The sequence below is a fragment of the Lipophrys pholis genome (genome assembly GCF_963383615.2).
Source record: "Lipophrys pholis genome assembly, chromosome: 3".
NCBI classification, from domain to species: Eukaryota; Metazoa; Chordata; class Actinopteri; order Blenniiformes; family Blenniidae; genus Lipophrys; species Lipophrys pholis.
Window position 1 is genome coordinate 811,265 of NC_137627.1, and position 144,179 is coordinate 955,443.

The following is a 144,179-nucleotide window of genomic DNA, read 5'->3' on the forward strand; positions in this document are numbered from 1 at the left end:
GTCCGATTACACGAGGATGGAGTCAAAGCATTTTCAGAAAGTTCCACCTCGGGAGCAGTTTTATAAAATTGTGTTTTCAGTGGCTCTGAGCAGAGCTGTCGTGTACACGGACACTGACAACGCTACAGATGTTTGGTGTTTTCACTTGAAATGGCTGCTGTGAAAAGCATCTCTACCCTTGTGTTTTCAACAAGAAAAGCAATATTTGAGCAAAATCAACAAACGTTCAGCGTTTGAAATCCCCGGTGAAGTATTGATGATATGAACATGATTGTTATTGAAGGGAGTCATCTCATCTCGCTGTGCTGTCCAGGAAGATCTGTGCTCAAAGTGAAGTCTAACAGTGATGCTTCAGCAGCTGAGCTCTGCAGAACAGCTGGCCGGGACACAAGTCGAGCCCAGAAGGCTGTGACGTAGGAAATGAGGCCCGCAAAATTGAAAATGAGTATGTCCAAACCAAAAGGAGGAAGAACGTGTGGTCCATTTGAAAACCTCCTGGCCGTGGGCACCCTGAGGCCTGATGTTGGAGGAGCTGATTTCCAGATGTGTCTTATGTAAGGTGAGCAGCCTGCACAGTGGGAGCAGGCCGGAGCTGTCTGCTCTCTTGATTGAAGGAGTCCTAATGTTGACTCTGTCTCCAAACAGGACACTGGCTATGTCTCTTTTCACTGTCGCAGGCATCATTAACCCCCTCATTCATTCTCCCCGCAGCCCGGGACTGGACGGCCGAGCACACCGTCTGTTTACTTTCCAGGCTGACCTCATGAGTGAAAACATATCAGCCCAGAATGGCTGCATTTCATAGCGAGGCTGACGACTCCAATTCATTTGTCGTGCAAAAGTAGTGAAAGGTGGGCCTGTCAATCGGCCGCGCTCTCCGTGTGAGTCGACATGAAGGATTAAAAGAAACCAGAGGGCGATGACAGAATCACTCCTTTATGTTCGAGCACTATGAGATGTGTTTGGTTTCCTCACCTGTGTGGACCTGCTGGGGCTCCTCAACAGGTGCTCCTGTGGTCCCAGGCTGTGTGTGTGTGTGTGTGTGTGTGTGTGTGTGTGTGTGTGTGTGTGTGTCATCTTTTCTACAGATGCTACCAATACGTCAGTGAGAGTGGATGAACCATCACTACGCAGGAGTCTCCCTTGATCAAAAGCAAGTTTATTGAAGATTTTCTTAAATAATAAAACTTTAATAATAAAACTTAAATAATAAAACTTTAATAATAACGTCAGTATAAAACACGAGAAGCTCCTTGATGAAAAGCGACATGTTGTTTTATTGGAGCTTTTTCATTCCTCCTGTTAAACCTTCTAATATCAACATGTTGCCTCAGAGTGATGCTGAACACTGAGTCCATGTTCAGACCTTTAACTTTCCTTTCCTCTGAAGCTGAAGCTTCCCGCTGGCTCAAGTCAACCTGGAACAGTTTCTCAGGCTCCGTTTACACGACCATGTTTTAATTGGAAACGGAACATTTTTGGTGTTTTTGTTCCAGAAAAGTTTCAAGTTTGCACGGCAACGGCAGAAACACTGAAAAGGAAGCCAGGCCAGGAGTTCCTGCCTCCATCAAGTCTGCAGCGAGATGATTGCTGCACAATCTGATCTCAACTTTGTTCATTAGTTGCTCTCTGTCCGGGGTTTTGCTCTCCGACAACCAACAAACCAATCCAGACAGAAAGGAGACGCTTTTAGGGCCTGTGGAGACGACAACATGTTCAAGTGACAACTGTAAACTTCGGTTGTGTTTTGGCTGTTTGCTGCCACACACTGCCAGCCTCTCAAAGGTTCACATTTCAAATTCCAAATTCCAGAATTCAACCTTGTAAAAATGCGATTCTACATTCTACAGTTGGAGTCTGAGGTTCTGACTGTTTGAAAATGTTGCAACGTGGCCTGAACTGGAAGCTTGATTAAATAGAAAAGTCTTAACCTTCAAAGTAGAGACTGTCAGCCTCCCTGACTGAAACTGGAAGCTGGTTCCTCATGAGGAGCCTGAGAGCTGAAAGCTCTGCCTCCTGTTCTACGTTTAGAAAACCTAGGAACCTCCAGGGGGCAGCACTGAGAACAAAGTGTTCTTCTGGGTAATATGGGACTGACAGCTCTTTAAGACGTGATGGAGACTTTTTGCCAGGAGCTTTATGTGACTGTTCCTCCTCCAGCTTTTCTTCTTCCCATGATGCATCCTGGCACCATGTGTTCCCATGTAACTCCCCAACACAGACGCTCTGTCGTCCAGTTCTGATGCTTGTTGGTGGACAGGACTGAACATAGTCTGGTCTGCAGCTTTGCAGCTTTGCAGCTTTGCAGCCTCAAACACAACAAACTCAGCTCCCCTGTGTGTCCCCACACATTTCTACCAGAACCAACATTAAGTTCTGCAGCTGTCTGAGCTACAATAGATCATCTGTTGGGTCGGACAGCACAGTACAGCCTTAACCTACACCAGAGAGAATTAACCGTCCGTAACTCAGCTTTTCCTTCCTTGGACGTCTTTCAATAGAAACGGTCCACTGCAGACTGGGAACAGCCCACAGGAGGTGCAGTTTTGGACATGCTCTGACCCAGTTGTCCCCATTGTTACCCTTCTAATGCATGGACTTTACCCATCATGGACAGGTGATTTAGTGCAGGGATTCTGAGCTTCATGACCTTTTTCACCTGTGACTCCAGCGAGTCCCACACCTTCACTGAGCCTTTTACCCCACTGCTTCAGTCTTTGCCACAGTTGTGACACTGGCCCCATTTACCCAACGTTTTTAAGTGTAGACGCAAAACGTTCGTTGTGTTTTGGCTGTCTGTTTAGAGAACAACGTTGCTCAGAGCCCCTGAAAATGCTAATTTTTGGAACTAGATCTGAAATTGAACTTTGTGAAAACACTCGGGCTTCGTCTCCTTGGAGAAGGCAGGAGTGCTGCTACTGCACATGCTCATCGTGGCCTGAGTGAAGAGTTCTCTTGCACATGTGTGAGTAGATGGGCAATAACAACAATGGCGCCCCATAATAGCAGTAAAACTTGGTCGTCTGTCCATACTAATGTCGGTGTACTCGCCATTGTTAATATCTATAGTGTATTGTCCTCTGCACGCACGTGTGAGGCCACAGCAGGATTACTGTTGTAATCATCAGTAGGGTAAAACTAACCTGTCTCACGACGGTCCAACCCGAGCCCACGTTCCCCAATAGTGGGTTTCATTACAAAAACAATCAACAGCGCCAACTTGTGGCCTGGCAAGCATGTGTAAAGGAAGATGGCTGTGTAAATGTAAAACAAAAACACTGAAATGATGCCTTAGATAGATAGATCGATAGATAGATAGATAGATAGATAGATAGATAGATAGATAGATAGATAGATAGATAGATAGATAGATCGATAGATCGATAGATAGCTGATAAACCAAGCTCCTCATAGTGACCAACTTTGCATCACCTATTAAGTCCTGGTATCAGTTCAAACCTCCTCTTTGTTTCTGCATTGCTTCCTGTCATAATTCATTCAGCCACTAGAGGGTGCCACAACTTTGCACACTAACAGTTGGAGAAAGATTCATTGCAGCTGCAGAAAGCCCCAAGCTGTTCTCCAAACACAGCACGCCGACGAGTTGGGTTTTTTTCATGGCAGAGAGGAATAAACATGTCGGTGATTCTTTCCAGAGAAAACTGCTCTCAGTGTCAGTGGAAAGTGTTTATTCAGCTCAGGTTGATCTCTGGCGCTGGAGGACATTCTGGAGAAGGCATCTCTCCATCTCAGAAAGCAGAGGTCAAAGAAAATCTCAAGAGGCTGGAAGTGCACATGGAAAACTGAAAGCTGTGAACGATCAGTTCCTGAACTTTGCCACATTGACCACGAGATGTTTGAATAGATGAATGAATGAATGAATGAATGAATGAATGAGCCTATCATGCAGTGTGTTGGTGTTTACCTGAGCAAGCAGTCTGTCATTATTCAACACTGTACAACGCCGACAACCTGCTCTCTGTTTTTATTATAAACTGGCTGTTTTCAGTCCAAGGCCACTCCTGACGTCAGCACTTTGGAGAGGAACACACATGCATTCCTGAGATGAGGAGGGATCCAGACCCGGACTCACCCACACACTCCATCTCCCACCCTGCACCACCAGCAGAATCCCTGCAGCCGAGCGGCTGATTGATCAGTCTGAGCAGACCTTCTGCTTTCTTTACACTCCAGACTAATCAAACCTGACTCAGTGCTACAGCTAATCTCACTGTTCAGAACTCCAATCTGACGCCACGTTTCTTCATGGGAAAACACTGCTTTTCTTTTTTTTGATGAGGTCCACCTGCTGACACAGAAACCCAGGTACAAACAGGCTGGATTCTGACTCGTGTGTGCAGCAGCGAACGATCTGGAATATGGAACGCTTTCATAATGACTCGATTATGTAAAGAATTTGCACCGAGTGTATTCCAGACAGCTGTACTGGCAAGAGTACGCAACTCAATAAAAGAAGAAAATCTCTCTTTTCATTCTTTTCTAGCAGTTTTCAGTCTTGATATACCGTGGCTGAAACCACATTTCATTGCATCTTCCACCTTTCTGCCACAAATCATTTAGACGGGTTCACTAAAGGCAGCACACAGCTCAGTGTGCTGCACGGCTGCATCACTGCCCAACACTTTCCAAACTGCCTTTTGGGACATAAACTTTAATTGTGCTCATTACAGGACCTGTAAATCTCCTAGTAAATACTTTGGGTAAGCACCTTGAACATACCTCTTCCGTCTCTGAGAACGAGGGAACACATGTTCTGCTGTACCGTGGCTGCAGACTCACATACGTTAATTTATCTGATAATTCATGAGGATTACAGAAGTAAACACAGGAGGGGGAAAAAATCTGAATATGATAATGGAAAACAAAATACAGAAAGCACAGCCAAACTGAGAAAATACAACAATATATCAACAAATCAAGGGGAAAAATCTGAAAATACTGGAAACATACTGAAAATAAAATGGCAAGAAAATACAGAAAAAAGGATCGTAAAAAGCATAAATGACACTGAAAACCAAAAATACTGAAAAAGTCATCTAATGAATAAAAAAAGACTAAAAAAAACAACTAATCTTAATAAATCTCTTCCCTTTTTATTATACTTTTCTTCATTATTTGTTTTAATGTGTCTTTCGTTTCTTCTAAAGCTTTAATGTATTTCTTTAATTTCTTTGTAAAGCACTGTGTTTGAATGGTGCTCAATAAATAAATTTTCCTTGCCTTGCCTTGCCTTGCCTTCATAACCACAAACTGAAAAAGCAACAAAGTAGGGCAACTTAATGAAAACCAAACAAAATAATTATTATGTAAAATTAAAAGAAGCACGAAACCAAATGAAAAATGAAGCAAATTTTTCAACAAAAATCTTCAACCAAATACTGAGAAACTAGTCGACTGCATAAAACTGCATTTTGAAACTTCAATGAAAAATGAGAACGACTAAAACAACCGTGACACTTAACGAAGAGAAACTCAGAAAAGGTGACGCATTCTGAAACATCCTCAATTTCAGGCAACAGTGAGAAAAGATTAAATATATATATATATATATGTAGTAAATACTTCTGCAGGTGAGCAGACGGACAATAACAAGAGGGTCATGACTCCAGATTCTCCTGGGACTTGGTGGTTTTTTGTTCTGAGAGTCAAACGTAATAATAATCCAGCTTGGTGGTTTGTTCATACGAACGTCTGTTAATGATGTTTATAGCCTATTGTTCTCTGCACACTTGTGTGTGGCCACCATTGTGTTTATCCTCCATCTACTTGCATGCAGACGTACATTTGATGTGATTCGGTGTCGGTGTGCAGCAGCAGCAGCATCTCTGCCGTCGGCAAGGAGACGAGTCTCGTTTTACTGGAGACGGCGGCTGCGAGCACATGGTCATACCCCGGCCTGATGTTTGACACCCCTGTACTAATATATTGTAATCATAGGGGGCGCTGTGTATCAAGTCTTCCAGTTGTGAGGTTGCAGGTTTACTCCCCAGCCACATGTCCTTGAGCAAGACACTGAACCTAGAATTCCAGCCCTCTGTGCTCGTGTATATATGGATGTATTGTTTATGTTCTCACTTTTACTTCTGCTCACAGATTTCTGTATTTTTGCAATGAAAAAAAAAGAAACTCCTGATGAAGCCATGTTTGCACTTCCAGGTTGTAGAATAGGATCAGGGGTGTTTGTGAAGCTTCTGTAAGAGTAAAAAAGAATGAATGAAGTGAATGTGGCTGCGTCCCATGCAGCACTCCACAGTCACCACTTTGTTCTGAGTGACTCCTCACACGTCCTCAGTGACTTATCAACAAGCGGAACGTGTTTCCTTAGACTCATGCGGAGGTTCCTGGCTTCCACCAAATTGGCCACATGCGCTGGCTGACAGCAGGACCACTGGAAAATGTCACAGGTGTCGCAGGCGTTTTACTGTCACTGCTGTCAGGTCGGCTTTTCCATGACTTCCCCGAAATGCAATGGAAAGACTCTGCCAGTGTAAGAATGGAAAAAGCGCTCCAGAACCCCCCCCCAGCCCCTCTTCTCCTCACTGCTCTTCAGCTGCTGCTTTTCTTTGTGGAAATCACAGCATCACTTGAAGAATTCCCTCGTCTGCTCCCAACGTTGGTCCTGTTGGTGTGATAGAAGTTTCAACCTTCAGCCATGGCGGGCGGCGGCTAATGTGGGAAACAGTGAAAGCATGCTTTGGGGAGCGGCGTCGGCTCGTGCCTCGCGTCACACATCTGTCATCTTAAGAGACTCTCTTCACCAGGAGCAGGCTGGAGTCGGTGTGAGTCCCGGTGATGCTGCTTGGCTCCGGGGAGATCTCCGGGAGGACGGCTGCTCTGCTTGACGTCAAAACCAAGATGAGGAGCCGCACACGGCGTTGTCACGGGAATAACAGATTCCTGGAAAGGAACTGGAATAACGGTTTTACCAGTCATCAATCAACCCCCCCCAACGCCGATCACAAAGAGACGGTCGTTCACTGCAGGTTCCAGGCAAAGGAACGAGGTCGTCGTAGGTTTTCGTGTCCTTTATCAAAGGCTCACAACTCGGGATGGTCCGATACTGCACGGAGTACTCGTACACATATTACATACAAGTACTACACGACGTCATCCATACGCAAAAGAGCACAAGCACTGTTGGTGATTGACTGGAGATGTTCTGCTAAAATATGAAGAGGAGGAGAAAGATAGTCGCGATCAAAACTAGAAACTTAATCACTAAAGGCATTTGGACCAGCAGAGTTGAATAGATGAAACTGTCCAGTAGATCCAGGAAGATTTTACTCCGAGCCATGCTACATGCTACATGCTACATGCTACAGAGTTTTGTGGATCACACACCAGTGATGCCACATGTTAAAGATGATTAAAGTTTGGTGTACGGTACGTAACAATGAGGTGAGCGGACACGACACTAGAGGCTGTGTGGAAGTAGTTTGTGGCATCGCATAGCCTTCGCATAGCGTTCGCATAGCCTTCGCATAGCATTCGCATAGCGTTCGCATAGCGTTCGCATAGCGTTCGCATAGCCTTCGTATAGCGTTCGCATAGCCTTCGCATAGCGTTCGCATAAGGAGTATAAATTAGGCTTTATTGCCTTTAATAAGTACCCCTATCGGAACTCAGCATCAGCAAGTCACTTAAAATTAGAACTTGCACGAGTACTTAAAAGTGATATCAGTGCACCCCTACTCACAACAGCTGATTATATTGTCAGACTGAAGATTCTCACCCAAGATGTTTTTAAACCTTCATCTTCTGCTGAACTCAGGAATAGAAGATATAAGGGGGAACGGCTGCGTCTCCTCACCAGTGTTACACAACTTCTTTAACATTAGAACTTGATTACATCTCCTTTTTACTCCGTAGTTAGTAGAGTGGCTTAGTAATTACTGAAGACTGCTGCTCATTAAGATAGAATCAAACTTTATTGATCCTTTACAGGACAATGCACAGAGACGGCTCCGTAGTCCTGCAGACCCCAGCTTGGTTAGTTTCCTCCCACAGGCTGACACAAAGCTCTACTCAGGATTGGATTTGCCATGAAACGACTCGGAGCACAAGCACTGGGGGCCTCAAAGGCACAACTTGAACAAAGACACAATATTTATCCTGGAATCTAGAAATCAGGTCAGATCAATCCGGTCACAGACAGACTGGAAAACAAATCTAAAGTACAAAAACGTGTAAGACATGAAAGAATCCAAGAGGAGAGCGAGAAAAAAGCAAACACTTACGTAGGTTATGAGGATGACACGCTTGGAAATGACACAGGAAAACCAGACACAGGCTGAACACTTGCTTCAGAGCACAGGGTTTTATACACAGGAGGTAAATACAGGTGAAACACATTAGGGAGGAGCAAAGAGAATGAGGCACAGGTGATAACACTCAAAGGTAATTATGGGACGTGAGAGAGCACAGATGAGAAACAGGCTTACTAAGACTTCAGTTGCTATAGCTACCACAATGAAACACAAAAATAAGACAATGATTCCCAATAAACACACAATGACAGGGGCGTGCAAAATGACCTCAACCAAGCCAGTGAAAGACACGCAGTAACAGAGCCTATAGTTCAGAAATACCACAAGATACTATGATCTTATACTAAATGATCACAAACCGACCAGACAAAAACCAACTTCATTTTCATGTCTTATTCATTTATCTGGACCCAATCCGCATCAACATTATCACAAACATTGTCCAAAGCAAAAGGTTTGCACTGGAAACGTTATAAACAGCATCTTAATTCAACTTTTGGACTTCAAGGACAAAGGTACATCCGGGTACAAACTCCACACTGCACTTCATACTGAGAAAACCATCCCGAGGTGAAGCACGGTGGTGGCAGCATCATGATGTGGGGATTGTTTTCAACAGCAGAGACTGTGTATAAAGCAGCTGTCCCTTAATTCTTACAGAGATACAGTCGAAGGAAACTCCTGAGTCTGTATGAGACTGGGGTGATTTGAATCTTTGAGCTGCTAAAGCAAACTCCCAGAGGAGACAGCTCCGTCTTATGAACAGTCCAGACCTCAGTCATAGTGAAGGTCTGTGGTAGGATTTTAGACGCTCGGGGCTGTGGCCTTGGTAATTTACTACTCTTGTTCCTTGAGAGCCAAACTCTGGGAAATATGCTGCTTTTGATAAAAGCTTCTGCTAAATGTACCTGTGCTGCTGCAGGTGTATCGGCTCAAGGTCTCCCGGCGGGACAATGTCCAGATGGACAATCACTGTCGACCACCACTGATCTTCTACCACAACACACACCTGCAGTTACCATGAACGGTAGAGTTCTGTCACACACTGTGTATCTATAAATATCCTTGTGTCGGCACATTTTTATTCTTATGAAAGTAGAGCTTTTAGAACTTACCCTGAATATGACTATGTCCGACTCTGAGGGTTGGGTTGGTTCAGGGATCGAGACCGTCTGGTAATGATAACCAACACTTTTCCAAACAGTGTCGTGAAGCTGTTGAGTTCATGTGAGCTGAAACGTAAGGCAGGTAGTTTTTATTACAGGATTTAAAGAAACGTACAAACCTTTCAGCTTTGCTCGCTCTGTGTTTTTATACCCGTTGTGACGCTCCCTGTGTACTCCGCTGTACTTCTTCACAGTTTGAATGCAACATCAATCACAACATTAGATTCGTGAATCTGTCTCCAGCACTTTTGACAGTTGTTGTGACTGGACATTCTAAGATTATTCAGATTCTGGAAAAATACATGTGGATTCCACATTATTAACCGGCGCTGCCTCCGCCGACCACAGGTCTGAATGAAGCCATTTATTGGACACGCCTACGACGGGCGCACCAGGTGATGACCACCAGTTGATAGATCTTTACTAGGAATACACTAATACCACTTTCTTTAAAGGACGAGTAAAAGTATGAGTACTAACCTTTAGCTACTTGTGCGTTCTGTTGACTGTGGAGCCGATTCTGATATTGGGGTCGCCACATCCCTAAATCTTTCCACAAATGAAGAAGTTCTGGCAGCATCTTCATTCCTCGGTAACGTAGCTTTGACTTCAACAAAAATAAAATAAATATCTAAAGCTGACGTGTTGGATTAAAGCTGGATTGAATATTGGATTATTTGTAGATCTATGCAGCTGCATTGTGAAAAGTCAGAATTATGTACATGTTGAATCTGTTGATCCAGTTCAGTGGTTGAGATGAGATGGATTGACAACAAAAGAAAAAGAAAAATCCCCAAAAGTCTAAAGAGACAAAGTTAAGTCAGTTTAATGAAAGATGAAAAGAAAAAACATGTTTGTGGAAAAAACCTGCAGAACCAGACTCAGAGGAGGAGGAACCTGCAGAACCAGAGTTGTCTGCTGTTCCGGCTGTGGTTAGAGGACAGAGTGAGAGAACAGGATAGAACCGACAGGTTGTGAGGAGGAATTCAGAAGTCATGTGGATCTAAAGCAAAAGCGATTCATTGAAGGTATTTAAGTTTTAGTGAAATTTACTTATCAAACATTTACGTTCATCAACTACGATAGACTCTCAAGGTTTCAGCATTATTTTGCAGACAATTATTAAAATAAAAATACATGTTTGTTCTGAAAATCGAGAGAAGTGACACTTTCTCTTGTGAGGACTAGGATTTTACCAGAAAACAAAAATAAAAATATTGGAAATCTCAACAGTTGGTCAAGGAAAGTGAGCTGGCTGGTCAGTGGTGGTCAGCAGAGCAAACCTGCACAGGAAGACGTTTCAGACTTCACATTGTCCTCGATGGTCCTCCATACCTCACAGCCTTTCCTCCTCAGATTATGTAACTTGATGTTATTTTGCCACCAACTCACACCCTCGGAAAGTTGCTCCTCTTACAGTGAAAACAAGAAGCCACAACTGATGAAAGCTTTCATTTCCTTTGATTTTCAGGCTCGAACTTCGTTTTGCATCAGGAGACACGGCTCCTGGCAGACCGGTGAAAATGATCAGTTACTGAATTAGTTTCTCACACTTCTCCAGAGCTTGGCCGGAGCCAGGAGCAAATCAAATTCTTTTGAATGTTGTCTGCATTGCAAACATGTGACTGAATCCTGAGCTTGGTGCTCACATGTGTAGACACATGCCAGATATCCTTTGAAGTGAAAACATCTGATTCATTCCCTCCTAAACACGCTGTTATGTTTCAGCCTTGTCCGCTAGTCGATGTCAAAATAAAAGTGCTGCATGTGTGAGTGTGTCTGCTCTTCACGTGCTCGCTCGTTCTCCAGGGAATGTATTAATGCAACATGTATTCTACAACCTGGACCTGAATCTGACCTCTCCACCGCTGGGATGGGAACAGACTTCTTTATCTCACATGGCGATAAAAGCAAATGTTCGTCCAACGTCTTATTACACGAGCCACACTTTCCTTCAGAAGTTGTAAGAGTTATGGTGAGATGTTTCTCCGTCCCGGTTCTGACAGAAGGCGCACACGTTTAGGATGTCTCCATTTGAGAACAGGCATCATGGAGCGATCAGCCATCCTAGGACAACAAAGACCGATTCAAAACCCCTGCCTACATATGGCGCAATATGGCGGGCGTACTGGATGTGACCGTTTGAAGAGTCAGAATCATTGAATCAGTACGTTAAATCTAAAAATGATGCAGGGCTACAAACACGAGCAAAAACTTATATTCCAGACAATTTGAGCAGCAAAGGTATTCAGATTATCTAGACTGTCAGGCCTCGTTTGCACGACGTGAGAACGTCTCGCTTTAGCGTTTACAAGGCAACGTTCTGAAAACAACGTTTGTTTCTACGGCAACAGCAGAAGAACTGAAAACAATTTAGCTACAGCAAGTTGGCGCTGTTGGTTGTTTTTGTCATGAAACCACACACACATGCACACAGAGAACAATATGCTATGAAATAACAAAGGGAGAACACGGACATTCGTATGGACTGAAGACCAAGTTGGACTGTTATTACAGAGAACCTCCAAGTCCCAGGAGAAGAGGGACGGGGAGTCGTGACACTCTGTTTGTCACCTCGTGTGCAGAACAACCATCTATACAGCCGTGTTGCCTACGTGCAATAGCAGTTCCCACCGTCTACAAGGTGACTGGCCGTTTTCAGCAAGTATCGTTTTGTACCCATTTAAATGGAGTCGGGGAGTTTTCAAAAAGTTCCACCTTGGGAGCCATGTTCATAAAGTTGTGTTTTCAGTGACTCTAAGTCCCGTTGTGGTGGAGACTAAACAGTTTTACATTTTCACTTGAAAACTTCTCTAACTTGTACCGGACCCTTCCCAAAGAGATTCGACAGAAATTTAACATTTAATAAAATAAAAGCATTAAATACCTCCTTGTTTGCCTCGTGCAAGGACTGGATAGGCCTTTTTCACCAACTGGTGATGTTCTGTGTCAGAAGTGTGATCAGCACGTTTAACAAATACTGAACAAGTGGTCAACGCTTGACAGGGTCTTGGACCTCAAACGCTCACTGATGAATGGAGGCACCACCTCACCACTTACATGTTGGTACCAAATACCACAATAAGGTTTAGAGGTCTACTGTTGTTGGTGCCTCAAGCGTTTTGGGAGAAAACAGAGTGACCTCCTCACAATTAGGCAAAGTGTTCATAATGTTATGGCTCATCAGGGTCAAATATGGAACGTTCTGTGGAGTATGAAAAGTCCTAACCAGTGCAAAGAGAGTAAAGTACATCTGGGGAATGAATGAATCAACGTAGCTTCTATTTCATTTTGTGTTTATTGTGAACTTTAACATCAATCCACAAATCAGACGTGACGGACGTGTCTCCAACAGAAGCTCTTAGTCAGCTGATCTACATTGCTGGGACTTTTGGCGAGGGTGCATTTGCACACGAGCGCTCATAAATCCTCTGCCAGCGCCTCCTCAGGCCTGCAGGATCACTCTAACTCTCCTTATGAGGAGGCGATTTGGCAAACGCAAAGTGACACTTGTTCCAGTGAACAGAGCGTCGCCTCAGTGCGGCGTTGCCGAGCTGACGGTGTGCAGGCGTCTAGAACGACACCTGACAGGTTGGTGATGTCATGCCGCGGCGTGCCGACGCTTTAGTCTTCATGTCGACGCTCCTCGACTGTGCAAACTGGCTGAATGCGGAGCGTACGGAGAAGAATTGGACCGCCGACCTGCTGATGAGCGACCATATAAGGCCGCAGGCTGTGGGAACACACTGCAGTGGAACTCTGCCGGTGAGCAAAGAGACCGTCCATACGTCTGAGGTTTGGCTGATGGCACCACTCAGAACACTGGGGCTAAAGTCAAAGGCCAAGTCTCTGTACAAAGTGACCCAACAGAAGGAGAATGCTGGCGTTCTGAGTGCCTCCATAATAAATCAAGCATACGTAAGCAGCCAGGAGTGTTAGAGAGCCTTATACAGCAAACTTTACTCTACGATGTAAGAACATCCCTGTAATGTTCCCAACAAGTCGGAGTTTTAGGAGTCAAGAGCCAAACAGCTGCGGAAAGAAAGAAAGAAAAACAGCTCTATCTACGTGCAGTGCATCATCCCAAGGTGAAATCCCGCTGTCGCTGCACTCAGGACGGAGCTGGAATGGAAAAGAACAGGAGAAAGAACACTCCAGCCATTTTGATCTGCCACAGTCTTCCCTACACTTCAGCAAGGCAAGTAGGAAGAGTTGTTGGGTTTAGGGTCGTCGTTTACTCTGTGGATGAGTGGAGTCTTTCCATCCTCTGATTCTTCTTCTTCTCATTATGTCACGGCAGCGTTCTCAGTTATGTGTGTTCATTTGTCTTTACAGACGCAGGAGTCTTGCTCGGCTGAGCGGACTGTGGTGGTTCAGGTGGAAGTCAGCAGGTTTGGTTTCCTCCCGGTGCACCGGACCAGCACCCTGGAAACAGGAAATACCTTTAGGGACCTATGAAGTGGTGATGCGTCTGTTTACAGACTGTAGACACTGTGCTGGAGGATTTCTGATAAAGCAGCACTGTGAGGGAGTCTCCTCATCCACACTGGACTTGGTTCTGGAAATGGTTTGGGCCACATACACACTGAATGGGGACAGCCACAGCAGAAGTGTGCATGTTGTTCTTTAAAGGGCTACTGAATACTCTCTGTTTAGAAAGAGAGGTTGACACCATCTGCTTATTTAACTCAAGGCATGAGCCAAAGAGTGAAATCATCAACCTCAGATCCCACCAATCAGCCATAACATTGTGACCACCAGTCAAACATTGAGTAGGTTGTTGAGTCTAACAACACAATAAAAACTGTAATACGTCGTCTCGACTGGCAACATTTTGATCGGAACCATCAACAACTTCCACAAACGTTTGAGCTGGAGTGGCTCATCTGTTGGATCGGACCAACCTTCATGTATCTACGATTGAATTTACACTGCTTTTATCCCGTTAAAGGTCCCCGGGTGCTGGAGCCACAGAGCTAAACATGGGCTGGGACCCTGCAGGTCTCCAGGGTATCACAGGATGACCACACACATGTTTGCTGGTCAATAATTAGCAAACGTAGTAAAGACAGTACAACTATACCCAAGAGCACACAAGCTCAAAAAGCTTCATCTGAGTACTTTCATTCGCCTTGAATGCTTATTGGAACTTTTCACTGACCTCAGTCATTCCAGGCTGGTCCTCCTGTATAGAGATGCACCCATGCCAGAACTTACTGGAGTACTAACCTTTAGCTACTTGCAGATACCACGTACAGATAGAAGCACTTAGTGAACGCCATTAAGCCTAATTCATACTTCATATACAAACTATATGTAAAGGTTCCACATTGCCATGAACCACCTCTGCATAGCCTCACACACGTCCAACAGGCCAGAAGGCTCTGGTATACTACTGCGTCTACAGTACGCATAGGGCAGGGTGTAATACTACAGGTTGTATCGAGGAGCTTTCATGAGTACAAGTACTCTATGCAGTATCGGACCTGATTCAGGTATCGGTGTCTCCCTACCACAGTCATAATGTCTACATGTCCTGTCATTTCAAAATATCGGATTTATTGAGCAGCTCCAGACCAGCTCAGCTGGTAGAGCATCAGACTCTCAGTCTCAAGGTAGAGGGTTCATGTCCCACGCCGGGCACCACCTTCCTGTGGGCTCTCCACCTTTCTGTGGGCTCTCCACCTTCCTGTAGGCTCTCCACCTTCCTGTGGGCTCTCCACCTTCCTGTGGGCTCTCCACCTTCCTGTGGGCTCTCCACCTTCCTGTAGGCTCTCCACCTTCCTGTGGGCTCTCCACCTTCCTGTAGGTTCACCACCTTCCTGTGGGCTCTCCACCTTCCTGTAGGCTCTCCACCTGCAGGAAGGTTCTTAATGGGTCAATGTGATCTGGGTGACGGTGCTCAGACTGACACCACCACCACCCGGGAACGGAGAAGAGGGAGGAGATGGAGGGATGGATGGATGATTTATTGAGCCTCGAAAGTCTTTTGTTTATAAAAGAATCTTTTCCACTCTGCTTTCTTGTTCTAGTTCTTGTACTTATTTGAGCGTCTGTCACTGAGATACTTTGCTTCTGGTTTCTGAGAATTGCACTTTTTTTGAATATTCCTGTAAATTGTCTAACCACCACAAAGTGCAGGATTACAATTGAAGACTAACTGCTCCTGTCTGTAGAAACTGTAAAAGAAAAGAAAAACAAACCCTGGAACACATGGAACTATTTTCTTGAAGAAACAAGAGTCAGATCCAGAGAGGCAGGCGAAGACGTTCAGCCCGAGTCAATTACTGCGACCGGGGCAGCTCCAGAGACATTCTTCTAAAACAATAAATGTGTGTCAAAGAAGTTGAAGTTTTCTGCTGTCGCTCCTTCAGTGCCTCAGATGTCTGTGTGCCATTTCAAAGAAAGTACCAGGGCAGCATCCCACCTTCCCCGAAGCTTCAGTAGGAAGTGCAGATTGCAGCTGCTGCTGTACAGTGACCGAGGTGCATCGAAGGTTGATCTGTATTATGTAACACGGGATGGCTGGCTGCAGGATCATGTGCTCCTGGCCTGCGGAGAGACAGGTGGGCGGCTGGAGTTTGGAAACAGTTGCTTCAAGTAAGATTCTTCAAGTCAAAAGTTGAAATAGTTTCCTCTGAATAAGTGTGTTTGACTCCTTACAATCACTCAGCAGTAAGTGAAGGCTTTAACACCGACGGTCCCAAATGGGATCCAGCCTTCCTCTCTCCTGTATAGAGAACCTGTTTGGTCTGTGTCTGAGCTTCTGTTTGGAATAAACAGGAGGAAATGTGGCGACAGCTCGCAGGGAAGGAGCTCCAGAAACTCCAGGAGAAGGTTCGTCCACAGTGGAACTCTGCCGCCACACAAAAAACACAGAGAATCCACAATTCATAGGATTGTAAGTTTCTATGTGGTCGAGAGCAGCGAGATGAAAAACTGAAGTCACGTTTACGGGACAATATTTCAAGTGAAAATGCTTTTCTTTTTTTTTCTTTTTGTATTTTTGTCTTCGAAAACTGTAAATTAGGTCCGGCTACTTTGGGACATATGTTCTGGAATTGTGATTTGTTAAAAAGGTTCTGGTCATTTCTCTCGTGTGCAAGAAACAAATTCTACTTTCCCCGTTTGGGTCCATTTCTAAGATTCTTCCCCCTGAAATCACCGTTTCCAAATTACGAGGGAAACACTTGCTTTTGCAGCTTTAATATCCAGGAGAACCGTTCTGCTTCAGTGGAAATGGGACAAACCCCCAACATTTAACAAGTGGATGAAGGAAACGCTCGGTTCTGCAGCTGGAGACGCTGAGACTCAGCAGAGACACGGTCCTCAGAGGGTTTGGGTGATCTGGTCTACGTTACTAATCTCAGTCTATACTTAAGCTAAGATTATTGTCTACATGATTAAAGGAGTTACATTTATTTATTTTTATTATCTCTAATATATATTCACTGTTTTGCATTTTACTTTTCTTTCCTCAGTGCTGTAGTGTATGTGTGACATGGGAGGGGGTATGTGTGAAATAAAATCGATAAATAAAGTCTTGGAAAAAAGGAAAGTTTCATGTTTACACAGCAAAACCATTAAAACAATATATGTTTACATGGAAACGGCAGAAACACGGAAATCTGTAGTTTCCATGTTGGGCCTCTAGTGGGTGCTGTTGTAATGAAACCAAACACACAACAAACATTAACTCTGGGAGAACAGGGACATTGGTATGGACACACAAACAAGTTGGATTGTTTTTATTGTGACTCACTAAAACTACCGAGTCCCAGGAGAATCTGGACGGGGAGTCATGACACCCGTTGTTGTTATTGTCCATCTATTCACACGTGCAGAAGAACTATTTACTACGGTGCATCCGTGGTCGCAGCGTCTCCGTCTTCACATGCACTGAATCTGATAAAGAAGATTAGAAGATGACTGGACTCAAATTTTAAGTGTGAAAAATGAGGAATTCTAAATATTCGAGCCACTTTGAGAGGAGAAGTTCCAGAATGGAAACACTTGTTTAAATATCCGATGGAGTCAGAATCTCAGGTCCCATGGAGGGTCCAACCTTGTAACGTGCAGAGCTTAAAGTATCTCAGGAACACCGTGGTTCCAGACACGTCAGCACGTCCGTCCACAGCAGAGACCTTCACCCACCAGGAGCTCATGTCAATACTCTCAGGTCATTCCCACCTTGAGGGGGCGCCAGAGATCGGAGGAACAGGAGTTGCTCTGAGGTTGTAAGAATGTTTGCACATGCTGAAGAAAAACATTTCACTAAAATTGCAAACTCATAAACGTGCCTACATTTGGATTCCCCCGCTTGCGTTTCCTTCTACAGAGCCGTGCTGGAGTGTTTGTGAAACATGAGGTGTTCAAGCACAAATCGATGATCCGACTACGACTCCATCATGTGTGATTGATGGGCGATACGCCGCAAACACCTCGCCGTGATGACCCAAACGCTGACATCATGGACAGAAAGCAGAGACGCTATGTAATGTGGCTCGGGGGAAACGTCTGGAACATTATGATAATGAGTCGGAGAACCTCGCTTTAATCAGGAACATGATCCTTTGAGATAGGATTGATGTCTCGGTCAACATCACGCTGACGGCTGAGGTTCTGAGAATCCAGAAGACGAAGCAAATTACCTTAACGTGAGATCCTGTCTGATGAAAATGAGACGACAGAGTTTGATCTGGCCTGTGGGATGTTGATGCAGGCCTGGGGACAGTCTGGACGATGGGAGGACGATGTGCTATCAGGCCCTGCACTGATTTCTGCTGGAGAAAGGAAATGTGGTGAGAATCAGTATCAGATCTATGGAGCTGCTGGCTCAATGCCCTGAGGACTAAACTCTCACATGTTCACCCCCCCCCCCCCCCCCCCCCCCCCCCTCCTCCTTCCCTCCACCCAAACACGGCTCTGTTGGACGTCACGTGACGCAGAGGAATTTACACTGGAACGAAGGCTGGATGTTCGACGTCTGGCTAAAATGCGGCTTCTTTCCGACACAGCGGAGTCGATTCTGAGCTGTAGTGGAAAGAATGAAACTGAGTGAAGCTCATCGCAAACGACTGGAAACTGACAGAATACAGTAGGTGGCTGAAGAGACTCTCGGCTCGCTCGCAGCTTCGCAGGCAGCTGTCATCGCTGTCCCTGGATCCTGGAAAACAATGAAAAACACTTTTTGCATAAGTGCAGCTGCAGCGTTCCGGGCCGGTAACACGACTCTGGTCCTCGGGTCACTCTCTCCGAGAGCCGCGCTCCAATGTCTAACTATTATTTTCTGCAGATCCAGAAGACTAATGAATCTGGCAAAGACGCCATTTGTGGAATATTCCATTGAATCCAACCCCTCCATTGATTGGGAATGTATGACATGTGTATTAGTCATGCAGTGTGTTTTATTTTTCCTGGCAGCCGAGCTCACCGCAGCATTATCACTCTCCTCGCAAACTGCAGGATCCAGTTTGGTCTAAATCCCGCCTCCGGGCCCTACGTGTCCAAAAGGTAAGCCCAGAATGTAAACAAGTCATAAATGCATCTGCAAACACATTTTTGGCTCCGCTGGCGAAGTTTACAAGGAACAAAGTAGGAGTCCAAGATTATGCAACAGGCCTGTCATGCAGCCAACGTATACAGATGAGCTCCAGTTCTCGTTCAACCTTTTATCTTTAATGATGACTTCTTATATGAAAGGATGGAAGATGGTACGATCACTGCTAAGAACATTTTCATCCACTTAAAAAATGAAAAATTTGCGACTAATCTTGAAGAACGAGGACGGAGGGAAGGATTTTCTCTGATGGTTGAACAATGTCCCAGGAGCCAACATCAACAATGTCCTGGCTCAGGAAGACGGAAGACAATGGCCCCAGCTCACCCGTCTTCAACCCCAAACACACAATGTCAGCCACCAAGGTTTGTGTGTTTGCTGCTGAGACCTTCCAGGGACAGAAGACTTTTTCCATAACTTCTAATTCTAATCAAATATAAAAAGATCCACCTGGTCTGGTTGAGGAATGACATGAAATACTGCGTGTCAAACCCTTCGAGTGGCCGGAGACTGAGGACAAAGGGACATGATGCTACACAAACTCACATCTTCCAGACATCTAGGCTCCATTCACACGACAACAAAACAAAGTGAAGATGCAAAGCTTCGTCCGGTGGTGTGTGGATGGAGCATAGTGCAGACAGAGTCCCATAGTAACCAGAGTTTACTGGAGAAGATGTCCAGGGAACACAAGAACCACAGGGAATCAGGACCGACAGGCGACAAGACGACAAGACGAGTCGACAAAGACAACAGAGGGACAGGGTTTAAATACAGGGAAGGGAGGACACAGGTGGAACACAACGAAGGAGAACACAGGTGGAACACAATGAAGGAGGACACAGGTGGAACACCACGAAGGAGGACACAGGTGGAACACAATGAAGGAGGACACAGGTGGAACACAACGAAGGAGGACACAGGTGGAACACAATGAAGGAGAACACAGGTGGAACACAACGAAGGAGAACACAGGTGGAACACAACGAAGGAGAACACAGGTGGAACACAATGAAGGAGGACACAGGTGGAACACAACGAAGGAGAACACAGGTGGAACACAACGAAGGAGAACACAGGTGGAACACAACGAAGGAGGACACAGGTGGAACACAATGAAGGAGGACACAGGTGGAACACAATGAAGGAGGACACAGGTGGAACACAACGAAGGAGAACACAGGTGGAACACAATGAAGGAGAACACAGGTGGAACACAATGAAGGAGAACACAGGTGGAACACAAAGAAGGAGGACACAGGTGGAACACAATGAAGGAGAACACAGGTGGAACACAACGAAGGAGGACACAGGTGGAACACAATGAAGGAGAACACAGGTGGAACACAACGAAGGAGGACACAGAGGCAGAAGATCATTGGTTAATAGGAAACATGAGGTGAGACACAGCAGCAGACGCAGAGACCTGACAAGCTTCCGTTAAGATGTGGGCGTCGGTTTACAGAACGACGCTGCAAGGAGCCTCTGAAAACGCAATGTTTTGAGAACACCTCCCAAAGTGGAACTTTTTGAAAACGCTCCGCCTCGTCCTTCTGCACATGCTCAGTGGACGGACAATAGCAGCAATGTTTTCCTCCACAGTGTCATGACTCCATGTTCTCCTGGACTTACTTGGTCTAACATTGGAATAAGAATCCAGCTTCATCGTCTGTCCACCAGAACCTCCATGTTCTCCCATTGTTGATGTTCAGCGTATTGTTCTCTGGTATTTCTGATTCTGATTACAAAACAAACAACGGCACTAAGCCAGGGACCAACATGAAACTACATCCTTCTCATTGTTTGCCTGAATCCACCAGAAAGGCTAAACGTGTCTAATCTCTTCCCACAAAACCTGAAGAATCTTCTGGACCGTCTGAGGCCTCGGTTCCATCATTTGTTTTTGGGTTTTCATTTGACAGAAGTTTGCATTTCCACAACAACACTTAGAAAACCATGTCCATTTACAACAAAACTGCTCAAACACTGAAATTGAGGTGGAGTCATCCTTTTGCATGAGATGAGATGAGATGAGATGAGATGAGATGAGATTTTATTAATTCCACTGGAGAAATTCAGTCATCACAGCAGCTCAACGTTGCACTTATACTGAAGACAGACAGGATAGTTGCATACACGAGAAAATAGTATGTATGTATAGATAGATAATAGATCATTAATTTGATAATAACAGATTATTAATAAAAGCCCTTCCCATGACTTAATGAGTAATCACTGTTGTGGCTCCGCCCACTCACCCCGTCACATTGTTCTACCTGGAGCCTCCAGTCACCACAGATTTTTCCCCGACAGGTGATTGTGCTGAGAAGTCGTCCATCCAGGTGAGGATGTGGTTCCGCCGAGTGGAGGTTCTGAAAATGTCCCATAACCAGAGGAAAACGGGGACATTCCCCTCCAGCATAAGACCTCCCGATGAGACGCTTCCTGACAGTCGAGGACTTGAGAAAGTATCATCAGCCTGTCCAACACAGAACCCAAACCGAACCGGAACCGTGGCCCAAAAAGCAAAGGTCAGGAAGAACGGTGGGGAGCCGGTCCTGCTGCTCATGGACACAATGTGAAGGTGGCTTGTTATTCCGGGAGACAGTCGACTATAAAACCACCAAGTCTCAGGAGAATCTGGAGTCACGACACGACGGTGGAAAACATTGTTATTGTCCCTCGACTCCTGCATGAGCAGAACTCTTTATGGACACGTCGTGTGTTTTAAAAAAGTTCCACCTTGGGAGCAAAGAGCTGCATTTTCAGTGACTCAGAGCACCGTTGTCATGGAAACGATCGCCCAAAATTCATTGAAAGTTTTATGTTTTCACTTGAAATTGTTGTAATAGGACCAGAGTGTGAAACGATCCCCAGAGAAGACATCAGGAAGTCCTTTTCACCTTGGACGTACGGTGACCTGCTGTTTACCTAAAGACTGAAGCTCTGACCTTCTTCCTGTCCCGCACCACGGTCTTCCTCTGGACGTCCTGCCAGCCGCCTCTGTCCTTCTGTTACCTCATCAGGTGGAGGAGCACACAACCTGCTATTTCAATTTGACCCCACAATCTATGGAAACCACTTTCATAAACAGATTATGTAACGTCTCGGTTGCCAAAGGCACACAGTGGGCGATGCTTCCTGTGTTTTCACAGACAACAGCGGCGGCTTGGGGCAGTTCTACACGGAAGACAAACAGCAGTTAGCTGTGGCGGCAGCCGTCATCAAGGCAGACGAGGAGAAACCTCAGATTTCATCAACACAAATCAAAAGGAAGAAGAAACAGATGAATGGCTCACAGGCTGCTCCCTGTGACAGCAAAGACAGATTCACGCTGCTCAGGCCCGGTTCTTTCTCCAGGGACGGACCTGCCGCGCTCCTCAGGTGCTGCAACACCATCTGTTCTTAAAGTTTAAACATCTAATTGGCTGAAACATCCTCAATGTAGCTGATATTAGCCGCCTCCTCCAAACAACTGGAAGCAACTAGTACAACCGTATTAGTGTCATTGGGTAAGAGGCTGCACCCAAAAGACAGGAAGTCTGAAGCCTGGAGCCCAAACGTCTCACATCATCGGTTCCTTCTGGTAGCAAACGTCTGGTTGGTGCACAGTCCAAAGGGACTGGACTTAAAGGGGCTGATTTCAAGTGAGAACACAAACATTTCGGGGCTCTGAACCACCGGAAACACAACTTTTTGGAAACCACCCTGAAGGTGGAACTTTTGGAAAACACTCGTGTAGACGCGCGACTTTCTGGAAATGCTCAAGCCACGACTCCTGGTCGATGGCAGAAATGCAACCTACAGCAATATGCTGTAAACCAGTGGTCCCCAAACTACGGCCCGCGGGCCGGGTACGGCCCGCCTCCACATTTGGCCCCGCCCCCTCAACAATACCAGAGACACATTAAAAATTTTTTTGCCATATTTGTAGCCGTGTGGGAAAACTGTTACCATAATCAACAACACCACCAGATGGCACTGTTTCCATTTGGACAACCTCCATTGTGGACATTGTTCTGAAGAACAGACACCAGAGAAACCCGGAAGTGAGACGCCATCCTGCTTGACCCCAACAGTTTTGTGAGTATGGTTTCCCGGACATTAAGGACGGCTTCAATGAAGGTAATATGTTGTGGCGGTGAGAAATACCAAGCGATGGACATTTAAAGTAATTTGTGACCGAATTCTGTGACCTGACATGCTTGTATTTGTTGAATGTTAATAGATGGTTAGTGCGCGTTGAAGGCGGAGATCATGGCGGCGCCCTGTCGCCATGTTGTTTTCTGATCCTGGACCGATGCACGTTAGTACCAGCTCCACACATTTACTGGAACATTTCAAGACATGTGAACGTAAAGTTGTTTACTGTGAATTTGTGGTTGTTTGTGTTCCAGGGAGGAGCTGGTAGAGAGATTGTTCTGCCGACATGTTCCCAGAGAGGTTTGCACTCGATGCTTCTGCTTATTAAGGCAGACCAGAGAAGTCTGGAGAGTCCTGGAGAAGAGTTCCAGTGCGTAGAGGCGAGTCCTCCACTGGTACTAGTTTAGTTTGGTTTCTGTAAGAATTATATAACAGCAAGTCTTCTCCTTATTTCTTATTTTATTTCTCTTATTACATTTAAATTGAACACCAATTTTTCTGTTCAGAATAAAGACCCCAACATAATATATTCTGGGTCCTGTGCCGTTCAGTTTCACCAGGCTACATATTCAGCGCCTGACAAAAATATATTTTTAGAGGGTAAATTATTTTTACGACTCGCTAAATAAAAATCAAGACTGTGTTTTTTGTTGTTATATTTTACACCTACCTACATTTATTTGCTTTCTAAGAAGGTCTGCTTTGAAAGATATCAACATTTTAGAGCTGAACTTTGACCTGTTCAGATCGTGCACCGCACAACAGAACCTCAATGTTCCATGGACTTTTTTCTGTGAAGAACCCGGAGAGGGTTACTTGGTTCTGTGTGGCTTTCTGGAAAACACTACGTTTTTACGTTGAGGTTCTGCGATCGTCAGACTTTTTCCGTTACAAACGGACCCCGGCCCCCGTCAGAGAAGGGAAAGTTAAGTGGCCCCCACAGGAAAAGGTTTGGGGACCCCCTGCTGTGAACAATAACCGAGGCGAGTCCATTTGTATGGACGGACGGCAAATTGGACTGTTATTCAGGTGACTGTCAAAATAAAACCACCAAGTCCCAGGAGAATCTGGACTGGGAGTCGTGACGCTCTCATTGTCCATCTACTGAGCGTGTGCAGAAGAAGTGATGACTGCGGCGTGGCGCGCACGCAGCTCCACGAGCCTGAGGGCTGAAAAACGTTTGTTTTTGCCCGACACTGTGGCGTTTCGGAGAGGCTCCATTTTGGGCGCCGTTCTCAAACATTTGTATTTTCTGTGGCTCCGAGCACCGTCGTCGTGGAAACGGACGCCCAAAACCCAATGGAGTGCTGCGCTTTCACTTTCACAAAGTCGTGTGAACGAGGCCTGAAGGTTGGAAGGCGGAGAATGACGCATGAAGAGTGACGGTGCAAAGTGAGATGGTGCCCGTGTAGTTCGTGGTTCTTCATCGAATTGTCAAGTTCTTTTAAAGGAACTTTAACTGTTGAGAATCTCCAACCGGGAAATCCAGATGATTTAAAGTACATTAAAAAAAATGCGGAGAAAAAAATGTAGATGCAAAATTCTAGAATATTATGAGAATAATTTGAATACTATATATTGGAATTGAAGAAGATTATCAACGCTGAAATGATCAGGAAAAATCTTGGATATATATGTATATTGGAAATAAATTCTGAGATAAAAGACAAAAACAGAAATGCTTGTGAAAAGTAAAAACATTGAGAAAAAGATCAAATCTCTTCCGACAAAATTTTAAGTATAAATCTTTACACATTTTTACAAATTTGTGCGGTGAGATAAAATGAACACCAACATTTTAAATGGTTGAAAAAAATGTAAATTCAAAGAGAATTTACAAATAAAACTTGTTGAAAAGGGTAAAAAGTAAAATGTGGAGAATAAAGACAAACTCTCAGATAAAGTGGACATATAGGAATTTTGCTGTTTTTTTCTTTTATTTACATTTGGAACTTTTACAAAAACCACTTTTTATATTTGATTTTTTCTCGTCGAGAACAGGAAGGCAAAGCCGAACACGAGCAAAGATTGAGGACAAGCTGAAAGTCTCACGTTTCGTCCTGTTTGGACCGTATCAAAGACACAAATACAACCTCCGTCCCAAAGCAGAAAGAATACGCAACAGAGCATGAGTGTATATACTGTATATTTTATATATTTATATATATGTACACACACTGCAGACAATCACAAAGTGAAGAATACCAAGCCCCTCCCCCCAGTACGCCCCCACTACGCTGTGCTATTCACATTTAACAAGAATATCCAAAGAGGCCAAGAAACAGCAACCATAGTACAAAAATCACCAAAAATATAGATATTCAATATATTTATGCCAATATGAAGAGCTACCGGTTTGTTTGTAGTTTTTTTTTTTCTCCTTAAAATTTCCTACCGTTAAATAAACCGTATGGACTGGAAAACGTATACAACATCAAGTGTACATTGAAAAAGGCTTGTCCTGTTCAGAGTCCACGTCCCAGAAAACATTGCACATAAAAAAGGAGGGAGAGAACGAACAGAAAAGAAGAGGGCATGCCGAACAACGGGCCAGAGCGGCGCCGGGCCAGGGCGGCGCCGGGCCAGAGCGTACGGAACTACACAGCCACTTTTCAAAAAGCACAGAGGACACACACACACACACACACACACACACACACACACACACACACACACACACACACACACACACACACACACACACACACACACACACACACACACACACACACACACTCTGTTAGTGGTGTTGCTGCAGCCGTTCTCTCTTCACGTCACACAATAAGAACATGCAGGTTCCCAGTGGAACCGGAGGAGCAGAACAGGAGCACGTTCATGAGGGAACCTGGTTCCTGTTTTCACAGATGGCCCGGGGCTCTGGCCTGTTCCATTCACCTTCACTCACATTTGTTTACAACAGAATCATACATTCGTTTTGTTTTTTTTCTTCTTCTCCTATATATACTCATATAGCTCTATATATATATATTTCACCATTCCAAAGACAAAAGTAAAACTTTGAAAACTACACCGGTCCATTTATTGCACACCATCGGTTCACAAAAATATTTTGGGCACTTTTGCGTTTCAACAAACAGCAGCATTTCATTATAAAAAAGTCGTTGGACTACACACACCGAACACAACAGATGAAAAGCAGGACATACAAATGTAGAATATAAAACGTCTTTTCTTTTCTTTTTCTTTTCCAACTCTGACATTGTGCAACTAGAGTTAATAGGTCCGTTTACTAAGGCGAGCCTCTTAAATGCACAACATCATACAGTGTTTTAAGGGGCAACAAGAGGACCCCTTTGCTAAATAGCATGGACCACTTAAGGATGATTATCTCTTTCTTTGAATATGTGCAATTACTGATTGCCTTGGCAAATCCCCAATAAGATAGAGAGCATTTGGTCCTGGAGGAGAAAAGCTTGATTTGAACCCCCGTAAAAAGGGGCTAAAATGGCACAACTTTGAAAAAACAAACAAATAAAAAGTGACTGGGAGGACAGGGACGAGTGGGGGGAACGGGGGACGGGTGGGGGGGGGGGACAGGGGACGAGTGGGGGGGGGGGGGGGGGCTCCGTCACTTCCTGCTGGGATCCACCACAAAACCTCTGCTGCTTCACTTTCAGGGAGAACCAGGAAAAACAAACTAAAAACAGTCACAGTCAGTAGCATTCGACTCGTGGATCACCATCACCACGAGCGTCATTATCTTCTGGAAACAGGCACGACGACGGCTCAGGTGCATCGCCCGGTCGGCAGGAGAGGGAAGTTCCACCGTCGGTTAAAGAAAAAGTGACCCCAGCTCTGCTTTGCCTCACTAGGAAGAGTCAGACTCTCTTCAGAACATTAAGTTGTTGAAATCCCCAGTTTGTGTTCAGGTCGGTGTGGAAGGAACCGAAAGTTACTCCAGAAAACTACATACATACGTGTTGTGTGTACTTCCTGGTGAGGCTCCATGTTCTTCCTGGTCACATTTGGGACCGTGTCTCTGAAGAACCTCGGAGGAACTTGGACACACGAGACATTCAGGTTCACAAGTTTCTTGTGGTTCAGCTGTTTGATATTTTTACGACGGACACACGGATACCAGGTTTTTAGAGGACGAGTATGAGTACGAGTATTAACTTGCCAACAGGGAGTACCAATACAAGTACTTGATTCATACTCCATAAGCAAACGATATGTGACGGCTGTGTGTCAGTTAAGTTGCTGGTGTTGCACATCTCCTGATGGTTTGGCAGAAAATACTTTAGTCTTCATCTTACTTGTGTCATTTTCATTACTAACAAATATTCTGTAACCACGAGCATCACTCCTGCTCTCTTGTGTACCTTGCTGACGCATGACGTCACTGTAATACTCGCCGGGTTGTATCAGGTATGTATTCAGTACTCTGTACTGAATCGGACTCGATACCGACACTGGTATCGGCGCCGCCCTAATTTTCCACACATATTTCTTCACATTCCTTCACGGAGACCCGAACTGAACACAGACTGGAGGAACCAACACGCCGCACGCTAAGAAGCAAGTTTGATTAGTTTTTTTAAATGAACTCATTTCGTCACTGAGTTTCATCATTTCAACGATTCAGCTCACAGTATTTTCATTCAGTATCACATTAACACCACAGCTTCCTCTGTGTGTGTGTGTGTGTGTGTGTGTGTGTGTTTACACACACTGGACTGCAGATACACAGTAAACCTGCCGAGCACTTTATCAGGCACGTCGCAGCCAAACCCGGGATCCCTGCTGGCCTGGAGGAACTCCAGACTCCAAACTGGTGCAGTGGAGACTTTCGTTGTCATATGTGATGATCGTTCCGGTGACATTCAGAAACTGAGTCCAGATTGAAGGTTCATGTGAAGCGATTTGGCACATTTGGCGCAGTGGCTTCATCTCGCGGCTGCCATTGGCTGTGAGCGGTGGGGGTAAATCTACCATGGCAACGGTGTTCCCAAAAAAAGTGCTCAGATGGTTTAAATGATAGTGAAGGAAACTAAATCATATTCCGTTATGACAACGTTGAAATAAGTGTCCACCCACCCCGGGAGAAAGAAAACCAAGACAGAACCCCCAGAAGGCTGTCGCGTTCAGGTCTAGTGCTTCGTTGTACCAAAGAAAAACTCTCCAACTGTCACACCAGATCCTGTAACATCCACCGTGCACTCCACCATCCCAAAGTCCGCTAACATCTCAAACACAAAACAGAAATCTCAATCAGGTGATGTTGGCCGAGCTCCAGCTGGGATGAAATGCTACATTGGCGTTTAGACCGTTTGGGACCTTGAACTGTGGCTGAGATCAAACCTTGTGGCTCCAAGTCTTAAAGGTTTTCCAGAAAGCTCCGAGCTGTTCTTGAAATGACTTGGTTTGATTTGAAATGTTTGCAGATATTAGAGTCAAAATCGCTTTGCTATTCAGACGGTTGGCCTCCTTTCGTCCAGCGATGCTGAGGACTGCTCACGTGAAGAATCTGCGTCGTATTGCTCGTTTGTGTTTCCCCGTGTGTCGCAGGCGGAGTTTCGCCTAAACAAGGGCCGACCTGGATGAGCTTGGATCCTCACCACCGCGGGGCAATATGCCAGAGCTTTAGCTTATTACATTCAAAAATGACAAAAGTTATTGGAGCGAAAGACGTCATCTCAGAAATATCGAGGATCGCCTGCTTGAAGAGGCCCAGTCCTGCAGTTCCACTTTGAACCACAGGATGGTGCCGTGAGTCACTGACGGAGTCCTCGGAGATAAAACGGTAAATTAAAACGCTGGCGTCAGCTTTTGGCATCTCTTAGCTACTTGGAGGATTCCGTGTTCCACAGCGACCCACCACCACCTGGCATTACCTAAATCGTACATATTGCACGTAAAAAAAGACCAGACGGGGTCTCAGTCACCATAGTCCTCGCTGCAATGGAAAATAATAATAATGTGCGCACTGGTGATGAACTTGTTTACGAATTCCAAGATTTGTTTTTCTATTGGAGACACAAGGTTTGTTTTCACATCAGGGTCCAATCAGAAAGAGGTCAAAACTATTCGTATAAAACTATATACTGCACAAGTGTCTTCAGGGAATACTATTTCAAAATATTTCAAGTCTGAACATTTAAAAATGAAACGTACTGTGTTCATATCAAAGAAATGCACAAACGCACACCTGACGTATCATATTTCACGACACCCAACATACACAGCATTCAAATAGTAAAAGTACAGTACAAGCTATTGCAGTAGAGATTAATATTGACATTTAACAGTTTGCTTATAGCGACGGCACTGAAGGAAATACACAGTCTCTGCCCATACGAACTAGCATTACCACTACAAATGAAACACAAGGAGGGTTTTTTTTCTTCCTTCAGCTCAGTTTGTAAAGGCTTGATTTGTCGCTGTTGGTAAAGTCAAGACGTTTCTCTTCTTCTACGCGTTTTCTTTGTTCAGATTGGAACTCTCAGGCACTTTCCAAAAGTAGAGCAAGGCTTGGATTTGACAGACCTCAAATTGGCTAAGACAAATATGATTTTCATTAGTGCTGCATTCAAGTCATATGGGAAACCACACAACCCTCCCACTCTAATAGATGTCCACTCGCGCCTGTTGGGGATGGACATACAGTGAAACCGAGGTCTTCTGACTGGTTGAATTCCCTTATCATCACTCAGAAATGTGAGCTGCTCTCATTGACTTTAGCTGGATTTGGTTTTGATGTGGAACAGATATCCAAAGAACTACGGCCGTGTGTAGAAATCCCTCGTGGAGCCGGCGGAGATCTTCAGAAAACAGCTTCACATATAGAGGAGCCAACTTGCTGCAGTCGTTCCGTTGGGCCATCAAATCCCTCCAGCAGATATTCCCATATGACAAGACGGCAAAATAAGACAAGATGGGCAAGTAGAAGACTTGAATCACTCTATGGTAATGGAAGCCACCTCCTTGGTCTGAGCATGCTGCTGCTGCTGCTCCTCTTCAAACTCCTCTGGGGAACTCCCTCCCACGCTATGGTCCATCTTGGTCTCCTCGCCCATGGCTGCTGTCTCGTCGGCGTCCATCTTGAGGGACGCCGGGGCTTCCAGGGGATCCAGGGGCTCAGGCGAAAGGAAGCCTGAGGAGCTCTCGCAGTTCTGAGTGGAGGAGGAGACCTGGGAGATGACGGGCATCTGGACTGAGGAGGAGGACGAGGCGGCATTGGTGGTGGAGGAGGTGCTGCCCGGGTAGACCGGGTGGTGTTGAGACTCCTCCAGCTCATACTGGACTCCCAGCGCCTCCTCCTCCTCCTGTACCTGGCTCAGGTAGTCGGGCACGAGGAAATCACTGCAAGGACCAAGACAACGAGTTGAGTGCACAAAGGATGTGGACCTTCACATGTAGACATTAATCACCTGGACTCTAATCAGGGAACTCAATGCAGTTGAATCCTCCTTCTTGTACCTCCCTCCTCTAACACAGACACACTTCAGTCAGCAGCCTTAAGAACAGTCCTGGAAAAAAGGCTTAAACCTCCAAAGCTCATTTAAGCTCTATGAAGAGAGATACATGCAGTATGAACAGCGTAGCTGTCACTGCGTCATTGCATTGGAATGAGCGATAACTCTAAATCCACCAGAGGGCGCTGCTCTACGTCAAAAAAACTAGCCAAATACGAAAAACAATAGAGTTCTTTATTATTATTTTTAGAAAACAGGCAGCGTCCTCTAGATCACCACCAAGCTGGTCTCAACACTGCCACTCTTGGCTGCTGGTGGTACTGCAATGTTGGTCCATAACTGGAAACTACTAGAAGAAATCTGGACGACATGAACAGAGTGCAGAAGGAAAACTTTGAGGGTATCCATTTGCTCATATTGAGCATAAATGAGCTTTTAATGTGTGAACAAGTATCCTCTACAAGTTGAAGTTGGATTCAGGGCATTCGAAAAGACATTCAGGCAATCATCTACTGAAAGAGTCTGGAAATGTCCAACAGCGTAACCACGCCATCTTTCTTGTCCGGGGAGTTATTGGACTTATTAGGGTGTTGTGTTGCTGGGTGTGCGGTCCTAAATCTAAAGGCTTTAAATTGTGTGTGGATGAAGTGATGAACTTGTGAACTATCCAGGCTCTAACCGGGGTTAGCCTCCAGGTTCTCCACTTGGATGAAATTGTCATGTAAGCTGGGGGATAAATGTTTGGATGGTTGCCTTCATGTCACTTTAAATGACCCCAAAACAACATGAACACAAACTCAAGGCTGCTGGACTACAAGTCAACTGTCTCTGGGTTCTGGACTGTGGGTTGCTTTGCAACTCTCTATACTTGTGCATCAGCATTAAACATTCCGCTCTAAATGCATTTTACATGTTAAAGAAGGTCTGTGAGAGGAGAGCAGGGTCGCCTTCAGAGGGGCTCGGGCTTTCAGTCGGTCTGCTCTCAGTTCACTTTAGCTTGTACGGCTCAAACTGTTTCTTACAGGATGGGAATGTAACGCGATCTGTAAAGGCAGGAAGTCTTTGTTTTAAGAGTATTTTGTTAAGCCTTTATTTCTCCAGCAACAAAACCTAATTTGGATTTACAGTGCTGACTCGGCACAAGATGGTCCGTGATGTAACTTTATGCACCCATTGTGAACAGAGGGGCTGATGGGTAGCAGAATCAGATATAATGGACATTAAACGACCACGAAATTATTGGATCAATTGTTATAAAACGGTATGTTTTGTCAGTGTTTTAGTAGGTTGTCTATAAAAGTTTCCTTTCAGAAACCTTTCCACGTTGATGATGTCTGTTTACGTGACATTTAGTCATTTCAAGTCTTTCAGGCAATGTAGCTGTTAAGCTAGTTAGCCTTTTTTATTTTCATTAATTATGAAGCTGATCGTCTCCTTAAAGCCGTTTGGATCATTGGAGCTGTTCCAGCTGTTTCTTTTCTTCCCATCGTTGGTGGAGTTTTAACCATTTGAGCTTTTTCCTGTAACTTTTTAAGAGAATTTGTATTTGCCATTTCAACTGTGTACCTTTTAGCATTCGAAATGTTTTAACCATTTCAGTACTTCTATTTTAAGTGTTTTTGCCAACTCATTTGTTTTAAAAAAAAACATTTTTTACACCTATGAAGTGTCTGGTAGTTATTTCTATACTGATTGTTAGTCTTAATGTTTCTTTTTTGTATTTTAATTTTCTGTACTGCCAATGTACGCTCTGATGTAGTACAATCAATCTCGTCATCCAGTTTTCTATTAAATGAAAATATCGACTATTTGGGACAAAAAATCTGATTAAATAACCAGTTTTTATATGTTGTCGATGAAATACAGCAAACTGTGCTTATGTGACTGATTTTATGTCTGCAATAAAATGTCATTACAGTGGTCATTGGAAATACCACATGCCATGTCATATTTGTGGACGATTAGCTTGCATAAGACCATTTTCCACTCTTTTTCTGTGACCTTAAAATGCATCTTGTGTTTTTATCTTATTATAAGCTGAGTGAGTCACATCCTTTGCAGACAGAGACTTGTGGTCTATAGTTTAATCAGGATAATCAAGTGTGTTTATTCAACAAATGAAAAATGGCCTCGACTCAAAGGTCTGGCGCTTTTTGTTTTGGGTTGGTGTGGAGTGAATTCTGCCATTTCTGATGAAAAATTCTGAGAATACTGAACAAAAACTATGAATGAATATAGAGAAACTGGTGCCAGTTTTTATCAGATGTGATAGATAGCGCAGATGTATGCTGCAGTTCCTCGATGTCGACTCCGTAAAGAGTCCAAGAGTGCAACATGAGTCTGGTCATGAACTACATTTTTCAGTCTGCTGTCCTGTAACTTTACCTGAATAGACTATTAAACAGCAGGAACCAGAAGTCAGCACTCACAAGGAAATAGTTTGAGCTGGAGTTGAAGTCCCCTATGAAGCTGGCTTTGAAGTAAGCAACTTCCAAGTGAAAAGACCCACAGTGCAGATAACATGTCCTTTTATGTGAAGTCTGGGGATGGGAGTTAAGAGTGCGACTGAGCGGCCAGAGAATTTTCCACACTGTTATGATCTCAGACGGAGACCCTCTACTATAAAACGTTTGAGAAGTCAATGGCCCGTTTGAGCTGTGCCGACCTGTGAGGACTTGAGTTGATTAAGAAGTGGAAAAATCTGGGAAATAAAAGCACACTTGGACTTTATGAAGACACTGTGTGCTGGCTGCAGAAAGAACAAACAGCTCGCTCCGTTTGGTTAAAAACAGGCTTTCACATAGAAAAAAAAAATATATCACACAATAAGCAAAGTAGGTGTCAGCGTGTATTCTAATGCCAGTATTAGGCCAAACTTTTACCTTCATTTTGCACAACATACACCCTGTTCTCTCTCACAGCTTTTGAAATGCAGTTGGTAAACAGCCCAAAAAGATATTGATAATGAGTGAGAAGAATAGTTTGACACTGTCATGATGCTGGAGCAAACAGATAGTTTGACTGGAAGCACAGGGAAGAAGCATGGGTGGCTTTAAACAAAAGAAAACAAACATCTTAATAAGCACCATTCTGTTTTTCAGGATCATTTGGAGGTTGGTTGGTACAGCGTTAAAAGATAGATGGATTAATTTAGTCTTCATTACAGTAAAAGGATCCAATCAGTTTTGCTTAACCACACATTTCAGTGTTTTCTGACATTAATCAGATTTTCTCAAATTAGTCGAATGAAATAAAAATTAAAAACCATTGTGCAAAGTTACCAGATTTCTCAGATTTCTCTTGGTTTCATATAGTTTTATATATATATCCACTCTGCTGTGGCTGCTCTGGCCTGTAACTCATCTGAGGGCCCGTTTTCACGTGAAAACACAAAACTTTGGTTGTATTTTGGGTGTTTGTTTTCACAACAATGGTGATCGGAGCCACTGAAACCACAGCGTTTTTTAGATCGGCTTCCAGGGTGGAACTTTTCAAAAGTGCTCCGACTCTGACGATGGGGGGGGAAAGGACACTTTCTGGAAACACTCAGGCTCAGACTGTAGAAGGCGGAAGCGCTGCCACTGCGCATGCGTTCCACAGTGGTAATAAATAGTTCTTCTGCACGTGTGAGTAGATAGACAATGACATTAATGGTGAGCCTCTAGAGTGTCATGACTCCATCTTCTCCTGGGTCTTGGTGGTTTAATAGTCCAGAGTCACTGTAATAACAATCTAACTTGATCGTCTGTCCATATAAATGTCCTCACTTCTGTTAATCTTTACAACATGTTGCTCCCTGCATGCATGTGCTGCGTTTGGTTTCATTACAAAAACAACCAACAGCACCAACTTGTGGCCCGGCATGCTAACTACATTGTTTTCAGTGTTCCTGTCTTTTCCGTAGAAACAGACAGTTTTCAAAACGCTGTCGTGTAAATAAAAACTTTTCTGAAAAAAAAAAACGCAAAAAAGATGCGTCTTCAGATGAAACTTGTAAACGGGGCCTGAATAAAGGGATTAGTGTCAAAACAGAGTTAGTGAACTTAGATTAACCAAAGGACACATTTGCTTCAGATCTTGTAGAAAAAGGATGAAATAAGGCTAAAACATTTTATTTCTGCGCCAGAATGAGAAAGCTGTAATTTTGCCAAAGACAATCTCCTGATGCTCACAGCGCTCCTCATCGCTCCGATCAGCTTGATTTGAATCAGTTATTTGAGCTGATAAAAGCTTGAAGAGATTAATTTGTTGAAGTCAGTGACCCTGAGGAGAGGACCCGGGTTGTTTATGGGGCAGAATGCTGGATTGGAGTGGTGAACTCTTCAAAAGGGAGCAGCTCAATAGATAGGTGGCGCTACAAACTGAAGAAAACACATGGAAATGTGTTCGTTGGATTCATCTACCCCCACTACATTCATGTACCATGGTTAGAAGAGTTAAATAATCCATCTTTGAATATCACGTGTTGTAAAAACAAGCAGGAAACTGGACCTCCAGAAACCCAAACTCTGGAGCTACTGATCGGTGGATTCTGTTCAGTTTATGCACATCCATGCTCAACATTTCCCCGTGCCTCCAACCTTCATTCCTACCTTCACATTTGAAAGAAACACATGCTGATGTTATTCATCTTAACCAGAAAATGTTAAAACAATGTTGAAATGAAAGACAAAAAGAAAGACAGACAACTCTCCAGCAGATACAGACAAATAGTTCATGTGATCTGAGCATTTAAAACATTTACAATCATCTCAAACACAATTCTACACAACCAAAAGAGCTTTAAGTATTAGAATCTATACGGAGGTTATGATATTCTGATCCAGGTGAGATCTGAGTAAATGATTTGGGGGTCGGCGCCCCCGGACTCCTCACCTGCTCTGGAAGTAGTTTGCTAGTTCGGATGCCTCATGGTTCAGACTCCTCAGGTGTACAATTAAATTGCCAGAGTTGGTGAACATGGCGCCGCACGTTTTGCACTCATAAATCCGCGGCTTGCGGATTATGTGTCGGGAGACCCTCATGTGGTGCTTATATTCACCGAAGGACGTGAATGTGGCGCTACAAATCTGGCACCGGAAACAGCGTTTACCTTCGTGCTTCAGCCGATGCATCTTTAGGGAGTAGGCCCGTGTGAACTTTTTCCCACAGCGGTCACACTGGAAAGGTTTAATGCCTGAAGGGAGGAGACACAACCAATGCTGCTGATCCACATGGAAACACCACACACAACGTCAGGGCTCCAAAATCTGACCTATCGGCTTAAAGCCCGGAAGATTGGAGTCGTTTACAAATTGTATTCAGAATATATGAACTGTGACGGTGATTTCTAAATACTAATGTATTCTCTTAAGCTTTTCATTTGCTTTCAGTCGGATTCCTGTGTATTTTGTCTCCTGAGGGTTTAATGAATTAATGACACAATTAGTATTGTCATTATTATTATTATTATTATTTCAAAAGCTTTAATGAATTTCTTTAATGTCTTTGTAGAGCACTGTGAATTGCCTTGTGTCTGAATATACATAAATATATACATTAATTTGCATTTTTCTTGCAAAAGTAGCTGGAAAAAGGATGTGAACTCTTTGGAATCGACTTTAAATGTGATCTGATCAACAGACAAGTCACAACATTAGACAAACAGTCTTCTTAAACTAATATTACATGTTTTCATGTTTGTACTTCACAGTGCAGGGTGGAAAACGTATTTGGGTTTACTTACAGGTGATCATGTGTTGGCAGCAAAAACCAAAACCAACTACTTCCCGTTTATTTTAAAACGTAAATTTAAGACCACGTCTATACGACGTTTCAAGAGAAAACACAGTTTTTGCATGGACGTCCGCAGACATTCATCTGGACCGACGAACAAGTTGGATCGCTATTCTGGGTGAATCAGGAGACTATGGACTGGGAGTCACGACACTCTGGAGACTAACAGTGAAACATCGGCGATGGAGTTCCAACATTCTTGAAAAGTTCCACCTTGGTAGCAGTTTTCAAAAAAGTTGCATTTTCAGTGGCGCTGAGGACCGTTGTCGTATAAACAGACACTGAAAATAGTTGTTGTGTAAAAAGGGCCTGAGTTTTCTGTAAATAAGACGCCAGGGACTCGATAAAAACTTCTACATTTACGCTTTCGAAATTTGTATAAGCTGTTAAAAGTTATTTTGAGATTTTATTTCAGTGAACACATGTCCATAAATCTCCAAACTAATAACCACAGTTTGTTTATGTTCTGGTTTTAGTTTCTGGTTTTAGTTTCTGGTTTAAGTTTCTGGTTTAAGTTTCTGGTTTAAGTTTCTGGTTTTAGTTTCTGGTTTTAGTTTCTGGTTTAAGTTTCTGGTTTAAGTTTCTGGTTTTAGTTTCTGGTTTTAGTTTCTGGTTTAAGTTTCTGGTTTTAGTTTCTGGTTTAAGTTTCTGGTTTAAGTTTCTGGTTTAAGTTTCTGGTTTAAGTCCACATTTCATGTTTACAGTGACTGCGAGCACTGATTTTGTGTAAACAGACACCAAACACGCAACCAAAGTTTTTCACTTGAAACCGTTGTCGTGTAAACAGGCTCCAAAACACACAATTATAAGTTTAACCTTTATGGCCTTTTTGAACAATTTTAGCCATTTTTGCTATTAGAGCCATTTTACCTTTAGCAATTTTGTCAAATGACAAGAGTTTATGAACCTGTGATTACCACTAAAATCATTCACATAGAGTGAACATATATGCTTTATTTGCTTATTTCGGTATATATTGTTTCTGATTTGCTCCATTGTGCTGAATAATCCCAACCGGTGAGGTGTGGAACCATGAAAACCATAAAGGTAAACCCAGCTTGTAGCGTCCATCCCACCTACCGGAGTGTATCAGCATGTGCTGCTTGAGGTTTTGAATGCGTGTGAATCTGACTCCGCAGGTGGGACACTGAAAGGGCCGGTCGGGACCGTTAGTGCCGGGCCGGGCCGACGGGCTGATGTAGAGGTGGTAGGGATACTGAATGCCTTCCAGCCTGAAGGACAAACGGAGCAGAAATCAAGGTTACACCTTTCCTCAGGACGACAACCCGAATTCTAAATCTGCAGTCTATCATGTTGCCTCGGCTAACAGCTCCGGGGGAACTGTGAGGGCATCAAACATTCACCATCCCTGAAGTCAAAACCAAGTTGATCGGTTTCCATTATTCCAAAAAACATATAAACATCAGAAATCTTTCCACACTCAAGAGGAAAGGTGAATTTCTGTTCTATCTATGTAGCATCATGATGCTCATTTCAGACTTTAGCAGCTTGTGTCTGCAGCGTTTACATTCCACTAACAACATTCATGCACAGTGGTACATTGGTCTCTGGAGGCCAGGACGCCTTCGCTCAGTCCTCTCTTGATCGTGTTATTTCAGGGTGGCTGGCACCACACGGCTAACAACACGCATCAGGCTGCGTCAGCGAGATTTCCCGTCAGAGGCCACAGACACTTTACCATATAATTCATTTGTAATGTGGGGGCCCGAGGCCTTCACAGACGTATAAACAGCACATCAATTACACATGACGTCTACATTCTCTCCCTTTAAAAAAAAACAACAGTGAGCAGGTGTGGCTGAGATGTCGTGTCTATATATTCTTTATTGCCGCCGACTTGTTCGCTACAAGTTGGGACAAATGGTGATACCTCTCATCGTCTTCTGCATGTCCTCCAGCGTTAGAAGTGCCTTGCATTGACGGCAAGCCTTCCGACACTCCCTCATCCATCGAGCCTGGAAAGAGGAAAGGAAAAAAGAAATGACTCCTCGTGGCTGTCCATGAAGAGGAAAGTAAAAAAAAAAAAAAACAGCCTTAAGCATGACATCCTGGATGTGGTTACACTCGTATACTTTAGTTCTTTGAAGGGTAATCCCCAGTTTGAGGACTGATGCTGCTGGATAACAGTGCACTGCGCTATTGTGGCAGATTGGAGGAAAAAATGACGAATGTTTCCATTTTATTTATGGTTGGGCAGAAGAGAAGAAGAAAAAAAAAAGCTTTTCAAACAGTGTTCGGGCCACCGGACAATAAAACTTTCCACTGAGACCAATACAAACAAAAATGGTGTGGGTGGGGTAGGCAGCCCTGAGAGCAGGGTGAGGCAAGTCGGACTCTGTGTCTTCTACAGCAACAAAACAGTAAATGGGTCAACGCACAACTTCTATTCTTCCCTTTCATCAGTTTCAAAGCCTCTAAAGGTCATTAAACACAGGGAGTGTATACATTTCATGTAGGGAAGACAACAGGTTCACAGAGTCAGATCTCTATCAAAAAGGAAAAAGAACTGAAAAACTCACAACTGCAATTTGGGATTATTAAAAAATTAGTGATGCACCGATGCCACTTTTTTAATGGACGAGGATGAATATTAACCTTAAGCTACTTGCCGATACCGAGTACTGGCATGAGTACTTATTAGATGAATTTCTGCAAATCATCTAAGCAGTATTGGACCCGACACCCGATACTGGTACCGGTGCATCCCGACTCCATCCACCTGTCAGTGACAATCCCCTGAGTCCACCCTGTCTGGAGGATACAGCTGGATTCCCAGCTCTGCACAGTGTATGCCTGGTTTGGATAGAATGAGGCTCCTCAGAGTGACGGTGGATAAAAACTCCACCGGAGCAGCAAGATGGCTTCTTTGTCAAGCGGCGGCACAAACAAGGTCGATAATCCCCCCGGATGTAAAGGTCGCTCTCTTTAATCTACTCTAGTGACCTAGTGATCTTTTTCCTGGTGACTACTTTCTCTGTCAACTAATGAAAAAAAAAAAAAGTTAAAACAAATAGTCTAGAAAGAGGAAAACAATCAATATTTTGTTCAATTCTAAATCAGGTTTGTTAAACTGTCTCTTAAACTTACTGTGTGCATTAAGAGCTGTTTGAAGCCTTGGATCAGTCTTCATCTACCATATCTGATCAGAAATGCTGAAGTATGAGACATACTCGGTGCAGTACTCTGAAGGTATTTTGTCTGATGGAACGTTGTATCTGGACTAAACAAATCCAACATTTGTTCTTAATGAGACGTGTCACCTTCGCTTGGCTCTGTCAAACTGAACCGTTAGTAGAACGTATCTCTGGGGTGTGTCACCTTTACAGGACATTTTCAGATTCAACAATCTTCCTGTTCACTGCATGTGATTTAAATGAGTGCTTCCTGAGGCTTTCTGCTGGGATAATCACAATTATGTTATACCATCACGCTGAAAGTACTGCTGAAGTACTTTAAACTCTCACAACAGTTAGAGGTGATTTATCTGATCTGTAAACTTTAATTATGTAGCCAGTCTTTCTTAAAGAATGCGATGATAATTGCAGCGTTTTTATGCGATTTTATGTAGGAAATTGTCAAAAACTGCAAGCCAGAACACCAAAAACCTGAATTATAGCCTTTGCAAAATGAGTCGAGTAACGACTTCTTTGAATATCATTGAACTGCTTCGCACATTCTTGCAGGGTTATTTTGTGGGTTGGTGTGAGACCTTCTGCCTTTTTCTCATCACATTTCAAATGAGAAAACATGGCTGCTGACGTAAGGGACGTAAGACAGTTGGAGTCTTACGTCCCTTTTTCACAACAATTTCAAGTGAAAATGCAAAACTTTAGTTGCGTCTGTTTACACGACAATGGTGCTCAGAGCCACGGAAAACCTAACTTTTTGAGGTCAGCTAACAAGGTGGAACTTTTCGAAAACGCCGTTGTGTAAACAGTCGAAAACATAATTTTCTGAAACTGCTCGGCCTGCATTGTTTTCATTTCAAAGTGGTAATTTGAGGAGAAGAACTGACCTATAGAGGAGGACTGTGGACTGATTAGCAGCTCCTCCTGGACCTGTTCGCTGCCGGGCACCGTCTGCTGGTCACTCATGGAGCTCTGAGAGGCACTGACTGGCTGTGATGACGCCTCCTGGACCTCTTCATCACTGAGACGTTCCACCTTCACCCTCACATCCTCCTCCTCTGCTGCCACCGGTGACGACACCGCCTTGGAGCTCTCGCACGTCAGGAAGTCACTGAGCCGCCGGGCGACGACCACCTCCGAGGTCCCCGGGGCGCCCTGCTCTAAACAGCGGGGGCTCTCCGGGAGCTTTGACTTGTCCGAGTGGAACCTGCGGTCGATGCCGAATGGGAAAGTCCAGGGAAAGGCCAGGGAGGACTCCACGGGCTGGGCTGTGCTGTCTGAAAACGACGGGGAGGGGTTGGGGATCTGAGGGGAGGTGGTGACCATCTGGGTAGTGCATTTGAGCGGGCTCTCGGGTGACGCCATTGTTACAAAGCTTTTGCGTTTCCGTCGGGATTCTCGGCAAATGGGAACGTTTCTCTCCATCACGCTACAGTCGGAGGACACGGGCGACACGCTGCCGTCCAGCGGCGTCAGGGCGCAGTTAGACGAGGCGCTCTCCGGCGCCGCTTCGTGCGGTTTGTCTGCTGCCATGTTGTTATTAGTGCTGCTGTTGTTGCTGTTCGGACTCCACAGGATGCTCGACTTCATAAACTCCGAACACGTGCTCGCCACTGCAAACATCTGCATGTAGCTTGCAGCCGCCAGCACGTCGATGATGTTCTCCGTGCTGATGGAGAGCGTGGACGTGTAGGCATATTCCAACAGGGGAGCGAAGCCGCTAACAGTCACGTGGTGGAGGTCCAACACAAACTTATCCTCCTCCTCGGCGCGTCCTATTAGTTTGGAGCGGAAAAACTCGCTGCAGCAAGCTAGCACCACCTTGTGGGCCAGGAAGAGTTTGTCTTGGACCCGGATGGTGACGTCACATAAGTGACCTTCGTTGCGCAGGGCGTTGAGCTTGTCCAGCATCTCCTGGCTGTGGGAAGTCGAGCTGTGGGTGAAGGTCTTCACCCCCATCTTGGAGTCCCTTTCTGACTGTGACAGGAAAAGGACCCTATGGAAAGATGGACAGAACAGTGAATGCATTTCAGCACACGCTTTTCCCCAGAAGAGTTCTTTCATCACTTGCGCTGCTTAAAATAGAACTGACGACCCTTTTCAGCTCTGAGCAAAAGACTCTCCAGGTTCTTTCCTTTTAAGTTTTTTTCCCCCTTCAACTCTTTTGTGTTGTGATCAAACTCAATTTCATGAAAAAGTGTCTTATTGTCTGCGAGATTAATTACATTTAAAGAGTTCAATAGAAAATTATTGGGTATTGAGTCTTTGAGCTGATTTCATTAAGAGATACAATAACAGGGCCCTAATGGGATTTGCTCTTCTTTTCTTTTGGCTTCAAGTGATTCACACAGAAGAAAAAAGCTTCTTGCGACAGATATGTGATAAAAGTACAAGCTTCAGCAATGTGTCTGGGTACTCGTATTGACAGAGTGACACCTGTGTTGTACCTTTGTTACTAGCTCCGGTCACACAGAGCTTTGGTTTCAGGGAAGTAACTAGTCATCAGGCTGTGTTAACACCACAAACATGTGATTGTGGAAGAAAGTATATATTCCACCTACGATACACCCATTCAAAGTGCTCACAGTTTTGCCTGAGGATACGTGGCATGAACCACTGGACATCAAACCAGCCACCTTGATATTGGAAGACCACTCCATCAACTCAGGCAGACCAATAAAATCAGTGGCTTCTAAAAACCACACACTGGGAGGTCTTACCAGTGGTTATTGACAATAAATAAAAACAGGAGATATGTAAATTCTCCAAGATGCTGTAGTGGAATCTCTGTGTGAAAAAAAAGTTGCACAACTATATCAATCTGTCTGTTTGTCTTTCCCTCAGGCGTCACAGATGGCTAAGGGGAAATGAAGGTGCTAAAGTAATGAGCCAGCGCTCTTTTGAAGGCGCTGGATTCTACTTTCACTTGTATGCACTATGCAATGTATACTGCTCCCAAACTTAGTCATTTTTCTGCCCCGTTTAAACAACAACATTTCAAGTAGGGATGTAGCCGATCCGATCCGGTATTGGATTCCAGTACCAACGTAATTCACGGATCAGAAATTTCCGCTCCAACCTGCAGAGATTTCTGATCCATGATCCTGGTCTGATCCATGATCCTGGTCTGCTTCATGATCCTGGTCTGCTTCATGATCCTGGTCTGCTTCATGATCCTGGTCTGCTTCATGGTGCTGAAATGATCCCCAGTGTTTCCCTGCTGCTGCTCTGCTCGCTGGCTGGCTGCAAACTGTGGACTGGATTTCCTGAAGGGAGGCGGGTCTCAATGAGACCAGGAGGAATGAGTCAGGAAATCCATTCCAGCAAACGTGGATGTTAGCAACGCAACCCAGCAAACGTGGATGTTAGCAAAGCAACACAGCAACATGGATGTTAGCAAAGCAACACAGCAACTTAGATGTTAGCAAAGCCGTAAGACAGCAAGGACACTGACATCAGAACAATGAGCAGCAGCTCCTCCAGGCTGTCAGCAGGCGATTCACACCTCCGTGAAGCTGCGTCCTACTCCACGCTAAACTCCCTGGAAATAGTGCTGCGTTGCTGAAGAATTTCCCCAGGGATTAATAAAGTGATAGAACTAGTAGAACTGCTTCCTTTTCTGTCCTGATACTAACCTCAAGTTGTCTTTAGAGAAAATACATGTATATATTTGTACAATTCATATTTTACTGTAGAGAGGAGTTTATTACAGCCTCATATAAAATCAACAATAATGATAATAATAATATTAAAGCAAACAGAGCTCTGGTATCGGAATAGTATTGGTATCGGCAGATATCCACATTCAGGTATCGGGATCGGAAGTGAAAACACGTGGATCTGTGCTTCACTAATTTCAAGTGAAAACACATAATTTTTTACGCTTTTCTTTCATAAAAGTTTCACATTTACACAGCAACGTTCTGAAAACTGAAAATAAAACGTCTGTCTAGACAGCAACGTCAACGCTGAATACAATGTCGTTTTCATGTTGGGCGGCTAGTGGGCGCTGTTGTTTGTTTTTGTAATGAAACCACACACACATGCGCAAAGAGAACAATACACTATAAACATGAAGAATGGGAGAACACGGACTTTCATATGGACAGACATCGAAGTTGGGTTGTTATTCTGGGTGACAGTCAACTAGAAAACTACCAAGTGTGGGGAGAATCTGAACAGGGAGTCACGACACTCTGGAGGCTGCCATTGTTGTTGTTGTCCATCTACCCGCACATGGGCAGAAGTATTTGCTACAGCTATGGTGCACATGCACAGTGGCAGAGTTTCTGCCGTCTTCATGGACATGGAGTCCAAGCATTTCCAGAAAGTGTCATGTTCACCCCTCTACACAACGATGGAGTCATAGCGTTTTCAAAAAGCTCCACCTTTAGAGCTGCTCTTAAAAAATGGCGTTTTCAGTGGCTCCGAGCACCATTGTTGTGTAATCGAACCCCCAAAACGCAAATTGTTTTGCTTTTTCACTTGAAATCATTGCCGTGTCAACGGGGCGCCCAGTGTGATACGTTTGTTCACACCAGAGATGCAAAAGCTTACTTATTTGTTGCGCGGGGTTTGAAAGGCAACTTTTAATAAGTTTTCTCTGTTCAAATTCACAGAAATGTGGGTCACATCATGTCCAATTCACACTTTGATCTGAAAAGCTTAATCAGTTAGAGAACTGAAATAAGTGACATGTCTTTAACAATTCAAGTTAGTCCAGCTGGCTTCTTAATACATTTAAAAGTCAGCAAATAATCTCATCTAACAGAGCAATCTCACCTGAAACAGCTGTAATCAGACAAGAACCGGACAGGTGGAGCACAACTCAGGTACAAACAATAATTCTAATTTGTTGCCACCAGATGGTCCCACCTTGACGGTACATTTCGCAGGATAAAATCTTTAAATCAAACAGCTTATGGAATCTTAAGTATACGATGTGTAGCTCCAGTCAAAGATTATATCATTCATCTAAGGGCCTGCTTTGCAGTTGTTGCACATAAGTACGGTACATTATCACTGCTTGTGTAGGACAACTTTGGAATGTCTGATGATTACTTAACCACGCAAACTCCAAAGACTGTGCTGGAGAGTCAAAGTCCAACGTAAAGAAAGGATGAAAAACCACAAGTGAGGTGTGGAAGACTGTATGGGGGGGGGGGGGTTGGACAAGGTGAGATGGTGTGTGGCGGCGGTGGTTCGGGGCTGGGTAGGGAGCAAGGAGGACAAAATGCAGAGTTATGTAATGGCAATCAAAGCAGATGCGCAGCGATGCGAGCCAGACCCATGTGGAGGCCAGTGCACTACAGGACGCTGAGCAGCTGTCTGCGAGACATGTGGATTCTGTGAGGCATGAGATTTTCCATCAAACAAAAGCTGGAGTGAAGGGGGCTCTCGCAGGGAGAATGCACTCCCAGTCAAACACACATACACACACGCAGAGCAAAGGAAAATACTCCTGGGCGATGTTGGCCTAGTAAATGCACAGTGAATTATCGACATCGGCTGCGGCGGTGCAACAGGAGACGGCTTTGTCTGAACCAGCAGAAAGGGCAAACGGCGAGGAGTTTTAATTTCACCATGGGGTGTTCACATGGCCATAATGTCTCCTGTCAGACGAGGTATTCAGCTGCATGGTCTCTATTAAGCTCTTCTCCACAAAACACTATCTTCATAGTGCAGAAAGTAAAAGGTAGGATTGCACAAGTGTGAGTACAACTGAATTGCACGGCAGAAAGTGACAAAGCCATCGTCTCAGGAAGGATTAAGATCAGACCGTTGAGGCTTTACAAAACAGACATTTCAATATGGAAGAATGATATAACACATTTAGTTAATTCCTGCTGCTGTTTTGATTTTCTTAATGTGTTTTATTATCTGTAAGTGAGCTCCCAGCGAGGGACACACAGCCCAGCTCAGTGTTGTTGTGGTAGGTGGAATAGTTTTGTCCAGTGTGACGGTTGGAAGAAGCAGGATTTGCTTTATTCTGGTCCAGGAACCTGCATCTGCTGGTAAATTGTTATAAATGCTTCAGCAGCAGACAACAAGTGCAACAGTACATAACACTGTGCTGATCCTGGTTCACCCTAATTTCTTTATATGGTCTTAATATAGCAGCTCGAACAGGTTTGAATGAATTCATTTATAAACAAGTGGCAGCTAAAAAAAGAAAATCTCATTCACTATTTGTTTGTTGAAATATCTTTTTGTCGAATGGTGTAATGATTCAATTATAATTCCCTTGTCAACCATTCTGACTGATTCCCTGGTGCTTCACTATGTGTTGCGTCCTAAATGTCCTTAATCGTGGATTACTTTTCCCATCATGATTACAAGCAGCCAGATACAAACGTCACCAGCACGACTTTAGTCTGAACAGAGCAGACAACAAGTGTATTTACAACAGGAAATATTAGAATAGCATCAATACAGTGCAGTAAACTTCACAAGACAACATATGTGTATGATGTCTGTTGTAGCACATTCAAAGTTTAGTTTGTCACTCCGTTACAGACTGTACTAGTTTGGAGAAATGCTCCCAAACTTTCTATGCCAACTTTCAAAAAATGTAAAAGACCATTGCACAAGTTGCTAAAGCAAAAGACCTTTTCAACGAGTGATAATGTCAAAACCGTTTGCAGTGCTTCGGTCTGAACAGCAACAAACCAGCAGCACTACAGATCTGTTCAGCTCAACTTAAACATAAAGTAGCTGATAGGCCGTTTTGCAGCCTTTTCTTAACATCACCGTATTGGAGCACAAGCTTCATAAACAAGCTCAGTAAACATAGCTCCAGAAGACAATCAAAACATTTGCAACTATCTTTTTGTAAAATAATGATTTTAAAGCACAAGAAGTTAATATTTTCCAATAACTAGGACTGCAATAAACCACCATAGCCTTCTTTGGCAAACACATTTTCATAATATACCAATAGTATTTCTGTATGTCTCGTAATAACGTCAACGTCTGTGCACATGTCTGCACGGTTTCATTACAAAAACAACCAACAACACCAACTATCCATGTGAACAGACACTGGCAAGTAAACACAAAAGCATGATGCCCCTCTGGAGGCCGCCATGTTTGTTATTACCCATCTACTCACTCAGAAGAACTATTTACTACATCCATGGTGCTCATGCACAGTATCAGTACTTGATGACAGGCCCAAGTGTTTCCAGAATTATCGATTTCCCCTGTTTACACAATGATGGAATTGGAGCATTTTTAAGAAGTTCCACCTCGGACTCCGTCACATGAAATGGTGGTATAAACTAAAATCTGTAGACTTTCCTCAAATGACAAACTGCAGTTCTAATTTTTTCCAGAGACGATCAGTGCTATAGTTTACTCTCGAGATGCAACTTTTCTTTGTCGAAATATTTCTACATATTATCCCACAAACATTGAGGCAGACAGTAGAGGGGGCGTGGCCTCCCAACGGAGGGGGGCGTGGCCTGTTTGCTTTGTTTACATGCGTGCGGGGTGTCTCTGGACTGAGCCCCGCAGACAGCTGACCCAATGCGGTGCATGGTCCCCGCACAGAGACAGTTTGTGTGGAGCTGCATGTAGACGAACACCAGCTTAATAAATCTGTTTTAACCCGAAGAGAAATGCGAGCTAACCGAACCGACACAACCTGAAATCACGCCAAGTGCCGCGGACGCGTCCAGTCTGCCTGCAGCATGAAAAGAACACAGGGGAAGATATGGTGACTTATATCAAACAGAACACTCACTGTTCTGGCGGTATTTTCACTGTCGGTGTGATTTGTTGTTGTTTATTTACTCATTCCTCAAACGTCACCCCCCCCCCCCCCCCCCTCCTCCCCCCCGCGTCCAGCCTCATTGTCTTGTTGTGAAACGCTCCTGTTCGCATATCAAGTCAAAACTTGTGCTTCTGACGCGTAAACTCAACTTTTGTACGTTGAAAATCGCGAGCTCGCGCAGTTTGTTTTGAAGCTTGGGCACGAGCGGAGTTCTTTGACGCAGCTGGTGGCGGCTAGCCGCTGCTAGCTCCCCGTGCTAACGCCGCGGACGCGCGAACACCGCCGCGTCGGTTCTGCACGTCAGCGGGGCCAGACGAGCCCGCAGCCCCGGGGAGCCCCGGCCCGAACGGCGGCAGGGACAAGGCCACCGCGCCGGGAGGCTGCAGGGAGGGGGGGGTGGCTCACCTTGCGGGGCGAGGCCTGTGCTCACAGGCCGGGCCTCGGGATGAGAGCCGCTCAGCTGACGGTAGACTCCGCGGTGCGTCCTGCCGCTCCTCTTCGCTCACATCCCCCGCTCCGTGCGGGCTGCCAGCCGGCTCGACGGTCGCTTTAATGGGCGCTCACATGAAGCGGCATCCCGGCAGGCCGGCGTGGGAAGCTGCGGAGGGGCTGTTTTCATCTGTTTTCATTCCTTTGTGTTCCCCGCTGTCCTCTCTGCGCTCCGGGTACCCCCACAATGCAACGCGCATCCCCCACTGTACCGTACTGTAAGAAGCAGGAAGTGAGGCTGCAGCCTCTCCTCCAGCCTCCATCAGCTGTTCATCCCAGGGCTTACTGCTCTGCCCTGCCTGGAGTTCACAGGGAACAGTGAGGAAAATATCTGAATTACAAAATATGTAAAGATTGTGAATTAATTGCAAGTAAAGATGTGCTGAATGCACTGAAACAGCCAGAATAATTAGCAGCTGTAGATACTGAAAATTAGACAAAGTGAATTTGAATGATCATCCTGTTTATTTCAGTGTAAAACATGCTTTTCATGTTCTAATCTGCTCTCTCTCTCTCTCTCTCTCTCTCTCTCTCTCTCTCTCTCTCTCTCTCTCTCCCTCCCTATACTGTATACTGTATATACAGGATGCCTGACAGATGTTTGTGGTCTGCAGTGAGTTGATTTCTGTCTGTTTGATTGTTACTCTCAGTCTCTGTCCTCTCCTTTCCTCTCCTCCTATTCCCAAACCCCGACTGGAACAACAGAAAGGTTTCTTCTCTGAGCCTGGTTTAAATGAAGTGTCCACCTCTGAGTCTGGTTCTGCAGGTTTCTTCAGTGTTAAAAGGTGTGTTTTTTTTTCCCCACCGTCTCCTCTGCTTTTTCATGTTGAATTGTATTTTCTTCTGCTAAAATACTTTGAAATGATGGTTGTATTTAGCACTATAGACATAAAATTGAACTGAATTGTCTTTGTGTGTTTGTCCTGTGAGGGACAGGAAACCTGTCCAGGGTTAACCTGCCTTGCCCACTGCCAGCTGGGTTTGGCTCCGGCAACTTGCTGTTTTTAGGGATATTTAGCGTTGTGTTGTGTCATTTTGTAGATAGTTGTTATGTACGCGTTTCTCCTTTGAGGTGTTTTCTGTATTTTTCTGTGTTTTTTATCTTACTCTGGAAGTTTTCTGTCCAGATTTCTGTCTCTGTTGTTTTCCATTTCTTGTAACCATATTTTTGTTAGTCATTTTATAGGATTTCAATTGAGCTTTTAATTTCTATTTCTTGTAATTTTGTAACAAATGTTTTGTCAAATAAATGAACTTAAATGACTTGGTCCTTTACGACAGATCTTTACTTTATTATACGAACTAACAGCTCAAACACTGAGATGTCTATGACAACATGACATTGTTGTATTTTTTGTGATTTACATTACAGTTTACATTTGTCTCAGCCAGTTGTGAATGTAGAGGCAAAGAGACATTAAATATTTATTTGATTTTGTTTCCTAACCACCACTGAGAATTGTTTCATGTTTCTTTATTCCAGAACATTCCAGTGTGAGTTTTAATGATCATGGTAAAAAGAGGTGACTTTGTAAAACCACCAATGAAAAGTCCCTCACCCTGTTTTAATAAGTTGCCAAACCTAAAGGAATTCCCTCAGTCTGACCTTCAGTGCAGTTTCAGTGTCATTCAATGGGCCAGCTGCAGTATGTGTTCTGAACACTGCAGGTTTTATGCTGTCTGGTCTTTGTGAGTCTTTATAAACATGGCATGCTCATCGCTGCATACCAACCCGACCTGTACAGTCTTTTGGGTCAGTTGTGCCCAACTTCCCTGGGTCTCTTATCCTCATACTGAAGTTTATACCCCGGAGGACAATGGTCTTGGATTGGAAAATAGCATGGAGACATATTGTGTAATCAATGTAATGTCCATAAGATGGAGAGTAGATTTCCAAAAATGTTCAATCTGTGAGTTTACAGTTTTGGAAAGACATTACACTGAAAATAGTTTCTATAAGAAACCGTAATTTCTTTCTTTGATTGGCGGATTTGGAGTTCTGTGGCTCAGTTGGTAAAGTGGTCGTTGTTCAATCGGAAGGTTGCTTTTCCGATTCTCCATCTCCTGTCTGGTTTAAATGTCCTTTAGCAAGATGTGAACTCTAAACTGCTTCCATTGGATGGATATTGCACCTTACATACGTGACCTAATGGTGAAAGAATCAGTTTTGAGGTTCCACAGCAAACAGGTCACCATTGAGCGAGGCCCTAAGCCCCCATCAGCTCCTCAGTGCCATAGTCCTGCCCACGACATCGCCGAAATTATGTTCATGTGCAGAAGAAGAATTTCTCCAAGGGATTAATAAAGTATGATTATTATTGTGTTAGGATTAGATCATCACTGCATATATTGACATACACATGGAAGACTAATTTGTATGTTGTGTATTAGACAAAATTAAAAATGCTGAAGTCACTTGAGGAATCTGAAAGCTAAACTGAGCGGTCATGTCTTTCACCACTTTCCTTTGTTTACTAATTATCTGTTGAGAAAATGTCACAATGCTACAACAAGCTGCTTTTGGTTGACAATACAAGCAATCAGTTCTGATATCAAGGTCTTCACAGCTGCTCTACAGATACCAGGAGCAGAAATTCTGATGTTATAATAATAACTTGGCTGTTAGTGAATTGATTCAGTAGTGATTTAGTGAAATGAGGAGTGTGGTAAGGACTTGGACGGTGATCTTCCACAACTTCACTTTATCTGTTTCAATCTCTCGATCACACGTTGCAAAGTGTAGAAAACTACAAAAAAGAAATGAACCACAACGAGGTGAGCTACTGTTTTATTTTGGCAATATTAAGCAGTATTTGATTAAATAAAGACTTCAGCAGAGTTGCACATTTTTGCATTGATTTTTATTTACATAAAAAAAACATTGTCCCAGCTTATTTGGATTGGGATTAGACATGTTTATCTCGGGTTGTCATGGCGAATACACAGTAATGGAGCACCAGGTATTGACATGTGTTTATTTGACCAATTTATAGACAAAGAAAAATGTCAAAAGACAGCAGCATCTGCCAAGTTAATTACACATCAAAAGTAAAAACTTTACAAAAAAATAAATAGCTTAAAAGGAAGCTGTAATAATAGAAAAGTATGGTCCTTCACTGAAGGGATATAGGCCTATTACTCCATCTTTTATAGCATATTGTAAATTAACAACAGGAATGAAGAAATCAAATATACATACAAGAGACTGAAAACAACGGTGACCATATGGTGCCATAACAAAAGAAGTATGAATAAACTTAGTTATTTTTCATACATAAGATGGATAGTATGCTTATCACTGAACTTAGTATTAACACCTCCAAAGAAAGACTTGTTGTATTATAGACTGTGGTACTGCGAATAGTCTCAACTGCACTGCAATACACCAAAGACTAAGAAAGGCTCAAATTTAACTTAGAGGCAGAGGAAAGTTCTCTGTCGGAGGTTTTTCCGATCAGTAAGGATCACTCTGTCTTTTCTACGGGTCTTTACACGGCGTGTAAACTCACAATTTAGATCTCGTTGACACGACGACGTTTCAAGTGAAGACGCAACATTTTTGCATTTTCATTTCAGAAAAATTTTGCAATTCCACGGCGGCATTCTAAAATTGATGAACGTCTCGAAACAATGAAAAATATGTAGTTAGCATGCCAGGCCACTAGTGGCTGCTGTGGGTTGTTTTTGTAATGAAACCACACACACATGCACACAGAATAGAATGCGCTATACGCATTAACATAGGCGAGAACACGGACATTCATACGGACAGACGACCAAGTTGGATTGTTATTCCAGGCGACTCTCAACTATAAAACTACCAAGTCTCAGGAGAAGATGGACTGGGAGTCACGACACCCTGGAGGCCGCCATGTTTGTTAAAGTCCATCTACTCACGCACGTGCAGAAGAACTTTTTGCTTCATTCATTTACTCGCAGCACTTCCACCGCCTACTTGGGCCGAAGCCCGAGCATTTCCAGAAAGTGTAATTTTTGTGTGTCTGCATGACAAAGGTGCCTGAGCATTTTGGAAAAGTTCCACCTTGGGAGCTTGTCCTCAAACAGTCGCATTTTCAATGGCTTTAAGCACCATTGCTGCTTTTTGGTCGTCCAAAAAGCAGCATATGTATTGCGTTTTCACTTGAATTGGCTGCCGTGTAAAGAGGGCTTTAGTTTCTATGATTCCTACACATACAGATCAGAATGTGATCTGATGTTGGCTACAAGCACCACTTCTAGTCTAAAGAACCGTCGGTGTGTGGTCCGACCACAATGCTCATTTTGATCATAACAAACATTCATCTCAGATCACAGAAGAGCACATTTTCCAGAGGCGTTGAAGTCCCAGTGCTGTAATCTTCATGGGTTTACGTCAATAACAGGGGAATGGCTGGATTGGAGGGGTTTGGAGGGAGTTCTGTGGAGGTCTGGTGTTTGAGGTTTGGTGGCGTTGTCCGAGCTCCACAGTGAGTGACTGCTAACTCAGGGAGACAAACCATGGACTGACCACAAAGTTCATTCCTTTTGAAGAGGGACCGGAAAGCTTCTCATTCGGCAGAAAACACACACCGCAACTTCATCTAGCTTCTGTACAGAGCATGTACAGCGACTGGTATAAAACATCTTCAACACTTTGGAGGTTTTCCACTTTTACTACCTTCATAACTGTCATGGTGGTCAAAATAGTTTGGCTTTCTGAGGAGCAGTAGAAAATGTAAAAAAGAAATAATAATAAAAGAAATGACAATGAGTGGCGTGGTGGCGCAGTGGTTCGCACGCTCGCCTGTGTGGAGTTTGCGTGTTCTCCCCGTGTGTGCGGTGGTTTCCTCCCACAGTCCAAAGGAAAGCATGTGAGGTTGTTTGGTGACTCTAAATTGTCTCTCGGTGTGAATATGAGTGTGTGTGGTTGTTTGTTCTGAGATGGACTGGAGACCTGTCCACGGTGTATCCTGTCCTCCCCCATAGTCAACTGGAATTCGCTCCAGCTCCCTGAACTGAACAGGATTAAGTGGTATAGAAGATGGATGAAGGAATGATCATTTATACCTTCATCTGGTGTGTAATCCCTCCCAGGTCTGACACAGAAGTGGATCAGGACACTTATGGGTACTTTGTGCTCATCAATGAACATGTCTTGTTGATTTTGGGAGGAATCTGAAGAAAAATCTAAATCAATGAAGTAAATTTAATGTTAACAAAGATTCTTTTTGGTCTCATTTGGCCCAGAAAAGAAAGATGATTAATAAATCACCTTAAAGTCGCTGATCAGCTCTGGTCTAGTCTTCACTCATCTTTAGAACTACTACCACTAAGAACCCTTCTCACTGCGAGTACTACCACCGATCTGCTGAGCCGCATTCAAACTATATCATCTACATCAAAGGGAGTTGACATCATTTAACTTGAGTGTGTAGGAATCTGTTTTAACAACTCCTATTATAAATCCAGACCAAAGTGACTGTAATTCAGCTCATGAAGGTAAAAAAGAGGAAAACACAGTGATGAATTCAGTTTCAAATCACTGTACAGCTTGAGGTAGATTTCCAACGTTTCAAATTGTTATAGTGGTTGTCAAATGTCAACAAAAGATGAATTTACTCAGGTTTTAGCCCTCAATGGAACAAGATGGTAACATGGATGGATTCAAACAATGGGCCCCATACGCTGGCATATACGACCCTTCCTACACGAGGAAGATCCCAAAAGACCCACAAGACGACTACCAACCACATAAAACAGTATCTTTTGAAGGAAAAACATCATTTTCAGATTTTCAACAAAAGAAAAACATGTTAGTGTTGTCCTGCATCTGTTGGTATGTTCAATTTCATTAATTATATGCATTAATGCAGTTAAACTTGGTATTTTGTTTTTGCTTGATGTTTCCTGTAAACACGGTTTGGTTTGATTTGAAGTTGCAGGATTTGGTTTCACATTTTTTGAGTCTCAATCTTGTATCTTCTTGGAGTCATGTGTTTCTCTTGACCCTGTTGTGGCTCTTTGTGGACCTCCGGCATCTCCTGTTCGGAGTGTATTTGTAGTCGTTCTGTGTCTCTTTGTCGTTTGTACCAGTTGTGGTTCTGCCGCTTCAGCCATGGGGCCCCGGGACTTGTTTCTGGCGTGTGAAGTTCTGTAATCCATCAGTTGGTGAGTGCACTCAAAGTTCATGGTAACCTGGTTCTTCATAAGCAGTCGTGGTTGAAACAGTCTCCAGAGACTGGCTCTGGCACTTTGTTGGCATCGCATTTCTCTGGCTCCACAGTCTTCCCAGTGTAGTCTATGCAGAAGATGCTGCGGCGCCGCTCCCCCTGGCCACAAGTTCGTGAGCAGGAAGACCACGGGCCCATCTGCCATATGGGACACGGCAGATCCCCACACGGCCTGATGTCCATGGGCCTCAAGTCTTTGTCGCACTGGCTGGAGAGGTAGCCTTCGCTGTCCCTGCATTCCACGTTCCTCCTGGACCATCCGGAGCCGCAGCTCTTGGAACACTCGGACCACTCTCCCAGAACCCAGTCAGGCATCCCGAAGGGAGGGATCATATGCATGGAGGGCGACAAGCTGCTCCTTTCCTTGGATTTGTTAAAGGTAACGTCTCTGGGGATGAAGAAGGAATACTTCACCTTTGGAGGGTTCGCATCACCGGCAGTAGCGAGCAGTTGGATTGTGATGGCCTCCTTCAGCTGCCTGAAGCTCTGAATCCTCTCGAGTGTGGTGGAGGAGCCGCTGTACTTGAGCACTGCACCCAGCACAGGAATGTCCTGCTCCACCGTGGACACGGAGTAGTTACCATTGAGGATATAAGCTCCGGCTTCCCTCTTTACTGCCAGGTAGTTTCCATCGTGTTTGACTCCTCTGTGGCTCCGCTGCTTAATGTCGATATTTGTAGCACCAATGGGAATTGTGACGATGTCACTGTACCCATAGCTGACGGAGAGAACAGAGACAGGATTCAGACCCTTACGTTCAGAACAAACAACAACAACAATTTGGGGAAATATACAGATTTAATAGTTAAGACACATTTCAGTGAGAGTGTCTGATACAATCTAATTTTGAAAACTTCAAAGTAGGCAAAGTGCCCCCCCCCCCCCTTATTGGATGCTTTGGGTATTGTTTCAAAGCTATGCTACTCTGACAAAGGGATTAACCACCCACCAGCCACCAGCCCGACGTCGCTCACTAATTTAACTGCTCATTGAATCCTGTGGTGCCGAGGCATGACTGCGCATCATCGTTTGTGTATGCAGTATGAATTAGGCGTGATGGCACTTAATGAGTACTTGCATCGGTACTCAATAACGGCACGTAGCTAAAAGCTGCTCGTACTCTTCCTTTAAAAAGCGGTCCCTAATCAGGAGTAAGATTATCTTCCTTTGGAACACGGTGGCACAGTTACAGCTGCTTTTGCTGTTTCCAACCTGTTCAGGTGGGATTTATTGATCTGATATTCCTTTGAGGCATTGCAGTAGTTTCTAGTTTTTTCTAAGGACCTGCAGTACAATGGGCAAAAAGGGAAACTTTTTCAGGTGAACTTTATCTTGATGAGTATATAATGCATAAAGATCTGTTTAAAACACCTGATCCAATCAGATCCAATCAAAATCAGAGTTGGCCATATAATTGGTATAGTTGCTGTTCAAGAATTTCCCGGACATGTCCTCGACAGAATCTTTTATTAGATTCAATATGGACCAAAGTCCTCTTGGGTTCAGATGTACCTAACAACAATACATGCAAGTTCCACTGTATCTCCGTGCGCTGGTCATTTCTGGAGAGCACTCACGTTGCTCTGTTGTAGGACCCGGTAATCTTCCTGCAGGTGAGTCCACTTCCTCCGCACACGCCACACTTATCCACCCTTTTGCTGGACCCGATCACCTGGTCGCAGCCCGCCTTCACACACTGGCCTTGAACACACACCGACGTGGTATCGGGGCCGCAGGTCGTCCCGTCGGTCACCTGCAGGGAAATCGAACAAGCAAAGATCTCTGGTAACTAACGGCAACATCTGACCACAGAACCAACCTTCAATTTCATCCCAGAAATGGTGATCACATTTTGGATCTGCTCACGACTCCAAACTTTTCCACAAATGAAAAGTCTTGAAAAGTCAGGAAACATGTCGGCACTACGAGCTGCTGGATAAGATTTTCAACCGACCTTCATGCGTATCGGTGGGTCATTGGTATTGGAGGTTAAAGGTAAGCAAAAGTGTATTTACTAGGGATGCGCCGGTACGGGTATCGGGTCTAATACTGCACGAAGTACTCGCACTTGTGAAAGTCAGAGAGATTCTACACACAGCACTATGTGTACTGTAGCAATTCTGAGAATGTCTGCGGGTATGAAGAGTTTGGTCAATAATTAGTTTTAACTAGTTAATGACACACTTTCTATGATCTAATCAAGATTAATACCATTTTTCTTTCAGTCATTTTGAAATTCTCTTGCAGGTCATAAATGCATATGTCAGAAATATAAATTGCGATATGCATGCAGCGCATATTGATGTGGATAACGGTAAATTTGCGCTATATTGTGCACTATGTGCTCTTTCTTGTTAACTTCAATTTGATCTTTGGCTCCACAAGTGTCACCAAACAAGCTGAACTTCAGGCAGCAAGCTTATCACAGTCCATTCAATTATGACGGACACAAAATGATTCTGATCAGCTGAGATAGGAAGAACACCGTACCTTGGATTCAAAAACCTTGAATTCACTGCTTCCCCGGGCCCTGCAGAACAGCTTGCATCTGTCTCTGGGAGAAACTCCAGCGTATTTTGGGATCCACTGCTTCATGTTGCCGTTATAGTCCAGGTAGTTGAGGCTGTTGTATTTCTCACACTGTTCCTCTCTGAAGCTTTTATCTGAAAGTAAAAGAATGAACCATAAAAAAAAACACCTCCCAATAATAATCTATTATTTAATTCCACTTCTACAATCAAGTATAAACGACACAGCTTTGATTGTACATGAGTCTGATATTGACCTAAAAGGCCTAAAGAGTCATACAGAAACTCATTTAGAAAAATATTGACACTCCATAAACATGTTGTAGAAAATTCTAAAATACTTGAAGAATGTTTTCTCTGTGTTACACAACAGCCTTTCCAGTGGTCATCACTCATTCACCGGTTAACCACAAATAGGAAATCTTGGTTTGGTTCATTTTCTCTTTGAAGGGAGCTTCTGCATCGGGAAATACTTTCCCCCTGAAAATCTTAAAGTTATAAGATTCATTAAATGTTGCTGTCTGTCCATACCAATGTCCGTGTACTGCCATTGTTAATGTTTACTGCGTACTGTTCTCTCTGTGGTTTCATTACAAAAAAAGCAACAGTGTTTTCAATGTCTCTGCTGTTTGCATGTAAACAAAGACGTCATTTTCCAATCGTTGCCGTGTAAACGTGAAGTTTTACCAAAACGTTTTCACTTGAAATGTTGTGGTGTAAACTGGACCTCAGACTTACAGGAGTCTGGATTCTGTTGGAGGGAATGTTCTGATCTGTGATAAATAAACTAGTGGTGTCATCTTTCAATTGCAAGGTAGCAGGTTTAATCCTTTACTTCCCCCGTCTATATGCAGAAGCGTGGTGTGTGTGTGTGTGTGTGTGTGTGTGTGTGTGTGTGTGTGTGTGTGTGTGTGTGTGTGTGTGTGTGTGTGTGTGTGTGTGTGTGTGAGACTGAGTGACTGTAACTAACAATGTAAAGTGTTTTAATTCAATTGCTTGTATAATGAAAACCATTTACCAAATTAGTACAAATAATTAGGTTCTACTTAAATTCAGAATTCTGAGTCAGTCTTTTTAATCTTTTTGCGGAGGAATCCTCACCTTGGCTGTCATCACATGGGTGGATGTTGCAGGACTGGTACTGAACCCTCTGGCCCTCGCAGTACTTCCCTCCATTCTGGGGCACCGGGTCGGCACACTCCCTGTAGGAGAACTCCACACCGCCTCCGCACGTCCGGGAGCACTGCTGCCACGGACCCCACGAGCTCCAGCCGCCGTCCACAACCATCTGGAAACACACACACACACACACACACACACACACACACACACCAGGCAATCAGAGGAGTTGGTTGGCGCTGGGAGCCAAAGACAATCTCAGTTGCTCAGCCTAAACCGCAGTCTGGGCTTCTGGCTGCGCGGCCGCACAGCGCGCTGGCGTGCCGCGACTCAAGGCTAAATCTGTGTTGAAGTTCGGCACGCGCCTGCTGTCTGCCTCTACCCACATTCCTGCCACATGTGTCACTCACCGCTACTGGAACCTGCCATGCTGCAAGTTCGTACGGCGAAAACTGAGCGCGCGCGCGTGTGTGTGTGTGTGTGTGTGTGTGTGTGTGTGTGTGTGTGTGTGTGTGTGTGTGTGTGTGTGTGTGTGTGTGTGTGTGTGTGTGTGTGTGTGTGTGTGTGTGTGTTTGCTTGCTTGTGTGGGCGTCCTTTCCAGATGTTTTATGAGTTTGGACCAGCTAACATCTCTGCTGCCAACGCGTCTGGATTCATAAACAGATGTGTGTTCAGAACACAAGGAGAAGATATCAGGGAGTCCAACCCTGACATGTATGAATGTTTTTAAAAAAATTTTTTTAAAAAAAGCAGATCAGTGAAATAACAGAGAATCATCTAAAGTATGAACTGTTCACTTTTCATTCATGCATTAGCAGCTCCTGGTCCCACGTTCATAATGACAAACCTCCACAGTCCAACAGTCAAAACTGAAACCAACTGAAACTTTTGTCTCTGGTCGCTCATAAAAGCTAAAATAACATCTTAAACACGGCAGAGCTTTTTGTCAGGTGGTTTTAATAGATGCTGGGTTTTCTAAGGACTTCTCCAACACTAGAAAATGGGTCATGCATGTTTTGATTTTGACTACACTGTGGTTGCTCAGAGTTTGAGACAGAATCGGGCTTTGGGTTTGCATGTTCACTCTGTGTTGTGGTTTCTCTCTGGACGCTATAACAAAAAACACTGAAAATATAATAAGCAGACAACAGTGTAATACAGTATATAGGGAGGCACAGGTACTGATACCAGTATCCGGTATTGGATCCAACACTGCAGTAGAGAGGTTGGAGTTTCTTTAATATTAATGAGAATGACACACAGACTGTAAATTCTGTTCTGCCAAAATATAAAGAGGAGGAGAAAGAGAGTTCCTACAACAGCAGAGACATGTGGACCAGCAGAGACAGTCCCATGTCACTCGTTAGTTTAAATGCTGAGCACATAACTGCGAGCCATGCTACATGCTACATGCTACATGCTAAAATGTTTCAGGGCTCAAACAGCAGCGATGCTCCACATAATCAAAGTACAGGAGGTGTGTGTGGCATAGAGCCTGTGTGGAGGTGGTTCGCTTAATTCAAATATCGTTTGTGTATGGAGTATAAATTAGGCTTCATAGTACTTGATATGTACTTGTAGTAGCTAAAGTACTTGTCCTGTAATCCTTGTAATATATATCCCATAGTGTATATAAATAAAACAGCTGATTTTGTGGAGTTTGCCGATCAAAAACATGTTTCAGATTATGGATACTCACTATGCAGCACTATCTCAAATATAAGGTACAATGGTAGTTTAAAAAATATATTTTTTACTATTTTATTACATTATAGGCATTACATTATAGATCTATTCCATAAAATACAAAAGAGAAAAATAGAAAAACTATTATGCATGGGCAGGTATTATGTTATTGATCACTACAATAATTAAAATTAATTGACAAAAAAGTGAAAAATGTAACAGTTATAAAACAAAACAGTGAGAAAAAAGTGAAAACACGAACAAAACTGAAGAACATAGGCAAAATGATAGGGAGTAAAATCAAAAAGTAGTACGACTGAGAAGAAATGCATTAAAATAAATGTCAATATCTCAAAAATGAAGAGACAAATATTGGATATTTAGTCAAGTGCTGCAGGGCAGCAGAACACCCAGTGGTGTGTGAGAAGCACTTCCATGTTTTCTTACATTCCCTGTAAATCAGCTGCAAAGTTTTATTACTGCAAATGTCCCCGTGCAACTCAGAGGAAGTGACTCATCGGAGCGTTTCTGAGCATGCAGGGCAATTAGCTGCATGCAAGATGCAACAAGGTGCAAATGCAAAGATGCAAAGAGAAGCTTCAGCTCAAACGTTCACATGCTCACAAGTCAATATACATTATAGGTTCACTTGATTTTCACTAAATGGCTGTTAGCTGCTCGATGGTTCTATCTTGTTCAAAAGTTCGTTGTCTCGATCTGCGTGCATGTTGGGTAGGTAGAGAGGGAATTCTTTTAATTTCATCAAACATAAAGGAAAACGCAGTCGCAGTCGCAGCAGTAGCAGCAGCAGTAGCAGTAGCAGTAGCAGCAGCAGTAGCAGCAGCAGTAGCAGTAGCAGTAGCAGTAGCAGTAGCAGTAGCAGTAGCAGTAGCAGTAGCAGTAGCAGTAGCAGTGCTTGCTGGCATCAACGTGGACGCGGAGCCTGAATGCTTTCAAAAAGTAGAATTTCACGTGTCTCTGTAAACGACTTTGGACCAAAACGAGCCTCAAAACGCAGCGAAGGTTCTGGGTTCCACCAGGTGAACCGGGCCTGAGCGGATGCTTGTAGCCAAGGCCACGAGTTTAAAAACATGCATTCAAGTTTCATTGGTGACCCTGAATTTACCAAAGCTGTGAGTGTAAACATGTGTGACCCGGCCAGATTGGACCTGATTGGTCCAGCTCACCGTGACCCTGAACTGCATGTATGGAAGTGAAAATGTTCGGGTTCATGGAAAAGTCCAGCTTTCTTTTCAATCCCAGTTATGTCTGTTCCAGTGTGTGAAGATCAGCTCTGATCTGAGTCATGAGTGATTGAATCAAAAATGTATATGTGTAATATCATTATATATGTTTACGACAACAAAATGCTGGATCTTATATCGAAAGAGCAAGTTCCAAGAGTGGTAGAGACAAAACCTCTCAGTGCACTAAAAGTGAGCGTAGGACACGGCTGCTGCGAGTTGATTCAAGTTTCCACATACGGGATGAAGATTTGCCTCAACATCTAGTCACTCCAAGAAAAAAACCACGTGGTCCACGAGCCAAAAGTCCCACAAGAGGCTTCAATCCGGCCCACGAGGTCACCTTGTGAAGAGTGACAATCCCTGCAAATCTTCAATTAAAAACTGCAGTCCCAGGTTTGTCCACTGGGGGGTCATACTTTTTCTATAAGAGTTGAGGACCGAACACAAAACTGAGACTCAGAAGTGAACAGTAGGTGGCAGTAGCGCTCATCCTGAGAGCTCAGTGATGGAGCAGAGGAAACCAGCTAATTAGTTGCTTGTAAAGTACTGGAATTCATTCATTCATTCACTCATTCATTCATTCGTTCTTTTTTTTTTTTTTGACTAGTTGACAGATTTTGTAAGTTGGGCAATTAATGTGAACACTTTTGGGGAGTACTCTTACAATTTCACAACAAAACTAAAGGGGAACATTTAGAGTTGTCAATATTTAAAGGTTATAATTAGGGATTCACTGATTATACTTTTTTAAAGATTGAGTACAAATCCGTGTACTAACCTTTAGCAACTTGCTGATACTGAGTACCAATATGAGTAAGTATTAAATACCTTGAAGTGTAATTCATACTCCAAACACAAACGATACACTAAGGCTATGCATCACCGTGAACCACCTCCTCACGGCCTCAGTGCGTCGCGTCTATCTACACACTGCTCTGTGTGGACTGCAGACTGAAGGACCAAGCTGTGTGCCACCAACTCACTGTTAATGTAGCATGTAGCATGTAGCATGTAGCACGGCCCGGAGTAAAAACCCTCCTGGATCCACTGAACAGTAAAACTAATGAGCGACATCGAGCAAACTCTGCTGAGAAGTTGTTGGTGTTGTACGAACTATCTTTCTCCTCCTCTTGATATTTTGGCAGAACATAATCTGCAGTCGTTCTCATTAATATCAAAGACTCTCCGAAGCGTGGCAATCGCTTGTGCCGTTACTGACACATGATATCATGCAATACTCATCCGCTTGTTTTGGGCAAGTACGAGTACTCCGTGCAGAATCGGACCCGATAACAGATACTGGTATTAGTATCAATGCTGTAATTTTCAGATGAATTTTTTTCAGTATGTGGTTTGTTTACCACCTCTGCTGCAGAGCGGTCTTACCAGTGGCTGCATCACTTCCTGGGTGGGCATGCACGCTCCGTGGAGGCAGGTGCCGTTGGGGCTGCAGGGGGTGCCGTCGGCCCAGGGCAAGCTGCCGTTCTTGGTGGAGCACTGCAGCGTCCCGTCCTCCTGACACCACAGCTGGCTGCAGACGTCGCTCTCCGAGGTGTTGGGGCAGTGCATGAACTCCTCTCCAAAGATCTGCTGGCACTGCTGGTCCAGGCTGTACTTGGAGCCTGGGAGTTCTCTTGGAAGGGGCATAGAGCTGTCCGGGACGTCCAGCAGGCAGTCCCCTGTGAAGACCGAACAAAGCCACCCATTAAACCACCGTTTACGGAGATGACACACTTTACAGTAGTGTGGCAGCGGCAAATGTGCTGCTCTTTGTGCGGCGTGACAACAGGGGGAAACTATTGGAGGCAAGTTGTGTCCTGACTGAAAACCGATTGGTTAACTTTATGCTGTGAGTCTGAATATGGTCATCCCTACCTCTGATGAGCTTTGTTACATTCAACAAGCATTTGTTTGCAGTTGTCGGTGACATCAGCACTTTGGAATGAACTTTCTCAGCCACATGAGTTTTCATTGGAGACATTTTCCAACTGATAAAGACCATATTTTGCTGACACCAGCTGTTGCTTTTGGCTGAGGAGGCGGAGGACAGGAAGAAGTCCATAGTATGACTCAGTGGAAAAGAAGGTTCACTGATGGGTCTAACAGTGATACAAACACTACAAGATGCAACAATACAACTACAACAAGGGCAAGAAGGGGCAACAGAGGTGAAGGCGAGGAGAGAGGTTCGGGGAATCTGGGTCGAGATAAACTCACCCTACAACCGGTAATTTAAGGGGAGCGACGTGTTTAAGCAGGAAAGTCTTAATTCAGGAGACGATGAAGTGTTTCATTCAACCCGAGAAACAGCTAAGAGCAGTGTGGTGGCAGCCGTCCATGTTGGCAGAAGGTGTCTGAGCTGAAACACTCCCTACCGTGCCCGTTGTCAAAGAACTCAGTGATGTAGAGAGCGCTGCAGGGCGACCACGGCGCCGTCATGTTGAGGTTGACAAACAGAGGAGCCATCAGGTGATGCCCTCCCAGATCCCCGAACAGCCTCTCGCAGGTCTTGGAGTCATCGTGGGGCATGCTCAACACGTGACCTGGTGCAGAGGACACAATGTTCAGACGTCTGCCCGCCCGTCAGGCACCACACCGGCCCGCCCCGGCGGCCGGCGAGAACTCACCCAGCTCGTGTGCAGCTGTGAAGGCGGCCTGCAGGCCGTTGTCCTCGATGACCGAGCAGCTCCTCTTGGGATCACACATCGTCCCGACGTCGGCCACGCCCAGAGTGTCGCAGCTCTTCTGTCCACAGATGTCCTGACACACAAACAAGCAAACAGAAAAGTGCTAAATGTAGGACAAGCGATAATGTTGAGCACAAAATAAAATGATTCGCGGTGTTAAAAAACAGCTATGCAGATGATGGTAAACTCGTTCTTCTTCTTTTAACTGTGATTTTTCTTTTGCCAAGACGTTGCAGCAGCTGTGTAACCCTCAACAGGGTTCCTAAATCTATTCATTTCTTTACTTCCATTGAATGAGTATCTACAGTTCCTAACAGCAGCCTTTCAGAAGAGACGCTTTTCAGACTTCAGTGACCTAAAAGGTCATTTGTTCCTTAACTTGTATGTTTCTGCTTTAGCGCTACCCGCTGAAACATCCAAAGATAAAATGATTTTATTGTTTTAGCTAAAGAAGACGGACGGTTCAATAGTATAGTTACTTTACACTCAGTAGATCACCAACAGCTAGTCGCCAAATAGTTGACCTCATCTTAGCTTAGCTACCAAACCAAACCTTTAACCATAGCTACTAACCTTGTCAACTATTTATCCTAAGCTAGGTTACTTTGTTTATTCTCTTCATCACAAACTCCATTTGTAGAAATATAGTTCTTTGAGTCATCATTTTCAATCCTTCCATAACAACAGTCTGCCCACACTGACAGGTGCTGCATTAATGTACATGTAGTGATACCAAACGGCCCACAAGGTAACAGCCCCAGTCTGAACGTCAGTATTTGAAGCGGAGCACCTGCACATCCTGCAGCACACATTGAACCAATAGAGATTTGCGTGTACCGGTAGGAAGCGCCATGTGTCAGTGGAACACTAAGAGTGAAAATGAGCACATGCTCAGAGAAGAGGCGCTGCATACCATCGGCTACAGTTTGACCTCAGCGCCTCTGCTCCAGCTCCTCCGGTGCCGTGGAAAATTCCCCCCTGAACTAAAACGCAGATTTGAGCTGGATCCAAACTATTTCATTCACATCAGATTAGGTTGCTGTTGTGGACATTCTGTGTAGTATTAAGCAATACCTTCATCAATCTGAAATTTCTCAAAATAATAAGAGAATATGGTGAGAAAGCCTGGAATATTTGTAGAGATAAAAAGACGTTATTATGTCAAATAGATGCAGTAGGGTTGAAAGATATCAGGAGTATATGATGTTGTCGAATATTGTGATAAGTAGAGATGCACCGATACTACTGTTTTAAAGGACGAGTACAAGTACGAGTACTGACCTTTAGCTACTTGCCAGTACCGAGTTCTTATTGAATACTCCAGTACCTAATTCATACTCCAGCTTGAACAGTTTCAAACTTTCATTCTTCAGTTTTTCACCACAAAAGATGCATTCAGCTCTAATTATGTCCTTTACTAAGATGAAGTTTTGTTCTAAGCATCTCTCGGTGTAACATTTCTTTGTTTGGGCAAATTCATTTTTCTCTCTCGCCTTATGCGGCGCCATTTTACCTCCCTCTGCTGATTGAAGCTTAATTTTTGTGTATATTGGAGACAAGATGCTCAATATTCAACATGCCCATAGCCCCTCAATATTTTAAAACTTTTAAATAGTAATTAAAAATTTTTTTAAATAAATGATACACTTTACAATGTAAATGCTTAAACTTAGTAGTTTTGTGACATGAATTAAGAAATTGCTGACTCACCTATTTTTAAAACAAAAACTAAATGTTATGCCTCTTAAAATCAAGAAGGCTTCACGATCCCCCATGAATCTCTGGTTATAAATAAAAATCTGTATCCTACTGAAGGAAACATTCAGATATAAAAGATGGACACAAGAACATCCACAGGCTCGTCTCAGGAAAAAAAAAAAGCCATCGAGTCTGAAATGATTGGAAAGACATCTGTACTGGCAGCTCAGTGTGTGTGTGTGTGTGTGTGTGTGTGTGTGTGTGTGTGTGTGTGTGTGTGTGTGTGTGTGTGTGTGTGTGTGTGTGTGTGTGTGTGTGTGTGTGTGTGTGTGCACCTTGTTCCACAACAGCAACCGTGCGGATGTGAAGCGAGATGTATGAGCTGAAGCACATTTACAGACCTACAACGGCTCAATGTGAGACGACACGAATGCACGGGAGAAATGTTTCCACTACAGGCGTCAGAGTGTGAGTTTGGGGTTTCACAACAACAACAGCCGCAGCGGTGGCAGCGGCGGCGGTGGCGGCGGTGGCAGCGGTGGCGGCAGATTCTCCGATGCATTGCACTCTTTTTCAATCCCCGACCTCCGGCTGCACACTCCCGCCCCGACCATGTGAGGTGGCTTCATCATGTCAGGGCTGATTTGTGGCGGCACTAAAGTTAGCTCATCCACGAGGAGCCTTCCGTCCTCCACATTTCAAAGCTCGTCTCCACGGAAATGGAAAACAAACATAAACCTGGAGTGCGTGAATGATTGTTTCCCCCGACTGAAAGACGCTTAAACAAATCCAACGCAAGACACTCAGAAAACCCACATGTTCTACTCATGGTTCCTCTGTCCCAGGGCAGACTACCAGGGCAGACTACCAGGGCAGGCTACCAGGGCAGACCACCAGGGCAGACCACCAGGGCAGACTACCAGGGCAGACTACCAGGGCAGGCTACCAGGGCAGACTACCAGGGCAGGCTACCAGGGCAGACTACCAGGGCAGGCTACCAGGGCAGACCACCAGGGCAGACTACCAGGGCAGACTATCAGGGCAGACCACCAGGGCAGGCTACCAGGGCAGGCTACCAAGGCAGGCTACCAGGGCAGGCTACCAGGGCAGACTACCAGGGCAGACTACCAGGGCAGGCTACCAGGGCAGACCACCAGGGCAGGCTACCAGGCGTCAGCTGGTGGGCAGGTCGGTAACGAAGCCTGTCATCAAATCAACCCACAAACTGGGCACTGAGCTGTAAAGTTTTAATAATAGAGAAGCTTCATGCCTCATGTATTGTCTGCTACCACCTTGTCAGTTGGGTACATACCAGATGGACGAAGGCACTCAAATAAAGCGGAACGAGCCAATCACCATTCAAACCCTAAGGATTTATTTCCTGTTAGCGCATCCATAAAGTAGACTCTGTTTGCCCTGTATTGACAGTTCGCCAGCTTGGAAAGACTTCAACTCTTCCATTTCTGTGGTTTTCAGCATCCTTAATTTACCCAAAGAGCAAAAACAACTTCCCATTGTTGGTGTTTATGGTGTATTGTTTGCACAGAGCAGATATTTGCCATGTTTAAAAGCCTGTATGCAGACGATAGTGTGTTGTATGGCAGAGGTCAGGGCGGTCATGTGACAGCTGTGTGAAGGCCTCACCTCTCTGGTGAACAGCATGGCGGTGTCGTAATGCTCCGGATGCCTCTGGCTCGGTGGGTTTAAGTGCTGCTGCCAGGAGCAGAAGTTCCTCAGGGCCATGCCCCCGTTGCTGGAGACTTCTGGGCCGACGTCCTCGTCCTCCACCACCAGCATCTTCACCACCACCATGTTCACCGAGTTCTTTATGCTGGGGTGTTTGTAAAGCTGTGCAGCCATGGACAGGAGGGTGAGGATGTAGTGCTGCGAGGAAAGACGAGAACGTTCAGGGTTTACATGTTTACACAGCGGCAGCAACAAGTTCAGGTGACAACGCAAAAGTTTTCGCTGCGTTTTTGGTGCTCGGTGCCACTGAAAACACAACGTTCTGAAAACTGCTCCCTAGATGGAAGTTTTTGAAAAAGCTCCATCTCCATAGAGACGGGCGAAAAGTAGATGTTTTGACAATGCTTGGTCTCCGTCTCCTTGGTGACGTGGGAGACTCTGCTCCTGCTGCTGCCCACCACGGCCAACGTTTCCCTCCAGAGGTTCATGTCTCCATGTTCTCCTGCGACTTGGTGGTTTCATAGTTGACAGTCACCGTAACAACAATCCAACTCGGTCGTCTGTCCATAGGAATATCTGTGTACTACCATTATTCTCTGCATGCATGTGTGTGTGTGTGGTTTCATTACAAAAACAAACAGCAGCACCAACCCATAGTCCAGCATGCTCACTACATCGTTTTCAGTGTTCCGGAGAAATAGACGTTGTTTTCAGAACATTGCCGTGTAAACTTGAAAACTTTTCTGAAACCAAAATGTAAAAACTTTTTCACTGGAAACCTCGTTGTGTAAACGGAGCCTCGGTGTTCTACAATATGTACACTGCAAATGTTGAGACTGTGATGGTGATGAATTTACAATGTATGGGACTTTCAAAGTTCTTGTCTTCAAGACAAGCAGCAGGATTCAGAGTTAAAAGTAAAAAAAAAGATAAACAGAGACAGAAGTTCAAAATGTTTCATTCTGTGTGATCAGCTTCCAGTAAATACAGTTACTGTAATGCATACTCTCTGCTTTACTGTGTGTTATTGTGCATTTAGAGCAAAGTCTGGCCCCTGAACCTCATCCTGTCCAGGTCGGGCAGATCCAAGTCAAATATTTTACAATAAAAGATTCACTTGAACTGTCGTCAAAGGTTCCAAACATAAGACCTTAAGAGGGAAAAGAATGACAACTTCCAATAAAAAAGGAACAGCAGTGGGTTTTTAAAGTGTGTGTGTGTGTGTGTGGGGGGGGGGGGGGGGGGGGGGGGGGGGGGGTCATGACGTCTGTGTTTCGTATCGGTGTTCGTGTGGGGTGCTTGTATATTCATGCTCAGTGCGTCTGAAGCTGCTGTGGGAAAAGAACCTCCATGAAGTTGTCTGGGAGTCTCCTCCAGGCCCAATAAACACCGGGCCGGCCTTTAAAGGGAAGAGTGGAGCAGACCGGGCCAGGCATGCTGGCGCTGACTCAACTTCAGGAGCTTTGAAATGACACATTCTACTGAAAGGTGTCAGCACTTCAGTTTGCAGCCACACACAGAAACAAGAACTTTGGATTTCAGCCTTTTTTTTTTTTTAATCAATGAGTGGAATGTATTGGGAAAGAAAGGTTAACTGGAGAAGACGCTTAGCTGGCGCATTCTTTGCAGTTGTGTTCAAACAACTTTTGGTTTCAGTTATTTCACACAGGAACAAACTTTGACAAGCACAAGCATCCTGTTGCTTTCAATAAAACAACCTAAAGCACAAACCTCCCTGTATTTTGCATGAAAAGAATGACTGGAAACATCTGAACGTGTCGTCTGTGACCACTTCTGTGGAGAGTTTCGAAATATGACGGCTGATTTTGTGCGGAATTTGTTTTTATTTTTCTTGGAATTTATGAAGTTCGTAAACTCATTTCTGCAACCCGCAAACCAACAAACCAGAACCAGGCAGTGTGGAGACGTGGAAAACAAATACACTCTTAAAAAACACCCAGCTGAAAGGAAGGAATAAAAAAGTGTCCACATATTAAAACAAAACAATGGCTGGTCAACCTCAACGATGTGAAATATGTGTCTATTTACTGCAAACCTACGAATTCCAAACACAAAACAACACGCTGACAGTTCTAGGTTCCGTCTACTCGACGATGTTTCAAGACAAAACTTATCGACTTTGCATTTTTGCTTTAGAAACGTTTCGGATTGACACGACAATGTTTTGAAAATGATGTCTTTTTCCATAGAAACAGCAGAAATGTTGAAAACAGTGTGTTTTTCATGTTGGCCACTAGTGGGTGCTGTTGTTTGCTTTTGTAGTGAAACCACACACACAAATGCGTACAGACGGAGCAGACGGACATTCGTACGGACAGACGATGAAGATGGATTGCTATTCAAAACATTGTGTTTTCACACATTTACATAACGAAGAAGTTGGGAAAAGTTCCACCTTGGGAACCATTTTCAAAAAGTTGCATTTTCAGTGACTCTGAGCGCCACTGTGTGTTGTTGAACACGACACAAAACACAACTTTTGGAAAATTCCCCCGTCTCAGCGTTGGTCCACACAGTTTGTTTGCACATGTATGAGTAGAGGACAATAACGACAATGTTTGTCCCCAGAGCGTCCCAACTCCATATTCTACTGGGACTTGGTAGTTTTGTAGTTGATGGTGCTGTAAGAACAACCCAACTTGATTGTCTGTCGATACGAATGTCTGTGTTCTCCCATTGTTTATGTTTGTAGTTGTTGCATTGTTCAACCTGTGGCATATTCTCTCTCTCTCTCTCTCTCTCTCTCTCTCTCTCTCTCTCTCTATATATATATATAACACACACACACACACACACACACACACACGCACCCAGCTGTCTCTTTCTGCTTTATCGTCTCATTTTCATCCGACTGCCACCCACCCTCCGAGCTCCGGGCGGAACACACCCCCATCTTCCCTTCATCATCCTGGAAATCACATTAGCTTCCCACTTTCATAGTGTGTATTTCTCACTCTGACAGAAATCCCACTTTCTCATGACCAAACCATTAGCATAGGCAGAACGAGCACCCCAGTGAGAGGCTGAGATGATGATGATGATGATGATGATGATGATGATGATGATGATGATGATGATGAAGTTATTCCCACATAGAGTTTTTCCACATGCTGCCTTACAAACACACACATAGACGCCAGCATGCTGAGCCTCAGCTTGAGCCACCACGTCACTAACTGCAGAACCAAAGCAGCCCATGAGTGATTTCTGATGAGAATCCAACATGGGAGCCGTTTATCAGAGTGGCGTGGGCCCACCTGACCCGGCTGCCTGTCTGCCTGGGGAACGCAGCACAGGGCCTTGGCAGCTGGGCAGCATGTTAAACACAAACAGGCTGGATGGAGTCTGGCTGGTGCAGAATGAGACACACTCACAGATTGTCCTACTTTTGTTCCACTAAATCTCCTCTCTGGCTCGGGACAGGTTGTGGATGATATAAGGACGGTGCAGCCCTCCTCTGAAATGAGTTTCCAACTGACATGCTGGATGTTTGATTTGACCTACAGCCCGACCGGCTCCATTTCATACACGATATGTAGAAGTGGGTAAAGACAGAGGGGAATGGATAATGTAAGAGTAGTGAATCTTCCCGGATGATGTTGAAGCTTTTGCTGCCAAATCGTGACCAAGTCCTGAGGAATGTGGATCAGCATTGCTCGCATTTTTGTTGCCTGACCGGTTTCTCAGCTTGAGGAAAACAGGGAGCCCACCGATTTCCTCCAAAGCCCCCTCTTTTGCCAAAACATGTTTTATGAAGCAGGAAGAGAAGGTAAAACGCACAAATCCTGTTAAGGTCTTTTCTAGGCTATGAATTCTGAAGTAAACAGAAAAGTTGGGGAGACAGAGGAGGAAAAGTGGACCACTTCAGTGGGCTGTTTACTGAACGCTGAAAAACTGGAATTGAATCAAAACGGTTTGTTTGAGCTCCTATCAAACTGTGTGAATGTGCAGGAAAAGTGTGAGTTCATGGAGTCTGACCTTTATTTCATCTCCGTAGAAGTGGGTCATGGAGGAGTCTGCCACCACCAGGGTCTCTATGAACCGGGGCGCGGAAACAAAGCGTCTCCGGCGCGGTTCCGTCCGTGCGTCACTGTGGCCGTGCGTAAAACTTTCCTCGTCGCGCTTCTCCTCCGCGGCCGCCTCCTCCGAGCCATCAAACAGGAGAGGGACGGTGTGGCTCTCGGTGTGCGTCCTCCTCTTGATGACATGCAGCTGCTCGGCAAAATCTGGCCCCAGTCCGCCGCCGCCGAGTTTAGGCTCAATTAAATACTCGTTCCCCTCCGTGATGAAGGAGCCAAGGATGCCCGAGCACAAACTGACAGCCACAACCGAGTTGTGATCCTGATCCACGCTGCCGGAGTAGAAGCAGTTCCTCAGCTGCTCCGCGCTCTCCTGCGTCCGGTTCAGTGATCCGTGGTGGGCAGGTTGAGCACCTGAGGCGCTGCGCAAAGCGCCGACGCGCTCCACGGTGAAGGACGGCGCGATGAAGCTGGTGTCCGGAACCAGGTTCAGAGTCAAGTCCCTGCCAAACGCGTTGAGGATGAACCGCGGCTGCTCCTCGCTTCTCTTCCAGAAGCGCCCGCGGACTCTGGCGTTTATCCGCACAGGTACAACATCCTCTGATTCAAACGGAGAGGCAAGTGCCGTGTTAACGGCGCACAGCAGAACGCAGGCAAAGCGCAAAGTGGCACACATCTTCTGCGCTGAAGAATAAAAGCTTTCAGTGTCTTGTATCTCTCGTAGAGGCGCGTCTTCTCCAAAAGGGAAGAAATTATTTTCAAATTGATGTTTTACGTATAAATTCTGCCCCAGTGCTGTGAAGCTGAGTCAAAGTGTGTCTGTTGGTTGGTTGTCGTCCGTCTTGTTGTGCCACTCACCAGCACGGCTGCAGTCTGGACACGTCGGGGGTATTTATACTTTCTGCTCTTCCCTGGACACGAGGGGGGTTTATTTTTGATATCCTTCGTTGCTGGAAATTCTCCTCCCACTCGCACTTCATGAGAAACTCGCGGATAAAACAGATCCAATGAGAGCAGGCTGACACTCCCACCTTCTCCTCAAACGAGCTTGACAACCGCGCTCCTATTATTAACCACCACGTACAGCGCGCTGCACCGCCGCGGCGGGACGTCTCCACTTTACGCATAGCTGGAAGTTATTTGGGAGCCGTATGTGAGTGGCAGGAGGCCCCAGCCTGCTTTATCCCCCGGCACAAAAGACCACCGCTGGACGGCTGTGTGTGTGTGTGTGTGTGTGTGTGTGTGTGTGTGTGTGTGTGTGTGTGTGTGTGTGTGTGTGTGTGTGTGTGTGTGTGTGTGTGTGTGCGCGCGCGCGCGCGCGAACTGACAGTGAGAAATGTAGAGATACATGAATGGAGCTCCAGACGCAACCTGCAGCCGTGCGTCTTTACGCAGAACAAACATTCAGGGGGTCCGTGATGTTTAATGGTATTCCACATTTTTGATTTTGCAGATCCGATGTCCATGAAATGGTTCCAGAAAGGATAAATAATCCTTGTCTTCGGGGTCCTGCGGGTGGTCTCGTTCCGTTAAAGTGTCTCTCGGGTCCTACACAGCTGAACCCATTTCTTCTTGTACATATTAGTATTTAATATTATCAAATTTTTATCCTGTGTGATTTGATAGTTAACTTTCTATCTCCCTTTTGACTGGTAGTGTTTATATATATATATAATCTTTACATTTATTTCTTGTTTGTTTAAATCTTATTCTTATTATCATTGTTGTTTAGGTGTGGAACCGATGCTAAACACATTCCACTGCATGTTACACTGTGTAAGAGTGTTTGTGGCAAATAAAGGTCTTGACTGGACTGGACTTATCTGTTCGGAGCAATGCTTCAATCATTTTCCCTCTGGGATGAATAAAGTATTTCTATTCTATTCTCTTCTCTTCTCTTCTCTTCTCTTCTCTTCTCTTCTCTTCTCTTCTCTTCTCTTCTCTTCTCTTCTATTCTATTCTATTCTATTCTATTCTATTCTATTCTATTCTCGTCCAGGCCACCGTGACTCTGAACAGGAGAAATGATCCTTGGGTCGCACTTCACCACATTTCCCTGCAGGTGGGGGCAGAATACAAACTATTACAATACGTGTTGCTGCTGGTGGTTCAACTAGTCGGAGGCAGGTGGCGCTGTTTACCAGGATTTCACTTTGTATAGTCTGATTCTAAATGATGAATGCACGAGTTACCAGGTTATAACAGATTATTGACTCTAGAGACTGTATTTAAAAACAGATTAAAGGGGTGGGAGTCCGTGAACAAGTAATTAATAAATACATTTTATCAATTAAAATACTTACTGTGAAATGTTAAAATTTGTAAAGAGGGAATACATTTTATTTTACCTTTAATGCTAAGCTCTATTTTTCAATTAATTCTTTGTTAGAAAAAAAACAAACCTTCATTTTCTATTAGCCTTAAATTCAGTTTTTTACATTTAGATTAAATCAGCCTTTATTAATCCCACAGGGGGATTATCTTTGTTCATAAACCCTTAAAGTCCATTTCCTCAATTCTGTTCCATTCAGACGATTCTGTTTAGCCACTGATCTTTGGTTGTCGGTGCTTCTTTACCTCCATTGAATTAAAATTCTTGGGCAGAATTATTGAGTCAAACTGAGCATTCTTCTCTACAACCTTTTCTCAGCCACTTGAAGACAGAAAATAGTTATATAAAATAATATCAGTGTGATTTGAGGATATTTAAAGTGAATAAAATCACTAATCAATCAAAAAGAAATAACATTAGTAAATCATCCAACATTTGTGTACATTTGACTAATCTCTTACCGATATGGTGTCGAGTCTCTCTCTCCTACTGTAAATATTTGTTAAAGAAATTCAGATGTTATTTCAAAATAAAATCACAAAGCATAATGTTAACATGAGCTCAACGAAAGTACATTTGATCTATTTTCAATTTGAAGCGAGCCGGGCGAACATCTTTCCTGTTTCTTCCAGCCAATCACAGACGAGTTCCACCGTTCTATATAAGTAATGTATAGGTAGGTGCTCACTGTTTACAAATCTAACAGGAATGACAGTTTTTTTAAGGTTTCAAATGGTTCATGATCACCCCTGTGTTTCTGAGGTGCCTGAGAATTTGCACCTTGAGATCCACGTTTCCTTTGTGAAAACACAAAGCGTCGTTGTGTTCTGGTCGTCTGTTTACGCCACAACAGAGGTTGGAGACACTGGAAATGCAACTTTTTGGAAACACTCAGGCTCGGGGCAATGGGGCAAAACAAGATTTTGTGGAAATGCCCGGGCTCTCTGCGCTGCTACTATGTATGAACACCACCACCGTAGTAAATATTTCTTCTGCTCATGCTCAGTAGATTGACAATAACAGGGTCTGCCTCCAGAGTGTCTTGACTCTCAGTACATATTCTGCAGGACTTGGTAGTTTTATAGTTGAGAGTCATTTTAATAACAATCCAATTCATCGCCTCTACATATGAATGTCTGTATACTCGCCTTTGTTAATGTTTATAGCGTATTGTTCTCTGTGTGCATGTGTGTATGACTTTATCACAAAAACAGCCACAGCACCCACTAGTGGCCCAACATTAAAAGTACATTGTTTTCAGCTTGTCCGACTGTTAATGGAAACAACTTTTAGAATGTTGTTGTAAAACCAAATTTATATGGAACGAAAACGCACAATAATGAATTTTCAATTGAAACATTGTCGTGGAAACGAGACCTTAGACTTTGTCTCATTTTGCCTGAGAATAAAGAAATTCTTAGTAAAAATAGAATTAAACAGAATAGCTGCACTCCCAAAGAATGGAATTCAATTAATGATATTTTTAGTGTCTTGCTGTGAGACAATCAAAGTGCATGTTCTACGGAAGTACATGGGTTGCAAAAGTATTTTAAACCTACTGTTTTTGCACTTTCTTAACTAATTAAACTAACAGTGGTGAATGAATGGAATTGTGGTTGATGTTTTTTATATTTTCTTCTGATGAGCTGCTGGACAGTAGAATTTCTCTTCCGGGATTAATAAAGTGCTATCTATCTATCTATCTATCTATCTATCTATCTATCTATCTATCTATCTATCTATCTATCTATCTATCTATCTATCTATCTATCTATCTATCTATCTATCTATCTATCTATCTATCTATCTATCTATCTATCTATCTATCTATCTATCTAACAAATGTCTGCATTGCATAATCAGCCATTCTAGTACAAAATGAAATATGTTCATGTTTCATTTAATCTAATTTCACCTTAACAATAATGAACACCACTGCCAGTGAGCGCTGTGTCAGTCTGTTAGGAGTGCGTGGAGGATCACAGGGGTGAATTCAACTATTTGTGTTTCTATTTAAAAAGACGATGCGGAGGCAGAACTTAAAAGAGAAACTTATAAAAGTTCCACCATCAGCGGTGTCCCTGGTCTCTGACTCTAATGATCAGCTCCTGGCAGACCCCAGTAAGGATACGTTCATTGTAATCAGGTGTGTTATAATGTGTTGGACCCTTAAACATGCGGGGGCTCTGCAGCAGCCCGCAACTGAACTCCGCTCTCAAAGTGACCCATGTCAGCGTCTCCATCCATCTATCCTGGAGCTGAGTCAGGGCGGTGGGAGGGTGGGAGGGGTGTGATGCTCCGGTCGCACATGTTGTACAGCAACAATAATATTTGGAGAGTTACAAGTGGTTGCGGATTGCAGCGGCGACTCAAGGGAACCAATGAGCTCGCACTCGCGCCTACTCAGATTTCACTTGATAACCGCAGGACGGCGTTTACGCGCGCTTTAAATCGCAGCAGCACGGAGAAGTTGAAGTGCAGAGTGGAGACAGTGCAGGATGGGAAGGGAGCTGGGAGGAAGCGCGGGTGCATAGTATTTCTTTCTTTCTTTCCTTTCCTGACTTTTTGTTGTTGTTGTTGTTGTTTTGTTTTTTGAGTGAAGAGGAGCGGAGCTTGGTGCCGTTTACGCACAACTTCTGCACCGCAGGACTGTGCGCCGTGGACTCTCCCGAGCATGAGCAGAGATGGCCGTGAATGTGAATTCTCTCCTTCTCCTTGCACATTTCTTACTTTATTCGAGTCTGAGCCACGGCATGGAGGTGGATTTCTGCGTGCCTGTTCGCGTGGAGCAGAGGAAGCACGAGAGGCGTGCGCACGGGCGCGCAGAGCAGGTTGTGTTCAGAGTGAGCGCGTTCAATGAGGAGTTTTACCTGCATCTCACGCCCGATGTCAGCTTCCTTTCTGCAGGCAGCGTGCCGCCTGAGAGCGACCTCAGGGACTGCTTCTTCTCCGGGGACGTCAACGCGGACCGAGACTCTTTCGCAGCGCTCAGCCTCTGCAAAGGTCTACAGGGGGGCTTCTCCTACAATGGCACGGAGTATTTTATCAGCCCGACCGGGACTGAGGGCGCAGCTCCCGGATTTGGCAACTCTCTCCACAGGACGCACGCCATCCGCCGCCGGAGACGCGCAGATACCGAAGGCGGCTTCACCAACCGGTGCGCAGTTACACCTGACTCCAACTTCACCATCTCCCTGGAGAAGTACAAGTACATGAGCGAGCTGCAGGTCGACAGCTGGAGCGAAAGTGTGCTGAAATCCCTGGGTAGGTCTAAACGATTCGCCTCCATACCCCGGTTCGTGGAGGTGCTGGTGGTGGCGGATGAGTCCATGGCCAAATTCCACGGGGACGACCTGAAGCACTACGTCCTGACCCTGATGTCCGTGGCGGCTCGGCTCTACAAGCACCCCAGCATCCTCAACTCCATCAACCTGGTGGTTGTGGACTTCATGGTGCTGAGCGAGGCAGACAAGGGGCCCAAGGTGTCCAGCAACGCAGCGCTGACTCTGCGCAACTTCTGCTCCTGGCAGAAGAAGCTGAACAAACACAGCGACAAGCAGCCGGAGTACTGGGACACCGCCATCCTCTTCACCAGACAGGTAAGAGGTCAGAGGTCAGAGGCAGCGCACAGCTTGATGCAGAACTGCCACAAAGGATTTCTTCACCAAATTCAGATTATTTTTGTGCCTTTTTTTATTTTTTATTAATTAATTAATTAATTAAAAACAAATTTTTTTTTTAGTTTTTTCCTCGAAATCAAGACTTTTTCTCAAATTTAGTGCTTTTTTCTGGAAGGTTTTTGATAAAAACATAAATGAAAACGTTTTATCTGCATAATAAACAAAGAAACTCGTGCATTGTCAGCAACTTGTCTGCTAGTTGTACACTGAGTCTGTCCATTATGATTCGAAGCGAACATGGAGAAGGAAAGGAGGTAAATCATGTTGTTAAAAACCCTTATGGGGTGCAATGGTGCAGATCCTGTCAAATCTTTTTAATAGGTCCTATTGATGCTTGGATACTCCAGACAAGTGAATAATAATAAAAAAGATTAAATCATAAGCAAACCTGAAAAAAAAGCACATTTCTGTGTTCGGTGGGTAAAGATGCTGCAAAATCTCATTGTTATTGTTTCTTGCAAGAATCGGATTATTAGTGGGAACCAGTCGTGTTAAAGTAAAAACATACAATAGGTTGGTCTTCTGTCAATATGAATGTCTGTGTACTCACCATTGTTAAAGTTTTTTAAGAGTAGTGCTCTCTGCCAAACCAAACCAAAGCCCCCTGTAGTGGTCCAACATGAAAACTACACCGTCTTCAGACTGTTGTCATGGAAACGTAAAACTTTTCTGAAACGAAAACGCTAAAACGAGGTATTTTCACTTGAAGATTTGTCGTGTAAATGAGGCATTAGATCGTGGATTAGGCAGTAAAAACCTGATTCGTATGAACTCAAAGCTTCATAAGAGCGCAGTCAGATTTCAAACACCTCTCCACTGTCTGAAGCTTTCCGCCTGGTCTCAGGTGTCCCAGCCTTCATTGTGCCCACCACAGCTGTAAAACACCATTTCCCTACAGCTCACCATTCCAACCTCTCTGATCTCTGCTTATCACTCCTGCCTGCTTTCCATTAAGCCCCCTTCTGGCTCTGACACACAGCCTCCCTGCTTCACTGCATAGCAACACACAACAACACTCCCAGGTTAGAAATGAGTGGAGAACCAGCGCCGTGCTGGGAAAGAGCCCTTCTTTACACTGCAGGCTCTTGCATATAGGAAAGTCCAGCTCGGGTGTTGTTGTCCTTGAAGGACACAATGAGAGCAGCTGCTGCATTGGAAAAACTCTCGTAATGAAAAAAATCCTGGAAGGTTCTGGAGAGTAAGTGGTGTGGAGTACACATGGCTGGCAGGAGGGCGCTGCTGGCATCGCCGGGCTCTGCTGCAACTCTGGGTTACCAAGGTCATGTTTACTTTGAAGAAAGAGCACATGAGAGACAATCCCTAACTGGGACCGGAAGAGAGGTTAATATGTTTGAGACACAGAGGACAGTGACCATGAAAGAGTCCATTATTCCAATAATAATAATGAGTCCTTCCAGTGGGAGTCCAGAGTCACATCGGTACAGTCGTGCATTCCGGTTTTTCAAAACAGCATGGATGTGTCCTTAAAAGCTGTTCTTGTTCTTTATGAGCTTAAATTTAATGTTGTATGCTTCATTCCCAAGAGCAACTTCAGTACACAACAATAGTACACTTTTTATAATTGTTTGGCTGCTCATCCGACCTATACGAAGTGACTTATCTGAAACATACAATGTGTGGCCACTAGAGGTCTCTGTACAACAACAGAAAGCTGCTACCGTACCACAGAAGAACCTCCATTACTACTGTAGTTGACTGACAGAGGAAGATTAATTTCTCCACAAAGAAAACTGCAAACGCCAGAATTTAAAGTGAAAATAGAAAGAAGAAAGGAAGTCGTGAAGAATTTTCATGCAGTTTGTTTCTGAATGACAAAGTTTGTTGTGTCACATCTGGGACTGTGTGCCTCTAATCCCAATCATAGTTCTGAGAATAGTAAAAGCACCATCTCTAGTTTAGCTCATCACTTAGCAGCAAAGCTCTTCTAGGAGGCAAGAGCACTTTGGTCCTGACGTCCATCAATCCTGAGGGTTAACCTGGTTATTGAACTCTGTGGTCACCTTCAACTTGAACCCCAACCACTGCTGTTATTACGGTTCTCTCTTCCTTCTGTTTCAAGGAAGGTGATCTGACAATTCCACCGCACTGACCAAAGCTTCTATATGAGCGTATGTTTCAGGAGAAACTTTGACGAGCACAAGTTTGGAGAGTTTTGCCTTTAATCGAATCATCTCATAGTCAGCGTGTGGGATTGCCAATAGCCAAAGCAATGGCAGAGTAAGCGAGGCAGTGGGGGGTAATCAGTCTAAAGTTGGGTAAACTAAACCAGGCGATGGCTGGAGCAGCCAGATTTGTTCCATCACATGAGCCAGACGTGGAGCCGCTGTTGACTTGATGATTTTTCCACTTTTGTGACTCTAACTTTAGTCATTTTGCCCTTAAATATGATGTAATGTTGAAATATGGCAAAATTCAATTTACTGTAAACCGAAAACATTTTATTTTAGAAGTATTGGATTCACTTCATCTTGGAACATTTGCAGATGCCAACACCAGGTTACCAATCAGCACAAGCCGACCCAGAGCCCCTCGCCTGTTTAAATGGATTTCACTTACACGGTGCGTTTCCCACTGCTTGAGCAGCCCCATAGTGCTTTACAATCAGAAAAACTGTTCCAAGGGAAAATGCATAATTTTCATTGTGTGGGCTGGAAGACACTGAAAACTTTTTTGAAAATGGCTCCGAAGGTGGAATTTGTTGGAAACGGTCAGGTGCCGTCTACTCGAGATGCTCGAGTGATTCCAAAAAGATATAAGGCAAAAAAAGAAAAATACAACATCTTCACTGTCGCATTTCGTAGTGTGGCACCAATACCACTTTTTTAAAGGACAAGTACAAGTACGACTGCTAACCTTTAGCTACTTGCCGATTCCAAGTACTGATAAGTACTTATTATCTGCTATAAAGCCCAATTCATACACCATATGCAAACGATATGCGAAGGCTATGCATTGATGCTTTGCACAGCGTGAGTCGGTACTACGCACCTCGCCAGCAGCATTATATTCTCCTGTCCACGCAGGGCAGTGTGTAGCGTCTATCTTGGTACTGCAGACCGAGCTCACTCTGCCCCGCCACGCTCTCCAGCTCGCTGTTAATGAGTGTATCAGTCATACTTTACTCATGTTTAGCATGTAGCATCCCTGGTGTGTTAGTCCTGGAACTCATTTGCATGTAGCATGTAGCATGTAGCACGGCTCGGAGTCGCAATTAAACTAATAACAGACATCGGGCTAACTCTGCTGGTCCAAATGTCTGATGGTTAAGTTTCTGGTGTTGTACGAACTGGGTTTCACCTCCTCTTGAACATAATTTACAGTCGGTCTTACTTTTGTGATTCTCATTAACTCGTGCTTTCTTATCTACCTGCGGGTAACATTGCTGATGTAAGCCTTCTAGTAACACCTGTCGGGTTGTATCAGGAAGCTCTCACGCGTACGAGCATCCCGTGTAGTATTGGACCGGATTCCCATAGTGCTGTCAGCATCAGCACATCACCAGTATCATTTTCACATAATAAATGATTCAAATGATTCTTAGTCTCTATTTGAAGAAAAAACCTTGGTGGCATTGGCCTGAGAGGAACACGTCAGCAGGTCAGTAGGAAGAATAAATGAAGAAGAATCAGTGATGGTGGTTCATGTTGACTGGAGCAGTGTGTCGCAGGTATATTGTTTCCGCTTTAAAAAAGAGAAATCCCCCAGAGGAAGTCTGTGGCGGCCCAATCTCTCCTGACCCTCTGCCTCGGTGTATGTTAAGAAGAGAGAACAAGCAAAGCTCAGTCCCACATGCTTTGAATTAGTGATTGTTCACGGTCTGGAAACACAAAACATGTTCAGAACATGGCTGGAGTCCAATCAGAATCTGCAGCCTTTCAGTTAGAAACACTGCTTTTTATGTGACGTGTCTCTCTGGACCAACAGGACCTTTGCGGGGCCACGACCTGCGACACGCTGGGGATGGCCGACGTCGGGACCATGTGCGACCCGAAGAGAAGCTGCTCCGTCATCGAGGATGATGGCTTACCCTCAGCCTTCACCACCGCTCACGAACTTGGTAAGAACACTTGCAAAGTGCATTTACGAAATCTGTTCCTAGACATTTGGCAGGGGAGGGAGACGCGCTCGAGCTGCTTATAAACCTGAACTTTAAAGGCCAAAGGAATGGAGCAGATAGGTTTGATGGACATACTCTATAGATGCCTAATGGCCTGAGGGCTCTCCAACTTCCTGCTATCCCTCCATCTGCAGATCTCCTTATTAGTCCTGCAGCGTTTCACTCATACAAGCTTTTTAATTGCGTTCACCCGATGTTCTGTCCGAGAATCAGTCTGTCTGATGAGTGTCAGCGGGCAGAAGGAGAGCCAGCCGGTCTCTGGGTCTCACAGGCTGAAAGCTGTGATGTTCAGCAGAGCAGCTGAACGGTGTAACTCCACACTGGCAGCTGCAACCGGCAAGTGAGAGATAACGTTTGAAAAATCCAAAGTATTTCCCATGATATCATAAAATAACATCTCCGACTGCCCAGCACTCCAAGTGAATGAACTTCCTTTTACTTTGTCTGTTGATGTAAAACCTCCGCAGTGTTTAGGAGACACTCCGGGCTTGATTTATTACGTTCCTGTATGAGGCATGCTTGATTGCATGTTCATGCAACAAGATTGTGCTTTAAGCAGTTTGCAGCTGATCAAGCAAGAACAATACCATGAGTGCTATCGCATGCAAACAGGATTCAAATGAAAGCATTAGAACGGTTCTTGTGAGAACAATCTGCTGAAAACCTGATGGAGTGGCTGGACATGTTGGTGGAAGGAGTTCATGTTAACCATAACAATATGATTTGCAATAAGCACTTCTATCGATGATGTTAACGTCTTGAGATTTGCTCTTTGAAATAACTCTTTCCTTTGACCCTGGTTTACACGAGCTGTGACTTGTTTGTGTTTTTCTTTACATTTGACTGGACATTTTTCTGAGGTTTTTGTGCTTTGCTCTTTACAATTTGTATATTTCTAATTCCATATTACGATAACAAGCCCTAAAACAAAGAGACACATTTGTTCATTCTATACTGATCTCAGCCTTCATTTTCCAGAAATTTCAAAACTTTTTCCCGTCTTTGATATTTTAAAAATAAAAGAAAGAGTTGATGTTGTTTCAAGACCATTGACAGTTGCCAGATTCTCCACGATAACTCGTTCATGGCAGGGACATACGTGGAATTGTTCACTTTAACAGTGTTAAGCCTGTAGTTGATTGGTCCTTCACCTTGTGTTGTCAGTCGTAGCAACCAGCCGCTGCGATCCAGACTGGGATTGGGTGGATGTAGGTGTTGGATGGGCAGAGAGATGTTAGACATTGTGAAGACCCTTAGGGATGATGCTGATAATGAGTGGTTAAGAGGACCGTTATACTAAAGCAGAACTTGTGCCTGGAACCAGACGATCAGCCCCCGAGGTCCCTGGAGAGGCATCAGTTTACACCAGTCCCATATAAGTCAAGCAATTACACAATTTCCCCTTCAAAACAAGCCAGTTCGATGATTGAACATGTTAAAAACCACAGTTTGTGTTGTTTCTCCCTTTGGAAGGTACGACTGGAGCGTATTTATGGGATGAAATGATTTCCTTGGGAACTACATGAATTCCCCTGTCAGGCCCGGTTTCGTTCATGGACTCACGCCATGTTCTACGTTCCCATGCACAGCTGCATTCCTGTCTGCTATGACATCATCTTCAGTCTGCGCTCATCTAGTTTTGCCTTCTGTGTGTTGTGACATCTGGTCCAAAGCTTCTTATTACATGAATATTTTCATATGTCTCTGTCATCATCGCGGTGTCGCTGTATCGACCCAGGAGCTTTAATGTCGGGGGGAACCACTGGACTCTCGCAATGACGTGACCCTTGTGTCTCCCCCTCCCCAGGCCACGTCTTCAACATGCCCCACGACAACGTGAAGGCATGCGAGGAGGTGTTTGGGAGACTGAAGGATAATCACATGATGTCTCCCACGCTGATTCAGATCGACAGGAGCCGACCCTGGTCTGTGTGCAGTGCTGCCATCATTACTGAGTTCCTGGACAGAGGTCATGGTTAGTAAACACTTCAGACCTCCTCTAATGTTGTCCAGGTTTCATCATGCAGCTCTCAGCTGGAAACAATCTGAATGGTACACCAAAAACAGACCCAAGACCTTTAGCTCCATCACGGTAAATGTTCTTTCGAACAGGTAATAGAGTAATGTCACTACTTTTTAAAATAAAAAACAACTACAAAAAATACAACTGATCAATAACGAACTGATGACACCAAACTTTGTACATGACCGCATAAACATCTTCCCTACTGTGACGCATGGCGGTGGCATCATCATGCAGCGAGGATGCCCTTTAGCAGCAGATCCTAGAAGGCTTGGAAAGACAGAAAAACATCTTGCAGGAAAACTTGATTCATCTGCAAAAGAACAATCTTTTCTTATGTTTTCTTCCCCCCATCAGGACAAGGACTTGAAGCAGACATCAAAAGCTTTACTGGTGTATTAACCCTTTCAGAACTAATGCGCTAATGGTGTCAAAATGATTGAGGCATTGAAGTGCAAGCAAGCAAGCAGCGCTATTTATAAAGTACTTTAACTCAAGCGCAGTGGACCAAAGCATTTTGCAATAGAATAAATAAGGTATAACTCAATAAAACCTCACTCCACCCATATATATTGATATATATGAACCATTTAATACTTGCCAGACTGAGAACTCTGGTTCTTTATGCCACACTCGTTAAATGTCAACTGGTTTAGAATCAAGCCACCAGAAGTGTCTTTGTACTTTTATGAGACCGTATAGGAATAAAGAATGTAGAAACTATAATAGTGCTGCTGTAACCATCTCAAATTAATTGGATCAGTCAATTGAAGAAGCCACATTCAATTGCTGTGAGACGCATCCTACCTGGACCAGCGATAACCTGCACAGACATGCTGCCATAAGTTTTACTTGTTGGCTGATTAGCTGCAGCCTGACTGTTTGCAGTCTTGTTTGTTTGTTCCTGCAGGTGACTGTCTGCTGGACCAGCCTCAGAAGCAACTGTCTCTGCTGGACCACCTGCCCGGCTCCAGCTACAGCCTGCACCGCCAGTGTGAGCTTGCCTTTGGTTCGGGCTCCAAACCCTGTCCTTACATGCAGCCTTGCTCCAAGCTGTGGTGCACCGGGAAGGCCCGCGGACAGCTGGTCTGCCAGACCCGGCACTTCCCTTGGGCGGACGGCACGACCTGTGGCACCAGCAAGGTCTGCTACCGGGGGGCTTGTGTGGACAAGAACAGCACCATGCAGGCGAAGGTGAGGGAGTGTAGCCAGAGAGCACCGTCCTGTTGGGCCGATTGAGGGAACTCTTTACACGGCAACGATTTTCAAGTGAAAACACAAAAGTTCTGTTGCGTTTTGAGTTTCCGTTTACACGAAAATTGTAGTCAGTCACAAAACTTGTGTTTTTGGAAACACTCCATCCTCGTGCAGACGGGTAAAGCCAACCCTTTCTGGAAATGAATCATTTTCAGGGTTTCTGCCGTTTCCGTGTAATTATCATTTTCAGAACGTTGCCGTGGAAATGAAAAAACGTTCTGAATCAAAAATGTAAATATGATGCGTTTTTACTTGAAACCTTGCGTGACCGGCGCCTGACAAAGACTTTGTCATTGTCTCAGGTGGATGGCCGCTGGGGCAAGTGGGGTGCTTTTGGAGAATGTTCCAGGAGTTGTGGTGGAGGAGTCCAGCTCGCTAAGAGAGCGTGTGATAACCCGGCGCCCGAGAACGGAGGAAAATACTGCTATGGCCTTCGCATAAAGTACCGCTCCTGCAACCTCAACCCTTGTCCTGAAACAGGTGAGCACCATTTGATGTGAAGAGGTAGAGTTGTCAAATAAAGTGGATCGATCGAGCGCCTCTCCCAGATAACTTTCGATGTCTCAGGGCTCGTCAATATAACGGAATATTTCCTATCTCTACCACATAAATGCAGCAAATAAGGAGTTTTCTTTTTCATTTCAGTGATTTACAGCCAGACTATGCATATGAAGTATTAAAATAATCATATGATTCAATAGATTTCAATAGATAGGTTTGTCAGGTTTGTTGTTTATGGTTATTTTTAAAATTTGATTTATAATGATACAATTTCTATGAAGCACAAACGTATATTGTACATATGGATATCGCGATGATTTGATATATCTTGTGCGGTTCTAGTGTTTGCTGATCTGATTTGAATGGTTTTGTCCTCTTTAGCTCAGAGCTTCCGTGAGGAGCAGTGTGAGGCGTTCAATGGCTTGAACCTGAACACCAACCGACTCGGCTCCTCTGTAGTTTGGGTCCCGAAATATTCCGGCATTTCTCCCAAAGACAAATGCAAGCTGATCTGCCGAGCCAACGGGACCGGGTACTTCTACGTCCTCGCTCCAAAGGTATGCTGAACCACTCCTCCTCCAAAACTCACCATCTGACTCTATCGTCATGAAGTAGAGCAACACCAGGGAGTTGTGAAAAGTTCTCAACAAATGAAATGTTGATTTCTTTCACATTACCAGGAAACTGTAATTAGCCAGCCATCTGGAAGCTGGTACACATGATAATTAGTAGCTTTGGTGTGAATGATACACGGGGCAGCGACGTCAGCTTTCATTATGCTGCTGTGAATGAAAAATCAAAGCTCATTCTCTTAATATTCGGAACCAAATGGCTTCCTAATGTAACCTGAGCTGCGTGTTCGTGAGCAGCCCATCCATCATGAGTCAGACTCCTGTTGGGGTGCAGATGAAGGTTTGCTTCTTGGGCAATTTGGCCCAATGTGAGAGCCGATGGCTGGTTCTATCAGCAACACGGCAATGCCAGGTCAAGTGTTGCTGGCTGCCGAGGACATGTGGAGTGGTGGGAAAGGGAAACACACAGGGACAGTGTCACCTCACAGCTGTGTTCTGTCAGCAACTATTTATGCAATCAGCTAAGAAACAAAGCTCGGAGCAGAAATACAAGCCAGCGTCTCGTTTACACTAAAGGACACTGCACAGTCCCTCTTTCTACTTCTGGTTTTCGAGTAACGGGGTTCTTTCTTCAGATTTTATTGCAGGATTTAAGAAAACACCGCCTCCCACTGGATATGAGTCTGATTGACTGTTCCTCTACATGTCTGTCTTTTGTGGCAGGTTGTGGATGGGACGCCCTGCTCTCCGGACACCTCGGCTGTGTGCGTGCAGGGAAAGTGCATCAAGGCGGGCTGCGACGGCAAGCTGGACTCCAACAAGAAGTTTGACAAGTGTGGCGTGTGTGGCGGGGACAATCAGGGCTGCAGAAAGGTCTCAGGAATGTTCACCAAGCCCATGTGAGTAGTTCGGGGATGTGTCTTTTTTGCATGAATCACTATCAGGTGGAAACTGTTTTTTTTCTGATACAGTTTTTCTCCATAGTGTTTCAACAGGAGATGTACTTAGTGTGTTCAGTCAATCACATAACACTATTACATATGGACTTCATATATAGCGATGCACCAATACCACTTTTATATAGAACGAGTATGAGTAACAACCTTCAGCTACTTGACAATCTAGAGTACCGACGCAAGTCCTTATTAAATCCCATTATTTATACTCCATATGCAAATGATACACAAAGGAGATGCCATGCTTACGACATCGTTTTCAAACCGTTGCTGTGGAAACGTGAAACTTTTCTGAAATGAAAACCCAAATGCGAAATGTCGTGTCTTAGCAAAGCTTTAGCCAGGTTCTCATTGTGACTCTGGCCTAAAAAGTTCTGACCATGCAACAGTGTTCATGTTCTGTCTTGCCTGGGTTGAAATGAACTACCAACACAATCACTTCTTTGACCTCAACATCCTGCCGTCAGCCTCTGGCCGGACATATCCTGGACTTCCAGGATATGTCAAGACAAGAGGGAAAGTGTGCCAAATAGTTTTCTCCCTACACAGTTTCCTGACCTCTTTTAACTGTATGAAGGTTTTTCTATGGTGCATGCACCATTGTAGTGGATTTACATACTGTATGCACTCAAGTGTTTGATTGGTTTAGAAATCTGCTAGTTTCATATTTCAACTGAAGCGCCAGAGTTCATCCTAGTTTGTTTTCAGTTTGCTGGCGGCTGTGTAGCACAGCTCTAGTTGCAGCCCTCATTCGTCCTCAGATTCATGGTTGGGTTTACATGTCAGGGAAGATTAGTGAGATTCTCACCGGACATCCTGATGCAAATACTGATTTTGAAGAAACGTTTGAACAGCGTCATTAATATCTGACACCTCCACTTCTCTTTTTCAGTCATGGCTACAACTTTGTGGTGATGCTTCCTGCTGGGGCCTCCAACATTGACATTCGACAGCGTGGCTACCGGGGAATCGCCAGCGATGAGAACTACTTAGCTGTGAAGAACCGTCACGGCAAATACCTCCTGAACGGAAACTACGTGGTGTCAGCGGTGGAGCGCGACCTGCTGGTGAAGGGCAGTCTGCTGCGCTACAGTGGGACCTCCACATCTGTGGAGATTCTTCAGGCCACCAGGCCCCTGGAGGAGCCTTTAACCGTGGAGGTGCTCTCGGTGGGGAAGATGACTCCTCCCAGGGTGCGCTACTCCTTCTACATCTCGAAGGAGAGCAAGGAGGAGAAAATGCTGCGCAAAGAGGAGAAGGGCCACAAAGCTCACAACAGCGTCCTGTCCGACAGCAACAAGATCCAATTGAAGCAGATGATGGGGAAGAGGCCGGGGAGTCACTGGGTGACGGGAGGGTGGGAGTCCTGCTCGGTGACATGTGGGAACGGTCTGCAGAAGAGGCTGGTGCAGTGTCAGAACCTGGAGGGGCGTCCTGCGGTGGACTGCGACAGCGCCGACCGGCCTGTATCTGTGAGACCATGCGGGGATCCGTGTCCTGTGTGGGACGCCGGGACCTGGTCTCATTGTTCCAAATCCTGCGGGAGGGGCTTTAAGAGGCGGCCAGTGCGCTGCATGACTGAGAATGGCCTGAATCTGCCCAGAGACCACTGTTCTGGGAGGAGGAAGCCTCAGGAACTGGACCTTTGCAACCTGAAGCCGTGTTAGAGGACACAACCAGCCTGGGTGTGTCTGAACATATTGACACCAGGAGGAGGAACCTTCAGACCAAAATCAGCAACGATGTGCTGAACAAAGTGCAAAAAACACTCAAATGTTGCCCAATTGTGTCTGAAGAGGCTGCAACAAAGAAAGCCAATGGAAACGGAGAGGGTCTTCCTCCATTGTCTGAAATACCAGACGCTTGTTTACCTGAGACAAAAGATGGACAGCTGCTTTCTTGTAAAGTGTCAAAGCAGCTTTGGCATGTTTTCACTTGTGGCTACTCTACCTCTACTAGGACACAAAGCCGGGGCTCTCTCAGATGTGGAATTGCTGTTTAGAGCGACAGTCATCCCCCAAAAGTCGCTTCACTATCAGAAAAAGACCCCGGAACCCGGGTGAAGGAGGGATATTGTATGTGTACCGTCTGGTTCCTCGGAACTGCCCGGTCAGCTGGTTCAGCAAAGCTGCACCAGGTGAGATTTCACAGCAAAGAACAAAAAAGTTAATGCTCACACTGCTGTGAAATGTCTCTCCTGTAAACCATCAGTAGCTGCTCTAGTCATTGAGGAACTAATCAAAATGTGAAACATGGTACTGTATCTGCTCCATTTCTCTGCCACAGGAACTGGTCCTCATGGTGGAGTTAGCATCGTTGCACTTGTGGTTCCCCGAGTAATTTCATATTCAAATAGTTTTTCTGAGTCAATACCTTGAAAGAAAGTCTGTGTTTAACACAGAATATAAACTTGAGATATATCAGTCAGTCGGTTGGTCGGTCGGTCGGTCGGTCGGTCGGTCGGTCGGTCGGTCGGTCGGTCGGTCGGTCGGTCGGTCGGTCGGTCGGTCGGTCGGTCGGTCGGTCAGTCAGTCAGTCAGTGAGTCAGTGAGTCAGTCAGTGATGGTGTTTCAAGCTTTACAATCTAAAAAGTAGGGATGCACCGATACCATTTCCTTAAAGGATGGGTAGAAGCTGATTGCCGATACAGAGAACTGATAAGAGTGTTTATTAAATGTCATTTCGTCTAACTCTTACTCCATATGCAAATGATGTGTTGCGTCGATGCTACGTTCACCTCCAACAGCTTTGAAGGTTCCAGTATCCGTCTACAGTACTCATAGGGCAGTGTGTAGTGTCTATATATGTACTGTGCAATAAGTATTGTAGACTGTAGAATCGACTGTACACTCCTAGAGCATGTAGCCTCACTGGTGTGTGAGCTCCAAAACTCCTTAGCATGTAGCATGTAGCATGGCTTGACACTACTGGATCCACGGAGCAGTTCACTCATCAGTGACATCAGGTTAACTCTGCTGGTCCAAATGTCAGTACTCAATAAGTTGTTAGTGATGTACAAACTCGCTTTTACCTCCTCTTGGCAGAAATATTAAAGAATCAAACTGCGGGCATTGCTTGTATCGGTCCGTACAGTACCAGACCCGATACTGGTATCGTATCTGTGCATCCCTATTAAAAAGGCTGCTAATGTGTGGCTTCAGGATTTACTAGATTTTGAACCAATAATAGAACCAATGTTTAATTTTTTAAAGGGGTGGAGATTTTAATCAAAAAATTTAAATAAATTAGTCTTCCCTAAAATGTTCAAGGTTTCATCCCTGTGCAGTAAAAATCCTTGAAGATTTTGACTTTACTGGCCCATTAACTGTTTATTCAAGGAATCCCTCCAACTGTTTGGACCAATCACCAACATATTCATATATTTAACCGTACTGTCCACTTGATTGCACAACTCTATTCTCAAACCGCTGTGGAATTCACGTTAATTTACTTATTATTGCAAAACACAACACTTTTTAATATGACCCAATGGTCGTTTTTGATCCATTGCATCAAGTGTCACATTGAGAATTTGGGCAGAATTGAACTTTTCCCTTTATGAGTCTGTTATATAAGCAGAAACGCTCATTTCACAGTCCATTATTTCAATTTCAAGCCAATATTGAATCATAAAAATGACGTGGCAGTGATATCAAGCATTCCGAGTTTATAGTTTTTCCATGGTCACAAAGAGAAGGAATTTTCTACAAGTGATATAAATCTGATTATACGTTGGAAGGTCAGTGGTGGTGAAGTCATGTTTGAGTGTAACGCGTTAGAGACAAGCCCTGAAACAACTGACGCTCTTGGTTGTTCGCTCTCTTTGTCGATCATTAGCACTTCCAAAGATTGTGTTGCTCTCCAAAAGTCATCAAAGTGGCGTTCAAATGTTTATGTGGTCTGTAAGATCACAACTGACGAGTATCTTTCATGTTTATTGGCCAGTAAATTTTATCATCTGTGACAATCCAGAAACCCGTGGAGACATACCGACGGCTTTCTGACCAGGGAACCACGCTAATGCTAACGTACCTGTTCAACCTTCAGCTGTAAATAATGTGATGAGCTTTACACATCATCAAAACCACACTTTCAAGTGTATATCCTACATACTTGATGAAGTATTACGAAATTACAATCAAAGAATCCCCATCTGGTAACCAAAATCTTGCCGACGTGTAGAAGAGTACTTCCCTGTCTCCTGTGGTCTGTGTGTGCGGCAGTGGTGACGTGTCTGTGTCTCTTCTATATGAAACAAAGCAAAGCTCAGCCGTTTGTTCTACTTTGCCAAAGCGCCTAAACGAGGGACGCACCGATACTGCATTTTAAAATAACAAGTAATATTAAAGAATCTCCAACACGTTACTGACGCCACATAATACTCGCCGGGTTGTATCGGGGACCTTTCACAAGTACGAGTACTCCGGGCAGTATCGGTGCACCCCGAAGTTTAAACCCTCAACAGAGCCTTAGTGATAGTAAATATAACCTACCTGCATGAGTCGGACAGAAGCATGGCGGCGTCAGAGCTCAGCCCAGTCACCGTCAAACCTAAAGCAAAACAATCAGCTTGTAAAGAACCGAAGTGATTGAGACTTAACAAGTTAGAGCTTCTGGTAATTCGTTGAAACAACTGAGGACGTCTCTGTACTCTTGAATTCAATTGCATTTTCTTACATGTAAAAAGGATTTCCTCTTTTATGAGTTAGTGTATTCAGGTAAATGTAAAATCCTTACCTATAACGTTAATATTTTCTAACGATCTACCAGATTGTTGAAGTTTGTCGTGTTATTCATTAAATCATGAGCTACTTTTTAAGATAGATTTCCTGAAAAGGCACCAAGTATCCACTTTAAATTCCTAAAAAGTTTTAGTGGCTCCATCCATCATTTTTACTGCTTTGTCTGCTCGGGGTTGTGGTGAAAATGTGGAGCTCTAACATTCCTTCACTTCCTTGACTTCCTTGACTTCCTTGACTTCCTTGACTTCCTTGGTTCATCTTGGTACCTCTGGGAGGGACGCAGACTGACGAGCCCGAGTCTTTTCATTCTGAAGCTGCAGCTACTTCAAGCCCCGTTTTCACCACGTTTCAATGAAAACTCATAATGGTGCGTTTTCATTTCAGAAAGGTTTTGCGTTCGCACGGCACCATTCTGCAAACATTGTCAGCTTTAATGAACGCAGACGTACGCGCTTGCAGAGAAAAATACGCTATAAACATTAACAATGGAAGAAGACGGACAGTGAGATTCTTATCACATAGACTGAACTCTAAAACTACCAAGTCCCAGGAGAACATGGAGTCATGACACTCTGGAGGCAAACGTCGTTGTTGTTGTCCGTCTACTGAGCATGTGCAGAAGATATGTTTACTGAGGTTATGGTGCGTGCACAGTCCCTGCATCTCTGTCATTTACAAGGAGACGGGGCAGGAGCATTTTCAAATAATTACATTTTCTCCCATTTCCATGGACTCTGAGTGTTTTCGAAAAGTCACATTTTCCGTGGCTCCGAGCTCTGTGGCGTGAAAACAAACATTTCTGTTGAAATCGTAAACGAGGCCTGAGATGCTCATAGGTGTGATGTCCTGTGTCACACTGGCAACATGTCCATACCTTCCATACCTTCCATACCTTCCATAGCTTCCATTGATCTGCACTCCTCAACCTAACTTTGATCAAATGCTATAAAATATTGATGGATGGATGCAGGAAGATATAATAGAGGGTATATTACATTAGATAGAAATATCAGCATCATTATAAGTAACTTACATCCAAAGCTTGCTGTGTGTGTGTGTGTGTGTGTGTGTGTGTGTGTGTGTGTGTGTGTGTGTGTGTGTGTGTGTGTGTGTGTGTGTGTGTGTGTGTGTGTGTGTGTGTGTGTGTGTGTGTGTGTGTGTGTGTGGGCTGTAGCTGCTCCATCACCTGTAGCCTTTAATGAGCACCAGTGTAGCTGGAGCGTTGCTTTAGTTTATCAATCAGAACCACAACCGTCACCAAGTCCGTTGTTCGGCCCGGCGCTCCAACCAGGAAAAGAGGAAAGAAAAAAAATTGCTTTAAAAAAAGTTTAAAAACACTAAAACCTGCATCAACATTGGCATGAATCCATGGTTCAGTTAAAACCAGTGGTATTATGTGTAGATTTAAAAGAAGTACTTCGAGTTTCAGTGCATCTGTCCTCAAATGTCCCACATAGTTTCACCATCAAGATTTGCTTAGTATTCGAGTATTTGAGGCATGTACTGTCCTTGAAGGACACGGCTCACGTCCTTTAGTTTGTCTCACGTTCGACCATCTGAAAGGTGGAGTCTTATTATTTCACGTCATGTACAGATAATGGTATTTTTATCGGTTGTCTCTTGTATTGTATACTATGTATACATTCATCTACCTGTATAAAATAAAATATATAAGAGTTTGAGCGTGTTTGGAGTCATTTCTATATGAAGTGTGTATTCCATTTCGACTGGAATGAGTGTGTTTGCCTCGGTGGGGGTGTCCATTTCATCAGATTTCTGCTTCGCCAAGTCCTCCATCACATGAGACAGTCCTGATACATAAGCCCGACATCTACTGAGGCATGACTGCAGATGAAAACACTCTCATTCATCCACTTTGGTATTCTGCTGAGTCAATCTCTGTTGTCTCGGCACGACTGTAATAACACACCCGGCTTGGCTGCCGCCTGTTCGTTAAAGCCGGCGCTTTGCGGGCCAGATGTCGCTCACATTTGGACGCCGTCACTGCAAGGATCTGAGATTTAAAGGATTCATGGAACGGTTGGTATCTGAGACGTACTACGGAGTAGATTCTTCAATTTGCAGAATTCTAATTATTCTGTTGATTAGCAGTAGAAAACTGATGATTCTGATGCTGATACTGATGATAGTACAGTTGGTATTGTTTCTACTGCTGTTTCTACTGTTGATAAAACTCTTTCTACTGTTATTAGTATTGTTTCTACAGCTCTTTGGACTCTACTGGTCTTGTTACAGTTTCGACTGCTGATACGACTGTTCTTTCTGCTCCTTTTACTAGATCTACTGCTAATAGTACTGCTTCTATTGCTCTTTCTACTGCTTCAACTGCTGATAGGACTGCTGAGTCTTCTAGTACTAGTAACTGTACTAGTTCTTCCCTTTATTGCTTGTACTAATATCTCATAATAATACAACAATGTCTACTGCATTTTCTACTGTTACTGATTACATTATTTCTACTGTTGATACTACAGAAGTGATTAATACTACTCTACTGGTGATATTATTATTTCTCTCTCTTTCTCTATTTTCCAATGCTGGTAATACTGATTCTATTGTTTTTACTACCAAATCTTCAGTCTCTTTTGCTGATAGTGCTGCTAATACTACTGTTTAGTTTCCTCTTCTGAATGCTGCTGCCATCTGATTATACAGCTTCTACTGCTGATATTATAGTTTCTACAACTCAAAGGACCATTTCTACTCTTTCTGTTTCTACTACTGATAATATTCTGCTGCTTCTTCCCCTTTATAGTTTTTACTGCTGATACTACTGCTTTGACTACAATGTTCACTAGTCTTTCTACTTTCATTACAAGAGTTTCTTGTTCTGTATCTGTATATTTTGTAGTATTACTCTCTCTCGATGAGTTTCCTGCTGCTATTTCTAAAGCTGCTGCTGGTTTTCCTGACACTACTGATAACCTCTGGTACTACTAAAGCTAATGTTGTTCTGAGGCTGGTGCCACTGCTGACACTGATTTCAACTGTGATGCTTGATACTACTTGTACTACTACTACTACCGCTACTTCAGAACTCACTCTATTGGTGATAGTTTTGCCCGTTCTCCTGCTGCTTTAGTCCTCCTATCATGAATTGAAGGAGATAGAGGAACCAAACGCACCTTTACCCAGTGGAAGTTGATTAAATCCCACACAGCAGCAGGAGTTCAGTACATGTGAGGTCAGTCAGCAGCGCAGATGTACACAATGAATAATCCAAAAACTCACAGTTGGAGTTCAAAACGAGGTTGATAACAGATGAGATGAGGTAATGCATATATATGTATATATACAGACATAAATATCCTTTCAAGACATGACTGGCTGTATCGGGATACTCGTATTGTATCAGTGCATCTCTAGAAACTATTGCTATCACTGCTCATACAGCAGTTATACTGATATTTAAAGTACTGCGCCTCAGACTGCTGAGACTCCTGCTAATTGTGCTCCTATTACTGATACTAGAGCTTCTTCTGCTAAATATATCAGAGCTACTGCTGCCGATGATACTGTTTGGAAGTAAGATGTGATGAACTGCTAGATGTCATATTCTTGATAAGGTGGGTGTGATTGAATAGATCAGAAGACCCATCTTGCAGTATTGATGGTAAACGGACTGTACTCGACTTGATCACTTTCTTTTCACCGATTCACGAGCACACGCGTCTGAACACAAACATTACAAATAAATACATTCAAAGCGAACCGGTGTCTCTTAATTGTCTGTAGGTGTGATTGTGATCATGTGACCTGCGGTCGCTCTGTGATGGAGTGGCAACCTCTCCATAGTGTCACCTGACTCCACCCGTTGCTCGCTGGGATTGTCTTCGTCACCTTGTGACCTTGAATTCCATAAAGTGGTATAATGGATGGATTCCTGGAGACACACATTGAGGAAACTGCCAAGCAAAGTGGTTGTCCAGCATTGGCGGCATCTTGGTGTTTAGTGCCTTGCCCAAAGACTCATGCAGAGTGAGATGGGGAATCAAACCCCTAACGTTGGATTTGAAAGACCATCCACTGCATCACCTGAGTTCCAGCCGTCAATAAATAAAAGGTAAAGAGTTGTCTTTGGTTTCTTCTACAAGTTCCACCAAGTGGAGTCAAATCTGAGTTGGTGGAGGCAAACAAGCGTTTAATGACGTCTGACAGCGTTTTGAAAAGAAACGGATCTGTTGTTGGATCAGGTAACACGGAGCTTCAAACATCACTTATTAGACATCTTGGTATGGTTAATAAGTGGATTTCTGTTCACTTATGCTTTCATTTGATTTGACAGCTGCTGGCCGAGACTCCAAGGAGAATATCACGTTGCAATTCAGCTATTTTTAAAGATAATTTCTTGCAGACCAAGAAAGTGTGTCGCAATGTAGTTGCTGATTTTATTCAAAAGGCCAAAATTTGACATAGTTTTTTTTTTTTTCAAGTTTGCATGCATTTGCTACAGCCTTGTTTTTCTTTGGGAGCCATAACCACGAGAACAATCTTCTGGCCTTCTTGCATTTATTCAGAGACTGTCCACCAAGGGAAGGATTCTCATCGTCTCAAAGCGTGGCCGGTGATGATGGATGGTTTGAAGCATGAACGGATGATTTATGTACAATAAATGATATATTGCCACTGCAGCCTGGAAACCCAAAGCATGCCAAGAACGTTTCCTCAGACACCATTACCCTACCTCCAGCAGTTTGAACGGCCGATACCAGGCCAGATGGATCTCTGCTCTCATGATGTTTCCACCAAATTCTGAGCCAACAATCTGGATCTCGATGGCCAAAGTTATCAAAAATTACCTGTTTCCTAATCCTGCACTCAGTTCGGCATTCAGCAGCTTGCCATCTCCATATCTAGATGGTTAAAGAAGACAGTTCAGGGTTCCTGACAAGGAATTTCTTATTTAGATTATATTACCAAGAAGCTGAACAGTTGTACTTTGTGTTGTACTTTATGTTGGACACCAAGTTTGCTTCGGGATGAGGATCGTCACAGTGACAATACCAAAGCTTGATCCTCGGCGAGGGTCTTTCTGTTTTGGCAATTGAGGTTTTTTCTGGGTACTCTTGCTTCATTCCTCAATCCAAAGACATTATAGTAGCTTAAATATTATTTGTGAATAGTTCTTACTACGTGGGCCTGTGAGAAACTGTTGATGGCCCCAGTGGTTACCCTTCACCCAATTTTAGATGGGACAGGTTCCAAAATGGATGAAGGGTATTTATTTGGTAGGGATGCACCAATATCTCTTTTTTATAGGATGAGAACACATATGAGTACTAACCTTTAGCTACTTGTCGATACAAAGTACCAATAGGAGTACTTTAATGCCATAAAGTGTAACTCATATTCCATGCCATGCATCCATTCAGGGGTGAGATTCAGGTTCCCTCTCTTTTAAATTTTACACTTATATTTTGTAAATATTCATCAGTACTTAAAGTACATGGAGGAATGTGAAGTTTTCTTTTGGTCTCTGTGTGCAGCCAGGTGTCCCTTATTGGAAATGTTCAACTAAAGCAAATATCTACATGACCTGAATTCCTCTTGTTCTGGAAAGACTTGGACCACTGAGCCACTAAACCAGATGTGTCTTTGGGTTCTGCTTTCACTGATCTTATCTGGTGAAGAGGGCTTAGTCTGCCTGTCAGTGACCCCCCCGGGGCCCGACGTGACGAGCATTAACTTATTTTACAACACAGATGTGGGACGGGGTTTAAAGGTCCATAAGGCCAGATGATGACATTGATCAGGTGGACCTGAAAATCCTGTTAACTCACACAATATGGATTGGCTTTGACAACATTCTATGTGCACTACACAAAGATACAGCAATTAAATTGTTGTATGAGTTAGCACTCTGGACCTCTGAAGTATGCGGGCTAGTTGAAGCCACATGGAGGTTTGCTGGAAGAGATCAATGGAGATTGCCATAATTCAATTTCAATTCAATTTTATTAGTCAGGCGCCAATTACAACTGTCACTTCAACACTTTATACAGAGAAAAACCCAACAATTCCACACGACCAAGTAGAGGAGACAGTGGAAATGAAAAACTCCATTTTACCAGGAAGAAAAAGAACCAGACTCAGAGGTGGAGACTTTCTACAGAACTAGACTCTGTGGATCTGTATGGGGTTAATGGAATAGAATAGAATAGAATAGAATAGAATACAGTGGTTGATAATATTTTCTAAACCAGATGGGGTTTTTTGGGGGGGGGGGTTGTGAAAGCAGCTCACAGGAAGTTGGTTATGGTGCAGAAGTTTGATGCCAAAGAAACAGTGTTTAAGAAACCAGCATTTCCCCACGTTACTTCTGGGCTTTATCTAAACCACTGATTTCTATTTCACTGAAAACATTCATTTTGATTGTTTAATCCCTGACTTCTCCTCCTCGTGTTTGATTGCTATTCTCCGCCCTGATGTGTTTCATCGGTGCCTCAGTGTGTGAATGTCCTCAACTGGTGGCTTTGGTTGATATTAGTCATCTTCTGTGTGCTCTGGTTGTTTGTGTTCATGTGATCCTGTGTCTCAGGGTCACTTGTGGATAACGCTCCCGAGATCTTGCAGGCTTTGTGTTCTTAAACATTGAAGAGAAACTCAAAGTCAACCAGCTAGGAGCTGAGCCTCCCATCAGACTGCAAACAAACTGACTTGATCCTTGTTTTTGAAGTCAACTGAATGTTTATTGAACTTTATATTTGAAGTTTCACTGGGAGTCAATGAATGATTTCGTCTTGTAATCAGTCCATTTGGCTGCGTGGCTGAGCACTGGTTTCCTCTTCATTTACATGTACAAGTGAGGTAATTCAGACTTTGTTTATACTTTCATGTGTTTTTGCGTCATACGGTGTACCAAAACTGCACAAAAGTAAATAAATTACAAACTTCTCTGACTCTGAATCTGTTAGCGCCTCACAAGCCAAGACCCTCGCTGCACGTCACAGTCTGAGTCATAGCAAAAACAATTAAACAAGAGGAATCATCCAATGTGTGACCCTGCATTAAGAAAATGTTTGATTTGTCTGGACATGAGATCAACTCACTCAGTCATTCCTCTTCTGTTCCACAGTGCCTCCACCCATTTCTTCTCCACATAGCAGCCTTTAATGGACTTTGTCTGGAGCGTCCTGAAAGGATCAGGCCTCCATTGAAGGTAAAACATTTAGAAAAACATCCTCTGTGAGTTGGTGTTAAGCGGTTTTACCTCACAGTGGGCCGGTGTTGAGGAGAGGTGTGAAGAGAGCTCGTCTCCGGAAATCACATTATCTGCTTGACACAAGGACACAGTGGTGAACGGCCGCTTCTGCCAACAAGCAGGCCGATTCTGCTTCACACCCCCTTCCGATTCCCCGAACCGAGGCCTGTCCACCTATTCAAATTCTGCTCACGAGGCTAATGAGCATGAAGGGTTAATGTTTCCCCTTCCATGGGAACTGCTGAGGCTTTAAGTGGCCTTTTCTTTACATCGACTGAAGCGCAAAGTCAGGATGAGCAGCGTTGCAGAATTAAATGCATGTGGAGGGCTGGAAACAACTGGCTGAAGTTCGTGTGCTGAGCCAAACTGTCAGAGGACATCAGCATGGAAATACACAGTTACTTAACTACTACTAAAAACATATTCAATGTCATGGAGTTTAAACATTTTGTGTGCTGATCCTTATAAACTGCTATATCCTCGGGAAGTTTCACTGGTTTGTAACTTGCAATTACTGGTTTGCCATACATTCACTGGTCACAACATGAAGTACACACTAAAACTCTTCACATACAGTTTATATTTGCTACTTGCAACAACAACAAAAAAAAGTGCACAAAAAATGATTGACCTTTGATTTGATTGTGAAAATACTAAATACATGGTTGAAATCAGAGAACAATCATTAACAAGGAAACATTAAGTCCACCAATATGTTTCCTCATTTATATATTCACTGATTCTCTCAGACTAACTATTATTTCCTCATGTGTTCTTATCATTAGATCTTTGTAAATCTCCTGTGGCAAATTCAATAGAATGTAAAAGAATCTGCACAAGTTTGAGATTCAAACTAGATTCAGGCTGTGTGTGTTCATGACATCCTCTTCTACAAAGTTGCATACACTATATTGGCAAATGATTTGCTCACGTCTCCTACTCATTAGGTTCAGGTGTTCCAGTCACATCCATGGCCACAGGAGTATAAAATCAAGTTTCTCGGCATGCAGACTGTTTCTACAAACATTAATGGAAGGAGCTCTGTGAATTCCAGCGTGGTGCAGTCATAGGACGCAGCCTGTGCTTTAAGTCGAGCCGGGAAATTTCCTCTCAATCTAAGATGAAGACCAAAGGAAGTGGAAGCGATTGGGAACAAACAGCAACTCAGCCACCAAGATGTAGGACATGAAGAACCACACAGCCGGGTCAGCGGATGCTGAGGTACATAGAGGTGGCCAAAGTTCTACAGAGTCAACAGCTCCAGAGCTCCAAACTTCATGTGGAGTTGGACTGGGTCCTTTAGTTCTAGGGAAACAAACCGGAAGCGTCAGCATACCAAGACATTTTGGACTGTTTCAAAACTGTGGGGACAGTTTGGAGACGGCTCCTTCCTGTTCCAACATGACTGCACACCAGCGCTCAAAGCAAAGGTCCATAAAGACCTGGACGACCCAGTCTGACTTCCTGCACAGAGTCCAGACCTCAACCTGATAGAAAACCTTTGGGAGGAATGAGAGTGAAGATTGAGTCCGGACTTCTCATCCCACGTCAGTGTCTGACCTCACAAATGGTCCAAAACTCCTGTAAACACTGCTGAAGCTTGAGGAAAGTCTTCCTGGAAGAGCTGAAGCTGTTATAGCTGCGGGGGGGGGGGGGGGGCTGATAGCATGATACATCCTCTGGTCTAAGAATGGGAGGTCACACAACTTCATATGTCTATGAAGGCAGGTGAGCGAATACTTTTGGTAATATAGAGCCCAAAGTTATACTGGTCTTGTGGTGAGATGTGTATTTCTAAGTGACTGGTTATGGACAGTGGAAGTGTTCAGATGAACACAACTGGTTAAACTGTTTAAGACATCAGAGAACTCTGTGAACAATAAAAGCAGTCAATATACTTTAAAATATACTTTAAAATATAGTTTAATCACTATATTTTGTTTAAGTTAATTTAGATTTAATAAAGAATTACCCAGGGACCTCTACTGATTTCAAGTGATGACCATGAGGCGACTGTCACGCTCTGTGCAAAGCCGCAAAATGATATATATAATATTAATATTAAAATCACGTACAAAGTGATTTACATGCAGGATATCAGCAATCGACTACAGGAAGTGTTTTATTTCATTGTGATTACATTTCCAAATGAGTGAATCATCAGATAAATACAAATAGTGTACAATTTCCCAGAATCTGTCTGAGAAGCATGTAATTCCGCTTCACTCAATAAGCGAGCAACTGTGTTATTCTCTTATCATAACACTGGACTATTGTCTGTTGGAGCCTGAAATGTAAATAGTCTGGTTACCTAACAATCATTCACTGAAGCCAGAAAACACAAAAGCAGTACATTCTTTCAAAACTTTCACGACAGATCTGAAATAGTCTATATTAGGGATGCACAAATACTGATGCCGGTATTGAGTCCAATACTGCACAGAGTACTGGTACCAGTTACAAATCCCCAATCAAAATAGAATATAAACATTGTGGCAGAGGTCAGGCAGAACACCTGATTCCCCGGCAGGTTCAACAGCCGCTGTGGCAGATGAACTCGGGTCCAAACACAGAGTCACTGAGCCAGAGGCTCCAAAATCCAGGATTTTATTAAACTGAACCCCCCCCCCCCAGACAGACAGACAGACAGACAGACATACATACATACATACATACATACATACATACATACATACATACATACATACATACATACATACATACATACATACACAGCCTCTTCAGGCTCTCCTCTCACTTTGTGTCTCTGGGCTCCTCCTTTATGGGCAGACAGGTAATAAGACAGGTAATAAGACAGGTAATAAGACAGGTAATAAGACAGGTGATAAGACAGGTGATTAAGCAGCTGATGGGGATCAGGTGCGCTGCCTCACCTCTTTGCCACAACATATATAGACGGGATCTTTGCTTTTGTGACTTTTAAAAAAGTGGTGGATTAAAAAAATGTGACTTGAGAAACACTTCAAAAAGGCTTCTGCTCCATTGTATTCCCTCATAAAGTGTTGAAGAGTGAATGAGGCCATTTGAACAATAAATATAAGTTTTATTTAATAATAAATAAGTGCTTCCTGTACCGGCCATACACGTGTTCTGTGAATACGCATGATGACAGAGCTGCTGAAAAGTTTTTAGATTTCTTCTTTGACGTTTTCTACACGTTCTATCAAGCTTCAATGCTCACTTGACTTTTTCTTTCCAGCCTTCAAAACACATTTTTCTCAGAGTAGTTGCCTCTCTGTGCTGCAGCCTGGAGTCCAGCCCGGCCTGTGTAACAACACCATTTTAGGCGAAGCGGCGATGTCTGAGCTCTTTCAGAGGATCCCCAGAGTGACGGACGATGCGGTGCTCCTCCGCAAGACGTACAGCTCCTGTTAGTAACTCTCTGCCTTAAATATATTCCATTACAAGCAGCGGGACGCCCATCTTTCCTTGCTGGGAACAGGAATTTGTTTGACACTCGGCGCTTTCAGGGGCTCAGGCTTTTCATGATAATGTGTTGTTCTGACAAATGGAGGTAAATGAGGGCTGGACGTGTGAAGCTGGAGAGTCTCTGCAGCAGTGGAGCTGCTGAGTCTCAGGAAGCCACAGAAACATTTGCCTTTTGTCGGGATGAACCGATATCTCTTTCTTAAAGGACGAGTAAAAGTACTGCCCTCTAGCTACTTGCCGATACTGAGTAACTTCTTATGAGAAGCCATGCAGCCTAATTTGTACTTTACACCCAAACAATGTGCGATGGCTACGCATCGGGCAAAGCCCCTCCACACAAGTTCATGACGCCTGATGTCACATAATACTCACCAAGTTGTACTGGGGAGATTTATGACAAGTAGTAGTACTGTGTGCAGTATCAGACCTGATACCCGATACTAGTATTGGTGTCCCTCGTCCTTTGTACACTGTAGAAAAAGCAAAACCCATATAAATGCAAATAATGATAAAAAATACATGTCATTGATTTCATCTGTTGGGAACGTGGATTCTGTGTGTTCAGTGGTGGATATTTGATTACAAACCTGAAAGTTTAATTCCCAGTGATTGAAATTTGATCTGCTATGAGTCATGTTGGCAGATGATCCAGGGTGTAACCTTCCATTTGCCCAGTGCCAGCTTGGAAATGCTTCAGCGACCTCCACACTGTGGATCAAGCATGGTGGATCATTGGTAAGAACAATTTATCTGCTCCGAGTTTCAATTCCAACTTGTGCAGAATTATTTCATTTGTCCCACGTCAGCTCTGATACCACCAACCAAACGCTGTGCCCCGCGATGAACTGGTGACCTGTGCAGGGTGGCGCTTGTTTTTCACCAAGTTCTGACAGGAAGGAACTCCAACCCTCACCGATCCCAGGCTGGATTGGGCAGATATCTGCCTCCTCGGGTATTTCAGCTTTCTGCCTCCAGCTCAGGCAGTCAAGTGGAAAACAAATGTTGGAATCACTGACGTAAACTATTCCTGAAACTTCTGTGAGTCAATCAGTGCACCACCTTGTGGTGCAAACTTGTAATGCCAGATTACACGATTCATTCACGGTACCTGATTCTATGGTACGCAGTCCCATTGTTCTATTAAATATTCTGTTATTTTCACAGGAAAAGTTTTGTCATTGTTGATGTGACGCAAACATTTGAACTTGATGCTAAATCCTTTTGTTTCAGTTTTAACAGTGATGTACAGTATGGTGAGTCTTTGTATAGTTGTAAATCTGACAATAATCAAGTTTTGTTCTTGAATTAAAAACGTCATAGGCAATAAAACTCCACTGTAATGGATGCAAGGTGAAAAAAAAGTTTTGTTTAAAGAAACGCTGAATGAAAAGGATTTAACAAAAGAGTGTGTTTATAGTGTGCACCGTTAAAGATATCTGAAGACAAGTCAAATCTTTGATCAACGACTGTAAAAACAACCACCCGGGATCTTGATGTAAATATGTTGGAATTAATTCACCATTTACATCCAGGAACTTGTGTGGGACAGCTGCAACAGGAGAACTTGGGATTTGTGACGCGGTGTAAGATAACGTGATCACTGAGTCTCACTCGGAGTTTGGAGTTCCCCTGGTGTCAGGTTGGGTAATTACTAAGATCATGTAGGCTAAACTGCTCCCATCTGTATTTAAATGAGGATGTTTACGTGACAACGATCTGCCTGAAACTCTTGTTCCGGCAGTCATTTGGAAATGAAGTTAGACGCGTTGATGGATGACGTTAGTTAACATATTGGAGCGTTACAGTGAATAAATCCAAATTTGTCAAATAAAAAAAAAAAAAAAAAGAAATGGCAGATGATCTCCCACAAACGTAAAGCTTGTGGGAAGAAAGAGTATTGTAAGGTATTGTCTGTTGTTCTCCAACACAAAAAGGTTCTCAATCACATGATGTTGTTTGCTAAAGCTGCTAATCTGAGGCCTGTGAGGCCGGAGGACTACGGACCTGATCACCACATCCAGGATCTCCGTTTCCTGCTTGACTGATCCTGATCACCGTTCCTACCAAGCAGGTTCTCAACTCTCTGGTTCAACTCAGACCAGGTGTGCGTGTTCACAGGAAAGGGGCGGAGCTTGCAGCGTCTGACCAATCACACACAGAGAAACCCTCCAGAGCAGTTTCCAGATTACTGAAGGAGCAGTTAATCTCTGAGATTATGAAGAATTCAAACTCATCCAGCAGCTCAAAGCAACACTGCTGCTGCAGCCAGAACCAGAACCTTCCTGACCTATGCTGACTTGGTGAGATTAGAGCAGATTAATTTATCAGCGATATGAACGGACAGAACCTTCGCTGATCAATCAGTTTGACTTTATTCCAGCAGAAACGTGTCGGGAAACTTCCTCACTTCTCTTCTTTTACTTTAGATTTGTCATCCAGTTGTTTTGAGGCTGAGTTTCTCGTGTGTTTTGTGTTGGAATATTAATTCATCACCATGACGACACGAGTAGTTCTGGTTCCATAAATTCTTGTTTCTGCAGTTCTGTCAGGTGTGATTATTAATCTCATTATTCCAGATAAACAGACTTGGAACAAGTCAAGAACAAAAACCTCCTTCAAAGCCTCAGAGAAAAAAGATTGTTCTGAATTCCTTTGTAATCTCTCCACTGCAGCTCAGAGCTCCAATCACCATCATTTAAGAATGGGCGGGGCATTTTCCAAGAGATCTGATTGGTCAGGAGGCGGAGCTCTGACCTCTTATCTAGAACATAACCTGCTCCGGAGCAGGTTAGACTTTCAGCGTCAGTTACCAGGTGATTTATCCTGGTGAGAAGTGAGCGAGAGTCGTAGTACAGAAACCCAGAGTTAATCCTGAAGTTATCTGGATAAGAGAAACCCAGAGTTAATCCTGAAGTTATCTGGATAAGAGAAACCCAGAGTTAATCCTGAAGTTATCTGGATAAGAGAAACCCAGAGTTAATCCTGAAGTTATCTGGATAAGAGAAAATCCAGCTTCATAGCACAGGCCACAGGACAAAGGCTAAACAACAACAACAAAACTTCCTCAGTACATAAAAGCCAATCTGGCTCAGTAGCTATCGGCGATCCAACAACCTTTACTGATGGATGAAGACAAAAGCAGAATTCTTAACATGGAATGGTTCCCATCAGGGATCCCAGGGACCCCATGGTGGCTCATTAAGGTGTCAGCATGCTTTAAAACTAAGCAGCATGTAGCAGAGAAGCATGTGAACCCATGCACAGAGTCATGAATGGGCTGGCCACACACATAGGCTCAGGGCCTCACATCAAGGGGACATCAATTTTACTTCCAGACTGAGTGAGAGTGGGACACAAAAGAGATGAAAAGAAAGAAAGAAGGAACCAAAATGAGACACTAAATAAGACTTGTGATATATAATGAGCCCAGCGACACTCGGAATGCAGAAAAGACTAAAATGGGTTTCAAAAAGGTTAAACTGACCAATATGGTGCAAAAACTAGAAATAAGGTGATTAATACATTCAAAAAATGACCAAACCTAAATGAATGGGAATGGATCACATGATGACGTCAGAAGAGGTGAAGACCAGCATAATGTTTTACAACAACTAGGAATCCATCACATTAGTGGTTGATTTGTCTCCTTTTCAAGGTCAGTGTCCTGATCTTCAGTCCGAGAGGGAGCCTCCATTGGTCTGTGAGACAAACTGTGACGTAGAGGACAGAGTGGATTTGGACAAACTGAAGTTCACTTCACCATTTTTACATTTCCATAAAGAGAAAAAAAGATTCTGTGCAAAATGCCTGTAAGATTAAATGTTTGACAGCCCCTGGACTGTGTCTAGGAATTTATTCATCAAAAATGAGAGTGCAAATGAACAACTATATCTCTGTTTGGGAGATTGTTTCTTTGCCATAACAATGATTCTGGGGAATAATTCCTTTAGCGTCCTGCAGTGTGTCGGCCTTTAGGTGAAACGACTGAAGCGTCTCAGATTCTCTCTTTGTCACTGACATTTCATCACATAACCAGTCAGACCTTCACCACAAGTTGCTCAAACTGTTTAAAAACCTTTTTTCTGTCATTTTCTATATTCTAATTTGTTGTTTTTTTGAAAGATCTTGACTAACAGGACTGGTTGTGTTCACATTCTTTCTGCAGCCATGGTTCCTTCAGCAACGTCTCCGACTTTCCTTTCATTGAGAAAATCTCGCAGCTGTCGAGTCAACACAAACAGCTTTAATTCATTTTACTGGCGCCTGCGTCGTCTTGTCTGTCTCTTGGCTCGGCTTGGACAAAAGTCCATCCCAGTGGAGGAAGGCAGCCTGTGGTTGGAATCAATAAATCTGCAGGATCTGGGTTTTTAATGTGGCGTAACAGGGAAGTCCTCAGCCAGGGAGCACGTTGGTGGTGTCTGGTCCTCTGTACCAAGGTGAAGGATGGACAGCTTCCAACAAAGATCACATTCAAATATCGTTTTCAAGAGAAAATGGAAAACCGCCATTGCATTTTGGACGTACGTTTACACGACGACGACGTCGGCGGCCATATTCTCCTGGGACTTGCTAGTTTTATAGTTGAGTCACTCACAATTACAACCCAACTTCATCGACTGTCCATACGAATGTCCGTGTCCTCCCATTGTTAATGTTTAGAGCACGTTGTTCTCTGCACGCATGTGTGTGTGGTTTCATAACAAAAAGAACCAACAGCGCCCACTAGGGGCCCAACATGAAAACGTCATTATTTTCTGTGTTTCTGTCATTTCTCTGTAAATATCGTTTTGAAAATGTTGCTGCGTAACTGTGAATGCTTTGTGAACAAGAGTTCACTTGGGATGTGGAAACGGGACCTTAGGTGTTATTTGAAATGTACTTGATGCCACAATTCACTTTAATTCATATTAAAAGAATTGATATACTTAAAAACAGGCATGAGGAATTGTTTTTCAGGAGTTTGGGATGTAAACACATTTGCTTCATCCATCTTCTTTCCCGCTCATCTTCTTTCATTTGGTTTTCTTTTCCACGTCTCTGTCAGAGTTTCAGGATGAATCTCCAATTTGCAGGCCCACCGTCTGTTTCTCCTCAAATATCTGAACCATGACTCAACATGATGTTCATAGTTCCATTTGATGAAGAACCAAGAATTTCAAAGTGTAAGCTGTCCAGTAACTGAGGCAGCAAAACAAACCAAGCAACATTTCCCAGAGCAGCGTTAAGACTTGTTTTAGGTCTAAATGTGTTGAAAGCAGTGACGCTGAAGGCAGTCGAGGTATTTTCATCATAGAAAACATAGTTTCTTCTGATGTACTAAAGCTTGGTGTGGTACTTCAGGCTATTAGATTCAGTTGTGATACACAACATCTGATTGATGATTGCTTATGATTGTCTCTGTGTTTAATGTATTTAAAAGGGAGATGCCATTTCGCTCCCCTTAGTTGTCTGAAGGCAAAGTTTGAAAAAGATCAATTCAATTCAATTCTACAGCAGAGGGGACAATGGAAAAGAAAAAATCCCCTTTAAGGCGGAGACGTTCTGCTGCTCCGGTTGGGGTTAGGGGATAGAAGGAGAGACAAGGACAGGACAGAGACAGAGACAGAGACAGAGACAGAGACAGAGACAGAGGCAGAGACAGAGACAGAGACAGGACAGAGATAGAGGCAGAGACAGAGACAGAGACAGAGACAGAGACAGAGACAGAGATAGAGATAGAGATAGAGATAGAGATAGAGATAGAGATAGAGACAGAGACAGAGACAGAGACAGAGACAGAGACAGAGACAGAGACAGGACAGAGACAGAGACAGAGATAGAGGCAGAGACAGAGACAGAGACAGAGACAGAGACAGAGACAGAGACAGGACAGAGACAGACACAGGGACAGAGACAGACACAGGGACAGAGACAGAGACAGACAGCAAGCTTTTCCTACATTACGACCATGAGCTCATGTCAAAAACAGAAAGATTCATCAAAAACAGGTACTGATCAATAACTTATCTACATTCAAAATCTTTGAAAGATACTTCTGATTCACTGCAACCATGCAAACTGCAGAAATGCAAATGTACAACTCTATGGATGATGTCCATTTGCCCTGTGAAGCTGGTAACTCTTCCTGGAGCGACACAGTGAGCAGTGGACACTGGGGGATTTCTGCAGCCTCACCTACCAGCAGAAGAAACCCCCTTTGTGTTTGGCAGCAGAGGATCTTCAAACCACACAGTTAACAAAATAAACTCTCAGTGAACCTTAAAAAACAGAAAAGGCCCAACAGCAGTCAGAAAACATTGAGAAGGAACCAAATGAAAAAAGATCTCTGGACGGATGACAGATAAATCATTTCTTTAAAAGAAACAAGATGAGAAACGTTTCGGGGGAAAGAAACAAATATATCTTATCTGTCGAATTAGTTCCTGTTATAGTTTGGTTTGGGAAGAAGGACGATGTGTTGCTGTCGGTCATTTGGAAGTTAGAATGAACCTAATTACCCCCTAAAAACTAAACAATGGGTAGTTTCCATTGAGAGCCGGAGGGCTGTGATTGGCTAGAGTCAACCTGCGGTCCAAGACCCCGAGAAGGAGCACCTGAACTTTACTTTACTTTACTTTACTTTACTTTACTTTACTTTACTGTAGTTTATTCAATCATTGTAAAAATTAAAAACAAAACAAGTCAATATAGAACAAATTTTCAAATTCCTGAATTAATTGAAGCAGAAAGTAGATTAAATTGATAAAATCTGCTCCTTTATCTCAAATAATAATTTTCTATTGAACATTAAAACCAAATAACAAACAAAGAAAATGACTGTAGTAGTCAAGGTTCCTAAGTCAGTGTGACTTAGGAACCTTGTGTTTTCCCTTGTTTTCAGTGAGTTAAAGTATTTTTGAAAAGTTTGTTTCCAAAAACTCCAGTTTCTTAATACTACATAACGAGACGTCCGAAACGCAATGAAGGTTTGGTGTTTTGTGTTGGACATGGTGCCGTGTGGACTGAGAGGAAACCCGTTGGGCTTCGGGAGGAACGAGGATGTGAACAGCTGTTTTAGGCTTCGAACACCAAAACCACTTAAATTCCGATTCCCCGTCACTAATGATGCAGCTCGTAATCCAGCTTCTTCTACGGAGCTCCGTCTGGTCAGTGGGACCTTGGAAATATGTCAAACCAAATCAACAAGTCTGGATTTGATGAACTAATCCAACACTGGAGAGGAGAACCAGGTTTTGATGACATCTGCTGACATCTATTACACCTTTTATCACCTTATTCAGTGAATGCAGGTCAGGACAAAGGAAGCACAAGGACAAACACATTATTTTATACTTCTTAAAGCACATCCTTGCTGAGGTCGTAGTCATTTCAGTTTGGGGGTTCACATACAACCTGATGCAACCCCGCTTCACCCAGATCACTGAAAATAATGCTGAAACTCTTTAGATATTGACAGCTTCAACTTTTTCCACACTTTTTAGTTCACAATAGTATATAAAAGTGTCAAATATAAACAATTTTGTTGAGGTTTTTTTAAATCCACAAACATGGACACGAAGTAATGATCCAATCATCTCAACAGAAAAACCTCCCGAGGTCAGGGTACTCCAACCGTACTGTACCTCGTCCACAAACCTTCAATGTTTAACCACAAAATCAAACTGGATTCCTGCTGAGGTGTTTTATTTCTACATATTCGTTTATGTAACAGCTCATTGTGAGGATTTACAATCGAGTTAAAAGTTCCAGATATTGTAATGCATGAATGAAGTGCCAGTACAGCCTGCTCTGCAAAAACACTGATAACCACACATCGGCCCAGGGATGACGCACATCTTGTATCTCAGGAAGTTTTTACGTGCGAAAGGCGGGACAAGGCGAACGCTGGAGAGTTCATTCGTTGGTCTCAGACACATAAAGTCAAGAGCTCCTGATAAACAGACAGTTTGGTGTGTGAGAGAAGATAAAGGGTCCATGAGAATTAAAGGGGGATCTCCATCGTCTCTCATGGGCTGCTGCAGTCCTCTGCAAAGACAAACATGTCATATGATGCTCTAACTTTATAATTCTGTAATAAAACTGAAGACAGACGACTGCTGACCCTCATTACAAATCCTGAAGGACAAGTATCTATAAGGGATACACCGATACCGACATCAGTATCACAGAAGTCGTGCTTCTGAAAGCCCCTCGATACGAGCTGGTGAGTACGATGTGATGCAGGAGAGCATGAGCAGCGTGTGCTCAGTGGATCCAGTAGCGCCGAGCCGTGCTACATGCTAAAGACTGTTGGTGCTCACACACCAGCGATGCTACATGCTAAACATCATTACAGTAGGACTGATAGTCATTAGTCATTAGATGGTCAAAAGACGTTTTACAAAACGTCTAAACACAAAACCTTTCTGAAACGGTGCGTAAATAGACCCGAAGTCACATCGAGTTGTTGAGAGATTTTAAAGATGGCAGTCGGACTGGATGGTTTGAAGTTGACATTAAAACCACAACATAGACTTTACACATAGATCATACTTCAGACTGGGCAATGAGCAAACCCGAATGTTCTGGCAACCAGAGTGTTTTAGAGTAGAGTCAAGCTCTGTTTAAAACGCAGTACTTCCTATCCTGACTGTTCAAATCAAACCTGACACTTTAATCGAGTGTCCAATGAGCCTAAACACAGAATCTAACACATGTAACTCTCTCTGCTCTCACACGTCTCTGAACACACTGCAAATCACAAGTGACACACACACACACACACACACACACACACACACACACACACACACACACACACACACACACACACACACACACACACACACACACACACACACACACACACACACACACACACACACTTTTCCATGTTACCAGCAACACTATATAAGACAGAATTTGAGAGTCCAACTTACTGGTGACATTAAAAAGAAAAAATAAAGCCCTCTGTCTCTCATTTCTTCCTATATTTTCTCTCCACAAAGAAAAAAAAAAGCCTTCATGAGGACTGAATTGGGGGTTTTCCAGAGCCTACATAGATTTAGGTTACCATGGTGACGCTGCAAAATAAGGGCCGGGTGAGTTAACTGCCCCGCTAATGTTTCAACAATCATCTTGGCTTTAATGAAAAGCAGCAAGCTACAAAAAAAAAAAAACCAAAAAAGAAAAGAGAAAAGCCCACAATGTCAGCAGGTCTTTATGTTGTCTGTTAGCTTGAAGGGCTGCATGTCGCCATGAGTTTAACAAGCTTTTCCAGTATCAAGCTTCTCTGCCCCTCTCTCAGCGCTCTCTCAGTTAGCCTGCAGTAAGAAGGTCAGCTTCATGAGAAAGGAGAGGGCACCAGCTTCCAGATCCGGGCGAAGAGACTTGGCACATTCTAATCGCTTGTTCACTCTGTGGCGTGAAGGAGGCGGTGGAAGGCAGGAGTCTGCTGGACAGGCCAGCGGGCGGCCGCCGCTCCGGGCTGGCCGGCTGCCAAGGATTCAAACCCAGAGGTGGAAGAATGGGCGAGACATTCGGGAGGATGAGGATACGATGAGGAGGCACCGAGCTGCAGCGGTAGAGTGAGACGGCCTGCAGGGAGACGGCCTGCAGGGAGACGGCCTGCAGTGAGACGGCGTGCAGTGAGACGGCCTGCAGTAAGACGGCCTGCAGTGAGACGGCCTGCAGTAAGACGGCCTGCAGTGAGACGGCCTGCAGTGAGACGGCGTGCAGTGAGACGGCCTGCAGTAAGACGGCCTGCAGGGAGACGGCCTGCAGTGAGACGGCGTGCAGTGAGACGGCCTGCAGTAAGACGGCCTGCAGTGAGACGGCCTGCAGTGAGACGGCCTGCAGTAAGACGGCCTGCAGTGAGACAGCCTGCAGTAAGACGGCGTGCAGTGAGACGGCCTGCAGTAAGACGGCCTGCAGGGAGACGGCCTGCAGTGAGACGGCGTGCAGTGAGACGGCCTGCAGTGAGACGGCGTGCAGTGAGACGGCCTGCAGTGAGACGGCCTGCAGTGAGTCGGCCTGCAGGGAGACGGCCTGCAGGGAGACGGCCTGCAGTGAGTCAGCGTGCAGTGAGACGGCGTGCAGTGAGACAGCGTGCAGTGAGACGGCCTGCAGTGAGACGGCCTGCAGTGAGTCAGCGTGCAGTGAGACGGCCTGCAGTGAGACGGCCTGCAGTGAGACGGCCTGCAGGGAGACGGCCTGCAGTGAGACAGCGTGCAGTGAGACGGCCTGCAGTGAGACAGCGTGCAGTGAGACGGCCTGCAGTGAGACAGCGTGCAGTGAGACGGCCTGCTTTTAATCACAGCACGCCGTGTTTGCTTTACAAGTTTACACTGGAGTGGCGCTGATGAGCAGAGGAGCTACACACACACACACACACACACACACACACACACACACACACACACACACACACACACATACACACACACAGAGTAACGCTGACTGTAAACAAAGTGACGTACTCTCCTTCACTGCAGTCGTGTTACGAAGTTTAAAAAGCTCAAGTCACTTTCTTATCTCCTCCATTCTTCCCTCCATTATTCCACAAATCATTTCTCACATACAAAACCTACAAGAACAGGCTGACGAATAATTCAGATGTTTGCTGATCATATTAGGAATGAGGGATTAAAAGGCACTAGTCAGGTTAATCCCCAGCCCCTTCTGGATTCACTAGCAGGAATATTGGTTGGTTAGTGTCGGAGCCACAGAGGCGCTCCAGTAAACCAGCTCTGCTTCAGTGGTGAACGGGTGAATAGCAGTTTTCAAACAATGAAGTGGGAAATGAATCGACGTCGTCTCACTAATCCAGAGCGTTTGTCTGGGAAAATGAAAAACACAGAAACATTGAGGCTTTGTCAGAATTAATAAAAAAAACACTAAAGCAATGCAGCAACCACATGAAGCAACACTTTGATATTTACCTGCACCAACCACCTGTGTTGCCAGTTACCTTGAAAAGTAATGTGATTACTGATTACCAGTTAATCCTTTAAAAGGTAACTTAGTTACAGGGCAGGGAGGCTTCCTGCAAATGAATGTTTTTACTAAAGAACATTACACACGGCCTATTAGGATGAGAAATAGTGACACATTCTCACTTTCTTTCGGGGCGTTTTCCTTTTTCCATTCAAGTTGAACAATCTTAATTTGACCTTTCGTTTCAGTCGACAGAATTTTTCTGTCAGGAACATCTCGATTGTAAACCTTACATGGGTTTATGACAGTGAAACCACCATGAGCACATCGCCGTGGTTACATGGAGTTGTCCTCCCATGTCAAAGCCGGCCAACATGTTAAAGCTGTCTGCATCATCCAACACATCTGACTCTACTTAGTAGTTAGTAGACCGAACACAGAACTTCATCACATGTCTATCAGATCCAGGATTGTTGAAACAAACCAGCGCACCATGTTTCAGCATTCCACAACCCATTTCTGATACTCAGATGGCTGTCTACGTACAAAAGGTCCTATAATTAAATACCCATAATGCAGTTGTTAGTGGTTCCCTGTATGTCCTCCCATGACTCCTGTAGACCAGGACCACAGAAGAGACTCACAGATTCTCTGATGTCGATCTGCAGCATCACAAAGCTGTCAGTGTCAGTCACACTTGTTTTTCTCAGCTTCTAATGTTTTAACCCAAACATGTTCACTCACTGACGTTGTACAAAGATAATCAGCATTTATTTTCTTCACCTGATTCGTTACCTGAGAAAATGTAGTGAGGCTGCCTTCTTCTCTGGGCCTCATATAGGCCTCATTTACACAACAACATTTCATTCATTCTAAAAACATGTCTGTCTCCATGGAAACAGTAGAAACTGTGAAAACAAAGGAAGTCAGCATATCAGGCCACAAGGTGGCGCTGTTAGTGGTTTCTGTAATAAAACCACACACCAAGACCAATAATCTAAACATCAACAAAGGTCAAACATTTCTCAACTACCAAGTCCCAGGAGAGTATGGACGGGAGTCATGATACTCTGGAGGCAATCATTGTTGTTATTTACTCGAGCATGAGCACAAGAACTATTTACGACTATGGTCCATGGTGTGTATGTGCAATAGCTGCGTTCCTTGTTGTGGCTCTGAGCACCGTTGTTGTTAAAATGAACACAAGAGAGTGGAGCGTGAGCAGCTCTTCTTCTTCTTCTTCTTCTTCTTCTTCTTCTTCTTCTTCTTCTTCTTCTTCTTCTTCTTCTTCTTCTTCTTCTTCTTCTTCTTCTTCTTCTTCTTCTTCTTCTTCTTCTTCTTCTTCTTCTTCTTCTTCTTCTTCTTCTTCTTCTTCTTCTTCTTCTTCTTCTTCTTCTTCTTCTTCTTCTTCTTCTTCTTCTTCTTCTTCTTCTTCTTCTTCTTCTTCTTCTTCTTCTTCTTCTTCTTCTTCTTCTTCTTCTTCTTCTTCTTCTTCTTCTTCTTCTTCTTCTTCTTCTTCTTCTTCTTCTTCTTCTTCTTCTTCTTCTTCTTCTTCTTCTTCTTCTCTTCTTCTTCTTCTTCTTCTTCTTCTTCTTCTTCTTCTTCTTCTTCTTCTTCTTCTTCTTCTTCTTCTTCTTCTTCTTCTTCTTCTTCTTCTTCTTCTTCTTCTTCTTCTTCTTCTTCTTCTTCTTCTTCTTCTTCTTCTTCTTCTTCTTCTTCTTCTTCTTCTTCTTCTTCTTCTTCTTCTTCTTCTTCTTCTTCTTCTTCTTCTTCTTCTTCTTCTTCTTCTTCTTCTTCTTCTTCTTCTTCTTCTTCTTCTTCTTCTTCTTCTTCTTCTTCTTCTTCTTCGAGGCACCATCCATCACACGAAGCTGAAAAGCGGGGGAGTACACTCAGATCCTGACTCAGACATCTGGAAAGCCTCATTAAATACAAAGTGGTATTTCCATGTTTTGGAGCAAGAGATTGAGATTGGATAAATTCTTGTTTATTTCATCCTGCATGTATTCCAACAGAATGTCCCAGCTGTAAAGGTTCACACATTATGAAATGAACAACAGTCGGACCTGCTCAGTGGTCCAGTACCAAGTGTTCCCAAGTTTTCCCTTTATAATAGATATAATAATCCCAAATGGATCTGTTAAATATCAGTTTCCCCTCAACAGCAGGTTCAATGCCTTCATAAGAAAAGCATAGAGGAACTAGTGTTTTCTGAGGCGACCACCAAACTCTGACAACCCATAATCCATGTAAACGATTCAATTGTTCCAGAGATGGTGAATCAATAAAAAACTCAGAATGAACCTTTCTATTTCCACGTTTCAAAACAACGTGACACAATTTAAATTGTCTTTGTTGTTCTGGGGAAGTTGCATCAGTGCTGACATCAATACATTTGGACCTACAGAACCCCTCAAAACCTTCATTCCTCCAGACAACATCCGGCCTCCAGGGTCCAGGATTTATCGTGGGACAAACTATTACTGTCACTCATTAACTCGTTTTGGGTAAGAGACCATATCTTCTGTCTTTCCCAGTTATTTGCTGTCTCCACCTCTGAGTTCTGCACATTTCTTCCTGTTAAAAGTGAGTTTTTCACTTCTACATATTGAAGCTATGATGCTTCATAGTTTATAGACAATCTGACAGAACTACTGTGAGAATATCCTTCATTTTTACAGTTTTCTGATCTACAAATGGTAAAATTCACGTCATTTTCCTCAAGTATCTACGTTTGAGTATGTGATGCCTTATAAAGGGTTGAATGTGCTTGAGTTGTGTTATAATTTGATAACATTTCACATTTCAGAAACACAGCGTTGGTCTGGAATCTAGACCCTTGATCTCTTCAGCACATCAGTCTAAATCACAGGCTCCAGTTGGATCCCATAATACATTCTTCTTTCCATCTGTGCACGGCCGTGTGTGTGTGTGTGTGTGTGTGTGTGTGTGTGTGTGTGTGTGTGTGTGTGTGTGTGTGTGTGTGTGTGTGTGTGTGTGTGTGTGTGATAACATTTTAACACACTGGAGTGAGTAGCCATGCGCTCAGGCCTCTGGACAGTAACCTTCCAGTGGTCGTCTGTTTCCAGTGGGACGACTCGGGACCAGTCTGAGAAAGTATCAAGTGTCACATTGAGGAGAGTGAGGCAGGAATAGAGAGTGATGTAAGCTGCACCAGCAGAGGATTTCATACAGTCCATTAATCACTGATGTCTTCAAAGCAGCTTAATACCCCGAGCTGCAGCGTTTCATCCAACTGAGGAGGAACAAAGCAAAGTGAAACCATACCGACACTCCCTGGCAGACACTCTGGTTCTGTTCGGCAGGTTGTGAGCAAACTTTTGAACATGCATTCAAATGAATAATAAATCAAGGTTGCGTCATCCCGTGTTAACACTTGTCAGAACAGGGCGATATGATCGATCTGGACGGATTTCAAACATGGTCATGGCAAAAAGAGTTGGACACGAGTCAAGTCCTGTTCATTTCTGTCTGCTGAGATTCTGGCAGATCGAGGGATCGTCTTCTCGGGTCACCTGTCACTCTCCTGGAAGAACAGGTTGCCCTCCAGTCCAAAGGTTTCAAGTCCCGTCCCTCGTCTTGGACTCTGCATGCGAGGAAGTCGCCATGAGTACAACACTAAGGACCCGTTTACACAGAACCCATTTCAAGTCAAAGCACAAAACTGTTATTGTGTTTTGGACGTCCGTTTACATGACAACGGCGCTCAGAGCCACTGAAAATGCTCCGACTCTGTCGCCATAAACTGGCAGAAACAAGAGTTCATGGAGGAAACCTGGGCTCTGTCTCCCTGTAGATGGTGGAAGCTGTTACTGATGAACAGTTCTTCTGCACACGCTCAAGTAGAGTGTCATGACTCTCATAGTGTCATAATGTCATAATGTCCCGAGACTCTGGAGTTTTATAGTGAACTGTCACCCAGAATTACAATCCAACTTAGTCATGTGTCCATACGAGTGTTCATGTTTTCCAATTGTTAATGTTTAGAGTGGATTGTTGTCTGTGTGCATGTGTGTGTTGTTTCACTAAAAAAACAACCGACAGCGCCGACTCCTGGCCCTACATGATAACTACATTGTTTTCAGTTTTCTGTCGTTGCCTTACGAACGGGGCAGTTGTTACTATTACTGTGCAATTTGGTGAACTTGAAAGACTCGTTACGATGGAGTTGCAGAACTATGGCAGAGAGAGACCGAGACGCTCTGCCCATTCTAGAGGCTCACAAAACGATATATTCCCTCAAGGAAGTCCTGAGCTGAACTCGTAGCTTTCCCTTTACTTGGCTGTCTTGGTTCGCCTCGAACAAGAAGCAACTTGAGTGGTACATTTAAAACAAATGATGTAAAGAAAACACAACTTTATTTTTTAAATGTCCCTTTATGCATTTGGGAGGTTAAACCCAATGCACAAGATTCAAAAGTCCAATTCTTTCTCATTAAAGCTCCGTAGAGTTAGAACGACTGTTCTAAAGGTTACCTTGTCATCTCTGCTGTTTTATTCCATTCTTCCATTCTTCCATTCTTCCACTTTGTGTGAACTGAAAACACGTCACTGTATCACCCAAACTCCTTCACTGAGCAGGCGTTCTGTTGAAGTATGTGCAGAATGTGGATTTGCATAATTTCCATGTAATAAAGGGAGGTTTGATCTAAAACAGATAAATGTTCGGAATTAAAACAGAAAAATGACCATTTCATCACAGATGCTGGTTTTCAAAGTAGCGAGTTTCTTCTGAAGGCTTCCTGTCCTTTAGGATTGTGGGAGATTTAGATGTGCAGTGGACTGTAAGACAAGTTTATTTGTATACAGCACCGTTCATACAAGATGCAAAACAAAGTGCTTGATAAAGGCAAAGAAATATCTAAAAATACTAAAGCGTAGAAATCAAACAAGATATTGGGAAAATAAAAGCATTTCAAAGATAAAACGCAGTAAAACAAGAGAATAAACATTTACAATCGTGAAAATTGTGAAGCGTAATGTATTAAACTCGTGCGAATTCTGCAGTGACAATAATGTTTTCATCCCCGATTTAAATAATCTGATAGTTTGAGCAGATCTCCGGTGTTGCTGAAGTGAGGAGAATAAAAACTAAATGCTGCTTCACTTTACTTTGTTTGTGGTTCTGGGAAGACTCGGCGGACTAATAAATCCAGCATATATTAACCACAGATTATTAAAAACTCCACTCAGAGGGCTGATGTAAGACTAATTCAAGCTGTTGTCACTGAAGGCTTTACATGTTCCATCTTTTCTGAGTAGATCCAGGAAAATAATTCGTTGAAGCCAAAATCCCTGAATTCTGTAGTGAAAGCCCACGACCCTCCTCCAACAGCATCTTCCAGGATGACCTCATTTACAATAGTAAAAACACACATACATGACCCTTGACCTCATGAGCACAAATAATATTATCCAGCTTCAATACAACCCGGTATGTATAACCAGCGTTTGAGGTCTGCAGGTGAAAAACATTTGGTGTAAAATGTGGAAACACTTTAGAAAACATAAAGAACCTGTGAGCTGTGTGCGACCTCCACGCGCACTGGAACCAATCAGCGAGGGGCTTTCCTGCTTTTAAAAGTTCTCAGCTCTTGGAAATCTGTGTCGCCCTTTCCTCAAAATTACACTATAACTGCTGGACGACACCGAGGGAGTGTGAGAGCGTCCACATTCACAGGAGGAAGAAAGAACAAGCATCTGGATCCACTCCAGAACCATCAACAGATTGCTGATCAAAGCTAAATATTCAAATGGAGAGCAGCCTTGGTACGGAACAAATCCTGATGAAGGGTTGACACTCTGTGGATAAACCTCAGCAACAGTTTATTGATGGAGGCAGTGGTTTGTGGTCGGGGATTAAGGCGAACCACAACCACAATCACAACTTCTGAAGCAGCAGCAAACAGACGAACAATTGGTTCTGGCTTTAAAGATGGAGAAAAGTCGGGAGGCCCGGTTATTGGAAACAAAATCCTGTGACCACAGCAGGACGTGGATTTCATACAGATGAGAAAACTCAAGCAAATGTGGAGGAAACAGACGGTGGTCTTCAGCACATCTCAGAGATACCGAGATGTTCCTCCATCCCGGGTCTTTAGCTCCTCTGGAGTGGCTCTATGAAGCTTTCACACTCTTATTGATTTATGTTTTACCACCTGCAGAGAGGAGCATGTTAATAATGATTTAGGGGAATAAAACGCAGGGATGCACCGATACCACTTGCTGATAATGAGCACCGACATGAGTAATCAATAAATCATCATCAAAATGAGACCAATCTTTTTATTCACGTATCATTTGGTTGGAGCTTCATGCAGCAGGTTCTGGTCCAAAGATCAGACTTTTAAATGTTCTTCTAGAAAGTCTTTGTTTTTCTGCTTCACATGCTTCAGTCAGATTTCAGAGGATCACTGTGTGTGTGTGTGTGTGTGTGTGTGTGTGTGTGTGTGTGTGTGTGTGTGTGTGTGTGTGTGTGTGTGTGTGTGTGTGTGTGTGTGTGTGTGTGTGTGTGTGTGTGTGTGTGTGTGTGTGTGTGTGTGTGTGTGTGTGTGTGTGTGTGTGTGTGTCACTAACCCTAACCCTTAATGTGTTCCATCTGTCTAGTTTTTCCTTCCTGGTGTTCTCCGTCGTGTCAGTCGTGGTTTTGTTTGCTGTTCTTCATCATTTGATGAATATCGTTCTCCAAAGTTTCCTTTCAGCCCGTTTGTTTTGTTTCGTGTTTGTACTCGTGGTAAATCTTCAGTTTGGATTTGGAGCTGCGGTTGTTTTGGACCCTCTGATGACCGAAAGAAATCAGTGGAGCGTACCCAGAACCCTCTTTTCTTTCTGGTTCCTTCTGTTTTGCTTCATAAAGGAACGACAGTTAGAAACAGGGACTGAAACTGAAACATCAGTCATACAGACTGACAACATCCTACAGCGACGTCATCTAATATACTGTATACATCAAACTGTAGGATTTCATGTAGAATATTTAACCTTGAGGGATGTTAGTGAGTTGCTGAGGGCTCTCCACCTTCCTGAGGTCTCTCCACCTTCCTGTGGGCTCTCCACCTTCCTGAGGTCTCTCCACCTTCCTGAGGGCTCTCCACCTTCCTGAGGGCTCTCCACCTTCCTGAGGTCTCTCCACCTTCCTGTGGGCTCTCCACCTTCCTGAGGTCTCTCCACCTTCCTGAGGGCTCTCCACCTTCCTGAGGGCTCTCCACCTTCCTGAGGGCTCTCCACCTTCCTGTGAGCTCTCCACACCTTCCTGAGGGCTCTCCACCTTCCTGTTGGTTCTCCACCTTCCTGAGGGCTCTCCACCTTCCTGTGGGCTCTCCACCTTCCTGTAGGTTCTCCACCTGCAGGAAGGTTCTTAATGGGTCAATGTGATCTGGGTGACGGTGCTCAGACTGACACCACCACCACCCGGGAACGGAGAAGAGGGAGAAGATGGATGGATGGATGGATGGATGGATGGATGGATGGATGGATGGATGGATGGATGGATGGCTGTTATTGAGGACGTCCACACTCCAACCTCTGCACGTCGACGCTCCGTCCTCTGAAGTGGATTTGCTCTTGCCGACGTTACGATGTCATCAGACCCTCCATCCTCCTCCTCATCAACCTCGCTGAACAACCTTCGCCCAAACGTCTCCGTCCGTGTCAAACACGCACGGTTACACGATCTCTCTGGCGTTAAGCAGCAGCCGGGCGTTTTGTATGTTTGCTTGAGCGAAACGAGTGCACGTGAACGCACCTCTGTCCTGATGCATGTATGCGTGTGGGAACTCTCAGGTTACCCTCCTCATCATTCCACTGCATCCTGCAATACATCACTGTCAAGGCCAATGCTCTGCCGTCCCAAATAGTTCAGTCTGACACTAGACCGTGATAGCGTGGACCTGTGTGTGAAGATCTGCACTACCAGCCACATCGCGCAATGAACTATCAGCGTGTTATCAGCTCGTTCACAAAGTGGATTTTGTGTGAATTCCTACTGATGTTTCAGATAAAACTGCTCAGTGAAAAAACCTTTAGAACGTGTATAGATCGAATTATCTACACATACAATCACAAAGAGTACAACTGTGCACAAAAACGACTAATGTGCTTCAGATGAGCAGCTGTTGCACATTTTCAAGCCAAATAATGTCGATTATTTTGTTTTTGAAAGACTTCCTGTAATCTAAATGAACTGTTGCATAAACTGTAAAATGTGGAATTAAATGAGGCTCCTTGGGTTGGCTCACTCTGTCACCAGCAGCACGGTGCAATTTACAGAAAAACTACTCCAAACATCTTGTAGGTAAAACTTCTTTATTATACAGTTAAAACAGAGTTAAACAGTAACTCTGCTGGTCCAAATGCCTCTCCTGATTAAGTTACTGCTGTTGTACGAACTATCTCTCGCCTCCTCTTGATATTTTGGCGGAACACGATTTACAGTCTGTCTTATTCTTGTCATTTATAATTATATTAAAGAATATCCAGACTGCTGACATTGCTCATTGTCTCTTGTGTTTCTGCGGGCGGCGTTGCTGACAGATGACGTCACGACACAGTCAGAGTTTTCTCTCTGGAGCGCCGAGAACTCTTGATACGGGAATCGATAAATACCTACTCATAAGAGTATTCAGTTAGTTGTGTGTTACTGATAAACACACCACCTTAAAACTGCTGCTGCTCAGCATTGGTCACCACTGGAAGGGTTTCATACTAACTCCTGCACTCCTTTTGGTATTTTAATGTGATTCCCTTAGTTCATGCACTCTGATCACTAATAGAATTGATGTGTTGTGGAAATGATCCCTTCTTTGAAGGACATTTTTCTGTAATGACTCACCAGAGGCCTCATCACTGAGTTAATAATGATCCTTCACACTTCAGGACCATCCTGAGGGAGCGGTACTGATTCACAGGTTTGAGCCGTAAACATGTTGAGTTTCTTATTACTTTAGAAAACATTTTAAAGACATTTAAATATATGTGAATTAGGTACTGTGGTTTTCTAAACCTGGTTTGTATGTCAGACTGGGTGTGTGACAGTAATCTTGCTGCTAGATCTAATCATTAGAGTTAATCTAATGATTAGATCTTTCTCACTAACTAAAGGCTCTCATTTCTATTGCAAAACGCAAATAAAACACTTCTAAATATCTGCGGCTACACAGTAATTTATCTTTGGTATCGAACAACTTTACAACCATGGCTCCCTGAGCTACACCCCCGGCCTCCATCACCTCCTCCTGAGCTATACCCCCGGCCTCCATCACCTCCTCCTGAGCTACACCCCCGGCCTCCATCACCTCCTCCCAGCTACACCCCCGGCCTCCATCACCTCCTCCTGAGCTACACCCCCGGCCTCCATCACCTCCTCCCAGCTACACCCCCGGCCTCCATCACCTAATCCTGAGCTACACCCCCGGCCTCCATCACCTCCTCCTGAGCTACACCCCCGGCCTCCATCACCTCCCCAGAGCGCTGCGCTGTGTGGCTGCTGAAGACGTCCATTTGGTTACGAAATGTCTTGTCGGAGGACTAATGAGAGACTTTTAATAAATGAACTCCGTCCATCTGTCCCATGTGTGAATGTCTGCTCCAACAAACTGACAGCCTAGACATATGTTAGTAGAACCTTCACATTATGTGAGCCTCTAGTTTTCACACCTTATACAGAAGGAAACGATCTACTAGAGTATGTCTACTGTGTCGACATATTCAATCTAGTAGAGGATATCTGCTGTATTCCTATGTATTAGATCGTTCCTGGTTGAAAATCTCCTCACAAAAAGCACCAACACAATATGAAAACTCAGCATTCCCTGCAGACCGAGAGAATGTGTTCCTCCTGCTACATCACTTCCTCATTCCTCTCCAGGCTCCGCCTCCCAGAGACGGTTAACTTGGGGGGCAATGAAGACTAATACACATTTGACTTGTCTTTTTTAAGGGAAAAATTATAATTCAAGTTTCATGTTTGGAAAAAATAAAGTTGTTCCTTTTGGGGCAGAAAACTGTAAAATGACTTTTTTCCCCTCAAACAAAATACTCGTTAGAATCGTTAGAAGAATTGATCAAATCTTATCAATTCCCACCCCTAGTAATCTACCCGTTAATTCTCCTTTAAAAAAATAAATAAAAAAAACTTTAAGAGAATTGAAAAAGAACCGAATCGTTAAACAGAACCGAAAATGGAATCGGAAAAATCTTCTCAATACCCATCCCTAGGTATGTTGCTCGCTGCCTGGTACTGTTGTTGTAAAACACACTGAAAGAAATAAGCACACCTTTCCATCAGGAGCAATGAGGCAGGCATAGTGTCCCAGTTTACACTTTTCCTGACCACAACTCCTTGTAAATGACGTATCCAGTAAAAAGCCTCTCCTCCTTGGTGATCCCTAAACCCCTCTACCCTGAGAATGTATAGAAAGGACCCTGGTTCAGCTCTATTAATCAGCACATACTGTAAATTTACTGCCTCTTTTTTGTTCTGATCACATCGTCTCGTGTAACTTATCTTCTTTTAACACTTTCCTCATCTGCCTTGGTCTTACAAAACCTCCAACTGGAACAAACCGTGAGAATCAAATTTCCTTGGATATTTCTCTGCCAAAAAAAAGTGGGGAGGATGTTGCCTGGAATACGTCACGCCCGTATTCTGTTAGTCAGTCCTCATTCATCACCGTCTGCTGACCAGTTCTCTAATGCACGTGCTGAACTGTGCCATGACGGCCACTTTTATTGACTACGGAGCTGAAAATTTAAGCCTCAACATGTCAAAAGTTTTTGCTCTATTGCCAAAGTAACAAAACAAAACAAAAACGGGAGAAAGAAAAAAAAGAACCACATGAAGTGTTTCCTCGGGGCTTTCATCCAAAATACCTCGCAGACCTACGACTGCGTTCCTCGGTAACACGGCTGCTGCCCGGAGAAATGAAACACCCGTTCTCATGTGAAAACAGGCGTTATATTTGCTTTATATGAGAAAAGAGAAAGAAATGATGTATTTAGAGGTGTTTGGAACAAGGCTTTAGAGGTGACAGTGAAATCAACACAGGCGTCGGTAGAAAAGCCGGAATAAAATGAGCTGCGTCTCACCGACTCGCCACTGGAGACAAAAGCCAGACCTGGTGATTATTTGTTCTGGGTGAAGTAAAGGCCTCGTGCCAACGCCATGCTAAACATCTGGTGTGGCCCGCTTTTATGATATCATCCAACAGTCATCCCTGTACGTGTCAGTCAATTATAAAACACATTTATTAGGTACGTATGTGACAACAAAACTCAACCGCAACAGCATATGTGCTTACAAAGATGACATTTAAATTACTGCTCCCAGCCGAGACTGAAGAAAGTCTGTGGTGCAGACTGGACTGATGGTCAAACAAACACACCTTCACACCTTCACACCTACGGTCTGTTTAGATTTTCCTTTAGGAGGAAACCGGCTGTCCTGGGAGAAGATTTAAACTCTACACAGACGCATCCAGAGCTTTTTAGTGCAGCCATGAAACAATCACTCCATCAATCTTTTCTTCTCTAGAACTCGTCATAGAAAAACACTTTCATTCAAGGACAAGCACTAACTTTAAGCTACTGCAGAGTACCAACACAAGTACTCATTAAACGCCATTCTAGTCTAATTTATACTCAACAGACAAACAATATGCGATGGCTGTGTGTAGGAAGGGTGTGTGTGTGTAGGAAGGGTGTGTGTGTGTGTAGGAAGGCTGTGTGTAGGAAGGCTGTGTGTGTGTAGGAAGGGTGTGTGTGTGTGGGAAGGGTGTGTGTGTGTGTAGGAAGGCTGTGTGTAGGAAGGCTGTGTGTGTGTGGGAAGGCTGTGTGTAGGAAGGCTGTGTGTAGGAAGGCTGTGTGTGTGTAGGAAGGCTGTGTGTGTGTAGGAAGGCTGTGTGTGTGTGGGAAGGCTGTGTGTGTGTAGGAAGGCTGTGTGTGTGTAGGAAGGCTGTGTGTTGTCACAAACCACCTCCACACCGCTGTGTCGATGCTACGCACAACTTCAACAACCTTATATCCATGGAGCATCGCTGGTTTGTGACCCCCGATGTGCATGTAGCATTTAGCATGTAGCATTTAGCATGTAGCATTTAGCGTGTGTGTGTCTCCCCCGACTCCCTGCAGTCGGGGGAGATTCTGCTGCGGTGCCCCACAGTCATAGTAAATAGTTTTGCTCATGCGTGAGTAGGCGGAGGACAACAACAAAAAAAAAAGCACATGGTTTTGAAAATATCGGCATGTAAACCGCGAAACGTTTCTGAAACGAAAACGCCCCAAAGAAATGTGTTTTCACTTTCACTCGTGCAAACGGAGCCTCAGTCACACATATGATCTTGGCATCATGAGGACTGGACAAATAGGATTTTTGACTTGGTGACGCTTGTCATGAAACAACAAAAGCTGTAAATTTTGCACTTGTGACTGTAAAAAGCCACAATTATTCACAACAATCATCGCAGCCCCATGGTGATTCTTTGGATAATTCCTTTAAGTTAATTCACTGAGAAACACACATTTCCAGTCCTAAAATCAATAAAGTCATTAGATTCACCCTCTTCAGTCTGCTGGTATGTCCTGTAGTTATTGAAGAAATCCAGTGCAGGTTAAAGAGCGATGAGTGTAAACACTGCCACTGCCACTAACAAGATTCCCTCAGTCAATGTAAACATGAACTCATGTCGATATACAGCAGTGTCCCACCAGGAAGGCAGGCGGAGCTGAAATGGATCTGGGGGCTGATGGGCTGAACTTGAACTGTCAGTTTGCTTTATAAAAAACAAAACCCAAAGGCTGAGTTCATCAGGAGCAAGTCAACTTTCACCACTGCTGTAATGATGGATGACTAGAAGATGTCAGATGAAAATGTGTGAGTCTGCTGCTTGGTGCTGAGGAGTTTCCTCTCCTGACGGCCACTTTAAGTTCAACTAGTAAAGGTTTTATAAGTGTGTGTGTGTGAAGCAGCGAGAGAGGATAGTATGTATGAGTAAAAATAGTGAAAAAGTGCCAATAGAGTACAAGTAAAAGTTCAAAAGTATCGCTAAGTTATCATAAAAGTGAAATAATATGAATAAAGTACTAGTAATAGTAAAAAAAAAAGAAGTACCAGCGAAAATAAAAAAAACTATCAATAAACTCCAAGTACAAGAGAAAAAGTATCAAAGAACCAGTAAAAGTATTTGTTTTAAAAAGCATTGTTTCTTGGGAATTGCCAACTGTTCTGACTCTTTATTCTGGAGCTTTGACTTTGTGATTAATCTCCAATATTACTTCTTTTTCCTAACATTTGCTTGCTGCTCTGAGATGTTTAGTATTTTCTTCAACTGGTACATTTGTTCACATTGTTCTCATTCTCAGTGTGCAATCCTTTCACTCCATGGTCAACCCAAGCAAAATACACAGAGTATACAGTTTTCAGCATTTTCAGTATTCCTGATTTAAAACAGGAACTATTGAACAGAACCATCGTTTGAACAACTGATCATGTTTTATACAGGATCTAAATCCTTTAAGGCCCTTTGTGTCTCCACTACTGACATGGAGGCGGACAAATATTCATCACAGGTATCTAAAGACAACGTTTCAAGTGAAAACTCATAGTACATGGGAGTACACGGACATGGCCGTGGTGTGCCAGCGCAGTATCAGTGCTTCCACTGTCGACTGGAGAATCAACCCCAGAGGTTCCAGGTTCCTTCTCAAACGTACGTTTTCAGTGGCTCCAAGCATCGTTGTTGTTGAAACTGATTTCCAAGACGTAACTAAAGTTTTGCGTTTTCACTTGAAATCCTTGCAGAGTAAACGCGCCGGAGGTGAACCTCCAGAGTCGATGGTGAACATCCAGAGTCGATGGAGAACCTCCAGAGTCGATGGTGCATCCCCCAACATCTGCTGGTCCTGGCTATTATACGTCTGAACCGTATTTATCCTGATCAGCTTCTTTAAAAGCTTCTTCCTCAGATAAACTAACAATCAATACGCTAATGGCTAATCTGTTGCTGCTCAGTGTAATCCATTACCTACAAATGAGCAGCACCATAAAGGAAGCAGAATCCCAGATGCACATCACCAGTCATTATTGACCCAGGCCCGTGAACACCACCAGACGAGAGCCTCACTAAAAGCAGGACTTGAGGCTGAGGCCAACATTCATCTCAGAGCTTCCATTGACACGTTCTAACATCCAATTCATCAGCTCCATTGACCGCAATGTGGAAATACCTCCAGCAGAGCCCCCTGGGGGCAGTTTGTCACACTTCTCTTGGACGCAAGTGACATGAGCGATGATTCAGTTCGTGCTGGGAGAGGTCATACAAGTGCTACCTGAATATTTTTATAGTGAAGCCTGCTTAAAGGAAGCTCAGGATTACATAATAGTGAAAACGTAGGAGGAGTTCTTTTAGTAAATTGATGAGTAGATTTCTAATGTAGAAAAGATGTTAACGTCTTGAGGAAATGCTTAAAGCCACACTATTCTTCCTAAAGGTATTTGCTTATATTCAGTGGTTTGATGGAGTCTTACAAAAGTGGATTTCAGACCATGAAGTACAATGAATTGAACCTTTTTCCCCCAAAAAGACCAATTTTATGTTGAAATACTTAAGCAGTGACTAGATACTCTATTAGAGGTAGATCAGGATCTACTGTTCCTCCGAGGGAATGTGTGGGCTCGCTGGAATAGGGCAGCACAATGAGCCTGAAGGTTCTGGTCCCTGTGGGGATCCTGCTCCTGAAAACACTGAACAATAACCTCCAGCTGTGTGAAAGTCACTCCTTCTTCTTCTAGATCACAATACAACACATGCAACATGATCTTCAAATGACTCTTTCAACCATGGTTTAGTCTTTTCTTTAGATACTGGTTTTATGACCACATACAGCTTGCATGGGGACATTTTGTTCTACTTCCGAGGCCGAGAACCAGGAACCCAGGATGCTGGGTGGTCCGTGGACCACCTGAGTTCACTATCCGAGGTTGACCTGCTGGGCGCTGGTTTCTTCTCCTGGGAGATCTTACAGGGACGGACAGATTCCCTTCATGCTGCTCATTCTAACTGGATTTCCAGGGATCAATGTTCTGGTTTTCATTGTCTTGGTGGACAAACTTGTGATGCAGGCGTCTCAACCGTTTGTCTTTAGTCTCTACATTAGTTTTGAAAACATTAATTGACAGTTGACAGACCATTCCTGCTCCTTCTTTCAGCTCCTATAAAGGTGCAGCAGAGCATCAGTGTTTAAAGAAGCAAAGCTAAGGTGAGCAGCGAGTGGTTGTGAGGATGAAACAGGAAACGGTGGAATAGAAGTGTGGATAAGAGCACGGCTGTGTTCATGTGTCAACAAACCAAATCATTGATATCGGCTCAATACTAAACATCAAATTGCGATTCTGGACTCAATCCGACGTAATTCTGACTTTATCTCAACGACACACGAGTGTCGATATTAGACATCATCGCTTTTAACTGAAGAATGTTGCTTCTTGGATTAAAACTACTGAGATACAATTATTCATGATTAATTGATTATTGAATTTATTAATCAAATCGCTTCAGTGATTTTTATTTATGCCACAGAGAAGAATTGATCAAAAGCTGATTCATAAAGAACGAGTGGAAGATTTGAATTGAAAAAGTAAGTTTGATTTTCGTTTCTCTTCTTTTGAAAATGTATTAAATGTATGTGTGTGTTTGCAACATGAAGGTAAAGGCACATATTTTTGTCTTCTTTATATGTTTCATTCTATTAAAATGGGCTGTCTATATGCTTACAGGTGCTAGGGTCTTTCCAGTTCTTTGTTTTTCCAAGTAAATATCTGTCAGCCGATCCATTAATAAATGAATTATGAAGTAGTACGCGGGCTACACTGTACATGTACCTTGAATAGGACTGCTGGTTGGATGTGGGCCTTGTGTCCACATGAACTTACTCTGTCTCAGTAAAGCTCAAACCCAGAGGCATTAAAACATTAGAGATGTTTCATTCTAGAAAGTCTTTTGTTCGTTGACTTGTGGCCACGAGCTTCCAAAGATCAACCAAAAGATGAGTTTAGCAGTTTGTAATTCTGAAGCTGACATATAAGAGAGCAGGAGTTGTGAAGATGCTTGGAGGAGTTCAGATTAAGAAGTGTGGGTGTGACAGCAGAGCCTCACAGCCTCAGCTCCATTTATCATTCTCAGATTCCAAGAGGAGAATGTGTTCGCTGCAGGGAGGAGAGGAAGAGAGGCCCGGCCCGACAGCTCCTGATGGATAACCTGCATACTTCTCCAGCGTTCTCATTAAATCCACTCCCACAGTACAGGTGTCAGACCTTCTTAGCAGAGATACGAGGCGTCCTCAGGACCCGTTTACATGAAAACGATTTTGGTTCAACATGAAAAACTCTTGTTGCGTTCTGGCGGTCAATTTGCACGACGGTGCTCGGAGTCACTGGAAACACAACTCGGGCTCCGTCTGTGCTCCGGGGCACCAGGCTGCAGGAAACAGTTCTTCTGGACGAGCATTAGTAGATAAACAATAACAACAATGGTGGACGTGTTCAACCGGGGCGGGGGGGGGGGGGGTGGGGGGTGGTGGGGGGGGGGGGGGTTCTGGACATTGAAATAACGTTTAACCCCAAAGTCAGTCAGTTTCTACTGCTGAGAAGTACTTATGCTCTTTTTAAAATGGTGTTGCCCGTGATAATGACCACGTTTTCATGACTGCCAATGCACACACACACACACACACACACCGTGGTTCAGACCAACATTCCTTAGTGTAGAAGTCATCAGTAAACCTGAGTGCCGCTTTGCACTTCATCCAAGAAATCAGCAAACTAACAAGCACAAGTTGAAGCCTTTGTGTTTATATTCAGAGCCAGTTTTTGAATATAAAATGGATTCATAGAACACTTATTGGGGTTATTAGCTTTAACAAGGACATGGTCTCAAATGTCCATATCTAAAATCACATTTGCATTTACCCACAAATACCTGCTGCCGGCTGATCCCAATCAAAAACAGGCTCCGAGTGAATCGAGGCTGTTCCAAACTGTAAAGACGTATTGTTTTCCCGAATGCTGAAACCTGCCAACAGATCATCTTATATTGGAGGTATATTCCACCCTCTGGACTCACAATCCAAAAGTACAAACAGTCTCTGGACTTGCAGTGTTTTCAAAAAGGTCCACTTTGGATGCAGTTTTTTAAAAAGTTGTGTTTTCAGTGGCTGTGAGCATCGTTGTCGTGTAAACACACGCCCAAAACACAACAACAGTTTTGCGTTCTGACTGGAAATGGTCATCACGTAAACGGGTCCTTGTACTGTGGTAATAAACCGTTTATACAAACATACATTAACCTTTAGTTTCAGGTCCGTTCAGAATTCAAATCTTTATTCTCTTCAAGGCGCCAAGGAGTCTGTGTAAAGACACGTGTGAGTAGTTTTCCAGCATAAAACTCAAATGTATTATTTTTACTAGAAACCAGTACAATAAAGACTAAACTCAGAAAACATTGAAGCATTTTTATCAAATAAAAAAACCTGGAATTCTTCTGAAAAGTGGTTTCTCCAAAACACTTTTTCTGCTCTTTAACTATTTTATTGAGACCTGCAGTGAGATGTTTTAGATTACTTAGTTGGAGTTGCAATAAGTTCCCAACTACTTAATTCAGCTTTTATAAGAATAAAAAAATAAAGATGATCAAAGTCTGTCTCCAGTTTGCTAATAAAGTGGTTTTACAACGGATCAAAGAAATCATGATGTAATCAGTGTTTTCAGTTGGAAACCTTTCTTGGACTTTATTGAGAGTAAGATAAACATACTGTAAAATACTGTCAGATTTGTTCTTTAATTACTAAAGTCTGACTGATGTTTGGTCCAATTTCCTGCAGCTCTTTCCTTCACAGGCATGAAAGCTCATTTCGATATTTGGACGATTAAAAGCAGCTTAATTCCAGTTTTCTGCCACTGTCATTCAGTGTGAGTCCAACATATGAACGAGCACTAAAGTGTGCTCCTCTGGGTTAAATCAGCTATTTACCTTTCCCTGGGAGCAATAACGAGGCACTGACGTACACTGTTGTGGTTCTCGTCTTTATTTTACTGCGTCTGTTCCTCTTTACTCCACCCAGTTCCATCCACGCTCCTCGTCCTCGCTCTCCTCCCTCAGCCCCGTCGCTCTGTTCTTTTCTGCTTTATAGAGGTTGAGTCACGCTTTAAGACAGGAGGAGGTGAACGCACAGCTGGCGCTCGTCTCCCAACGCCATCGCGATGCCTCGTCGCAGCGAGATAAACATCATGACTTCGGGACGCTTTACACTTTCCAGTAAAAACACTCTGCGTCTTGGGCGCTCTGAGCCACTGACTCTGGCTCCTGGGGTGGAACTTTTCGAAAATGCAATCAAACTAGTGTGTCTGTCTCTATGATTGTCTGTGTTCTCCCTTTGTTAATGCTTATCACATAATGTTCTCTGCGTGTGTGTGCGGCTTCGTTAGAAAAACAAACAACAGCGCCAACTCATGGTCCAACACACTAACTACATCATTTTCAGAACAATGAAAACACAAAAACGAGCCCTAAATTGGCAGAAAAAAAACCCAAAACCCTGAAGCAGAAGATTAGCCACGGTGAAAATGTCTGACAACACCGTATCAGAAATTCCACACGAACAAGTTGTGGCCGACCAGCTAAATGTCTTTGCAGCACCTTTTCAGACACGTTAAAAATAGACTCAACATAAACAACACAAATACTGTCAGATATAATATGTAAACTGCTCAGGCACATGGTTCACAGAGGATAAACCATATTTCAGCCGCAGTGTCACGCCTGGTATTTCTCTGAGCTCTCTGGTTTCCTTCCACGGGACAAAAAATGGATGAGGGGTTAATTAGTGACTCTAAATGGCCCGTGGGTGTGAATGTGTGTGTTTGACTGGCTGTCGCTCTGTGTTTCCACTGTTATGAGCTGACGGCCTGTCCAGGTTCTAACCTGCCTTCACTCACTGGTAGCTGTGATCAGATTCAGTTCCCCGCGGCCAGAATCAGAATCAGAATCAGAATCAGAAGATAAAAAATAAAGCGCTTGTAGAGGATAGATGCAATCTTTTCTCAGATTTCCATGAGCAACTCAGCAGCTGTTACACTTGATCCGTCCTTCTTTGGGGTTTGCTGCACTTGGTCGCAGTAGAATCATGTAAGACTCAGCTTATGTCCCTTTTGAAAAACTTCATACTTGACAAGACGTATTTCTTTACATTTAACTTCAACAGCCATTACAGCAATGGGGTCGCTCAGAGCGGTCCGGCTTGAACAGCTCATCAAGACTCATCGGAGCAGCTCATGAAGACCGCGGTCCTTTAGGAATGAACCAGCACCAGTAACTCCTGAAGCAGATGTTGACTTCCTGTCCCAAGAGTTGCATATGAAGTAAAAACAAAAACAGGCCCTCCAAGTGATTCTTGAAGCGAGACATGTTTGAACTTAATAGCAGGAAACTGAAAGGTTTTCAACGATTCAGTTGTAAACTTATCTCCATTACTTTGTGTTTTTCCAGGTGAAAACCCAGAATATGAAAAGCATGTGACGTTTTAAACTTAGATATGACAAAATGGACATTCATGCTCAGATGGACCCAACATATGGCCCTAACCCTAACCCTTGGCCAGACAAACCAGGCTGGAATAAAATAAGAATAGTAATAATAATTTGTACACTTGACTCAGCTTGGAACGGCTGGAACCACACACAGACCAGATGTCAAAACAAGTTATTGTTAGTAGTTTAGCTTTTTAAGGATTTAAAATGGTTTTAAGGCCTTTTCATTATTGAGTCTTATCTTTCTGTCCTCTCACCCCAACCGGAACAGCAGAGAGCCACCACCTCTGAGCCTGGTTCTGCAGGTTCCACCTCTGAGCCTGGTTCTGCAGGTTCCACCTCTGAGACTGGTTCTGCAGGTTCCACCTCTGAGCCTGGTTCTGCAGGTTTCTTTCCATAAAAACCAGAGTTTTTCCTTTCAACAGTCGCTCAGGTGGAATTGTTGGGTTTTCTCTGGAAAATTGTCAAAGAAATGACTTTGTTGTATTTGGCGCTTTAAAGTTCAGTTGAATTAAATTGAACAACAAACACAATCTTTATAACACTTATGAATACAAAATCTGTTGAAAAATATAAGGCCCTATTTACACGGCAATGATTCAAGTGAAAACATAATTTTTATGTTTTTGTTTCAGAAGAGTCTGATATTTCTGAAAAATGATGTCTGATCACACAGAAAAGACAGAAACAGTGAAAATGAGGCAGACGTTGTTCTTATTGTCCGTCTACTGAGCATGTGCAGAAGAACTCGTGGTGCTGATCCTGAGTGTTTCCAGAAAGCTGCGTTTTCGCCTGTTTAAACGACAATGGTGTCGGAGCTTTTTCTAAAAGGTTCGATTTTCAGAACAATATGGAACAAGGTGGAATAACAGGAAGCATATTTGAAAAAAATAATAGAAACATGAAAGTTACCAATTGATTTACCTCCTCAAGGGTAAAGTTAGATCTCCCAATGGACTGACGTCCTGAAATGTATTAGATTCTTTTGGGATTAACTCAAGACAACTGAAGCTTGTTTCAGTCAAAACTTTCTTTCAGTTCTTGAGTCGTCATGTTCTCGGCAGGTCTTTTTGTTTTAACAAGACTCTGGGGAAGAATTTGCCACCTGATCTACCTGGAGCCATCTTTTATGGTGTGAGCAAGCAGTGACCACTCACACTGCGTGAAAATTAAGTCAATTAATTATACTGCTCCTTGTAAATCTGCAGAAATTAGAGTCTGAGTGAAACTTCCTCGAATGGAAAGTCAGACTGAAGGAAGCTCTTTGTGCCTGGACCTCTGCCAAGCTGTGTGTGTGTGTGTGTGTGTGTGTGTGTGTGTGTGTGTGTGTGTGTGTGTGTGTGTGTGTGTGTGTGTGTGTGTGTGTGTGTGTGTGTGTAGGGTGCGATAATGTTGCACAAGCTGGTTCTTTGTACTCTTTGGATTACAGCAGCTGGTAGAGATTACCAGGTGCCAGGCCGAGTATTGATGTTCAGTTAGCACAGGGCTAGCGCTGCGCTAGTAAACAGCAGGGGGGCGCCTTAGCGGTTGGATTTTACGGTGAACACCTGCCCCTCCCGGGCCAGAGGTAGACGGTCTGCAGCCGCGCCACTGGCCTGAAGAATGAGGGTTTACTTGTTGCGCCCTGATGACTGATCCCACATTCTTCATCCACCCTGCCAGAACATTCCTCCATCACGCCGGGGAGATGACGTAATGTCAAGGTTGGCTATTGTGTGAGCATTTAGGCGTTACATTCAGTGCACCTTCATCGCCCATTTGGGGGAGCTGAATATTTCTGTTCATGTTTTACTCACACAGCTGTAGAAGAAAGTCTCATTTAAACTCCATACGCAGAGGGTTTACATCGGATCTGCATCGCCGCAGCCCCTCAGCAGAGCCTCGGCCTCGCCTGACGTGGATCCCCGACAAATTCTAAAAACACATAAAAGAAGGCAAAGACCACAATGGGAAGTACGCAGACCAGGAGGGCTGTGATTGGTCCACTCTTCTATGTCATGGGGCGAGTTAGGAAATTCCACATGTGATCCAGATGATCGTGGTAAATGTTAAATAGATTTCACTTATAGAGCGCTCTTACTTTGCACTGTTAATCACGTTCACCCGTTCACACTGATGGAGGCAGCGGCCCTGGTTCATCCATCAGGAGCAGTTTAGTGTTTCCTGTCTTGCTCAAGGAAACGGTTAATTTTGTGTTTTTGTTTCAGAAAACCTTCAAATTTACACGACAATGTCTGGAACGCTGAACATAAGGTAATTTTCATGTTGGGCCACTAGTGAGTGCTGTTGTTTGTTTCTGTAATGAAACTACACACCAGAGAACAAACCAATAATAAACAGGAACAACGGCAGTACAAGGACATTCGTATGGAGAGACGACCAGGTCAGATTGTTCATCTGGGCAGTCGCAGGAGAATCATCACACAAACGTTACTGTCCTTCTAGTGTCGTTTTCCACGGACACACAGTCAGAGCATTTTCAAAAAGTGCCACCGTTTTTAAAAAAGATGCATTTCCAGCGGCTCCAGGCACCGTTGTTGTGACCCTCAAACTCAACAAAGGTTTTGCATTTTCACTTGGAATCTGTTTTCTGTGTCATTGTGCAAACTGACTTTGAGAATTAGGTGTTTGTGGCTCGTAGTGACCTTACCTCACTCATCTCATCAACACTAAAACTCAGTTATAGAAAAGTATTGGTTTTAATTACTCCTCAATGTGTAGTTGAAGCTTGTCAGTGATGTTGGGTCACATGACTGCTGGAGTAGTGGCCTTAACAATGGACAATGGATGAGCTTTTCAATAATTCCATATGCAGACCTGTGGAAACTACATGAAGAGCCATAAAATGTCAACTTAATATGATGCCGACCACTCAAGGTGAACTTGTGTATGCACTTGGTTTATACAACACATCCATGCATGGCATATTTACTCTGGAATTATATTTCTTTCCTCTCTTGTTGGACATGGGAGATTCTGTGATTTCTTCATGGGTGTAACTCATGTACACCAATCCATTACTCTTTTATCAACTGCATGTCCTTACAAATCCTTACAAATATGAGCACCAAAAGGGAACTGAACAGGTTCTCCAGCGACACAAGATTCTTGATCCGATTTCCCCAGAAATCACTATTTGGGAAAAGCATTGTCTCGTGTCACACCTGAACTCTAAAAGGAAAAATAACAAAAGCAAAATGCTTGAGGATCGGGATAAAGGCTCTTTGTTTCTCCAGATAAACACAGGAGGAGCTGCCCCGTCCTCAGTGGGTGGGAAGAAGACAGTGAGAGGAGCATAGCTGGAGGCAAAGCAATTATTATACTCAACAGAACTGACATTTAGAGTGGGGGGCTGCAGGGTGTGTGCATATATCCCGCTGACATTCCTTTTTTTAGTCAACTGCCAGGACTTTGTGTGACAGAGCCCAGAGAAGAAAACAAGTTTGAGGAGAGGCCCGGACGCTGTGAAAGCTTGGACTTCTGCCTGTCAAAGCTGAGACGGCCCAGAACTGCTGACTGACTGAGTGACTGCTCGTAATGCCTGCAAACCTCCACGCAGACGTCCAGAGGCCGAGGGACGGCTCCAGGTAAAACCTCACCGTACGTCTCCTGCCTGAGACCAAACTGGATCTCGGAGGTGTTGTTGGCTTTGGCCAAAACACTGAAGTTAACCTCATCCATCCAGTTCCTGTGACACTTTATCCTATTTAAGTTTATTTAAGTGTGGAGACCGTCCTAGCTGGACAGAGACAGTAGACAACCAAACAGAGTTTTTTGGGCCACTAGTGGGTGCTGTTGTTTGTTTTTGTAATGCCCTCCGGTCAGCTGATCAGCTGCTTCTGGAGGTACCGAGGTCCAAACCAAAGCTCAGAGGGAACAGAGCCTTTTCTGTTGCAGCCCCTCTGGAATGAGCTCCACTGCCGTCAGACTGTCCCCCTCAATGTCCACTTTTACTAATCTACTACTACTTTTACTAATGTACTAATCTTTAACTAATCTCAAGACCCATTTTTATTCTCTGGCTTTTAACTATGAGACTCTGTGTCTGGTTTTATTGTTGTTAATCTTATTGTTTGTTTTACTGTATTTTACAGTTGTTACTCTTCTATTGTCTGTTATGTGAAGCCCTTTGGCTTCAGCCACAGCTGTTTTAAAGTGTCTAGGAATAAAGCTGACTTGGCTACTGATTGTTTGACATCATACATTATTTCATAGTTGTTAGAACTTGGATGAATTTGGTTTTATTTTTCTATTAAAGAGCTATAGATTTTTTATGATTATTCTTGCCTCTAAAAAAAACTAATCGCATAAACCATGATTTATCTCTCCATCTTCTATACTGCTTAATCCAGTGCCGTTAATCCCAGCAAACTATGGCGACGACAGAGTACACTCTGTACAAACTGGACAAACCATGAACACATTTATAAAAGCAATAAAATGTAAAAATGTAAACACATTTATCTGATAGATCTCCTCCGTGTGTTTGAACCTTCAAGACAAGACTGTTTTGTAATGCCGGTTCAGAAGGTAATGACACATCGGTTAGATTCTTTGTAAATGAGATAAAGATAAATTACACGGATTTGACAGCAACAAACTCGCTGCACATGAGGGTTTCTGGCAGAACAGTTCCATTAATTATCCGGGCAGGAGGGTACTGTCAAAACCACAACACAACGCTGACTTAGTCAGGCTGAAACCCTGCAACTAGCTTCTCTCTAAATGATAGGTGAGGATGAGGGATGATGTCCTGGAGGGACTGCAGGTAAGGTGAGGCTCCATCTGTCCACACCTTCCACTTTTACGTATTCTGCGGCGGGAAAATTGATGAGAGGTCAGCAAGCTGACGAGCACAACAGTGGAAAACCCTGACGTCAGCGGGGGGGCGCGTTGACACCATCGCCCGGCGAATCCTCTCCGTCCAGCGTCCTGGAAAAGACATTTCTCCAGACATCTGACGGCCTTTTCCCCCCCGAGTGTCGCAAAAAGTGCTCTGAGCTTCTATCAAGATGTCTTCATCAGCGCTGGAATGTCTCAGCTGCAGCGGCGAGGTGTGCGTCGTCGTGGGCATTAACCATCATGTGGTGAGCAGACTTTGTTTATTTGGAGTTCACAGAGCGTACATGTTGCCAGTGCGCACGTTTACTCTTTTACATTTCCTGCGATGGGCGTCCAACGCCACACAAAGTGCCGGAGAATCAGGAAAGCCATAAAGTCGACATGTGCCTGGACTGGCCTGCGTCCACGCACCGGGCAGATCGACCAATTCCCTTTTGGAGAACGCAGATGTGTCAAGACTTATGTCACTTTCTGAAAATCGTTTGGACAAAAGCTCGCTGGCTTCAGTGACTCAACAGTAAACCCCCTGCAGGACCCCCAAACCCACAGAAGTAATAGGAAATACGCCAAATCCAAACTAACCACATTTACCCTTTAAGTCGTAATTTACCGTCTCCTCGCTGAAACACAGAAAATTTAATACGACTAATTTCACACTCTTACTGTTTTATATCCTTGGAAAGAATCATTGTTGTACTTTTTCGTAGCTTATGTGCTGTAAAAGTGTCGGTTGCTGTTACTGTGACTCAGAACAGAGAATAGCTCCATCGAGGCCAAATTTATTGCATCGAACATTTGTGCTGCGGCTTTAATGATTGGGTTGGTGGTTCGATCCTCGTCTTGAGGTTTAGTGTATTAGTCACGTCTAATATGTTGTAGGTCCAGTGTCCAGTGAGCAAGGTACGTAAAGTTTAGGGAATCACGATAACTCTTTTTTAAAGAGTACGAGTTCTAACCTTCAGCTTAAGAGTACTTAATGAATATAATAAATGCCATAAAGCTTAATCTATACTCCATACATGACATAGGTGATGCATGATGTCACGTAGTACTCGGCAGGTTGTATCGGGAAGCTTTTACCAGTAGTCGTACTGTATTGGACGTAATACCCAATACTGGTATGGGTGCACCCCTTATAAATATAGATTTATGAAACTTGTCAACAATGCCCATACTAAACCATTCCTTTAGGATTGAGTCAGTTTACTGTTTGTGTTTTAACTTGCTGAAGAGAAAATACATGAAGGTTATTGTTTTTCTACCTGAGCGCTCTACGTCTCCACACCGAGTATCGTTAGAGCTTTGAAATCTGAACGTTGTGGAACATCCGGTGCACCTCTGAAATTACAATTTCAAAATGATGAGGCCCTGACAGAAAAAATAAATGTTTCCAGACTCGGGCTACAATTTCATATTGTCCATGTGTAGAAACGTCGGCCATCAAAACAATCAGAGCCCAAAGGGCTGTTTATGATTATGAAATGTACCATATATGAAGTCTGTACTTTGACCCAACTATGGAAATTATTGAATCAAACAAGTTTTTCTTGGCTAAAAAACTCTGTTCTGCTATTTGACACACAAAGAAGTCAGGAAATTAAAAAGCTTTGAAGGAATACAGTCTTCTCCCGTCTATAAGTGGAGCATAAATAATCTCTGGATGTACAGAACAAAAGCAGAGAAGTCAAAGATGAAGCCTGCAGGTCCAATCTGGTCCAATCTGGTCCAATCTGGTCCAATCTGGTCCAGTCTGGTCCAATCTGGTCCAGTCTGGCTGAGGCCACTGCGTAGAGAGACACTACTCATTGCGCTATGCAAACTGTAACCTGGTATCAGTACATACCTTTTGAGATATCTGATGTACTTTTCTTCATGTTAGTTACATTTTTAGAATAGTTTTGTTTCTATCATGTATTGAGTTTATTTTTATACCTTTTTCTAGTAGTAAAACAAGATGCATGGTTTTCAACAGAAATACTTCACACATAAGTTTTTCCCTCAAAATCTGCGATCGACAGTAAACTCACATTTGAAAGTCACATAAAGACTCAGGATGATCAAATCCCATTCGGCTTTTCTTCACCGAAGCAAATCCTCCTTCACACGTTCCGCCAAACAAATCTTGTTAAAATAAGAGTTTTCCAGATCGTAGTTTATGTCAACGTAATCTACAGATCTGCTTCAAAAACTCTCCTTCACCAGCCTGAGGTTAGCTGCTGTGCTGTTCTCTGCTCACTGAGCTCCACTCAGCTTCACCCTGAGCATGTAGTCCACAACCAATCATGATATCCATAACCGCTTTTAGCATTTAGCGATTTGTTTGTTTATATATATATATATATATATACAGTATATCACTGTAAACACTGTACTTTCTTTCTCTTCAGATTGAATAACACTGTTTTATTTTTTGTATTTCTTTCTCTCTCTGTTTTTCTTTGTGCCTTCTTGCTGCTTCTTGGCCAGGTCCTCATTGTAAAGGACAAATGCTTCTCACTGGTAAAACAAAGGTGAAATAAATAAATTAAATTAATACATCTTAATACCTATCTCTCATTTTTAATATAATCCCAATTTATACATTTGTGCTCTTGATTAATGTTTCACGATGTAATGCTGTTGAGAAATGTACTGTATTGTTATTTTTCTTTATCCATTGACAGTTAACAAAATCACCTTTCAACTGAAAATTTCAGGAAAACTCACAATTACAGTGAAAGTACCTTGATCGTGAACCAATGTCATCATGTGCTTGTATTTTCGGGGAAATTGAGACCCAGTTTACACAACAGCGATTTCAAGTGAAAACACAAAACTTTGGTTGCGTTTTGGGAGTTTGTTCAGACCACGACAGTGTTTGGAGTAGGGATGGGAATCGAAAACCGGTTCTGACTGAGAACCGGTTCCAATGGATCAATTCCATCGGAATCGTAAACCTTATCTGTGTTCGATTCTTCTTAACGATTCATTTTGGGACGTTGCATCACGTCACACTCTGCGACGCAGAGCTCCAAATGTTAGAACCCCCAATGTTCCACAAATGTTCTGTCGTCTTTGTTTTGGGGTCATGCATGCTAAAATACTTCTTATCTGAAATAAGGAGCAGCTGGAGCTCCCAGGAAATATACATGAAATATTAAGATCTAAATATCCAAAATCAACTGGCAGACTGATGCTTCACAAAAAGCTGTTATATTGAGAACAGGGCTACAAACCATTCGGACCTTCCGCTGAAGACAACAGTGCATGTATTTTCAAGGTTTTCTGGTATAGAATACCTGACGGGTATCTTCATAGTACACTAAAACAGGAGAGTCAAACACAAGACTTGTCGGTAAAAGATCAGCCAAATAAAAGGTCCAATATGGGCCATGAAGGACCTCACAAGTGTAGAAATCACAAAAAGAATGTCTCATAGGACTGACCTCTGTTTCTTGTGTTCATAGTTTTTTATAAGTCATTTAAAAAAAGAGTTAAAACTTTTTAAAAATAAACTTAAAACAGCTTCAGTAGCTCTGTTCTTGCTTGTTAATTATCATCTGCAAGCTGCAGAAATCATGTTGCAGTCCGGAGTTCAGATCATTTTGCAGATTGGAACAAACCACCGAGACAAATTCAAATCATCTCTTGCTTCTTTGGGTTGAAACAGAATTAAAAGAGAAAATAAATTCCAGCCAGACGACATTTTGCTTGAAGAAGCCAATTAAAAACAGAATTCTGCTGAAATTGCATGCATGAAGGCACCGAGTTAAATGTTCATGTCCTGAAACAAAACAGTTGGATTGATGCTTGTCATTGGGTGATCATAGCATCGTTCACTGCTCCGGCCCACATGGGATCTAACAGAGCTGCATCAGGAGCAGCTGCTGATCCCCGCTCTCTAGTTTGATCAAAACATCCGACTTCAGATTCAGTGCAGTTTGACTTTGTGAAGTATTTCTAATCCACGTAATAAACCCATGGTAGTTAACACTGTATTGTCGTTAGGAGCGTTTAAGAAGCAGTTTCTTTCTCAGAAAAGACTGAAGCATAAGAAGGGGAATGTTGCTGAATGACCGAGTCGAAGCCCAGACCTCAATCCAACAGAGGGTTTGTTGCTGGACGTGAAAAAGGCTCCTCGCGCCCGATCCTTGTGTAACCTGACAGAGCTGGAGCGGTTTTGCAACAAAGAATGGAGGCAAGCTGCTGTGTCCAGATGTGCAGAAGCTATTGAGCTCTGTCCAGCCAGGGGTGCAACTATTCAATACTTGAAGGGGAAGAATACTTATGCAATTCTTATCTGTCTTCTTAATTTATTGCAGAAAAGGTTTCGAGCAACTTCATATCTAAAATGCAGATTCTGTTCGTCTTGATTCGTTGTTAGATTTTGATATTTGACGCCGCTATTTCTGTTTTTCATTTGCTTTTTTTTTTTCATCCCCGCATTAACAAAATACAATTAAATATACATATCCATGAATGTATGGATACCGTATAGTGCATACCTCCTTTTCGCGGCCCTGCTCTGCTCTCTGGGTTGTATTGAACAGCTTTCACAAGCACGAGTACGACCACTCCGTGCAGTATCGGACCCGATACTGGTATCGGTATCAGTATCAGTGCATGCTTAATTTTTTGAAGTGAATGTCCCCCCCACCCCACCCCGACTGTGTCTCATATAAACACAGAGTTAAGTTTCAGCTCGAGAACATGCAGCAGAACGAAGGCCGGGGGGAGGGGAGGGGTTACTTATCCATATAGCTGGGATTATTTTCCACAAACCACAGAGGAAGGCCCGGCCAATTCTGCTGTTATGTCCTGTCAAACACACTGACATCACCGTGTGTGTGTGTGTGTGTGTGTGTGTGTGTGTGTGTGTGTGTGTGTGTGTGTGTGTGTGTGTGTGTGTGTGTGTGTGTGTGTGTGTGTGTGTGTGTGTGTGTGTGTGTGTGTGTGTGTGTGTGAGGCGGTCAGCTGTTGGCCTCCTCCAGCAGCATGACTGATGGGCAGCAGAGCCACTGGCACCGACTCCCACAGCTGCAGCCCATGAAGCTCGGAGCTGCCAGGCTCCTGACATTCCTCCATGAATAGGAGGAAAGAGCTGGTACGCTGGTGCAGTGGCACGCTACTCTATATATTTATGTTCTGCGTCTCCTAATTCCCACGTGTAAAACCTGGAAACTCCCATGCACGTTACGTCCACATAGCGCGGTGGCGTGCCCGCTGCTTGTGTTATCAGATGGCTGCAGACCAGACATCTGGTGTTAATTCAGCCTGCGCACACTTGGCAGCTGTCCAGCCGGGCTTTATGGATGAATCCAAATGGATTAATGAGAGTGCAAAACAACCCCACAAACATGTTGAGAGGAGTAAATACGAGCCTGTAAACTTGACAATTCACTTACTTATTCTCTGCGCTAGTGGGATGACTTCCATTGCAGAAAGTCCCGAACGTCGTCTCCTGCCAACAACCATGAGTCACTGCAACAGCGATTGCATAACTGACGCTTAGAGAGTCCACCGCACGCTGCATGATGTGGCAGAAAAAGGTTTCATATCCAAGTTCATCTTTCTTTTTCCTCCAAGTCTCAAAACAAACATCTGACTCCATGTTGGAAGAAAAGCTGGATTTTAAATAAAAGGTAAAAATGTGTCATTTCTTATTTAAAACAATGTGATCATTGTGATTATAATCTCTTTATCTTTTTTTGTTTGTTTGTTTTCATTGCTGTTCATTGCTTTGTTGGTTTGTTGGTTAACATGAGAACTCAAAGACACGTGGAACGACTTCCATTAAAGAAAAAAAGAAGAAGAAGAAGACGGGCTGAGACGAAAGGATTTCATTCAGCAATATCCAGATAATATTTTGGATCAAATAAAAATTATAGGGAAGGTTTGACTGGATTTTAATGAAACAATTAATTCTGTGCAGAAGAGGATAGATTACATTTTGAGAGGATCCGGAAAAACCTTCTGGACAGCTGGAGGAAGGGAACTGTGCTGAGGGGCGGAGCCTCTCGGTGCTCCTTCTTGAGTACAGATGCCGTTTCCCCAGCCTTTCTCCTGAACCCCCACAGGTTGCCTCTAGAAAAAAGGCTGTCGATCCCCTCTCCGACCTCTGATTTGCCAAAACATTTGTCAAAGGGCTCATATTATACAGTTTTTCAAGAATGTCACATCAGTGTCAGAGGTCCAACAGCATTACATTTAAAGTGTATTTAATCAAATCCAGCCTTGGCGCTGAATTTCAGCCCGTCTAAAAGTCCCTCTAGTGAGCTCTACTGAGAACAGGCTGCTTCTGTGTTCTTTAAATGCTAATAAGCTGTCTGTCCATGCCTGTTTTCCAGCAGCGTTTGCAAGGGGGAAAGGGGGAAAGGGGGAAAGGGGCGCCCGCTCGTAGTTTTGGAGAGCAGAGCTCATCTACCAAGTGGGAGGGTCAAAGTGAATATCCACTACCAGAGGGAATGGTTATTTCCCTGCATGATGTCATGAAGGGAAAATCTGTGATTCACCTGTAGGACCACACAATCACTAAGAAGTGGAGCAAAGAGAGTGAGGGAGATGACAGACCATGGGGACACATATTACTGTTAGGAAAGCTTTACAAAGGGAATTTTGCACAATATCTGACCTTTAAATCAAAACACTGGCATTCACACCCCTTCTTACTAACATATATTATGTACAACTACCTTATTCCAACATGGACAAACCCAATTCTGCAGGTTCGAAACCATTGCAGTACACCATTCCCATTGTAAGGCACGGTGGTGGCAGCATCATGGAGTCCGGTTGGTTTTTAGCTACAGGCCCTGAAATGTATGTGAATGTTAAAGACAGCAACATTTGGAGTAATCTGTGTGGAGCAAGAGAAGAGGGCGTGGACGGACGACCCAAATACACATGAGAGATATTTTATTGATCCCTCATGGGGAAATTGTGTGGGAAAAAGCAAAAACACACAGGAAGAAACACAGAGTGTTTAAACATGGAGAATTCCCGAGAAGTGCTAATAAAAACAAACATATTGGAATTTGTCCTTTCTACTTCCAAATACAGCAAAATACATACTATTGGAACGGATCTGGCTCAGAGATATTGTTACGAGGAGATGCACTGCAGCATCCTGGTGAGCACGGTCACACTAGAGTCTGCATGTTCTGTCTTTGTGAGCGTGACTTATTTATGTCCACCCACAGTCCAAAAGGTCAGTTAAGTGGCCCTTGTGAGTGTGTGTGGTTGTCTGTCTTTCAGTCTTTGTCATGAGGTGGACTGGCGTGTGTTTTCAGTAATCA

At 43.8% G+C, this 144,179-nt stretch overlaps 3 protein-coding genes across 4 annotated transcripts; 1 reads left to right on the forward strand and 2 right to left on the reverse strand.

Annotated features, from left to right (window-relative positions):
* Window positions 1–29,320: 29,320 nt before the first annotated feature.
* zbtb44 (zinc finger and BTB domain containing 44) lies at window positions 29,321–47,994 on the reverse strand. 2 transcript variants are annotated; one of them, XM_080458966.1, is made up of 6 exons: window positions 47,696–47,994; window positions 40,404–41,512; window positions 38,259–38,343; window positions 37,448–37,599; window positions 35,685–35,768; window positions 29,321–30,479 (listed from the first exon to the last, which is right to left on the reverse strand). In XM_080458966.1, the coding sequence occupies exons 2-6, from the start codon at window positions 41,473–41,475 to the stop codon at window positions 30,454–30,456; spliced, it is 1,419 nt and encodes a 472-aa protein (XP_080315092.1). In that variant the 5' UTR covers window positions 41,476–41,512; window positions 47,696–47,994; the 3' UTR covers window positions 29,321–30,453. The 2 variants fall into 2 exon arrangements, with proteins under 2 accessions (XP_080315092.1, XP_080315091.1); XM_080458965.1 differs by having other exon boundaries at window positions 29,968–30,479; window positions 35,468–35,768.
* A 2,642-nt stretch (window positions 47,995–50,636) lies between these two features.
* Window positions 50,637–71,587, reverse strand: LOC308107679 (A disintegrin and metalloproteinase with thrombospondin motifs 8-like). The gene is made up of 9 exons (XM_080460146.1): window positions 70,639–71,587; window positions 66,598–66,837; window positions 63,196–63,328; window positions 62,944–63,111; window positions 61,955–62,247; window positions 57,618–57,804; window positions 56,479–56,651; window positions 55,566–55,741; window positions 50,637–54,706 (listed from the first exon to the last, which is right to left on the reverse strand). Exons 1-9 carry the CDS (start codon window positions 71,353–71,355, stop codon window positions 53,962–53,964), a joined length of 2,832 nt encoding a protein of 943 aa, XP_080316272.1. The 5' UTR covers window positions 71,356–71,587; the 3' UTR covers window positions 50,637–53,961.
* Window positions 71,588–75,485: 3,898 nt separating this feature from the next.
* On the forward strand, window positions 75,486–89,361 carry LOC308107554 (A disintegrin and metalloproteinase with thrombospondin motifs 15-like). The gene is made up of 8 exons (XM_080459953.1): window positions 75,486–76,610; window positions 80,637–80,769; window positions 82,637–82,804; window positions 83,763–84,046; window positions 84,412–84,589; window positions 84,992–85,167; window positions 85,906–86,081; window positions 87,031–89,361. Exons 1-8 carry the CDS (start codon window positions 75,696–75,698, stop codon window positions 87,803–87,805), a joined length of 2,805 nt encoding a protein of 934 aa, XP_080316079.1. The 5' UTR covers window positions 75,486–75,695; the 3' UTR covers window positions 87,806–89,361.
* Window positions 89,362–144,179: the final 54,818 nt, after the last annotated feature.

Coding starts and splice junctions, on each gene's coding strand:
- zbtb44 (XM_080458965.1), bottom strand. CDS start 41,475: ATGGGGGTGAAGACCTTCACCCACAGCTCGACTTCCCACAGCCAGGAG. Junction 37,600..38,258: donor CATGCAGAAGACGATGAGAG/GTATCACCATTT, acceptor TTTGTCCTTCAG/GCTGGAAGGCATTCAGTATC. Junction 30,480..35,467: donor GCAAACTACTTCCAGAGCAG/GTGAGGAGTCCG, acceptor TGGTCCTTGCAG/TGATTTCCTCGTGCCCGACT.
- LOC308107679 (XM_080460146.1), bottom strand. CDS start 71,355: ATGTGTGCCACTTTGCGCTTTGCCTGCGTTCTGCTGTGCGCCGTTAAC. Junction 63,112..63,195: donor CACAGCTGCACACGAGCTGG/GTGAGTTCTCGC, acceptor CCTCTGCACCAG/GTCACGTGTTGAGCATGCCC. Junction 55,742..56,478: donor TCAAGGTTTTTGAATCCAAG/GTACGGTGTTCT, acceptor ATTTCCCTGCAG/GTGACCGACGGGACGACCTG.
- LOC308107554 (XM_080459953.1), top strand. CDS start 75,696: ATGGCCGTGAATGTGAATTCTCTCCTTCTCCTTGCACATTTCTTACTT. Junction 76,611..80,636: donor CCATCCTCTTCACCAGACAG/GTAAGAGGTCAG, acceptor CTGGACCAACAG/GACCTTTGCGGGGCCACGAC. Junction 84,047..84,411: donor ACAGCACCATGCAGGCGAAG/GTGAGGGAGTGT, acceptor TCATTGTCTCAG/GTGGATGGCCGCTGGGGCAA.